The 144179-nt window shown below is 44.2% G+C and overlaps 1 protein-coding gene across 2 annotated transcripts; it reads left to right on the plus strand.

Annotated features, from left to right (window-relative positions):
• The first annotated feature begins 17382 nt into the window (after positions 1-17382).
• PPP1R12B (protein phosphatase 1 regulatory subunit 12B) lies at positions 17383-119713 on the plus strand. 2 transcript variants are annotated; one of them, XM_040424064.1, is made up of 7 exons: positions 17383-17540; positions 75353-75369; positions 79792-79924; positions 88355-88459; positions 102317-102367; positions 102454-102504; positions 118318-119713. In XM_040424064.1, the coding sequence occupies exons 1-7, from the start codon at positions 17436-17438 to the stop codon at positions 118402-118404; spliced, it is 549 nt and encodes a 182-aa protein (XP_040279998.1). In that variant the 5' UTR covers positions 17383-17435; the 3' UTR covers positions 118405-119713. The 2 variants fall into 2 exon arrangements, with proteins under 2 accessions (XP_040279998.1, XP_040279999.1); XM_040424065.1 differs by lacking the exon at positions 17383-17540 and adding an exon at positions 39945-40322.
• Positions 119714-144179: the final 24466 nt, after the last annotated feature.

Below are 144179 nucleotides of genomic sequence, written 5' to 3' on the forward strand. Positions count from 1 at the left end.
CGCACTTCTTTTACACCGTTGTCAGCTGAAGGGCCGGCCTCAGCACCCGGCATACCTGGGCAAGTGCTGGGGCCCCTTGCTCTTGGGGGAGCCCACTGAGCTGCTAAGAGCACTTCCATCAATGACACTGCTGTCATTTCACTTACGCAGTATCCCTCTGGTGGGCCCTCGGATAGTCACATGAGGTTGGCTGCTGCAGAGCTTCAGACAAGCCCCCATGTGGACACACTCTGAGTTTGCACTGTGACCGTCTCTTCTCTGTGGGACAGGAGGGGGGTGGTGGTCAGGGAACTCTCCCAGCTGCTGTTGGATGCTGTACACCAGCAGCTTCATGCTATTTAGTTGTTTCACTGCCTCATTAAGCAGTTTGACTCCATGACACCTGCCCCCCCCCCCATTATCCTTATCTCACCCTCATGGATCCCCTTTTGTCTCCTTTCCTCCCTCATGTATCCAGAGCTCCTGTTCCACCCTATCTCCTGTTGCTGCCCTGCACATACCTCCTGCCCCTACTTCTTGTATGAATCTCCCTCAGAGCCCCTTCCACCTACTTGCTGTGTTCACCCCTCCTGTCCATCAAGGGCCCCGGCCCCTGTCTCACTACTCTGCCTCTCATTATGGTGGCGTCTGATCCGCATTCACCATAAGGACCTTCTAACGTCACAGGGTCATGTGACTGTGCCCCCTTATACCCTGCATTGTGCCCTCTTACCACACCCTGGACAGTGCCCCTAGTTATTCCCTGTACTGTGCCCCCTTATACCCTTTTATCCGGTCAATGTATGGCAGTGTTATCTAATAACTGTATGGCAATAACTGTATCCCCTTCCCTGCCCACGCCACCTTTTTTAGACCTGGCATGAGTGGGCAAAAGTTGCAGATTGCGATGCTAAGGACCTTTGCGCCACAATCTGTGTCAGAAATACGCCTAATATAGACATTTCTATTTAATAAATGACCCCCTAATTGTATTATAATTCCGAGGTAGGGATAATATCTTTATAGTATATAGATTCTAGTGTATTATACTGTGCCCTGTATTTCCCAATAGATAATGATACTTGGGAAACAGTCCGCACCCCTGACCATCAGGACCAGGTAGCGCTCTGTCAGTACATGGCGGCCTGCTCTCTCTGCCACGCTGCTCCGATGTGTACTGGTGCTTATTCTGACACTAATGCTGGGTTCACATCACATTTTTGCCATCCATTTAATGCATACCAAAATGTATACGTTAACAGATGCCTCAGACTGATGCCGTACAGTGGCGTCCGTTCACCATAGAGTTCCATTGTAAAAAAAAAAAAACATATATGTTATGGTATGCATTTTTTACTGGACTCTTCAGGATACAAAAACGTGGAGTGCTGCACATTTGTATACATCAAACCGATAGGAAAAACGTGATGTGAACCCACGGGGAGGGGGCGGGGGACGTACTAAAATTTGCTGTGGGACCCAGTCAGTTCTAGCTACACCACTGCACAGCTCCTTCTCTCCTCCAGGCCCGGCCCAGCAGTGATGTCATGACATTTGTCTCACTGCTGCAGCGGGCCTGAGGATAGAAGGAGCGCAGGGAGCTGTGGTTAGTGAATGACAGGACCGCTGGCTCCCCTGCGCTCCAACAATGATAGGTATGTGAGGGGGCCACTGGGGGTGTCATTACACTGTGAGGGCCGCTTACACAGTATAATGACCCCCCATTTAGTATAATGATCCCCAATGACCCTCCATTCAGTATAATGACCCCCATTCAATATAATGACCCCCAGTAACCCCTCCATACAGTATAATGACCCCCAGTGACCCCTCCATACAGTATAACCCCCAGTGTGGGGGACACTGGGGGTCATTATTTTGAAAAGAGGGCCACTGTGGGGTCATTATACTGCGTGTGGGGCCACTGGGGGTCATTATACTGTGTAAAGGGCTATTAGTTGTCATTATACTGTATAGGGGCCAGTGGGGGTCATTATACCATGTGGGAGCCACAAAGGGGCATGTAAATTTAAAAAAATGCCTCAAGGGGGCTCACTGGGATTCATCGCCCAAGGTCCCACATGAACCTGGAGCCGGCCCTGGTCAGCTGATTCCACATAGATGTCTACAGACCCTGTTCTATTAAACGCTTAAACAAGTAGAGTGGAGAGGGTGTCAGCAGTAAGTTTGTGTTGACGTCACAGATTATTTTGCCCTTCCTCTGATCCATCAGAACAATAACTCCCAAAAAACAGATCCTGTCTGTTGAGCATCCGCCTTCACTTGGTCAGTAATCCATCAGTATTGCTAATGCCCAAAAAAATGTTCTTACTTCACCACACAACGGCAAATACTTTTTTTGTGCCACTAATACATGCAAAAAAGGGCTTCAGAACATATAACTGCACCACTGAACAGCAAATATATCTTTCTTTTGCCACTAATACACGACAAAAAGGGCTTTAGAACATATAATTGCACCGCTGAACAGCAAATAGGCCCTTATTTTTTTCCACTTATACACATCACAAAAGGTTTTAGAATATATAACTGCACCGCTGAACAGCAAATATATTTTTCTTTTTCCACTAATGCATGACAAAAAGGGCTTTAGAACATATAACTGCACCGCCGAACGGCAAATAAGCCCTTATTTTTTTCCACTTATACACGTTGTGACGATCCCTACTCTCGGGTCACGTCACGGGGGCAAATTATGCTAGTGAGCTCATCAATTTACCACAAATTCCCACCCACCTATTCTAGATGATGGAATTATGCTAACTTCGCAATCGCTGCTACCGCCTATAATATAAGGCAATAGGGGCCTATACTCCGATATTCTATCAACTCAAAATTACCACCGTAAGACAAGTTATCTATTTGGAAACACTACCGATAACGTTATTCCCTTCGAAAGAGCAAGTTCTAGAAGACCACAAGGAAGGGACTTATTGATGTTTAAGTTTAATACACGATAGTGCAGTGCAATACAAAAGAAAGTGTCAGGTAAAAGATAAAAACTAAATATACATACAATAACAATGCAGTGAACAGATAAAATAAAAGGGTTAAAATACGGAATATTGGCTTACTGAGATGTAGCAGTTATATTCCGACTGTGGGGACAGCTGAGGATACTCCAAACGATGTGGATCCCCAAAATGGCTGACACCTAACTGTTCCCTACCACCCATTTTTATCCCCCATCTGCCGAGGGGTGGGCTGTGATGGAACCTCCCTCCTTTCGGTCTGGCCTTTTGGGACATCTGAAATTATTCAGGTTTTTGCCCCCGCCTTCCCAAACGGCTGACCGATGTGGCAATATGAATCACAGCAATTCCTCGCCGTATGACAGGGACTGCGGATACAGGTAAGATCCCATACAGACACCAAATATGATTGGGTTATGATTTCCAGAAGGCCAGATCCTGAATACCGAGAAATGCCTCATGTCCAGTATGGAGTGCCTGGATTCTCCCCAAAGCCCATGTCAGGCTGAACACAATTACCAGGGTTCCGAGGATGTGGGTGTTAGGAGGTCAGAGTTATGGCTTCTGATATTATTTCATCCACCTACTGAATGGCTTATACCACCTGCTGGGTTAGCAGTCACCATGTCTGGAGTTTGTTCTGCCTTTTAAGTGGCCCCTTCTAGGTCTTTATTAGTATGCTCATATGGCTTGTAAGTCACAGGCCAGTGCTAAATAAAGTTTCCTCTGAGAATGTGGAGTGTCTCACCTTTTGCAGACAGGTTGGCACCGACAGGCACAATCTGCATAAGTCCTTAATAGAGCAAAGACATTGACATACAATAAGCTATTGATAATGCAAGTTTAGGAAAATCTAAAATCTATCTACCTACCTCATATTTTTTACTTTTGCCCCTAATACATCACAAAAAGTGCTGTAATTTTATCACTTCACTACACAACGGCTAATAATAAGCCCTTTTTTCCCACTAATACAAGCCAAAAAATGCTTTAGAACATATAACTGCACCGCACAAGGGCAAAGAAGACATATAAATATTTCCTTGTAAAAAACCCTGTTAATGGCTGTAACACCCCAATAACAAGAACGGTTTGCTGGAATTACAGAGCTGTATGATGGCAATTTGGGTGCCCAGTCAGTGCAGCAAGGTGTAATAGGATTGTTCCTGTTACCCAGGCTGTAACCTCCCCTACTGAACCCTGTTCAACATAAATGCTGTGGAATGATCCCTCCCTATCCTTTCCCTAAACCTTGAATAATCTTTCCCTGCACTTGTAAATCGTTTTTTTAGCACAATGAAGTCTTTCCTAGCACTGTCCCTAGTGCCTGCTGACGTCTCTCCCTGCACTAATTACACTGGAAAATGGCTGAATCCAAGATGGCTGAGGCTATTTATTGGGTGTGACATCACAGGGCTGGCTGGCTGCTGATTGGCTGCATGCATGGCATTATGGGTGATCCCGCCTTCCCAGAGTTCCTTGCTCCATGTTCTCACATGTGCAGCAGCCATTTTTTTTTTTTAAACTCGTTTTATTAAAAGATTTTTATCACAAGCATGTTGCACATAGTACATTGCATCAACCCACGCAGGGGTCAAACGTTTGAATAGCAAGTTAGACAGAATTACATTGGACAGAGTTGTAAATATGCCATGAGCCCCAGGCGGGGGGTAATGAATTGGATGATGAACAGTCAGCACATAGTACAGCATCAGGCACAATAGCGCATAATTACAATGAGAACCGCATTTGACATTATACGCTCCTTGGGGCTGAGGAGGAGGATCACTGAGGGCCATCACCTGTCACATACATGTGCGAAGAGTGCAAAGTGATCGGAGAGGCACACCAGTCACCCCACACTCTATCGAATTTCTGAGGGCACCCTCTGTGCCTGTAGACAACCTTCTCCATAGAAACTGAATGGTTCACCAGGGAGATCCACTGTCCCTTAGAAGGAGGAAAATCACCCATCCACCTCAAGGCAATTGCCTTTCTGGCAAGGAATAAAGTTTCAATTATAAAGATTCTATGGTAATGGGACCATGACTCCTCATCGTGCAGCAGCCATTTTAGGAGAAAATGCCATTCGTTACCACAAAGCGAATATAATTTTTCCTGTAATTCGGATCGACTACAACTTCGTCAACTTTGATTCGCTCATCTCTAGCAAGGGATCAAAAAACATTGTATTATAAAATAATATACATGCTACGAAGTATCACAATTTACAGCTACTGTTCATGTGTAATTATAGGCTTATAATTCATCCACAGATGTCTTGCCTGACTCACATTTTTTTCCTTTGATTCAGCGAGTCAGCTGTAACTTGTTACACAATTATTTTCTCACATTACCCCATATTAACATCATATCAAAATAACATTAACAGGAACCAGATATAAAGTATATGCTATATTTATATTTATTATACTCACTTATATAGCGCTGACATATTCTGCAGCACTTTACAGACATTATCGTCACTCTGTCCCCAATGGGGCTCACAATCTAAGTTCCCTATCAGTATGTCTTTGGAGTCTGGGAGGAAAACCATGCAAACCTCCAGATGTTGTCCTTGGTCAGATTCGAACCTAGGACCCAGCTGTGTGTATGTATGTATATGTATTGTGGTAATGTGAACAGTGCTGGAAGGTGTGTTGTCCCACTTCAGGTACCTCAGATGGGTGAGACAAATAAAATCCAGAGAGTGGCAGTAGTCTCAGCAAAGCATAGTTTGCTGAGACATTTTTATATACATTTTCTGGGCTGGATTTTACTTGGACTGGTGGCTAGGCTTGGTAGAGGGAGTTGCCAGTCCACACCCTTCCAGTACGGGTTTTCCTTTCTACCTGAGGTGATCGCAGGTGAGGCCTGCTGTAATCAGGCTGGCATAAAGCGCCTCAGAGTAGGTCAGTCTGAGGAGGGAGAGCGAGATTTCCCATTGATCCAATATGGCAGCTTTCAAGATGGTGGCCATGTTCCGTACAAAGCCTAAAAGATGGGTCCCTCAATCATTACTTGCTGTGTCCTATAGTTTAATGTGAATAATTCAAGTTTACATGCAGGTCTGCTCACCTGCTTCCTGACTTTGTGCTATGAAAATGGCCTCCACTCATTTACACTGGGGACGGACTGTGCATGCGCTAGTTCCCATGTTCATCCCTAGTGTAAAGGAATGGAAACCACTGATAGACGTGTTCCTCCATTTCCAGAGTGCAGTGCCGGCAGGCAGGTGAGCGGACCTACATGTAAACAAACCATCGGACATCAGTGCAGATAGTTTAATAATACTTATTACTAGCTGCATGCACGTCCTGTTACCAGCACATATGCAGTTACTAATATATAATGGTCAACCCTTTAAATGTTCTACATTGTTTTCTAATATTAAATCCTGGGAAAGAAAGTGTGGGAACTCACCCAAGATCCACTGCAAACCCCCCCAAAAAAAAAAAAATTATAATATTTTGCTGAAAATTCAGTGCAACATTTATTGTAAAGTACCAGTTTACACAAGCAACTGCAAAATTAACATAAAATAAACATGGAGATCCCAGTGCCAGCTGCCTTGCTGGTGGACGATTGGCATATACTTCTGCTGTGGCCCACAGCAGAAGTATATGCCAATCGTCCACCAGCAAGGCAGCTGGCACTGGGATCTCCATGTTATTGGTCAGTTAATACATCAGGGACCCCCTGGCATGGGGCCTGGGCATAGCTAAGTGCAAACTGGGTGTTCCATAGGCAGGACCGGATGGCTGCCCTCATCCACCAGCCCGTCCCTAATGCCAGTCAATACCCCCTTAGGAAATCTCTCATCAGATGTGAGAGCAGCAGCGATCGATCAGCCAGGATTAATGTGCACAGTGGGAGGCCTCCCTTAGGCAAGTGACAAACTGCCCCCCTCATTCTTAGGCAAGTGACAAACTCAGCTCTGCTACATCTACAATAAGCAACTACAACAAATGTAATGCCAAACTGCAGTTTCTCTATGTGGGTCCAGTGGAAGCTATCCAAGGCATCACAATCACATAGAGGAACTGCAGTTTGGCATTACATTTGTTGTAGTTGCTCATTGTAGATGTAGCAGAGCTGGGTTTGTCACTTGCCTAAGATTGAGGAGGGGGGGCAGTTTGTCACTTGCCTAAGGCCAGGGTAAGGGGGGCCTCCCACCCAGGCTGTGCACATTAATCGTGGCTGATCAATCGCTTCTGGCCTGCTGCTGTGCTGCCTGCAGTCACATCTGATGAGATTACTGACTGAGATTTGTTTCCTAAAGGAGGGGGTATTGACTGGTCTGGTCTGGGGCTGCTGGGCTTAAGTTATCACTATGTCACCGCCACCGGCGCTCCCACCAGGCGGGCCCCCGGACTCACTCAGGGACAGTCACAGACACTTAGACTGGTCTGGACCGGACCACCAGGACCCCGGTCCGGTCGGATGGTCCAGCCACGCTCACCTCAGCAGACAGTCAGGCAGTGGCACTCGTCGCAGGATCAGGATAGGAGGAGGGGAGCTCTCAGCCAGGAGGGGGGGGGGGTAGTCAGTCAGTGAGTCACTCGCAGCCAGCACCGCTGCACACAGCTTCCTCTTCCGTCCTCAACTGAAACCGCTCCCCCTCCCTCCTCACTTAGCCTGCCCTGCACAGTGCGAGTCACGCAGGGCCTCGCCTCCGCTCCGCCCCCTGTGAATCTGATTTCACCGCTTCCCCTCCTGGTCCTTTTGCCCTGAAAGGGAACAGCGTTCCTGCCATGAAAAAAGTGCAGGAACGCCGTTCCCACGCGTTCCCCCTCGACTCGACCCCTGCTGGTTCTACTTTTTGCCCTTCTGGAAAGAATGTACAATTTTGCAACCATTTTTTAAATAGTTGAAGCTATCTAAAATAAAATAGGAATTTAATGACACTGTGGTGAAACCTTTGCAGATGATGTCCAGTTGGGGATAAAACATCCTAGAATCTCCCTGTACAAACTGTTGTACACTATAAGCAAGGTTGGGAAATTGCCGGGATTTAAAATTAATGTAGAAAAAATCTGAAAGCTCCTTCCTATGGAAAAAAGACTACCTCTTTCTTTCATAGGTAGGGCTAATTTTCAGAAAATGAGAGATTTTAAAAAGTTTTTTATCTTTTCTAGTCCCTAAGAAAGAATGTAAACTTGAAGGGGTTCCTCTGGATAGATCATCATCAGCCGATCAGCTGTTTGAGAAGGCATCGGCGCTCCCGGTGCGCTGCGGCCTTCTCACTGTTTACCGCTAGCCCAGTGATGTCACGACTAATATCAACTGGCCTGGGCACGGCTAAGCTTAGTTTCCTTGAATAGAGCTTAGCCCCGCCCAGGCCAGTTGATACTAGTCGTGACATCACTGGGCCAGCGGTAAACAGTGAGAAGGCCGTGGCGCTTCTGGAGCGCCGCTGCCTTCTCAAACAGCTGATCGGCGGTGGTCCCGGGTGTCGGCTAAGCTCCGTTCACTTGAATTGAGCTTAGCCCAGGCCAGTTGATACTAGTCGTGACATCACTGGGCCAGCGGTAAACAGTGAGAAGGCCGTGGCTCTTCTGGAGCGCCGCTGTCTTCTCAAACAGCTGATCGGCGGGGGTCCCGGGTGTCGGACCCCCGCCGGTCAGATGCTGATGATCTATCCAGAGGATAGATCAGTTTAAACAAACTGCAGAACCCCTTTAATTTTTCAAATGAACCCGGTTCACGCAGAGAAATAAACTTCCCAAACATCAAGGCAATAACTCTTGTGGCTGTGACCCGGATTCTTTCGGATTAGTTGAGGTCTCACTACACATACTATGAGATAGAAGCAGGGCCGATCCCAGAAGTGGGACCCACACATATTAGACATTTATGGCATATCCTATCAATATGCTACAAATTGTCCAGATGGTTGTACCCTTTTAGACATGGTCAAGTGGAAGTTGACCTATAGCCTGGTTAAAACCTTTACCCTAAATCATCTTACTGTTTTTGTGTTATTGAACCCTCAATGGGGAATTTTTGATTGTATGGATCCATCAGAATACAGTTGTACTAGGTGGAGTAGAACATTCTTGCTATGACTAGTAGCAGTGGCTTTAAAAGCCATTTTTGGATAAGTCATGACCCCCTCCTAAGAAATTATTTTTTGGAGAATCTAGCTAATTGGGTCGAACTGAAGCATGTATCTGCAAGGAAGACAGAGTACAAAGTTTTATCGAGTTACAGGAAAGCTTTATCCCGATAAGATAAGACAACATTTCCGCCAGTCCACATGGTATTCTGGAAGAAAATCAACAGGTGTATGAGTATGTGAGTTTCATTACCTCCTGGAATTGGTGGAGAGGCCTGCCAGCACATCATCTTGGACAGCAGGTATGGCTACTGTCACATTAGCGTTTTTTGCAGATCCGTCATGGATCTGCAAAAATGCTTCCGTTACAATAATACAACCGCATCCATCATGAACGGATCCGGTTGTATTATGTCTTCTATAGCCATGACTGATCCGTCATGAACACCATTGAAAGTCAATTAGGAACGGATCTGTTTTCCATTGTGTCAGAAAACGGATCCGTCCTCATTAACTTACATTGTGTGTCAGAACGTTTTGCTCCTCACCACATAACGGACAGAAAACCGCTGCTTGAAGCGCTATTCTGTCGGAGATGGGAGCGCAACCAAACGGAACGGAATGCATTTTGGTGCATTCCGTTTCGTTCAGTTTTGTCCCCATTGACAATGAATGGGGGCAAAACTGAAGCGTTTTCTTCCGCTATTGAGATCCTATGACGGATCTCAATAGCGGAATTGAAAACGCTAATGGGAAAGTAGCCTAACACTGCATTTCTATGGCTATAACTTCTATTATATTTTTTAATTAGTTTCTAATATAATATTGGGGTTCTTTTTGTTTTATTCCGATCATTTTTATTGTCCATGTGCTCTTCAACCTTAAGGCCGGGTCACACGTGAATCTGATTAGCTGTGGATTTGCCATTGCGGATTTTCATGAGGCAAATCCGCAGCGCTGTACAATACCAGCAAAGTGAATGAGAATTTCTGAATTCTCATCCACACACTGTAAAAAAAAATATATATATATATATATATATATTTAGAAAAGCTGCGGTATTGCGGATTTAAAATCCGCAGCAAGTCTATTTTTACAGCAGATTTTTCTTGCCGATTTCTTTTTAACCGCTTTACGTCCGCCCATAGGATATAAACGTCCTATGGGTGGACGTCTATTTCTGAAAGCACGTTTTAAAACGTCCTTTCAGAAATAGCAGCTGCACGCTAATCGTGCAGCTGCTGATCGGGTTGCCCGCTGTCAGTGACAGCAGGGCAACCCTAAGACAAGGCAGGGACAGTGCCCAGGTGTCCCTGCCTTCCGGATCGCTGCAGACACAGCGCTCACCGAGCGCTGTGCATGCAGAGAAGGAAGCGCTATGCGCTTCCTGTTCCGGCCCGGCGGTCATGTGACCGCCGGGACTGGAGAGTGCAGGGGCTGTGTGAGGTCTCTCAGAGACCTCGATCAGCCCTGCTCTGAGGCTGTACAGAGCTGGATGGCTGCTGTACAGCCTCTCTAGGGGTGTATTTGTCCTGTAACTGGGGCTACTATGTCAGCCCCAGTTACAGGAGAAATCAACAGTGAAAAAAAAAAAAGTGAAGTAAATGTCCCCCAGAGGTCTTGTATGACCTTATGGGGGACGAAAAGTGTAAAATAAAAAAAAATAAAAATAAAAGGTTGAAAATAAAAAAATTAAAAAAATTTCACATGTAAAAGAAAAAAGTCCCCAAGTAAGGAATGAAAAAAAAAAATGAAAATAGAAAAAATAAAAAAAAGTATACATATTAGGCATTGCCGCGTCCGTAAAAACCAGCTCTATAAAAATATCCCATGACCTAACCCCTCGGGTGAACACCGTAAAAAAAAAAACTGTCAAAACAAGCAATTTTTGTCACCTTGCATCACAAAAGGTGCAACACCAAGTGATCAAAAACGCGTATGTCCCACAAAATAGTACCAATAAAACCGTCACCTCATCCCACAAAAAATGAGCCCCTACATAAGAAAATCTCTCAAAAAATAAAAAAACTATAGCTCTCAGAACATGGACACATTAAAACAATTTTTTTGTTTCAAAAATGCTATTATTGTGTAAAACTTTAATAAATGAGAAAAAGTATACATATTAGGTATCGCCACGTCCGTAACAATCTGCTCTATAAAAATGTCACTTGACTGAACCCCTCAGGTGAACGCTGTAAAAATAAATAAATAGAAACTGTGCTAAAACAACCAATTTTTTGGTCATCTTGCCCCATAAAGTGTTATAATGAATGATCAAAAAATCAAATGTACCCAAAAAAAGTACTAATAAAACTGGCATCTTATCCCCTAGTTTCCAAAATGGGGTCACTTCTTGGGAGTTTCTACTGTAAGGGTGCATCAGGGGGCTTCAAATGGGACATGGCATCTAAAAACCATGTGGAGTTCCTTTTCTTCTGCGCCCTGCCGTGTGCCCATACAGCAGTTTATGACCACATGTGGGGTGTTTCTGTAAACCGCAGAATCTGGGTAATAAATATTGAGTTTTGTTTGGCTGTTAACCATCGATGTGTTAAAGAAAAAAATCTATTAAAATGGAAAATCTGCCAAAAAAGTGAAATTTAAAAATTTGATCTCCATTTTCCTTTAATTCTTGTGGAACGCCTAAAGGGTTAACAAAGTTTGTAAAATCGGTTTTGAATACCTTGAGGGGTGTAGTTTCTACAATGGGGTCATTTATGGGGGTATCCACTATGTAGGCCCCACAAAGTGACTTCAGACCTGAACTGGTCCTTAAAAAGTGGGTTTTGGCAATTTTCTTAAAAATTTGAAGAATTGCTTCTAAACTTCTAAGCCTTCTAACGTCCTAAAAAAATAAAATGACATTTCCAAAATGATGCCAACATAAAGTAGACATATGGGGAATGTTAAATAATAAATATTTTATGAGGTATCACTTTCTGTTTTAAAAGCAGAGAAATTGAAATTTAGAAAATTGCGAATTTTTTTAAATTTTTTCATAAATAAAGGTGAAATATTTTGACTCAAATTTAGGACTATCATGAAGTACAATGTGTCACGAGAAAACAATCTCTGAATGACTTGGATAAATAAAGGCGTTCCAAAGTTATTACCACATAAAGTGAGATATGTCAGTTTTGCAAAATTTGGCCTGGTCAGGAAGGGGGCAAATGGCCCAGATGGCAGGTGGTTAATGGAGAATGCGAAGCCTGCTATTTTTTCTTTTGCAAAAACCTCATGTAGTACATATGGTTCTGTTGCCATTTTTTGTGTGTTTTTTGCCGTGGAGACGCTTCAAAAACCGCAGCTGGATTTTCAGTCACTTGTGAACCCAGCCTTAGGCCTCTTTCACACGAACGTATTTTATTAACGTTCCGTTCCTTCTGTTTGCGGTCCGTATGTGGAACCATTCATTTCAATTGGGTCCGCAAAAAATACGGAATGCATACGGAATACATCCGTGTGTCATCCGTATTTTGCAGATCCATGCCCATGTGTTTACTGTTTACAAACATTACAGTACACTACAGTAATGATTACAAATTTTCTATTTCCATTTGCGATCCGCAAAAAACGGATCGCATACAGAAACTATACGGAGATGTTTTTGCGGAAATACAGAACGGAAATGAACAACGGATCCGTGAAAAACGGACCGCAAAATACATATGGTTTTGTGAAAGGGGCCTTACAGTGATAAACAATATTTGGTATAATTAGCTCTATTTGATTGCACGCAGAGGTGAAAACTCCCTGTCCTTACTGCAAGTGACATTGATTTGATATGTTGATTCTTATGTTTTGTTTGAAAATTTATGGGAAAAAATCCTAATAAACACAAATGTAAAAGAAAAGAAAAATTAAGCAGCTTTGTAAATATCTTAATAGTTGACCCTGTCCTCATCTTGCTAGCTTATAGCTTGCTGTGCTAGTCTATTTACAGGGTCTGTTTGTATTCTAGAACTATCAAGACTATAAGTCTTGCACTTAAAGGGGTTCTGCACTTTGTTTAAATTGATGATCTATCCTCTGGATAGATCATCAGCATCTGATCGGCGGGGGTCCGAATTTGCTCTGCTTTGCGGGTGCCTTAAAGGGTTTCTACCATCAGATTTTGCCAAATGTAGCTGACTGACACTAGCGATGTGCTAGTGTTAGCAGTACATGACAGTCTTCTTTGTTCACTTCTGTCTGCGGCCGTTCACCTAAAAAACGTACTTTTATCCATATGCTAATGAGCCTCTAGGTGTTTTTATCCATATGCTAATGAGCTTCTAGGGCGTCGATTCAGCACCTAGAGGCTCCGTCTACTGACCATTTTCGCCCCCCATGTATTTCTTCTAGCCCGCCCCGCTCCTCTTGATTGACGTACGATTTGCCTGCATCTGTCTAAATCCTGCACATGCGCAGCGCGCTTCTGTATTCGGGGCAGGCGCAGTGAGTGAATGCCGTGCTCCTGGTGCCTGCTTCCTCACTGTAACAAAGTCGTCGCAGTGAGGAAGCCGGCTTCCACACTGCACCTGCGCCGACTATGTTACAGTCAGGAAGCCGGCACTTGGAGCACGGCATTCACTCACTGCACCTGCCCCAAATACAGAAGTGCACCCGTCTAACGGCTGTTAAAAACGGTAATATGCTAGTTCAATATGGCCTGTTTGATTTTTTTTTTTTAACCTCTCACCTCATTCACTTGCCTCCGCAGAGGCAGTCCGCTCCTCTCTTGATTGAAAAATACCTGCCAAAGGATCTGCACTGAGTGTGATGATGTCATAGCACTCTCCCAGCATGATCACATGATGATGCTGGGAGCGCGCGGTGACATCATCACACTCAGTGCAGGTCCTTGGGCAGGTCTTTTTCAATCAAGAGAGGAGCGGTCTGCCACTGCATGGCAAGTGGATGAAGTGAGTGATTTTCTATATTTTTTTTTGCATTCTTTCAAAGTCTTCTCCAGCCACCAATTTAGGAAAAATGACTCGTTACCATAAAGCACAAAAATTCCCTAAAATTCTAACCGAATTCCACTTCGGATGCTTCATTTCGCTCAACACTACGGCCAACTTATAAAGAACAGGAAATCTGCAAATGTTCACACCATTTATGGGGAATGTCGATTGTACTAGTTAGAGGCATAACTAGAAATGACCCACAGCAAATTTTTGAACTGGACCCCCTCCCCCAATGCAACTCCCATTCCTGCTGTTAGTCAAGATTGTGCTCTGACAAGGCCCGGCAACCTCCCTGTCCATTTCCTACACGTACAGTGAGGAACAGGAGTATTTAAACACCCTGCGATTTTGCAAGTGCTCCCACTTATAAATCATGGAGGGGTCTGAAATTCACATTGTAGGTTCATTCCCACTCAGACAGAATTTTTTTTTTTTTTTTCAGGAAATCACATTGTATGATTTTTAAAGAATTTATTTGTCTTGCGCTGCTGAACATAAGTATTTGAAAACCTGAGAAAATCTGTATTAATATTTGGTACAGAAGCCTTTGTTTGCAATTACAGGAGGTCAAACGTTCCCTGTAGTTCTTGACCAGGTTTGCAAACACACTGCAACAGAGATTTTGTCCCACTCCTCCACACAGATCTCCTCTAGATCTGTCAGGTTTCAGGGCTGTCGCTGAGCAACACGGAGTTTCAGCTCCCTCAAAAGATGTTCTATTGGACTCAGGTCTAGAGACTGGCTAGGCCACTCCAGAACCTTGATATGCTTCTTACGGAGCTACTACTTGGTTATCCTGGCTGCGTGCTTCGGGTCGTTGTCATGTTGGAAGACCCAGCCACGACCCATCTTCAATGCTCTGACTGAGGGAAGGAGGTTGTTGCTCAAAATCTCACAATAAATGGCCCCATTTATCCTCTCCTTAATACAGTGCAGTCATCATGTCCCCTTCGCAGAAAAGCACCCCCAAAGCATGATCATGTGATGACTTGAGCAGGGGAACCTTCCGTGCAATGCATGATTTGAAACCATGACGGCGTAGAGTTCTACCAACAGTGACCTTTGAAACTGTGGTCCCAGCTCTCTTCATGTCATTGACCAGCTCCTCCCTTGTAGTTCTGGGCTGATTCCTCACCTTTCTTATCAGTGATACCCCACGAGGTAAGATCTTGCATGGAGCCCCAGTCCGAGGGAGACTGACAGTCGTCTTTAGCCTCTTCCATTTTCTAACAATTGCTCCAACAGTTAATCTATTTTCACCAAGCTGCTTGGCAATTGCCCTGTAGCCCTTTCCAGCCTTGTGGAGGTCCGCAATTTTGTCTCTGGTGTGACAAATTTCAGACCCTCCATGATTTCTAAGTGGGAGAACTTGCAAAACCTCACTGTATATACTAAATGTCATGTCACTGTTTATACTGTCACTGTATATAATGTCATTGTACAATACTGTTGAGGGGGTCCTGACAAAATCTTTTAGTCATTCTGAATCTGGGCCCCAAACCAAAGCAGCTGCTTCCTCTGCTTCCCTTATAGCTACACCCCTGGAAATATTTCTAGTTGGCGTTCTTCTTTTCAGCCCACGGGGGATGCCTCTGTTGTAAGTATACACTGGTTTATTTCCCTACTTTTCTACGATTTCTACCACTGTTTTCAGAAAATACTACCATGTAAGACATTTGTGGCAATCCTTCTAAATCTACAATAAAAAAAATAAAGAACACTAACTTTACAATAAACTGCTTATTTCAAGTTTAAAGACCATCCCGAAAATTCCACAGCACTAAAAGAATAGTGTTCTAAGGACAGATGAGGCAAAAGTTTAAACTTCCCTGAACTGGGAGTATAATAGTGTAGGAGTATTACACTGTCTGAAGGCTGGGATAATAAATTCCAAATTCTGTTAGGAAATTACCATGCTCAGTGTCAGATCATTGTTTCTGTGGTCTAAACCTCAAAATCTTCTGGATCATGATAATTAACCAAAACACAAGAGGCCCTGTATTATGAAGCCTGCTCCCTTCTGACCTCATGCTTGTATATTCAGCTGACATTTATGACAATGAATACATGATCATTGTTACAGGAACCCACAACAGTTACATAATGGCCTGTAATTTACTCACATTAAAGGGCTAGTCCCTGATCGGTGAAACAAGGAGATTGTTCCCTGTATACAAGGCTTCATGTCCACAAAAGGACCATTCAAGTTAATGTGGCCAAATTGCAATACCCACCAGAGCCACTACTCAAATCTCAGTATTGTGCTGCAAGTGTAAACAGTGAAGAGGCCGTAGCCCTTTCAAACAGATGTACCAAAAGTCAGACATACACTGACCTAAAATTAGACGAATAGACCGAACAATAGACAATCTGTTTTAAAAACCCAGATAACTTTTTTAATGGGAGTCTGTCAGCAGTTTTGACCATGAAAAACTGCTGAAAGCACGATGCAAGGCCTGGAAAGAGCAGTGAAAATATAACTTTTGTTGAACTTTTATTATTAGGAGTAGTGTGAATATGAACTTTTATTCTGTCGGCACTGCTTCTGAAAATACCAAGGAGGTGATGCGTCACTTTAAAGAGCTCTCTGCATTTTGATGGTTCACAGCCCCTCTCCACTGACTGACAGCTGTAGCATCCAACCAAGAGACCACCACCTCAGCTGTCACTTAGTGGAGATGGGAGGGGCTGTGAAGCAGCAAAAAGTAGAAAGCACTTTACAGTAGGGCTCCACCTCCTGGGCACTTGTAGGCGTAGTGCCTGACAGTAAAAGTTCATATTCACACTACTCCTGATAATAATGGCTCCACAAATTATATGGTTGTTTTGCTGTACCCAGCCTCTACCTAGCACTGTCTGCAGTTTTACAAGGTCAGTACCACTGACAGACTCCCTTTAAAATTATTCTCTGTTTACATGCTGCCATTCTCAGTGATGTTGCATTTATAGATCGTATAGTCAGTGTATTACACGTCAGTCAGTATTGTTTGTGATTTTTTTTCCTCCAGACATTATTGCACTCGGAAGTGCCGCTGCTTTATTTTTATTATTCTATCTGTTATAATGTAGCATCACATGGAGCATTGTCCAATCACTGCCACCGAACGTTGTACCATGAACCAAATCTGAATCACCTTTACTTACTTTTTCATGCAGTCTTGAAACCACTGCCAGCACCTACATGTGAGGTAATGGTGACTGCAAACACTTGAAATACATTCTGAAGCCCTGTATTAGATGTCTCAGTCTTACAGTAGATTATTGTTTCCATGGTAAATTATAAGCCACTGACACATGCTACTTAACCTGTTGCATTTTATGGGCGGAGGAAGCCGACACACCTGCCACCAGAAGTACCGGTATTCATTTGGAGTACTCCTCACTAATTGAATCCACCCTGAATTATCTGTGCAGATGTGAGCTTGGACACACTAAGTAAAGAGTTTCTCCATTATGACAGAACATCGCTGGTTGAAGAACTCTCCATATTCTGAAAGGTTTGGTTCCCATGTCAGAGAGAGGACCCCACACTACAATGAAAGTCTGAAGAGCAGTTGGGCAAGTACCATATACACAAAAAAAAGAATATTTTAGTGCTTGTTATGGGAATTTATATAGTCTCTGAGTATTCCCTTCTTGGGCTTGCTGGGGTGATACTATGGGGTGTATTAACACTGGGTTCCTCAACTCCTGTCCTTGGGGCCCACCTGCCGGTCATGTTTTCATGATTTCCTTAGTATTGAGCAGGTGATATAACTAGTGTAAATGTATCAGGACTTAACCATGGGTATTCATTCAGTGGGATATTCTCAAATCATGACTGGCAGGTGGGCCCTGAGGACTGGAGTTGAGGAACACTGTATTCACATATAAAATACATCCCTGATCGCAGGCAGTGACCTGCCTATTCGGTCGCTATTGTCATTCTTCAGGGGGAGAACAATCTGAGTATGGTTTTATCAGTTCTGCACATGACTCTGAGTGGCATCAGACTTCCTCTAGCATGAGTGAGCCAGATAGGGTTCTCCACTCAGCATAGTTTTTGCATTCAGAGTTGTCAGATTAAGGGCTCATGCACAAGAATTTTCTTTCCTTTTTTTTGCGGACCATTCACTTCAATGGGTCCGCAAAAACAATGGAAGGTACTCCGTGTGCATTCCGTTTTTCCGTTCCGCAAAAAAGTAGCGCTGTTCCGCAAATCACAGTCCGAGGCCCCATTCAAGTCAATGGGTCCGCAAAAAATACGGAACGTACACGGAACACATCCGTATGTCATTCGCATTTCATCCGTTTTTTGGTGAATCCATACTGTAGAAATGCTATGCCCAGCCTATATTGCTCATGTGTTTTGTGATTAATAAGTTACTGTTTCCGATCCGCAAAAAACGGATCACATACGGAAACCATATGGATATGTTTTGTGGAATAATGGAACGGAAGAGGACTTAAGGGCTCATGCACATGACCGTATGTATTTTGCAGTCCGCAAAAAACGGATTCGTTCCGTATCTGAGGTTTTTTGTTCTCTGATTTAAGTCCTCTACCGTTCCGTTATTCCACAAAACATATCCGTATGGGATCAGTTTTTTGCGGATCGGAAATGGAAACAGTAACTTATTACTCACCAAACACATGAGCAATATGGGCTGGGCATAGCATTTCTACAGTATGAAATACGGATGACATTCGCATGTGTTCCGTATTTTTTGCCGACCCATTGAGTTGAATAGGGCTTCGGACCGTGATTTGCAGACAATAATAGGACATGCACTACTTTTTTGCGGAAAGAAAATACGGAAACGGAATGCACACTGAGTACCTTACGTTGTTTTTGCGGACCCATTGAAGTGAATGGTTCCGCATACGGTCCGCAAAAAAACGGAATGGAAGCGGCAGGAAAATACGTTCGTGTGCATGAGCCCTAAGTCTGACAGTGGTGATTTCATGGAGGACCTGCTCTTAGAAGAGTAAGAAAAGCTATGTGACCTATGAAGTGACAATACCTACAAGCAAAACACTGCAGTGCTCGCCCGAATGCTGCAGGAGCTTCAAACAGCTGAATGGAGGGGATGCTGGAAGTTGGATCCCCACCAACCTAATATTACAGACCTATCTTTAATCCATTCACTTATCTCTTCATCACCCTCTACAACTCCTCCCTCGTCACTTTTTAAAAGACCAACACTTTCATGTTTAACCTTTTTACCATTTATATAATTGAAGAAGCTTTTAGGCCCCTTTCACACGAGCGAGTTTTCCGCGCGGGTGCAATGCGTGACATGAACGCATTGCACCTGCACTGAATCCTGACCCATTCATTTCTATGGGGCTGTGACACGAGCAGTGATTTTCACGCATCACTTGTGCGTTGCGTGAAAATCGCAGCATGTTCTATATTCTGCGTTTTTCACGCAACGCAGGACCCATAGAAGTGAATGGGGCTGCGTGAAAATCGCAAGCATCCGCAAGCAAGTGCGGATGCGGTGCGATTTTCACGCACGGTTGCTAGGAGACGATCGGGATGGGGACCCGATCATTATATATGGTTAGAAGGGAAAATAATAGTATTCTTAATATAGAATGCATAGTACAATAGGGCTGGAGGGGTTAAAAAAAAAATAATAATAATATCTCACCTTCTCTTTGCTGTGCACAGAAAAAGGACCTTTGATGACGTCACTGCGCTCATCACATGGTCCGTCACATGATCCATCACCATGGTAAAAAAAGATCATGTGACGGACCATGTGATGAGCACAGGGACGTCATCAAAGGTCCTATTCCTCAAAGAAGAAGACAGAAGAGAAGCCGGGCTGCGCAATCAAGTGGATTAAGGTGAGTTAAATTTTTTATATTTTTTTTAATCCCTCCAGCGCTATTGTACTATGCATTCTGTATTAAGAATGCTATTATTTTCCCTTATAACAATGTTATAAGGGAAAATAATAAAATCTACACAACACCTAACCCAAACCCGAACTTCTGTGAAGTCCGGGTTCGGGTCTGGGTACCAAACATGCCGATCTTTCTCACGCGCGTGCAAAACGCATTACAATGTTTTGCACCCGCGCGGAAAAGACGCAAACATGGAACGCAATCGCCGTGAAAACTGACTTGTTTTAGTGTCAAAATCGCACCATTTTCCCTGAACGCATCCGGCCCCAATCCGCAACGCCCGTGTGAAAGGGGCCTTAGGGTTAGTTTTACTCTTTTTGGCAATAAATTGCTCTACCTCCAGCTTTGCGGTCTTTATTTGTTCTTCACATGAATCATATTTTTTCCATTTTTATTGCTTCTTCACTGCCTTCCTATTTTAGTATTTTAACACTTTAGGGGCTCATGCACATGACCGTATGTCCTCCGTATGTCGGTCCGTGAGCAGGCCATATGTCCTTGAGCGGCATACATCGTGCAAACCTGTGATGAGTGGCGGGGCAATATTCGAATTTGCAATATTTCGTGAATATTCATCATATATTCGCGAATTCGTGATTTTCAGTCATTTTTTTCTTGATTGAGAAAATCGGCGATTGGAAAATCTGCAATAAAATTCGCGATTAGAATATTCGTGAATACGAATATATAGCACTATATTCTAAATATTCGCGAATTCTCGAAGTTGCGACATTGGCAATTAAGAATTTGTGATTCGAATAGTCGCGCTCAACACTGGTGCAAACAGGAGCGCACAGCATCATAGGTTACTATGCGCATCGGGCCGCCCGCGGGACTATTTTCCTGCACTCATGAGTACAGCACAGAATTCCCGCAGGCGACCCGATGCGCACAGTATCATAGTAACCTATGATCCTGTGCGCTCCTGTGCGCACAATGTATGCTGCTCCTTTCATTTTCATAAGGTATACAACAACCCCGATGAAAATGTATTATTTAAAAATATGTATATGTAAAAATAAAGGGCCTCAGTGTCAATAGGTCATATACACACCTGTATATTATGCAATACTTGATATAATTGCAGGGTGGAGGAGGAATAGTAGTTTGCATTGGCAGATCATAAATACCAGTATGACTATCTTCATTGCTTATACATTCTGTACTATTTATTTCACAATGTTCAAAGTTCTTGGTGCTATGCTTTACAACAGAAGCTGGATATTTATGCTGTTTTGACCCCTTATTTTTTTCAGGTTGAGTTGTAGTTTTAAGTGCCATTTTGGGGTACATCTAATGTATTTTATAGCTTTCAGTAATTTTTGGGGGCATGGCACGAAAAAAAACACCACGATTCAGCCATTGTTTTTTGGGTTTTGTTTTTAAGGACATCACCAAATTACATGATAACTTTATTCTGCGGCTAAGGCCTCATGCACATGACCGTTCCGTTTTTTGCGGTCTGCAAACCACGGATCCACAAAAAACGGAAGCCGCCCGTGTGCCTTCCGCAATTTGCAGAACGGGCGGCCCATTGTAGAAATGCCTATTCTTGTCCGCAAAACTAATAAGAATAGGACATGCATCTTTTGTGGCCCCATTGAAGTGAATGAGCCTGCATCCGAGCCGCAAAAACTGCGGCTCTGATGCGGACCAAAACAACGGTCGTGTGCATGAGGCCTAAGTATGATTATAGATAACACTTTTATATAGTTTTCATTTTTTTTGTGTTTTTTGGCAGGTCATTTGAATTGCTATTTTGAAACTTTTTTCCCCCTAAGGGGTGAGGGGGGAGCATTGATGTTCACTGACAAAGTGTTCTTTTGTATAGGTTGTTGCAGATGTGGCAATAAAAGTTATATATTTTTTTTTTTTTGTACAGAATTAGTAACATAGTAACATAGTTTATAAGGCAGAAAAAAGACACCGGTCTATCCAGTTCGGCCTGTTATCCTGCAAGTTGATCCAGAGGAAGGCAAAAAATAACACTGAGGTAGAAGCCAATTTTCCCCACTTTAGGGGAAAAAAATTCCTTCCCGACTCCAATCAGGCAATCAGAATAACTCCCTGGATCAACGACCCCTCTCTAGTAGCTATAGCCTGTAATATTATTACACTCCAGAAATACATCCAGGCCCCTCTTGAATTCCTTTATTGTACTCACCATCACCACCTCCTCAGGCAGAGAGTTCCATAGTCTCACTGCTCTTACCGTAAAGAATCCTTTTCTATGTTTGTGTACAAACCTTCTTTCCTCCAGACGCAGAGGATGTCCCCTCGTCACAGTCACAGTCCTGGGGATAAATAGATGATGGGATAGATCTCTGTACTGCCCCCTGATATATTTATACATAGTAATTAGGCTACTTTCACACTTGCGGCAGGACGGATCCGACAGGCTGTTCACCCTGTCGGGTTTCTGTCCTTCCGCTATTTCGCCGGGCCGCCGCTCTGTCCCCATTGACTATAATGGGGACGGGGGCGGAGCTCCGGATCAGCACGGCAGTGCACGGCGAAAGGCCGCCAGACTAAAAGTCCTGCATGTCCGACTTTTTAGTCGGGCGGCCTCACACCGCGAACTGCCGTACTGCGCCGGAGCTCCGCCCGGTCCCCATTATAGTCAATGGGGACGGAGTGGCGGTCTGGCGGCACGGCAAAATAGCGGAAGGATGGCTCCGACAGGGTGAACAGCCTGTCGAATCCGTCCTGCCTCAAGTGTGAAAGTAACCTTAGATCTCCCCTCAGTTGTCTTTTTTCGAAAGTGAATAACCCTAATTTTGTTAATCAAATAAAGGAAATGACCTATTTTTGTTTTGTTTTTTTAAACACCTTTTTTATTTGTAAGTCCCAGTAGGGGGCTTGTAGATCAGAAGGGGTTGGGAAACTGTAGATGGCATGGTACATGTAGAACAGCAAATCTAATAATGTAATAGAAGTGCTACCATCACTTAATGGTGCTTGCTAATCACTGTTTTTCAAAGTATATTACCATAGCAGAATGTGTTTCGATCCCCAGCCTTTCCCAACTGTTAGGCCTATTGCACACGACCGTATGGCTTTTTCAGTGTTTTGCGGTCTGTTTTTCACAGATCCGTTGTTCCGTTTTTTTGTTTCCGTTGTGTTTCCATTTCTGTTCCGTTTTTCCGTATGGCATATACAGTATACAGTAATTACATAGATAAAATTGGGCTGGGCATAACATTTTCAATAGATGGTTCAGCAAAAAACGGAACGGAAACGGAAGACATACGGATGCATTTCCGTATGTGTTCCCTTTTTTTTTTTTGCGGACCCATTGACTTGAATGGAGCCACTGAACGTGATTTGCGGGCAATAATAGGACATGTTCTATGTTAAAACGGAACGGAAAAACGGAAATACGGAAACGGAATGCATACGGAGTACATTCAGTTTTTTTTGCGGAACCATTGAAATTAATGGTTCCGTATATGGACCGTATACGGAACGCAAAAAACGGCCAGTAAACGGGAAAAAAAAACGGCCGTGTGCAGCAGGCCTTATGTGTATAACATAGAACAAGAGGCTTTTAACCATGTAACGTGATGATGTAGGACACCATTACCTGAACAACATAGACAAATATACAAAGAAATAATACAGCAAAAGGATATGTCATCTGAAAACAATAGCAATACATTTCATCATTGTAGCTCTTAACGATGCTGTGATGCCTGATAGGGCCTATTCACACGATTTATGCCGCAGCTGTTCGCCTTGAATGCTGTGGGCCCCTCATGGCTTAGTTCCATTGAATGGAGCTAAACTGCAAGTGGAAACCCACTGTAGCTTCAAGCAGCATCCGTTTTTTCTCGACATGTCCCTTCTTGGCTTTAAGGGCTGTTTCACACGAGCGAGTCCATTGCGGGAATCACGCTCCGTGTGTGAGTGTGATCCTCCGCTCTGGACTTGCAGGAGCGCACGGCATTATCATGATTTATAATTCTATGTATCTCTGCATGGCCTTTTTTCCACAGAATCATAGTGACATAAAGCTGTCAGTATGATTCTGTAGAAATAAGGTCAAGCAGAGACACATAGCATTATAAATCATGATAATGCCGTGCGCTCCTGCAAGTCCAGAGCGGAGGATCACACTCGCACACGGAGCGTGATTCCCGCAATGGACTCGCTCGTGTGAAACAGCCCTAACCCTTTCAAGAGCAGGTCATTTTCCCATTTTCTTTTTTTATTCCCAGCCTTCCCAATGCCATAACTTTTTTATTTTTTCATTCACATAGTCATATGAGAGCCTGTTTTTATGGCACAAATTGTACTTTCAATGTAGTGGGAAGCACGAAAAAAAAATTCAAATGGTGTGGATTAATAAAAAAAAAAGATTCAGCCACAGTTTTATGAGTTTTGTTTTTACAACATTTCCTATGCGGTAAAACTAACCTGTTACTTTCATTCTCTGGGTTAGTACAATTACAACAAAACCATACATGTATAGGTTTTTTTTTTGCATTTTAATACTGAAAAAAAATAAAAACTTTAGAAAAAACTAATTTTTTCTTTGCATCGCCATATTCCAACCCCCATAACCTTTTATTTACATGTGTACAGAGCTGTGTGAGGGCTCATTTTTTGCGAGGCAGGAAGGGGTTAAACCACCAGCCCGCGAACTGCAGCGCTGCTTCCCATTAAAAATAAAAGGAGGCAGACACCATGCAGCCACCACCAGAATTTTGGCGTCGTGTCTGTAGCAAAGTTCCAATGGCAAATTTCATTTTTTCGAAGTGTGATTTTTATTTTACCCCTCACATTTAGCCACTAGATATTTCACTTGTGTAATAAATGTCTTTTTGTCTGAAAATGGTAAAATATGGGTTCCTCACAGCAGGCAAACACAAATTCTTTACCAGGAACTCTTCTAGAAAGGATTTTATGTTTTCTCACTACCACCCGGAAGGTTAAAGGTGTTCAGCACTTTGTTTAAACTGATCTATCCTCTGGATAGATGATCAGCATCTGATCGGCGGGGGTCCGACACCCGGTACCCCCGCTGATCAGCTGTTTGACAAGGCAGCGGCGCTCCAGCAGCGCCGCGGCCTTCTCACTGTTTACTGCTGGCCCAGTGACGTCACGACTAGTATCACTGGCTTGGGCGCGGCTAAGCTCAGTTCCCTTGAACAGAGCTTAGCCCCGCCCAGGCCAGTTGATACAAGTCGTGACGTCACTGTGCCTGCAGTAAGCAGTGAGAAGGCCGCGGCGCTGCTGGAGCGCCGCTGCCTTCTCAAACAGCTGATCAGCAGGGGGAACCGGGTGTCGGACCCCCGCCGATCAGATGCTGATGATCTATCCAGAGGATAGATCATCAGTTTAAACAAAGTGCAGAACCCCTTTAAGTCAGTGATAATTACAATTTGGCCTAAATTGTCTGGTTGTGTTCAGATCTTCAGAAAGCTACTCCTGATCACTTGTGCTAATGAGGTCCATAAGCCTTAGTTAGCTGTTCCCCTCACTAGTCTCCTTGCATCTCGGTGTTAGACTCACTGTCTGGTGCTGGTCTTCTGTAGATATCTTCTCTAGGCTTGATCAAGGCCCAGAGGGAAGTACAGCAGTTACATGGTGACTTTAGGCTAAGTTCACACGAACGTGTGTGATCTGTGGCCGTATAGCGGCCCGCAAATCGCGGGCCGCAATACACGGCCACAGTTCCGTGTGAATTCCGCATCACGGATGCGGACCCATTCACTTCAATGGGTCCGCAAATCCGGAATCGCGGAACGGCCGCACGGGACGGGACCCCTCGGAAGCACTACGGAGTGCCTCCTGGGGTTACGTCCCGTACTTCCGTTCCGCTAAAACATAGAACAAGTCCTATCTTTTTGCGGAACGGCCAGATCGTGGACCCATTAAAGTGAATGGGTCCGCGATCCGATGCGGCTGACCTACGGCCGGTGATCGTGCATTGCGGCCCGCAGCATAGGCACGGGTCACACACGTTCGTGTGAACTCAGCCTTAGTCTGTGTCTCTCCTCCATCGACTTGCTCCTTTTCTCCGACTACATACTGCTTTACTCTACTCTAGGCTAGACACACCCCACTATATATACTACGTGGTGCAAGCACCACTTAGGGGCAAATGGATGTAATGACATTGCCAGCCAGAAAATAGGAAATACCATACAATGCAATTACAGATGTTTGAAGCGTCCCTCTTACACACATATGCGGGACGCTGCAAGTGCACAACCCCACACATTATGTTACGAGTCCATCGCAAGCGTTACATAGTTAGGCCCCTTTCACACGGGCGAGTATTCCGTGCGGATGCGATGCGTAAGTTGAACGCATTGCACCCGCACTGAATACCGACCCATTCATTTCTATGGGGCTGTTCACATGAGCGGTGATTTTCGCGCATCACTTGTGCATTGCATGAAAATCGCAGCATGCCCCATAGAAGTGAATGGGGTTGCATGAAAATCGCAAGCATCCGCAAGCAAGTGCGGATGCGGTGCGATTTTTATGCACGGTTTCTAGGAGACGATCGGGATGGAGATCTGATCATTATTATTTTCCCTTATAACATGGTTATAAGGGAAAATAATAGCATTCTGAATACAGAATGTATAGTAAAATAGCACTGGAGGGGTTAAAAAAAAATAAAAAATAATTTAACTCACCTTAATCCACTTGCTCGCGCAGCCCGGCTTCTCGTCTGTCTCCTTCTTTGCTGAACAGGACCTGTGGTGAGTATTCATTCCAGGACCTGTGGTGACGTCACTCCGGTCATCACATGATCTTTTACCATGGTGATGGGTTATGTGATGGATCATGTGATGACCGGAGTGACGTCACCACAGGTCCTGGAATGAATGCTCACCACAGGTCCTGTTCAGCAAAGAAGGAGACAGACGAGATGCCGGCAGCGCGAGCAAGTGGATTAAGGTGAGTTAAATTATTTTTTATTTTTTTTAACCCCTCCAGCGCTATTTTACTATGCATTCTGTATTCATAACCATGTTATAAGGAAAAATAATACAATCTACAGAACACCGATCCCAAGCCCGAACTTCTGTGAAGAAGTTCAGGTTTGGGTACCAAACATGCGTGATTTTCTTTCACGCGAGTGCAAAACGCATTACAATGTTTTGCACTCGCGCGGAAAAATCAAGGGTGTTCCCGTAACGCATCCGCACATTTTCCCGCAACACCCGTGTGAAAGAGGCCTTAACCTTTTGAAAGTTGTGAAGCAATTAATGCTACACCCACCACATTAACCATTCGATTGCCAGAGACTTTGGATCAATTTAAATCTAATTTCTATACAGACAAACCATTATTATATCTGCATCTTTCTGTCAGCCCAAGTTGAAATATTATTTGGAACATCATCTAGTAGATGCGACCTGGACTATGAATATGAACTAATGCGCATGCTATATTTAATAGTATGATTACTGCTGAATATTGAGTACTATTGAATTGATATATCAATTTTACTGATTAACAATCATGCATGATATTTATATGTACTTCAGTCTATCTAGTTTTTTTTTAGGATAATTTATCAAATTTTTTATCACTACACTTTTTTATTCCTATTGTATATATATTTTTATCCCTTTGTGGATTTGTTTTATATGTTTGATGTTGTTCTAATAAACTGAATAGTGTTACATGCAAAACCAGTAAGAGGAGTGCCTACCATATTTCCTTTGATATAGTGGACTTATGCTTACTTATGTGTTCTTTTATGTATTGCATAGTTTTACTCACACAAAGCAGGCCACAAGGACATTTTATTAAATTAAATGCGTTGTCCTTCCATTTATATTGATGACCAGGAAACCACGCCGATCAGATGCGAGTGCAGCTTCCTCTTTGCTACAGTATGCGTTGTCTGTGGAGCGGCGGCATAGTGTAATTACAAGTACTCACTTCATTAAAGTGAATGGAGCGAGTACTTGTAATTACACTAGCTTCTGAGACGACGGGCAGTGTAATGTACAGGAAGCAGCAATCGCATGGAGCGCCGCCTCCTCTTCAAGCAGCTGAGCGCCTGGAGTGTCGGGTGTCGGATCCCCACTGATCTGATATTGATGACCTTTCTTGACGATAGATCATCAATATAAATTGCAGGACAACCCATTTAATATCTCTCATCATTTCACTAGTATAATAACTTTTAATTGTAAAACCTTGCCCTGTATGTGGGTGCCAGAAGTGGTCACATTTAAGAACATGTGAGCAATCTGTATAGGGAAACGGTAAATTCCAATTTTCCTATTTTAACCCATTAGTGACCATACTCCTTTTTACTGCTGCCTAGTTTAAGCGCTTCACGGGCCTCTTGTGCAGCTGAGAGCGGGAACTCCGCTCTCACATAAGAGCCGGGCTCCTGCTCTAAGGCCTCTTTAAGACAGGCAAGATTTCCGCGCGGGTGCAATGCGTGAGGTGAACGCATTGCACCCGCACTGAATCCGGACCCATTCATTTCTATGGGGCTGTGCACATAAGCGGTGATTTTCACGTATCACTTGTGCGTTGCGTGAAAATCGCAGCATGCGCCTCTTTGTGCATTTTCCATGCAACGCAGGCCCCATAAAAGTGAATGGGGCTGCGTGAAAATCGCAAGCATCCGCAAGCAAGTGTGGATGCGGTGCGATTTTCACGCACGGTTGCTAGGAGACGATCGGGATGGAGATCCGATCATTATTATTTTCCCTTATAACATGGTTATAAGGGAAAATAATAGCATTCTTAATACAGAATGCATAGTACAATAGGGCTGGAGGGGTTAAACAAAATAAAAAATTATTTAACTCACCTCATCCACTTGTTCGCGCAGCCCGGCTTCTCTTCTGTCTTCATCTTTGCTGTGCAGTAGGAAAAGGACCTGTGGCGACGTCACTGCGCTCATCACATGGTCCGTCACATGATCCATCACCATGGTAAAAGATCATGTGATGGACCATGTGATGAACGCAGTGACTTCATCAAAGGTCCTATTCCTCGAAGAAAAAAGAAGAGAACAAGTGGATTAAGGGGAGTTAAATAATATTTTAGTTTTTTTAACCCCTCCAGCCCTATTGTACTATGCATTCTGTATTAAGAATGCTATTATTTTCCCTTATAACCATGTTATAAGGGAAAATAATACAATCTACACAACACCTAACCCGAACTTCTGTGAAGAAGTTCGGGTTTGGGTATCAAACATACCGATTTTTCTCACACGCGTGCAAAACGCATTAGAATGTTTTGCACTCGCACAGAAAAATTGCGCATTTTCACGCAACGTACCCGCATCTTATCCGGCCAAAAAACATGACGCCCGTGTGAAAGAGGCCTAACAAGCTGGACAAGGAGAGGCGCAGATACAAGTCATTTAACCCTTTAATTAATAGCAACCGCTGCATCTAAGTGGTTTAGAGGGAGTTCTCTCTGTCTCCCACCAGCACCCCGTGAATGAAATTATGGGGTGCCAATGTATTGCCATGGCAGCCTGGGGCCTAATGAAGGCCCAGGCCTGCCTGCAGTATATCCCCTTCAGGCAGCACCTCTATGGCAGAGCCGGCTGGTGACTGTCAGTATAGCACTGACAGTATAATACTCTGTACTGCATAAGTAGTACAGATTATTATAGCAGATCAAGAGATGTCTGTTAAAGTCCCCTTTTGCGACAAAAAAGTAAAAAGAAAAATTCCAAGTTAAATAAAATACACCTTTCTTATTATAAAAAAAGATATAATTTTTTTTTTTATATTGCTGTGTTCACACTACACAAATATCATGCTGTAAGAATACATAGAGAAACTGACTTCCTGTCCACACATAAGATGCTGTGTCAGTTGGAGAGTCTGATTGTTGGTCACATGACAAAGGTGAGAAGCAGAAGGGAGGGGATAACACACAAATACAAACACTAGTAAGAAGATTACCTTCACTACAGATTACATCATGTACCAGCTGGTCAGAGAAGAAAACTTTTTGCGGGAGTTCTTTAAAGGGAACCTGTCACCAGTTTTATGGTGTCCTAACTAAGGGCAACATAAATAAGTGATTGATTCTCTTAGCACAATGCTGGGTCACTTTCTGGAATTGACCCAGTCAATCTGCCAACATCTTGTATTGAACAACTCCAGTGCATAATGATGAGTGCTGAATATTCATGAGCTCCTGACTCTCCCCGCCCACCTGCTGCTGGGAAAAAAAACTGGCAATCAGAGGCAGGTGGACAGGGAGAGCCATGAGCTCATAAATATGAGGATTCATTGGCATACTCTGGAGCTGCTAGGCCTCTTTCACACGGGTGAGTTTTCCGCGCGGGTGCAATGTGTGAGTTGAGCGCATTGCACCCGCACTGAATCCGGACCCATTCATTTCTATGGGGCTGTTCACATGAGCGGTGATTTTCACGCATAACTTGAGCGCTGCGTGAAAATCACAGCAAGCTCTATATTCTGCGTTTTTCACGCAATGCATAGAAGTGAATGGGGCTGCGTGAAAATAGCAAGCATCCGCAAGCAAGTGCGGATGCGGTGCGATTTTCACGCACGGTTGCTAGGAGATGATTGGAATTGGGACCCAATCATTATTATTTTCCCTTATAACATGGTTATAAGGGAAAATAATAGCATTCTTAATACAGAATGCATAGTACAATAGGGATGGAGGGGTTAAATTTTTTTTTAAATTAAACTCACCTCATCCACTTTTTCGCGCAACCCGGCTTCTCTTCTGTCTTCATCTTTGCTGTGCAGTAGGAAAAGGACCTGTGGTGACGTCACTGCGCTCGTGGTGTGGATCATGTGACAGACCATGTGCTGAGCGCAGTGACGTCACCAAAGGTCCTTTTTCTCCCAGGTCATCAAAGAAGAAGACAGAAGAGAAGCCGGGCTGCCTGAACAAGTGGATGAGATGAGTTTATTTATTTATTTTTTTTAACCCCTCCATCCCTAATTTACTTTACATTCTGAATTAAGAATGCTATTATTTTCCCTTATAACCATGTTGTAAGGGAAAATAATAAAATCTAAACAACACCGATTCCAAACCCAAACCCGAACTTCTGTGAAATCGGGTCTGGGTACCAAACATGCCGATTTTTCTCATGCACGTGCAAAATGCATTAAAACGCTTTGCACTCGCGATGCCCACGCGATGCCCACGCTATGCCCGTGTGAAATAGGCCTTAGGGTTAAAGTGAGGGCAGCAGAAAACTGGTGACAGATTCCCTTAAATGACTTGAGTAAGGGTACTTTCACACTAGCGTTCTGAATAGGGTCTCAATACCAGAGATAAACGCTTCAGTTTTGCCCCCATTCATTGTCAATGGGGACAAAATGTAACTGAACAGAACAGAATGCTCCAAAAAGCATTCAGTTCCGTTTGATTGCGGTTCTCATGCCGGAGAGAAAACCGCAGCAAGCTGCAGTTTTCTTTCCATCATGGGATGAGGAGTAAGACGGATCCGTCATGACCGACAATGCAAGTCAATGGGGACAGATCCGTTTTCTCTGACACAATAGAAAACGGGTCCGTCCCCCATTGAAAGTCAAATGTGACAGTTATCCTTTAAAGATAATACAACTGGATCCGTTCATAATGGATGCAGATGGTTGTATTATCAGTAAAGGAAGCATTTTTGCTGATCCCTGCTGGATACAGCAAAGACGCTAGTGTAAAAGTAGCTTAAGGACTTGCATGCCACTTGATTGAATTAATAATCTACTTGTAAAGGTGCCTTTAGTCGCGTGCAACTGCAACTGATTTGTGAGATGTCAGTGATTTTTTTTTTTCCATGCGTAAACTCGGTGTTACAAATCCGCTGAAATAGCTATACAATTTCAGTGCAAGAGCAAGTTGAAGACAACCAGCATGTTTTTTTGTCAAGTGACTTGTATGCAACTGGATGCCACATGATGCCAAGTCGTCATATAGCCCTGGCCTAACTGTCATATTTATGGAACCTGTGTGTGCTTCTGAGGTTAGTAGATGAGCTCAAATGTTTACAAACTTCTGGATTGCTGAAATTTTTTAGTCTCTTCGCGGCATAAGTTGCATGTATGAATTATGCACGGCTACATGGGGATACCCATGGGGCATCGCAGTGTAGAGGTTATCCCATGAAAATGAATGGTGTTACACGAATGATACGTATTGGCTCAGGGTGCGTTCAGTGAAACTCGCACCATTTTGCAAGCAAGTTCAGTCAGGTTGGTCTGCGATCGTGTTCAGTTGTTCAATTTTTTCCGCGCGGGTGCAACATCTGCGAAATTGTAGATGTTGCCCATCTGTGCTTGAAATACGTCTAATAAAGGGTATTTATGGATAGACCATGGATAGACAATTATAGATGGACCATTATGGGATAGATCCCCATAATGTACTGTTGCCAAACAATAGAGGGAATATATTGGCTCCTCAGGGTAGGACTTCCCAGGAGAAGGCGTTGCCATTGGCAGATATTAGGGACACTGCAGATTCTGCCCTACATGTTTATGTTTGTTATTTCTGTCTTCCCCGCCTTCTTCAGTAAAATGTTGTCCCCTATCTGAGGCTTGTCCTGTGCTTGCATTGTTCTTGCAGGCGGGATAGCCCTAAAAACTGCAGACTGCTTTGTTATGTGTACAGCAGATGTGGTGAGGAGACCACTGCACCTTGGCCACTGAACTTGCTACCAGGTCAACGTGAAACAATCAAAGTGGCCACATTCCAGAAAGTGAGATGTCATCCTAGTTCAGCCAAAGGACCTCACAGTTAGGCTACATTCACACGTCAGTATTTTTCTATAATCCGATTTTCTGTCCGTTTTTTGCGGATCCGTTGTTCCTGAAAATGTTTCTGTATGTCATCCGTATGTCATCCGTTTTTTGCGGATCCGCAAAAAACGGAAACATGTATAAATTTCAATAAGCAAATAAAGTTGTTTGGATTTCTTTAAAAAAATTAAATTAAAAAAAAATTAAAATGTAATTTCCAGGAACGGATTCCGTATAAAACGGATGACATACATAATGACATCCAAATGTCTTCCGTTTTTTGCGGATCCATTGACTTTGTATTGTACCAGGATCCGATTTTTCAGGAAAAGAATAGGACATGTTTTATATTTAAACGGACATGCGGAACGGAACAACGGAAACGGACAGCACACATTGTGCTGTCCGTTTTTTTCCAGGACCCATTGAAAATGAATGGGTCCAGATCTGGTCCAGATCTGTTCCAGAAAAAACGAAACAGATCAGGAAAGAAAAAACGGACGTGTGAATGGACCCTTAGACTCTCCACCTTTCCCTCCATCACCAATGGCAAAGATGTTACGTGTACAAAATGTTACGTCTTTGTCTGATGTGTGTGTATATTCCAACTGTATATTGGAACCGCTTACCTCACAAGGTGCACCTCTCACAGTTAGGGCACTTTCAACCACTGCTGCTCCTATCTCTGAGCTATTATATCAAGTGCTGGTGTCATACTCACTGCAAGTTCACTCTTCCCTGAGGTATGCTACAAGCACGTCCATTAATTTCAACCAAGGGATGGGTGAGGATGTGAATTAGGCCTTTTTGTGGTCCGCATCCGAGCCGCTTTTTTTGCGGCTCGGGTGCGGACCCATTCACTTCAATTCGCATGCATTGCACCGTTCCGTGGCCCCGCAAAAAAAAAAATATAGCATGTCCTATTCTTGTCCATTTTGCGGACAAAAATAGGCCTTTCTACAATGGGCCGCCAGTTCCGTTCCTCAAATTGTGGAAGGCATATGGGTGGCTTCCGTTATTTGCGGAATCTGCGGTTTGCGGACCGCAAAAAATGGCACGGTCGTGTGCATGAGGCCTTTAAGAAAGGGGGAGTGAGAAGCCATAATTCTACACCTTTTCCCCGAAAAATACTGGTTTAGTTTACCGGTAAATCCAGGTAAATTCCAGGAGTCCGACATGACAGTACCCATGGAGGTTGTCCTATTGGTCTCTGTAGGGACAGGAAGCGAGAGAGATTAAAAGGCCCCCTCCCCTCCCACTCTCCAGTGTTTTTCCAAATTACTACACCGGTTAGGATCCAACACCTTTTATTAATAACAATGTTACATTCACACTGCCATCAAGGTTGGAACCAATATACCAGGGAGGGTAATATGGGGTGCTGTCATGTCGGACTCCTGGAAAAGGATTTACCGGTAAACTAAACCAGTATTTCCAGGACGTCCCTCCATGACAGCACCCATGGAGAACTAACAACTGAATCTCCTAGGGGGGGGGACTACTGCCTGAAGGACTTTCCGCCCGAAAGCCAAGTCCTGGCAGGCCAATACATCTAGTATGTAATGTTTAGCAAAAGTCAGGAAGTTAGACCAGGTTGCCGCCCTGCAAATCTGGTCAATTGTAGCATCTGCCTTCTCTGCCCAGGAAGTTGCCATGGCTCTCGTAGAGTGCGCCTTCAAGTTTAAAGGACAGGTCATCTCCTGCAGTCTGTATGTTTCTTTAATGGTGTCTTTAATCCACCTTGCCAACGTCTGCTTTGAAGCCTTTAGACCTCTATTCTTCCCACCAAATTGGATGAATAAGTTACTTGATCTTCTCCAAGTACTTGTCCTGTCAAGATAGGCTAGAATTGTTCTTCTAACATCCAGACACTGGAATCTCTTCTCCTGTATATTTTTGGGAGAGGAACAAAATGAAGGGAGTGTTAGCTCTTGCTCTCTATGGAAGGTTGAAACCACCTTAGGTAAAAAAGCTGGATCTAGCTTCAAGATTATGCGATCATCCAGAATCCTTAAGTATGGTTCTTTAATGGATAATGCCTGAATTTCCCCTATCCTGCGGGCTTTGGTTATGGCCAGAAGAAATACCGCCTTGAGAGAGAGATATTTTTCAGATATAAGATCGATAGGCTCGAAAGGGGGGTCACATAAACCTTCTAAAACTACATTTAGACTCCATGGGGGAATAGACTGTCTCAAGGTGGGTCTCAACCTAGAAGCTGCTCTTAGAAAACTTCTAATCCATCTATGATCTGCAAGGGGTGTATCTAAACAACAGCTGAGTGCCGAGATCTGTACTTTAAGTGTGCTGGGTTTTAGTCCTGCATCAAACCCCTCCTGAAGAAATTCTAATATGCAACCCACCGAAGGGGATCTGGTATCCGCGTGATTTTGCGACAACCAGGATGAGAATTTCTTCCATATTTTGTTATATATCGTTCTCGTGACGGGTTTGCGGCAGCCCTGTAGAGTTGAGATTACCTTATCTGAGAGCCCCTTGTTTCTTAAGGTTTGCCTCTCAGGATCCAAGCTGTAAGATTCAGTTTGTCCATGTTGGGATGAAAAAGTGGTCCTTGTGACAGGAGATCCTGTCTTTTTGGAAGGGTTATCGGTTCTCTGATGGACATGATCTTTAGAATCGAAAACCAGGCTCTCTTGGGCCAAGCTGGAGCCACCAAAATCAGCGTGGTTGAACTTACTCTCAATTTCTTCAAGATTAAAAGGTATGAGGGGAAGTGGAGGAAAAGCGTAAGCTAGGCTCATGTCCCACTTCTGGGAAAGAGCATCTACTGCTAGTGGTCTCCCTCTTGGGTCTAGCGAGAAGAAATAGTCCAGCTGAGTATTCCTGCTGGACACGAATAAATCCACTTGAGGTTTCCCCCATTTCTGACAAATCATCTGGAATACTTCTTGGTTCAATTTCCATTCCCCTGGTTTGACAATCTGTTGACTCAGAAAATCCGCTGTGTAGTTGAGAGACCCTTTCAGGTGTGTGGCTGTAATGGACAAAACCATCTTTTCTGACCACTTGAAGATGAGATTCGCTAACTCCTGGAGTTGAGGATTTTTTGTCCCTCCTTGTCTCTTTATGTAACAGACTGTTGTTATATTGTCCGATAATACTCTGACATGATGGCCTGTGAGGAGATGTTCCGCGGCTTTCAGGGACTCCCAAACCGCTTTTAGTTCCCTGTAGTTTGAGGAATTTAGGGCGTCTGTACTGGACCAACTGACCTGAAAGAACTGATCCTCTAAGTGAGCACCCCAACCCCGGCTGCTTGCGTCCGTGGTTATTGTCTTGAGTGGTATCATGTTCCAGGAAACCCCTCTGGACAGGTTCTCTGTTACTAACCACCAGGAGAGGGAGTCTACTGCTCTGTCTAAGAGAGCTATCCTGGCGTTTAACGATCTGTGGTCTTTGTCCCAAGATGAGAGGAGCTCCGCCTGGAGAGTTCTTGAATGGAACTGGGCCCAAGGAACTGTCGTGATGCACGAGGTCATTAGGCCTAGGATCTGCATGGCCTCTCGTAGTGTCCGCTTTTTCTTTAGCCTGAAGGATTTAATTCTTTCCCTTATGCTGACTTGTTTGTCCTGAGGAAGAAAGAAATGGTGAGTTACCGAATCTAAGAGGGTTCCCAGGAACTTCTTTTGTGTTGCCGGCTGCAAATCCGACTTCTCCAGGTTTATCTTCCATCCTAGACTTGTGAGCAAAGATAGAGTCCTTCCTTTGTGAATCTCTAATTCCTCTTCTGAGTCTGCTACAAGAAGAAAGTCGTCTAGGTAAGGAATTATTGTTACCTGTCTCTGTCTTAGGTAGGCTACTATCTCTGCCACTACCTTTGTGAAGATACGTGGGGCTGATAATATTCCAAACGGGAGGCACTGGAACTGGTAATTCAATATCTTCTCGTCTTTCTTGATTGCAAACCTCAAGTATTGCTGAAACTGATGGTGAATGGGGATGTGGTAATAGGCGTCCTTTAGATCCAGGGTGCACAGAAACGCCCCTGGACTTATCAGCGGAATTGTAGATTTTACTGACTCCATCTTGAAATGGTAATGGGTTATCCATCTGTTTAAGAATTTCAGGTTGATGATGGTCCTTTTGGATCCGTCTGGTTTTGTTATGAGGAACAGTTTTGAATAGTGACCCTTGAATTCCTCTGAAGGAGGGACCTGCACTATTGCGCCTAATTTCAATAGTTTTTGGATATCTGTCAGAAGCTGATCCTGAAGTGAAGCCGACTGGAAAACTGTAGTCTGAAATAGTTGTGGAGGAGGAAGGCGGAACTCTATTTTGAACCCCTTCTGGATGGATTCCAGAATATACAGATTTTTGGTTATTTGGGTCCATTCTTCCCAGAAGAACTGGAGTCTGCCCCCTACTGGCCTGGCGTCATTGTCTCTCTGTCTTGGTATTGGGATTAAAGAGAAACCCTCAGCCTCTTCCACCTTTTGGGTAGCTCCACCTCCCCGTCTTCCCTTTACTCTTGGGAGCGTTTTGGAAACTGCTGGCCGGCTTACAAAAGGGCAAAGGTTTCTTGCTTTTCTCCTCCGGGAACCCTTTCTTTATGTCCGCTGTCTTTTCCAGAATCTCATCTAGTACTGGGCCAAAGAGGTGGGAACCTTTTAAGGGGTTTAGCGCACAGCTTATTTTTAGAGGCTATATCCCATGACCAGGATTTTAGCCACAATGCTCTCCTAGCCGTATTAGTTAGGGAATCTGTTTTTGCTGCAAACCTTATGGACTCTGCCGAGGCGTCTGCCATAAAGGATGCGACCATCTTAAATAGAGGTAATGATGCCAGGATTTCTTCCCTAGGGGTGTCCTGCTTAATATGTTCCTCCAGCTGGTTCACCCATAAATACATAGATCTGGCTACAGAGGTAGCAGCAATATTAGTATTGATATTATTGGCTGAAACCTCCCATGCTCTTTTGAGTAATCCGTCAATTTCCCGATCCATTGGCTCTTTTAACTGGGCCAAATCTTCAAAAGGTAGTGTGGTTCTCCTAACCACCTTTGCTACCTGAATATCCATCTTAGGGACCACATCCCACAGTTTTGTATCTTCAGGGTTGAACAGCAATCTGTTTTTAAATTCACGCGGTATATATAACTTCTTATCAGCATCCGCCCACTCGTCGATCACTAAAACTTTAAGTTCTCGTTTACTGGAAACAACTTATTTTTCTTTGCTTTTAACCCGCCAAACATTTCATCCTGCAGGACCTGCACTGAGCGAGTCTGTTCCTCTTCCTCAATATCCATTGTCTGCCTTACGGCTGACAGAAGGGGATCTAAATCTTCTTGTGAAAAAAGATATCTTCTCTGATCGTCAGCCATATAAGACGAACCCTGATCATCATCCACCTTTGAGGTTTCCCCCTCTGAAAGATATAATCCCTCTTCTTCGGATTCTGACTCCCTTAGTACTCGGGGTCTTTTGGGGGAGGGGAACCAGCACATGGTTTCTGAACCATACTGGAGCTGGCCGCCTGGATCTCCTCTTTCACAATCACTCTCAAGTCTGCTAGGAGAGAAGATTGTTCATCTTTGAGAATCTTCGCCAGACAGTCACTAGATAGGGCTTTCTTATATGACTCCGGCAATTTCTTTGAACATAAAGCACATCTTTTGGCTTTCTTTTTTGGTTCTCCCATAGCTTTAACTGTAGCGTCTCTCTCTCCCTACATAGGAAGAGAGAGAGACCGTTAGCTGAATTGCATAAAAAAAGAGGAATCTGCGGAATATGAGCCCCCTGTAGGCACTTACATGACCCAGGCTAGGGATGTCTGCGCTAGTGTCCTGCATAGCTGACATCTGGACCTCCATACCTCACTCAGACAAGAAATTGACTCTCAATTTATGTCCTACCTGGTCCATCCTGCTGCCGCGCGGCTCCGCCTCCTTATTTCCTGGGGGGGGGGGACTCATTCAACGAAAAGTCAACCCCCCCTGCATGTTTTCATTTAGCGTTCCCTGGGCGCTGCCATCTTCTTCCGACCATGTGACCTCGACTTCCGGTCACATGGTCTGCACGCCGAGCAGGAGGAGCGCAGGAGCCGCAGCCGATCCCAGAGCCCCCACCCGGAAGAAGCGGCCTCGGCTTCCCACGATACCGCGGCCAAAGGTACATCAAAAAAAGAGGTATCGGGGATAGCTAGGGGACTTCTACCCTGAGAGGTGCTAGCATTTTAGGCCCTCAGAGTCTGAAGAGGAGAGGCAGAACCCCCCGACCAGACTCGGCCCCAAATCCTTTACATTCCCAGAGCAGGGAACGACTTCTCTCTGCTCCTATCCCTGTAGGGACAGGAAGAACACTGGAGAGTGGGAGGGGAGGGGGCCTTTTAATCTCTCTCACTTCCTGTCCCTACAGAGACCAATAGGACAACCTCCATGGGTGCTGTCATGGAGGGACGTCCTGGAAACACAAAGTTATAAAGCTGGGTTGCCAAGTACTGAGGCGTATAGTGCACAAAAGTCACCAATACTCTGCTGATTCAATAAATGCAAAGTGTGCCAGGAGCTTTGTGGCATGAGTTTCCATTGCCAAACAGCTGCATGCAAGCCTTACATCACCAAGCACAATGCCAAGTGTCAGACTGACTGGTGTAAAGCACACCACCACTGAACTATGGAGCAGTGGAAACGTGTTCTATAGAGTGATGAATCATGCTTCTTTATCTGGCAGTCAGATAGATATGTCTGTAAGTACCAGGAGAACATTACCTGACTGCACTCTGCTATCTGTAAAGTTTGAAGAGGAGGGATAATGCTATGGGGTTGTTTTTTGCAGGGGTTGGCCTAGGAACGTTAGTTCCACTGGAAGAATATCTTAATGCTTCAGCAGAGTAAGACATTTTGGACAACTGTATGTATCCAGCTGTGGGAACAATCTGGGAAAGGCCCTTTTCTGTTCCAGCATGACTGTGCCATCATAGACAAAGCAAGCTTTATAAAGGCATGGTTGGGTAGGTTTGGTGTGGAAGGTCTTGACTGCCCAATACAGAGCCCTGACCTCAACCCTATCGAACACCTTTGTGATGACCAAGAACAGAGACTGCAAGCCAGGTCCTCTCATCCAGCTGTTTTAACCCTAAGAGGGGACCAAATCCATATTAATGCCTATGGATTTAGAATGAGATGACATAAAGTTTCTGTAGGTGTAATGTGTAGGTGTCCATATAGTGTAAGTGAAGAACATATTGAACGGAAGGAACAAGTATAGTGTGCTGTGTAATGTTCACTGTAGAACACTGTCAGTAGGTGGGAGGGGGGAGAGCGAGTTCATTGAACTCCAGAAGCAGCAAGAAGCGAGAGCTCAATTACCTCTAGAAGGACATGTGGATCTCAAGTGGGAGGAACAAGGACTGTGTGTTCAAGGGAAAAGAAACAAGACAAAGGGTGTAAAGATTTAGCAAAGATATGTGAGTGTCAGACCAAGAAAGCATCTTGTCCTGTGATTCTCTCATCCTCACTGCTACAACTGGAGACTGCAGCCCCCAGTGCACATTGGATGTAGTAAGGAGACTGCTGCACTGTGGCCAGTGAACTTGGGACCAAGTCATCGGGAAACAATCGATTCAGCCAGAGTCCAGGAAGCAGGATGTCATCCTTATACAGCCGATCAAAGGATTACACGAGACCGAGGATCTCTCAGTCGGACTCTCCACCTTCCTCCCCTTCACCGACAGCAAAGACGTTACGTGTACGAAACTTTCAGTTTTTTTGTCTGTGTGTGTGTCCCCCAGCTGTATATGACAACCACTAACCCCAGAAGCTGCACCTGCACCCCTCACGGTTATGGCCTTTGTGACCACTGCTGCGCCCGTCTCTAAGCTTCTGTACCAAGTGCACGGGTCACACTCACTGCAAGTTCACTCTCCTGAGCTAGGCTGCCAGCTGTGCCAAAACCAGGGCTATTCCCGTGGTAACGATGTATTGACTGGATATGCAATAAATGCCTAATTGTGGGGTCTTGAGCACTATCAGTGAGCTATTATATTACAAGTGCACAGGAGCTGTTGTATCACATGTGTACATGGTAAGCACTATTAGTGAGCCATCACATGTACACAGGACTAGCACTACCAGTGAGCTACTGTATTACACATTTACATGTTAGCACTATCACTGAGCTGCTGTATCACGTGTACATGGTAACCACTATTAGTGAGCCATCACACGTACACAGGACTAGCACTATTAGTGAGCTACTGTATTACACATTTACATGTTAGCACTATCACTGAGGTGTTGGTATCACATGTGTACATGGTAAGCACTATTAGTGAGCCATCACACGTACACAGGACTAGCATGACCAGTGAGCTACTGTATTACACATTTACATGTTAGCACTATCACTAAGTTGTTGGTATCACATGTGTACATGGTAACCACTATTAGTGAGCCATCACATGTACACAGGACTAGCATGACCAGTGAGCTACTGTATTACACATTTACATGTTAGCACTATCACTGAGCTGCTGTATCACGTGTACAAGGTAACCACTATTAGTGAGCCATCACATGTACACAGGACTAGCACTATTAGTGAGCCATCACACGTACACAGGACTAGCACGACCAGTGAGCTACTGTATTACACATTTACATGTTAGCACTATCACTGAGGTGTTGGTATCACATGTGTACATGGTAAGCACTATTAGTGAGCCATCACACGTACACAGGACTAGCACGACCAGTGAGCTATCACATGTACACAGGACTAGCACTATCAGTGAGCTACTGTATTACACATGTACATGCTAGCACTATCACTGAGGTGTTGGTATCACATGTGTACATGGTAAGCACTATTAGTGAGCCATCACACGTACACAGGACTAGCATGACCAGTGAGCTACTGTATTACACATTTACATGTTAGCACTATCACTGAGGTGTTGGTATCACATGTGTACATGGTAACCACTATTAGTGAGCCATCACATGTACACAGGACTAGCATGACCAGTGAGCTACTGTATTACACATTTACATGTTAGCACTATCACTGAGCTGCTGTATCACGTGTACAAGGTAACCACTATTAGTGAGCCATCACATGTACACAGGACTAGCACTATTAGTGAGCCATCACACGTACACAGGACTAGCACCACCAGTGAGCTACTGTATTACACATTTACATGTTAGCACTATCACTGAGGTGTTGGTATCACTTGTGTACATGGTAAGCACTATTAGTGAGCCATCACACGTACACAGGACTAGCACGACCAGTGAGCTATCACATGTACACAGGACTAGCACTATCAGTGAGCTACTGTATTACACATGTACATGTTAGCACTATCACTGAGGTGTTGGTATCACATGTGTACATGGTAAGCACTATTAGTGAGCCATCACACGTACACAGGACTAGCACGACCAGTGAGCTATCACATGCACACAGGACTAGCACTATCAGTGAGCTACTGTATTACACATGTACATGCTAGCACTATCACTGAGGTGTTGGTATCACATGTGTACATGGTAACCACTATTAGTGAGCCATCACATGTACACAGGACTAGCACTATTAGTGAGCTACTGTATTACACATTTACATGTTAGCACTATCACTGAGCTGCTGTATCACGTGTACAGGGTAACCACTATTAGTGAGCCATCACATGTACACAGGACTAGCACTATTAGTGAGCCATCACACGTACACAGGACTAGCACGACCAGTGAGCTACTGTATTACACATTTACATGTTAGCACTATCACTGAGGTGTTGGTATCACATGTGTACATGGTAAGCACTATTAGTGAGCCATCACACGTACACAGGACTAGCACGACCAGTGAGCTATCACATGTACACAGGACTAGCACTATCAGTGAGCTACTGTATTACACATGTACATGCTAGCACTATCACTGAGGTGTTGGTATCACATGTGTACATGGTAAGCACTATCAGTGAGCTATCACACGTACACAGGACTAGCACTATCAGTGAGCTACTGTATTACACATGTACATGCTAGCACTATCACTGAGGTGTTGGTATCACATGTGTACATGGTAAGCACTATTAGTGAGCTATCACATGTACACAGGACTAGCACTATCAGTGAGCTAGTGTGTCACATCTGCACATGGCGAGCACTATCACTATTTTCAATTACACTTCATTGAACCATGCACAGTTAAAACCTTATATGAGCCATTGTTGCCAAGGTACACAGACAGAATTCACATTTTATGGTAGGTGTAGGTTATGTACTCTGTGCTGTGCCTTCCATACTATTTTTATTCCCTGGCTCATACAGCTCATCTCTGTTTTATCCAAATATGGAATTACAAGCAGAGTCTTGCACAAAATGCATTCTGGAGGCTGCTCTGCTGCTAATGGCTCTGCTTTTCTTCTAACAGGACACAGCTGTTCAGGGTCTGGGGAACAGTAGATCTTCTTAAAGTCAGAGGGGCACATTTATCAAGTTCACCTATTTTTGGCCATAAAATTAGACTGGTGTATTTAATTCGGCTGCCTTTGTTTTACTAAGGGCTCTTTCACACTTGCGTTGTTGGGATCCAGCGTGCACTTCCGTTGCCGGAGGTGCCCGCCGGATCCGTAACACCGCAACTGAACTGAAAGCATTTGAAGACTGATCAGTCTTCAAAATGCGTTCAGTGTTACTATGGCAGCCAGGATGCTATTAAAGTCCTGGTTGCCATGGTAGTGGTGGGGAGTGGGGGAGCAGTGTGCTTGCCGCCCGTGCGGCTCCCGGAGCGCTCCGGGGTGGCGTCGGGGCGCCCCATGCGCATGGATCGCATGATCCATGCGATCGCGTGGTCCATGCGCGTGGGGCGCCCTGGCGTCGCTCTGGGGCGCCCCAGGGGCCGCGTGGACGGTGGGTGTGCTGCTCCCCCGCTACACTTTACCATGGCAGACAGGACTTTAGCGTCCTGGCAGCCATGGTAACCATTCAGAAAAAGCTGAACGTCGGATCCGGTAATGTGCCGAAACGACGTTTAGCTTAAGGCCGGATCCGGATTAATGCCTTTCAATGGGCATTAATTCCGGATCCGGCCTTGCGGCAAGTGTTCAGGATTTTTGGCCGGAGCAAAAAGCGCAGCATGCTGCAGTATTTTCTCCGGCCAAAAAACGTTCCGGTCCTGAACTGAAGACATCCTGATGCATCCTGAACGGATTTCTCTCCATTCAGAATGCATTGGGATAATCCTGATTTTTCCGGCATAGAGCCCCGACGATGGAACTCTATGCCAGAAGAAAAGAACGCAGGTGTGAAAGAGCCCTAAGTATTTATTAAAAGTCATACAGCAGTTGATGAATTAGACTAGGCGTGTTTTTATTAGTCTGCCCTCTGGTGGGTTTTTTTTTCAGTTAGAGAGGTTCATATTCACTTAGACTGGTCTAATTTATTTGCTCACAAAAAAAGTCACATCTTTGCAAAAAAGTTGCACTTCACCACTGAAAACAGAAGGAGAAATGTACACTGGCACTGGGGTGGAGTAGAAATTGTGACAAATTCAGAAGCAAAAATTGTACACCTACAAAACTTCTGAATTAGGCCGAATGCACACGGCCGAGAGTGGTCCGTGGTATGCCGTGGTGCATTCGGCCTTAGTCTAAAAAATCTAAATAGTCGAACAAGGCTCAAAAGCCTCAAAAACAGATGCAATTTCAGTAGTAAATGCAACAAAAAGTAAGACTGTCTAAAACAGCATTTTTTAGAGTAAAAACAGGCGCAAACACTTTAGTATATGTGCCCCAAAGTGTAATTGTAATCACAAGACATGCACTTTAAATACCTACATCATTGCTTATAAAGAGTTAAACCAACTACCAGGCACCCAAACCATAGTTCTGCATCCACGATTCTAAGGGTACTTTCACACTTGCGGCAGGACGGATCCGACATGCTGTTCACCATGTCGGATCCGTCCTTCCGCTATTTTGCCGTGCCGCCGGACCGCTGCTCCGTCCCCATTGACTATAATGGGGACGGGGGCGGAGCTCCGGCGCAGCACGGCGGTGCACGGCGAAAGCCGCCGGACCAAAAAGTCCTGCATGTCCGACTTTTTAGTCCGGCGGCTTTCGCCGTGCACCGCCGTGCAGCGCCGGAGCTCCGCCCCCGTCCCCATTATAGTCAATGGGGACGGAGCGGCGGCACGGCGAAATAGCTGAACGACGGATCCGACATGGTGAACAGCATGTCGGATCCGTCCTGCCGCAAGTGTGAAAGTACCCTTACGGCTCATGCACACAAACGTGTTTTCTTTCAGTGTCCGTTCCGTTTTTGTTTTGCAGACCGTATACGGAACCATTAATTTCAATGGGTCCGCAAAAAAAAATGGTTACTCCGTGTGCATTCCGTTTCCGTATTTCCTTTCCGCAAAAAAAAAAAAAATTTAACATGTCCTATTATTGTCTGCATTACAGATAGGGGTAGGACTGTTCTATTAGGGGCCAGCTGTTCCAGCCAGCTGACTGCAAAATACATACGGTCGTGTGCATGAGCCCTAAGGCTGCTGGCACAGTAAATTTCTGACATGCATTCAGGATGCAGTTTTCAATTTAGCCAGTTTAACAGCCTCGTTAACCCCTGGTGTTCTGCATTGTGGGAAAGAGTTAATTAATTTCAGCTAGCTACAATAAAAACTACATTCAGAACTGCACTGTGTGCCAGCGCCCTAAAAGAATCAAATAGGCAGTTCACATTGCTCTCAGCATCAGGCCTCTTGCACACGACCGTATGTATTTTGCGGTCCGCAATAAATACGGATGACGTCAGTGTGCATTCTGTATTTTGCGGAACGAAACAGCTGGCCCCTAATAGAACGCAAACATTTGACATTTGTAAGGACCCTTTCAGACGAGCGAGTGCCACACTCCGGACTCGCAATGTGAGTATCAAACAGCACTCGTTCTGACCTCACAGTGCTGATGGGGTCATAGCATTATATTGATTTATGATGCTATGTAACCCTTAGACCCCTTTCACACGAGCGAGTTTTCCGCGCGGATGCGTTGCGGGAGGTGAAATCACAGCATCCACACGGAATCCTGACCCATTCATTTCTATGGGGCTGTTCACATGAGCAGTGATTTTCACACATCACTTGTGCGTTGCGTGAAAATCGCAGCATGCTCCTCTTTGTGCTTTTTTCACGTAACGCAAGCCCCATAGAAATGAATGGGGTTGCGTGAAAATCGCAAGCATCCGCAAGCAAGTGCGGATGCGGTGTGATTTTCACGCATGGTTGCTAGGAGACGATCGGGATGGAGACCCGATCATTATTATTTTCCCTTATAACATGGTTATAAGGGAAAATAATAGCATTCTGAATACAGAATGCATAGTAAAACAGCGCTGGAGGGGTTAAAATAAATAAATAAATCATTTAACTCACCTTAGTCCACTTGTTCGCGATGCCGACATCTCCTTCTGTCCCCTTTACTGAATAGGACCTGTGGTGAGCATTAATTATAGGTCAAGGACCTTTGATGATGTCTCTCCGGTCATCACATGGTACATCACATGATCTTTTACCATGGTGAATTACCATGGTAAAAGATCATGTGACGTACCATGTGATGACCAAAATGACGTCACCACAGGTCCTGTTGCTGCACAGCTAAGATGAAGCCAGAAGGAGATGCCGGGCCGCGAACAAGTGGACTAAAGTGAGTTAAAAAAATATTTATTTATTTTTTTAACCCCTCCAGCGATGTTTTACTATGCATTCTGTATTCAGAATGCTATTATTTTCCCTTATAACCATGTTATAAGGGAAAATAATACTATTTACAGAACACCGATCCCAAGTTTGGGTACCAAACACGCGCGATTTTTCTCACGCGAGTGCAAAACGCATTACAATGTTTTGCACTCGTACGGAAAACTCGCGGGTGTTCCCGTAACGCACCCGCACGTTTTCCCGCAACGCCTGTGTGAAAGGGGCCTTACAGTTCTGGAATGTATTGGATAACGCTGACATAATGTTGTCAGTGTTATCTAATACTGTACATTCCAGAACTGTAAGGGTTACATAGCATCATAAATCTAATATATAATGCTATGTGACCCCGGCAGTGCTCCATTGTTCAGGACGGGTGCTCTCCCTGACACACATACGTGTGCGGATTATGCACCGTTTTTCCGCGCAGATTTATACAGTACCAGCAAAGTGTATGACATTAGACTAATCTCATGTACACTTTTCTTTTTCTCTACTTGTGGAAACTGACCTGCCGCGCAAATTTAGAAATCTGCAGCAAATGAATTGGTTGTGATTTTTTTTGTGTGGATTTCTCCGTTTGCAATGCAAGGGTGAGATCTGTGGAAAATTCTCATCAAATCCGCACGATACACTGCAAGTGACAAATGTGGATGCAGAGAAATCCAAACGTTAGGGCTCATGCACATAAGCATAATGGCTCAGTGCCCGTCTGCAATGCACAGGCACCGGCCGTGTGCACTACGTGGTGTGGATGCGGACCCATTGACTTGAATGGGTTCGCAATCCGCAAGATACAGCCAAAGATAAAACATGTATCTTTTTGTGGTGCAGAGGCGTGGACCAGAAAGCGAATCCGTGCCTCCGCTCTGCAAAAGATAGGTGAAGTTCTGTCTTGTGGATTGCGGACCCATTCAAGTCAATGGGTACGCATCTGCACCACTGAGTGCATAAGGCCAGTGCCCGTTCGCTGCGGACAGGCCGTTTACGGTCCACAATAAGGGCACTGAGCCATTGTGCTCGTGTGCATGTGCTCGTGTGCAGATTTTCTGTTTGTTAGGCCTCTTGTACACAACCGTATGGTTTTGCGGTCCATTTTTAGGCTACTTTCTCACTCGCGTTTTAGCTTTCCGTTTGTGAGATCCGTTCAGGGCTGTCACAAGCGGTCCGAAACTGATCAGTTTTGCCCTAATGCATTCGGAATGGAAAAGGATCCGCTCAGAATGCATCAGTTTGCCTCCGTTTTGTCTCCAGCTCTGGAGGCGGACACCAAAACACTGCCTGCAACGTTTTGCTGTCCGCTTGACGAAACTGAGCCTGGCACACAATGTAAGTCAATGGGGACGGATCCGTTTTTTCTGACACAATCTGGCACAATAGAAAACGGATCTATCTCCCATTGACTTTCAATGGAGTTCAGGACGGATCCGTCTTGGCTATGTTACAGATAATACAAACGGATCCGTTCATGACGGATGCATGCGGTTGTATTATTGTAACTGATCCGTTTTTGCAGATCCATGATGGATCTGCCCAAAATGAGAGTGTAAAAGTAGCCTTAAGCGGATCCGTTTTTTTGTTTCAGTAGTGTTTCCATTCCGTTTTTCCGTTTGGTTTCCGTTTGTGATCCGTTTTTTGCGGATCGGAAACGGAAGCATACAATAATGTTTAAACAGTAAGTACATAAATAAATTGGGCTGGGCATAACATTTTCAATAGATGGTTCCACAAAAACAGAATGGATATGGAAGACATACGGATGCATTCAGTTTTTTTTGCGGAACCATTGACTTGAATGGAGCTGCGGATCGTAATTTGCGGGCAATAATAGGAAAAGTTCTATCTTTCAGCGGAACGGAAATACATACGCATATGGACCGCAAATGGAATCTGCAAAAACGGAACGTAAACGGGAAAAAAAATGTTCGTGTGCAAGAGGCCTTAATCTGCACCCACATGCAGATTACCCTAAGGCTGTTACGGGCTGTTTTTTGCATTCCGTATATGGTACCATTAATTTCAATGGTCCCCCCCCCCAAAAAAAAAAAACGGAATGTACTCCGTATGCATTCCGTTTCCGTATTTCTGTTTTTTCCGATGAAAGATAGAACATGTCCTATTATTGCCCGCAAATTACGTTCCGTGGCTCCATTCAATTCAATGGGTCCGCAAAAAAAACGGAACACATACCGAAATGCATCCGTATGTCTTCTGTATCCGTTCCGTTTTTGCGGAACCATCTATTGAAAATGTTATGCCCAGCCCAATTTTTTCTATGTAATTACCGTGTACTGTATATGCCATACGAAAAACCGGAACAGAAACGGAAACGCCAAAAAAAAAAAAAGAACGGATCCGTGAAAAACGGGCCACAAAACACTGAAAAAGTCATACGGTCGTGTGAAAGAGGCCCAAGTCTAGTTTTACATTATCGTTGTAAGATCAGGAACAGCCTGCCAGGTCTCTCTGGATCTGGCATTGCCAGAAGCCGCAGCGTTCACGTCCAGCACCATTAAACTATAATAGGGATCGGCGGAGATCCGGCCGCAACCTGGCAAATATGATGAGAAAACTGCTGCCAGAATAGCCTGACCGATCTCACAACGTCTAAGGCCGCCTGCACATGTTGTGGAAAAACTGCAGCGTAGTACAGCACCAGCAAAGTGTATGAGATTACCCAAATTTTATGTACACTTTGCAGATTTTTTTCTGTTCGGAAATTGACCTGCTGTGCGGATTTCCAAATCCGCAGCATGTCAATTATGTTTGCAGTAATAGTTTTAGTTACATTTTCGGCAAAACTTTATTTAATCGCTGTTAGAAATAGCAGATTCTGGTGCAGATATGCTGCAGAAACGCACATAAATCCACACGGAAATTCATGTTAATCTTATGTGCATTCACCCGCATTTGTGTGCAGGTACCCTTAGGCCCCTCACGCATGTAACAGCTCCTGTTCTGACCTCCCAGCACTCACTGGGTTGCATGGTGTTATATTGATTTATGATGGGTTCACATGGGTGTCACGTTTTGGCTCCGGATGCGTCCCGGGTGCATTGCGGCAAACCCGCGCGACTAGGTACCCAATTGCAGTCAGTTTTGACTGCAATTGCGTTCCGTTCAGTTTCTATAAAAAACTGAATGTGGTACCCAGACCCGAACTTCTTCACTGAAGTTCAGGCTTGGGTTCAAGGTTGTGTAGATGTAATTATTTTCTCTTATAACATGGTTATAAGGGAAAATAATAGCATTCTTTAATACAGAATGCTTAGTACAATTTCAATTAAGGGTTAAAAAAAAAAAATTAACTCACCTCCTCCAATTGATCGCGTAGCTGCCGGTCTCCTGTTCTTTCTTCAGGACCTGTCAAAGGACCTGTGGTGAAGTCACTGAGCTCATCACATGGTCCAATCACATGGTCCATCGCCGCGGTGATGGACCATGTGATTGGACCATGTAATGTGACGTCACCACAGGTCATTTAGCCGGCAGCTCATGATTAAAGAAGTAAGAAGAGATCGGCAACTACGTGATCACGAGGAGGAGGTGAGTTAATTTTTTAAAAATTTTTAACCCTCAATTGACCTTCTACTAAGCATTCTGTATTAAAGAATGCTATGATTATCCCTTATAACCATGTTATAAGGGAAAATAAAACAGTGAATAGACTGTCATCTTAACAACCATGCGTGAAAATCGCACCGCATCCGCACTTGCTTTCGGATGCTTGCGATTTTCACGCAGCCCCATTTACTTCTATGGTGCCTGCGTTGCGTGATAAACGCACAATATAGAGCTTGCTGCGATTTTCACGCAACGCACAACTGATGTGTGAAAATCACAGCTCATGTGCACAGCCCCACCAGTTCACCTCACGCATTGCACCCGTGCGGAAATCTCGCCTGTGTGAACCCAGCCTTAGGCCCCTTTCACACAAGCGAGTTTTCCGCGCGGGTGCAATGCGTGACGTGAACGCATTGCACCCACACTGAATCCGGACCCATTCATTTCTATGGGGCTGTGCAAACGAGCGGTGATTTTCACGCATCACTTGTGCGTTGCGTGAAAATCGCAGCATGTTCTATATTCTGCGTTTTTCATGCAACGCAGGCCCCATAGAAGTGAATGGGGCTGCGTGAAAATCACAAGCATCCGCAAGCAAGTGCGGATGCTGTGCGATTTTCACGCACGTTTGCTAGGAGACGATCGGGATGGGGACCCGATCATTATTATTTTCCCTTATAACATGGTTATAAGGGAAAATAAAAGCATTCTTAATACAGAATGCATAGTACAATAGTGCTGGAGGGGTTAAAAAATAATATAACTCACCTTAATCCTTTTGATCGCGGAGCCGACTTCTCTTCTGTCTTCTTCTTTGCTGTGCACAGGAAAAGGACCTTTGATGACGTCACTGCGCTCATCACATGGTCCGTCACATGATCCATCACTATGGTAAAAGATCATGTGATGGAACATGTGATGAGCGCAGTGACATCGTCAAAGGTCCTATTCCTCAAAAGAAGAAGACAGAAGAGATGCCGGCTGCGCGAACAAGTGGATTAAGGTGAGTTTTTCTTTTTTTTAACCCCTCCAGCCCTATTGTACTATGCATTCTGAATTCAGAATGCAATTATTTTCCCTTAGAACCATGTTATAAGGGGAAATAATACAATCTACAGAACACCGATCCCAAACTGAACTTCTGTGAAGAAGTTCGGGTCTGGGTACCACATTCAGTTTTTTATCACGCACGTGCAAAATGCATTGCACCCGCGCGATAAAAACTGAACAACGGAATGCAATCGCAGTCAAAACTGACTGCAATTGGCTACCTACTCGCGCGGGTTTGCCGCAATGCATCCGGACCTTATCCGGACACGCTCGTCTGCAAGGGGCCTTACAGTTCTGGAATGCATTGGATAACACTGACATAATGCTGCCTATTTTCTGACCTATTTACGTAGGTGCGCCTGATTTAGTCATAAAAATTGTCTAATTTCTACTCCACTCCAGGGTTGGTGTACTTTTCTGCCTCTGTTTTGAGTGATGAGTTGCGCCACATTTTGCCTACTTCTATGGAGACGTGCCTTATTTCAGCTAATTTGTGCTACATTTTCATGCACATACTAATTAGACCTGTCTTAGTGAATTTGAGCCTGTCTTACAAGAAAACTAGATGTCAGACTTAAACCAAAAATAAAAACCTGATTTATTAAGGGATAATAAATGAGGAGCAAACTGAAGACTGGTGTTGCCAATAAGCCGCCTCATGCCTGCTGGCTGAGTACATACCAATCTGGTGCTCTCAGCATTAATTGATGCAAGGAGCACCAGGTACTTATGCATCTGGCTAATGGTTGTGGGTGCCATCCTGAACTCAACTGTATCGCCATCCTCAGGATGCGGATAGAGTTAAATACTGCAACGGGGGAGGCAGTATTTTGTGCTGAACTATGGTGTTACTGGTCCTGCCTACTTCTGTTGTCCCTGCCTACTTGTTTTGCATTTGCCCTCTGTCAATTTGGACAACATGGGGACACATTTAGGTTTATTTCCAGGGCCACTAAAAGTTCCCAGTCCACCCATGAGCCCATCTTCCATTTACTTCAATTTAAAGCTGGATTCAGAAATAGAGTTCTCCAATAGTGTTTTTGATTTTTGCAAAAAAAAAAAAAAAACTGTGGCCAGATATTATAAACTAACTTTAAATTCACGTGTATAAATATAAGAAACAGAACTGAATCGCACATCCTCAATACTATGCTTTTATCTAATAACAGCTTCTCAGCATAATTAACATCGCTTCCCAGTGTAATTTATCTTATACCTACCCCTATGCTGCATGCTTACATGAGGCATTAGTATACAATTTTATCAAAAAGCATAGGCCACTCACCGTACCCTAATGCCTCACGTACAGCATGCAGCATAGAGGTAGTTATACGATAAATTGCGCTGAGAAGCAGTTAGATAAAAGCATAGTATTGAGGATGTGCGATCCAGTTCTTTTTCCTATATTTTATATGTTTTGTAGAATCTTTGCTCTTTCCCCTCCTGGTATCAGCACTCCTCCCCATTCAGCTCAGGTGCTTTTAATTGGCAGGCTTCTGTATAAAGGTATATATTCCTACCTCTCAGTTGGAGTTCCTGAGAGCATGTGATAGGGTGAGTGCAACACCTGTTCACATGGTGAGAGTATATGATGGGGTGAGTTCAACACCTGTTCACATGGTGCAGTACTGCACGGTGGCCATTGTTGCTTTGGTGCTGTCCTGCTGGGTTGGTGGGGCCCAGTGCCAGGGGGGTTTGTCATACAGCGGAGGCGCTGTTTGACTGCTGGGTCCCGCTGCCTGCTGGGATGGTGCATCGGCGGTCACCGTGCAGTGCTGCGCCAAATCTAGAATAGGGTCCCATTCAAAAAGGCAACCTTGTCGCGGTGAGTGGCCTATGCTTTTTGATAAAATTGTATACTAATGCCTCATGTAAGCATGCAGCATAGGGGTAGGTATAAGATAAATTACACTGGGAAGCGATGTTAATTATGCTGAGAAGCTGTTAGATAAAAGCATGGTATTGAGGATGTGCGATCCAGTTCTGTTTCTTGTATTTTTACATAACTTTAAATTTACACCTTACATTTTAGAGGTTTGTGGTGCATATTTTTTGTAGTGTTTTTTTCCCATAGGTTTCTCTATAGGACTTCCAAAATTTTTGTAAACTAACTATGAAATACACTGGAAATTCATTGTTAGGCCTCTCTCACACTACAGTATGTCCATTTCAGTGTTTTGCGTTCCGTTTTTCACGGATCCGTTTTTCTGTTTTTTTTGTTTCCGTTGTGTTTCCGTTTCGGTTCCGTTTTTCCGTTCCATTTTTCCGTATGGCATATACAGTATACAGTAATTACATAGAGAAAATTGGGCTGGGCATAACATTTTCAATGGATGGTTCAGCAAAAAACGGAACGGAAAAGGAAGACATACGGATGCATTTCCGTATGTGTTCAGTTTTTTTTGCGGACCCATTGACTTTAATGGAGCCACGGAACGTGATTTGCGGCCAAATATAGGACATGTTCTATCTTTCAACGGAAATACGGAAACGGAATGCATACGGAACACATTCCGTTTTTTTTGCGAAACCATTGAAATGAATGGTTCCGTATACGGAACGCAAAAAACGGACCGCAAAACGGAAAAAAAAACGGTAGTGTGAAAGAGGCCTTAATGTGATTGTGCCTTAAAATTTGTCGCATCAAATTTTAGAAAAATCTACTGCACCTAGCATGCCAAGGGACCATGGCTTACCAGGGAAGAGCCATCATTCTTTGGGGGAATTTATCATTCCCGCCACACCACTTTTCTGGCGCAAAAGTGTTTGCAACTTTTATGTCTACAACTTTTTAAATGCCACTGTGACAAAATGTTGTCACAAGTGCTGTTTCTACCGCCACTCTCACCACCACCACTTTCCGAAAAGGGGAATTTGGATGGGAGGGAAAGGGCCAGCACACATGTTAATTTATGTCAGTTTTCTGGGGTAAATTAAGACAGAAATCTATGGCAGCTCCATGCTGCCATGCATTTCTGTTTAGGCGTACAAACTACCAGAGGATGTGCCTAATATATGATGAGGCCTCTAAATCATCATAAATTAGGCGCATCCTCCATCAGCGCAGGGGGATATCATAGACTGGTGTAAAATGTCAGTCCATGGTAATTTCCCCCTCCCTTGTGCCAAATTGTTGGCACACAATTCTCTCATAAAGTAAGCCAACCAATAGGTGGTATAAAGTTTGTCAAAAACTTCTTTTTAGCCAGATTTATAATTTCAACTTTTCAATATTGCAAAAAAAAGCCACAAGTGTACCCCAGTCCCCTGGTGGCATGGAAACTGACAGAACCTTTGTAATAAATATGACTAGAATTTGGACTTAAAAATCCATAGTCATTTCATGCAACAAATATAACCAACTAGCAGAAGGACCCGGCTTCGCACGGGTAGATTTAATCTATTTCATTTAATGTTTGTCTGTGTTATTAAAAGATATTGACAATATCGACAACTTCCACTATCGGGAAGGAATTTTTATTCCCCTAAAGTGGGGAAAATTGGCTTCTACCTCACAGGTTTTTTTTTTGCCTTCCTCTGGATCAACTTGCAGGATAACAGGACAAACTGGATGGACAAATGTCTTTTTTCGGCCTTATGTACTATGTTATAACAGTGACATCTACAGTACCCCGCCCCTTTAACAGTGACCTCCACAGCGGCCAGCCCCCTTAACAGTAACATCCACATCGCCCTCCCTTTTAACAGTGACCTCCGTAGCGTCCGCCCCTTTATTAGTGGCCTCCACAGCACCCCGTCTCGTTAACAGTGATTTCCACAATAACCCGCTCCTTTAACAGTGACCTCCACAGAGGTCCGTTCTCTTAAAATGGGACCTCCACAACACCTCGCCCCCTTAACAGTGATATAATAACTAACTAGCAGAAGGACCTGGCTTCGCACGGGTATATTTAATCTATTTAATTTAATACCCCCTTAACAGTGACCTCTACAGTACCCGGCCCTTAACACTGACCTCCATAGTGGACCATCCCCTTAACTGTGACCTCCACAGCATCCCGCCGGCTTAACAGTGACCTCCACAGCAGCCTGCCCCTTTAACAGTGACATCCACAGTACCCCATCTCCTTAACAGTGATTTCCACAACACCCCATCCCCTTAACAGTGCCCTCTACAGAAATCTGCCCCTTAACACTGACTTGCATAGCAGACTGTCCCCTTAACTGTGACCTCCACAGCAGTCTGTCCCTAGGGGGGCCAGAGGTCCGGTTTTAGGCCACACAGTGCGGCTTTCAGACTCTCTGTCCTCCGTCTGGCGCAGGGCCTGGATGGACACAGGGATGTCCTTTTTAACCACCTCAGCCCCCAGTGCTTAAACACCCTGAAAGACCAGGCCACTTTTTACACTTCTGACCTACACTACTTTCACCGTTTATTGCTCGGTCATGCAACTTACCACCCAAATGAATTTTACCTCTTTTTCTTCTCACTAATAGAGCTTTCATTTGGTGGTATTTCATTGCTGCTGACATTTTTACTTTTTTTGTTATTAATCGAAATTTAACGATTTTTTTGCAAAAAAATGACATTTTTCACTTTCAGTTGTAAAATTTTGCAAAAAAAACGAGATCCATATATAAATTTTGCTCTAAATTTATTGTTCTACATGTCTTTGATAAAAAAAAAAATGTTTGGGTAAAAAAAAATGGTTTGGGTAAAAGTTATAGCGTTTACAAACTATGGTACAAAAATGTGAATTTCCGCTTTTTGAAGCAGCTCTGACTTTCTGAGCACCTGTCATGTTTCCTGAGGTTCTACAATGGCCTGACAGTACAAACACCCCACAAATGACCCCATTTCGGAAAGTACACACCCTAAGGTATTCGCTGATGGGCATAGTGAGTTCATAGAACTTTTTATTTTTTGTCACAAGTTAATGGAAAATGATTTTTTTTTTTTTTTTTTTTCTTTTCTTACAAAGTCTCATATTCCACTAACTTGTGACAAAAAATAAAAACTTCTATGAACTCACTATGCCCATCACGAAATACCTTGGGGTCTCTTCTTTCCAAAATGGGGTCACTTGTGGGGTGGTTATACTGCCCTGGCATTCTAGGGGCCCAAATGTGTGGTAAAAGAGTTTGAAATCAAATTCTGTAAAAAATGACCTGTGAAATCCGAAAGGTGCTCTTTGGAATATGGGCCCCTTTGCCCACCTAGGCTGCAAAAAAGTGTCACACATCTGGTATCTCCGTACTCAGGAGAAGGTGGGGAATGTGTTTTGGGGTGTCATTTTATATATACCCATGCTGGGTGAGGGAAATATCTTGGTCAAATGCCAACTTTGTATAAAAAAATGGGAAAAGTTGTCTTTTGCCAAGATATTTCTCTCACCCAGCATGGGTATATGTAAAATGACACCCCAAAACACATTCCCCAACTTCTCCTGAGTACGGAGATACCAGATGTGTGACACTTTTTTGCAGCCTAGGTGGGCAAAGGGGCCCATATTCCAAAGAGCACCTTTCGGATTTCACAGGTCATTTTTTACAGAATTTGATTTCAAACTCCTTACCACACATTTGGGCCCCTAGAATGCCAGGGCAGTATAACTACCCCACAAGTGACCCCATTTTGGAAAGAAGAGACCCCAAGGTATTCGCTGATGGGCATAGTGAGTTTATGGAAGTTTTTATTTTTTGTCACAAGTTAGTGAAATATGAGACTTTGTATGAAAAAAAAAAAAAAAAAAGCAGCATTTTCCACTAACTTGTGACAAAAAATAAAAAATTCTAGGAACTTGCCATGCCCCTCACAGAATACCTTGGGGTGTCTTCTTTCCAAAATGGGGTCACTTGTGGGGTAGTTATACTGCTCTGGCATTTTCCAGGGGCCCTAATGTGTGGTAAGTAGGTAAATGACCTGTGAAATCCTAAAGGTGCTCTTTGGAATATGGGCCCCTTTGCCCACCTAGGCTGCAAAAAAGTGTCACACATGTGGTATCGCCGTATTCAGGAGAAGTTGGGGAATGTGTTTTGGGGTGTCATTTTACATATACCCTTGCTGGGTGAGAGAAATATCTTGACAAGACAACTTTTCCCATTTTTTTATACAAAGTTGGCATTTGACCAAGATATTTCTCTCACCCAGCATGGGTATATGTAAAATGACACCCCAAAACACATTCCCCAACTTCTCCTGAGTACGGCGATACCAGATGTGTGACACTTTTTTGCAGCCTAGATGCGCAAAGGTGCCCAAATTCCTTTTAGGAGGGCATTTTTAGACATTTGGATACCAGACTTCTTCTCACGCTTTGGGGCCCCTAGAATGCCAGGGCAGTATAAATACCCCACATGTGACCCCATTTTGGAAAGAAGACACCCCAAGGTATTCAATGAGGGGCATGGCGAGTTCATCGAAATTTTTTTTTTTGGCACAAGTTAGCGGAAATTGATATTTTTAATTTTTTTCTCACAAAGTCTCCCGTTCCGCTAACTTGGGACAAAAATTTCAATCTTTCATGGACTCAATATGCCCCTCACGGAATACCTGGGGGTGTCTTCTTTCCGAAATGGGGTCACATGTGGGGTATTTATACTGCCCTGGCATTCTAGGGGCCCTAAAGCGTGAGAAGAAGTCTGGAATATAAATGTCTAAAAAATTTTACGCATTTGGATTCCGTGAGGGGTATGGTGAGTTCATGTGAGATTTTATTTTTTGACACAAGTTAGTGGAATATGAGACTTTGTAAGAAAAAAAAAAAATAATTCCGCTAACTTGGGCCAAAAAAATGTCTGAATGGAGCCTTACAGAGGGGTGATCAATGACAGGGGGGGGTGATCAATGACAGGGGGGGGTGATCAATGACAGGGGGGTGATCAGGGAGTCTATATGGGGTGATAACCACAGTCATTGATCATGCCCGTGTAAGGCTTCATTCAGACGTCCGGATGCGTTTTGCGGATCCGATCCATCTATCAGTGGATCCGTAAAAATCATGCGGACGTCTGAATGGAGCTTTACAGGGGGGTAATCAATGACAGGGGGGTGATCAGGGAGTCTATATGGGGTGATCACCACAGTCATTGATCACGCCCCTGTAAGGCTTCATTCAGACGTCCGGATGCGTTTTGCGGATCCGATCCATCTATCAGTGGATCCGTAAAAATCATGCAGACGTCTGAATGGAGCTTTACAGGGGGGTAATCAATGACAGGGGGGTGATCAGGGAGTCTATATGGGGTGATCAGGGGCTAATAAGGGGTTAATAAGTGACGGGGGGGGGGGGTGTAGTGTAGTGGTGCTTGGTGCTACTTTACTGAGCTACCTGTGTCCTCTGGTGGTCGATCCAAACAAAGGGGACCACCAGAGGACCAGGTAGCAGGTATATTAGACGCTGTTATCAAAACAGCGTCTAATATACCTGTTAGGGGTTAAAAAAAACACATCTCCAGCCTGCCAGCGAACGATCGCCGCTGGCAGGCTGGAGATCAACTCTCTTACCTTCCGTTCCTGTGAGCGCGCGCGCGTTCACAGGAAATCTCGCGTCTCGCGAGAGGACGCGCCGGCGCGTCCAGGAGGAATGAATCAACCACCTCCAGGACGCGTCTGTGCGCACAGCGGTCCGGAGGTGGTTAAAGGCTCACTCTCAGACAGAAGCACTGCGCTGTCTGAGCATAGGCTGCAGGGAGAAAGTCACCCTCCCACCCACCCCTGCAGCTGACAGAAGTTGATTTTTACCTTAATTTTTTTCAGTCCCCGTCGGCTGCATAGTAGTGTTGGGGCGTGGCCTAACTGGGTCAGCGGTGGGGCTTAGCCAGACCCGTGGGCAGGGTTTTTGTCTGTGTTTTGAGGGTGGACTGAATGGCCACCCTACCTGCCCCCTGAATTGTGAGCTCCACAGCACTCTGCTCCCTTAACAGTGTCATCCACAGCACCCTGCCCCTTTTATGGCTGACCTACAACAGTGAAGAAAAATGGATGGGTTGTTATGGAAACCTGGTGTAAAACTGTGTGTAGGTGGAGACTAAAGGCCTGCGAGCTTCTATTGGCTGATACGGGTCATTTGACCAGGCTTCTATAGGCTAATGCATTTTTTGGGAATATCTCAGGAACGGTACATGCTAGAGAGACCTGGTCTAAAACCTTCCGGGACACCTGAACTACCTGTGTGCCAAATTTTGTGATTGTAAATGCGACGGTGCGGATTCCTTTAGCGGACATACACACATACACGCACTCAGCTTTATATTTTAGATGGTGTGCAACATTTTGTACATTTGTGGGAAAAATTACTTCATATCAAACAGACACTCCAAAGAAAGGTCAAAAAGTTGCATGTTCATATATGACATCCTTCTTTTATGCTGTTTGCAGGATTATTAAATCTTCCCCACCGCATTTTTGTTTTATAAAAAGTGTTTAAAAAAGCAGGAAGCTCCAAAATGCTAAAAAAAATTGTCACAAAAGTAAGACAACCAATTCGTGGTATAAAGTTAGACAAATTAAAAAAACATCAAATGTATCATTCCAGTATTAGCCTCTGATAAATTTGGTTCATCTTTAGATTGTTTAAATTTACACCGTCTATATGATTAGTAAATCTGCCCTAAAGATTTACTAAAGAGGATATTAGAGAACTGCTTTTAAAGGGATTTTCCCACATTTGACATTCATTATAAAATGTCTGAATGCTGGGACCCCCACCATTTACTGGACAGCGGTCAATAGGTGGAAAAGTCTTTAAAAGGGGTTGAACCCGGACATACCCTTATTTTCACCCCAGCAGTATCCCTGAGCCTAGCATCAGAGCATTTCATGCTCTGATGCGCTCCCTTGCCCTGCGCTAGATCGCGCAGGGCAAGGGCTCTTTTGTTTATCATAACACACTGCCGGGGGAAACTTCCTTCCCGGCAGTGTGTTCGGTGATGTCACCAGCTCTGATGGGCAGGCTTTAGTGCTGCCCTAGCAGATTTACTGGCTAGGGCAGCGCTAAAGCCCGCCCATCAGTGCCGGTGACATCACCGGGCTTCCTGGCAGCCCCATGGAGAGCCCCAGTACAACCCCTTTAAGTTTATTATTGCATAGGAGAATAGTAAAGCTGAAAAAGACATACGCCCATCGACTTTAGCCTTATCTTCTGCGATGCTAGGACACTGACAAGGCATGTCAGATATTACATACTAGGAATGACTATTTATGCAATTTCATAACTGAACCTTTCACATGGCTCCAAATCAAAGTCAGGGACTGCTTTTTTTTTTTATGAAACAATAGTGTTTCACTGGGAAAATCTTCTTAGGCCAGTTTCACAAGAGCGCAGCAGTCTGGTAAATATAGTCTGATCCGAACTCGCTGCACCATAGTGATCTATGAGTTCTACTATCCCATACTGACAATAAGAAATTGGCGGTAGGGTTTACTCACATAAGTGCTGGAGGCTCCGTTAGGGGCAGCGTGTACTAAAAAAAAAATATTAGCAACCTAAAAGTGAATATTCTATGTATTTTTATTTTTTTTTTATAAAAACCAGGTGGATGGTTTTCTGGATATCCATTTTTGAAGTCACTCCATGTATTGTATTGTCCTGACTCTAACTTTGTTTGGACTTTTAGTCCGGAAAACAGTTATGCTTAACTTTTCTCAGTCAGACCATCTCTGCAACCAGAGGGTAGTGACTCAATTAGAACATCACGCATTAAAGAGGACCTTTCATCTGGCAAAAAATTGTGAACTAAGTATCATGATCTGTACAGCGGTGCCCGGGGATCTCACTGCACTTACTATTATCCCTGGGCGCCGGTTCGTTCTACTGCTATGCGCTCCGGTATGTTCGGTCACTGGGTTATAGTAGGCGGAGACTTAGGGGACTTGGTTATAGTAGGAGGAGACTGCCCCTGTTCTCCTGGGCGTCTCCTTCTCCCAGGCTGTAGCCCTGGCCAATCGCAGAGCAGAGCTCACAGCCTGGGAGGTTTTTTTCTCCCAGGCTGTGAGCTCTGCGCTGCGATTGGCCAGTGCTACAGCCTGGGAGAAGGAGACGCCCAGGAGAACAAGGGCAGTCTCCTCCTACTATAACCAAGTGACCGAACATACCGTAGGACATAGCGACAGAATGGAGCGGTGCCCAGGGATAATAGTAAGTGCAGTGAGATACCTGGGCACCTCTGTATATATCATGATACTTGGTTCACAATTTTTTGCCAGATGAAAGGTCCTCTAAGGCAGCAGGTTCAGCTGACATACTGATGTACAGATGTAGCAACGCTACTGCTCCTATCACAATCGCGAAGAACGATAATGCAAGTAAAAATAGAAACTAAAAAATCAGAATGCAATTTACCTCTGAAACCAGCAGATGGCGCATAGAACTACTACATTCTAAGATTAACATACCTACAGACATTTTACAATGACCACACTAGCACTTCAACAATTTGTAAATCTATCATTCATTTATTTTATAAACTATTAATCAAATTTTATAGTTTTTATTTATCCTACCATTTATAATTATTTTATTAAAGTTATTTTTATTTAATTACCTATTTATAACACAACACAAATAAACACACAGGCTATATGCCAAAAGCTGGGTATAATGCAAGCCAGCACCTATTCATAAAACAGGTAACCGGGATACCTTACAATGGCAGCCTGGTGCACTATGAGACATTTAAAACCATCTCTCATCTAACTGAGAGTCAGTAAGTCTCAATGTTGCCTGAGAGCTCTTGGATAGCTTGGGGAACCCATGCACCTAAATCTTTATCATTAGGGTGACAAAATTATTATTATTTTTTTTTCATTGCTAGCTAATTCTTCTCTAACTGCTTAGGAAGGCTGCATAAAAATTTACGGCTTTCTAATTGTTCTAATATATATTTAATAACCCTTCTATACTGTTTTGTTATGTAAACTAATTTGCATAAATATGAAAGACATAGCACATGTGAAAGACAGTCTTATTGCCATCTATTGGATACATAGTCTTATGTCCTCAGTCCTACAGTCTGCAGACTATTATCATTTTCCTCATGAACAGCACCATCTATTGGATTCATAGTCTTATGCCTTACATCATGCAGATTAGCATAAAGTTCTTCTCATGCACAGCACTGTCTATTGGATTCACAGTATTATGCCTTACATTCTGCAGACTAGCATCATTTTCCTCTTACACAGCGCCATTTATTGGATTATGGTTTCTTTCACACTTGCAGCACTGTGATCTGGGTGAACTGCCTGCCGGATCCGCCGATCTGGGTGACAACTGAAGGCATTTGTGGACTGATCCGGATGTGTTTCACAAATGCATTGCAAGAACGGTCCGTTTCTCCACTTGTCATGAACAGCGCCATCTATTCGATTCACAGTCTTAGAACCTACATTTGGCAGACTAGTATATAATAATAAAAGTATATAATATAAAAGTATATAATAATAAAAAAAATATATAACTATTTAAAAATTAAGCTTAAAAAATCCATTAAGATATAACTTAATGTGTTAAAAAGAGGTAGATATAATTTAGTTAAAACAGTTACTGTGGTTTTAATTAGGATTGGTTAATGCTGCCATCTACTGGCTTTGTTATGAATTGCAGGTTAGTATCGCGATTTGTTACTTTCGTTATGCGAAAAAAGGGATCGCTAACGTTGCTACATCTGTAAGTGGAAAGCTCCCGACTGATGTTGACTGGAAAGACAAAGGTCGGGTGAAGTGAATATTTTTGCTCAATCCTTTTTGTTCTCCAGGGAGAGAAACCACTGCCAGAGGTGTCTGGCAGCACCTTTCTCCTCTCTCCTCATTGAATACACATACACATTCAGACGATGTGTATGTGGGAGTTGGAAGAGATAACTGTTGGCCAAACGCTTGGCCGAAAGCTATTAGATGTGTATATGTATTTACACTAATTGGTGAAATGCTCTTCTGTGTACATCTTTATCTAGGCTTATCAAGAGAACAATAGAGCTGTCATACTGGTATCCTGATTCTACACATACTCATTATAATGGTATTACCTTACAGATAACATGTTTCTCTCACAACAACAGTAAACTGACAATGGACTAAATGTTTCTATGTGAGTTTTTATTTGTGTTGACTACTACAGACAGATAATAGTTAGCAAAAAAATCTAAAATGGCAAAAAAAAATTATATGAATATTGAGTTAAAAATATCCATTTCTGATGGGTGTACCTTTAAACTGGTTAAAAGGGATTTTCCACCCTTTGGACACTGAGTGATGACCTATCCTTCAGATTGGCCATCAATATCAGATGGGGATCTGACACCCACACGATTCAGTTGCTGGTGCAGGGGAAAAAACAGTGTAGTTGTCATGCCGGTGTACTGCAGCTCAGCTCCCATTCATTTGAATGACATATGTTTTAATAGTGCTTTTTTATGATTTTGTTTCATCACATGTACATTGTTTTTTGTAGGATCTGAACTATTATTTCTAATACCTGAATTTTTTTGTGGGAATTTTCATAAAAATAAAACCCAATCACATGTGGGATAACATATATACAGTTATACCATACTGTGGAGTGCATAATAAATTAGCTAGAATTCACATATGAACATCAAAGAGTTATTTTAGTTTTTGTGAATGACTATGCCTAGTATAAACACTTTTGGTGCTCTAATAGTAAAAGGGGTTCTCCGGGATTTACATATTAATGATCTATCCCCAAGATACTGCATCAATGTGAAGTATCTTGGGGATTGTCAGGTCTAACTCCTAGGACCCCCACCAATCAGTTGTTTGAGAAGGCAGCAGCGCTTCCGTGAGCGCAGCGGCCTCCTCGCAGCTTACCAAACACAATACTGTACATTGTATATAGTGTATGTGCCATGTGACCCATGAACATAGCCTAGGAAGAGGCATAAGTGCTCATAGAGAGCCGTGGCCTCTTTGTACTACTGATTGTCAAATGCCCCAAGAGTCGGACCCTGCAGATCTTATATCGATTACCTATATTTATAGGTTATCAATATGTAAATCTCAGAGAACCCTTTACCAGCAATATAGATTGCACTGATTTTACAATGCTATAATATGCTTCATGGATGTAGTGCTGTATTAATGTAATAGTAGCAAGAAGAGATAAGTCTTGACGATCTACCTTTACATTGAGCAGCACAACCGCCAACTTTTTTTTACACTGATTGAAAAACGTCTTCCTTCTGTCTACATTCATATTCTAGTCATATCTGTGGTTAATCACATCTACTGTTCACTCTCTGACTCACATCATATCCATAACCTCCATGTACATAGAAAATCCATAGAAGCCTCTTGCCACCTACTGGTTTTAATGTTGACAGGCAAGTTCGAATACAAGTTTTTCTTACAGTGTAACTAATATACTTTACTAACAAATTTTGTTCACTTTTATAAAAAAAACAAACAGACTCTGAAGTTGTCTCTTATTAATGCTCTAATTGAACATTGCTAAGAAATAAACGTCTTCAGATTGCCTCTAATCTCCCTGCTGCTGAATGAATATATATATATATATATATAATAAAAACGGGCAGCACTCCAATAGTGAAAAGTAAAGAAACTTTTATTCACCCATGTGGAAAGAAAGCGACGTTTCGCCTCAACAATAGAGCCTTTCTCATTGTTGAGCCGAAACATCGCTTTCTTTCCACATGGGTGAATAAAAGTTTTTTTTTACTTTTTCACTATTGGAGTGCTGCCCGTTTTAATCTTTTGTATTGTGGGGCTGTGCTGGTCCCCTGTTTGGGCATAGCACCCGCATTTTGGTGGGACGGTGCTGCCGCTTTTTTATATATATTTTATTATATATATATTTGCAAATACCGCAACAGCACAGTCGGATAATGTGTACTGGGTGCAATTCCTCCAGGGGGCCGGCTTCTCCTCCAAAATATATAATTTCCAAAGAACGTGGCAGCACTTCCAGATTATCGTGAAAGGGTGAAGACCCCAAACTTTAATTCCCCAGCAACGTTTCGGCCTACTCAATATATATATATATCACATAGTTATGTGCAAAGTAATAGTGTGTTTAAAACAACTGACAAATGCTCGTTCCTCATAGCATTTATTTCCATATACACAAAGCTACTGGGAGCACTGCACATTCAATTCCAAATGAAAACATGAAGAAAATAGCAATTTTGAAACTAAAAATGAAGAAAAAGTAATAATAGACTGTTCAAAAAACAGCAGTGTTTGCATTTTCAGTTACAAACTAGAATATTTCCACTATAAACAAAAATTAGTTTACAGGTTTAGCTTTTCTGTTAATATTTTTCTTTTATTTTTTAGCTTTTTTCTTCACCGAAATAATATTTAGTTGTATAACCTTTATTTCTGATAACTGCTTTACATCTGTGTGGCATGGAGCAAGGGCTAAAAACCCGCAGGTACAACATTTGCCGCCCTCCTTATTTAAATTAGGGCCATAATTGACACCTGTTTCTTCACAGAATGAAGACCTCATTAATTGAACTCCACACTGCTAATAATTTGAACACCCCCTTTTCATCGAATGAGTCAATTACACCCAAGTAGCAGCGTTCATGTTATATATGATATATTAGCAGAAGGACCCGGCTTCACACGGGTTTATTTCATCTATTTCATTTAATGATGTTTGTGTGTGTCGTTAAAAGATATCGACAGTATCCCCCATAACAGTGACATCTACAGTACCCCGCCCCCTTAACAGTGACCTTCACAGCCCCCCACCCCTAACACTGACCCCCCCCCACAGTGCCCCGCCTCCTTAAAATGGGACCTCCACAGCAGCCCACCCCCTTAAGGCCTCTTGCAGACGAGCGTGTCCGGATGCATTGCGGCAAACCCGCGCGAGTAGGTACGCAATTGCAGTCAGTTTTGACTGCCATTGCGTTCCGTTGTTCAGTTTTTATCGCGCAGATGCAATGCGTTTTGCACGCGCGTGATAAAAAACTGAATGTGGTACCCAGACCCGAACTTCTTCACTGAAGTTCAGGTTTGGGATCGGTGTTGTGTAAATTTTATTATTTTCCCTTATAACATGGTTATAAGGGAAAATAATAGCATTCTTTAATACAGAATGCTAAGTACAAGGTCAATTGAGGGTTAAAAATAAAATAAAAAATTAACTCACCTCCTCCAATTGATCGCGTAGCTGCCGGTCTCCTGTTCTTTCTTCAGGACCTATCAAAGGACCTGTGGTGACGTCACTGAGCTCATCACATGGTCTAATCACATGGTCCATCACTGCGGTGATGGACCATGTGATGTGACGTCACCACAGGTCCTTTAGCCGGCAGCTCATGAATAAAGAAGTAAGACGAGATCGGCAACTAAGCGATCAAGAGGAGGAGGTGAGTTAATTTTTTTTATTTTTTAACCCTCAATTGACCTTCTACTAAGCATTCTGTATTAAAGAATGCTATTATTTTCCCTTATAACCATGTTATAAGGGAAAATAATACAGTGAATAGACTGTCATCTTAGCAACCATGGTTGAAAATCGCACCGCATCCGCACTTGCTTGCGGATGCTTGCGATTTTTCACGCAGCCCCATACACTTCTATGGGGCCTGCGTTGCGTGGAAAACGCACAATATAGAGCATGCTGCGATTTTCACGCAACGCACAAGTGATGCGTGAAAATCACAGCTCATGTGCACAGCCCCATAGAAATGAATGGGTCCGGATTCAGTGCGGGTGCAATGCGTTCACCTCACGCATTGCACCCACGCGGAAAACTCGCCCGTGTGAAAGGGGCCTAACATTGACCTTCACAACAGTGAGTTCCACAGCACCCCACCCCCTTGACAGCGACCTCCACCGGTGCCTGCCCCTTAACACTGACCATTGGTTACAGTCCCGTTAACTGTGACCTCCACCATTCCTGGCCCCCTTAATAGAGACCTCCACAGCGACTGCCCCCTTAACAGTGACCGCCACAGTACCCCATGGCCTTAACAGTGACCTCACTGTACCCCACTGCCCCTTTAAGAGTGGCTTCCACAGTCCCCTCCCATAACGGTGACCTCCACAGTGCCCGCCCCTTTAACAGTGACCTCCACAGTGGCCTGCCCCCTTAACAGTAACATCCACAGCGCCCTCCCCTTTTAGGCCTCTTTCACACGGACGTGTGCACCCCGTTGCCGTATTGCGGACCGCATTTGCAATACACGGGTGCCGTTTCGTGGGCATTCCGCATCACGGATGCGGACCCATTCACTTCAATGGGTCCGCAAATCCGGAGATGCGAAATGGTGTGGAACGGAAGCACTACGGAGTGCTTCCGTGGGGTCTCATCCCGTACTTCCATTCCGCAAAAAGATAGGACATGTTCTATCGTTTTGCGTAATGGCCGGATCGCGGACCCATTCAAGTGCAGCTGACCCACGGACTGTGCCCGTGTGAAAGAGGCCTCACAGTGACCACCCCTTTATTTGTGACCTCCACAGTACCCTGTTTCGTTTACAGTGATTTCCACAATAACCCACCCCCTTAACAGTGACCCCCACAACACCCCGCCCCTTAACAGTGACTTCTACAGCACCCCATACCTCCATAGTGGACTGTCACCTTAACTGTGACCTCCACCATTCCCTGCCCCCTTAACAGAGATCTCCACAGCACCCACTCCTTTACAGTGACCTCCACAGCGGCCCTGCCCTTTAAAAGTGACCTCTACAGCGGCCGCCCATTTATTAGTGACCTCCACAGTACCCCATCTCCTTAGCAGTGATTTCCACAGCACCCCGCCAGCTTAACAGTGACCTCTACAGCAATCTGCCCCTTAACACAAACCTCAATAGCGGACCGTCCCCTTAACTGTGACCTCCACAGCAGCCTGCCCCAGCTCTCTGGTCCTTTAGCAGTGTCATCCACAGCGCCCTGCCCCTTTAAAGCTGACCTACAGCAGTGAAGAAAAATGGCTGGGTTGTTATGGAAACCTGGTGTAAAACTGTGTGTATGTGGAGACTAAAGGCCTGCGAGCTTCTATTGGCTGATAAGGGTCATGTGACCATGTGTATGACAGTTGGGATAGGAGGAGAAAGACCTGCAGGCTTCTATTGGCTAATGTAGGTCATGTGATGTACCATATTTGCATTTTTGGGGAATATCTCAGGAACAGTACATCCTAGAGAGCTGAGACCCAGTCTAAAACCTTCCCGGACACCTGAAGTACCTGTGTGCCAAATTTCGTGATTGTAAATGCGATGCTGTGGATTCCTTTAGCGGACATATGCAGCACGCCAGACCTGCAGGGTATTGCGATTGTGAGGTCACGGTTAATGGCAAGCGAGGGTTACTCACAGTTCTGTAGGATGACCCTGGGCAGGTGCACAGCAGTGAAGGAGAGGCTGGCACAGTAGTCCTCTGGGGCACACTCTGTATTTAGGGACCAGGCCTGGTGGTGGATGAGGTGCCCTGGATGTTGCAGGTGTTTTATGTGCCTGGGGCAAGGTCCCTTTAAGGATTTGTGACGCCAGTGCCTGTAACGGTGGCACACCGATTTTATAGTTATAATAAGTGAGGTACACAGGTGGTATAGTGAACCAAACTTTGCTTTACTGGAACAACAGTTTAACTTTGTACAGTTCAGTTTCTTATAGCAAGTTCTCCTCACAAGCAGGCTTTACATCAATAATGGCAGGTATATTTCTTGCAAGATACTCGGAGGGCAATAATAACACACACTCAGACCAGGTTGTACCTTCTCCTCAGAAATAGTGTACACTGTTCCTTAGAACTCCTGTCTGGCTTTCATCCCAAGGCCCGGACGCCCTAATGCTGGCTTTTATCCTTGGCAAAATATCTTCCTCCCGTATTTATCCTTGCTTTATATTTATGATTCCTCTGCCCTTCAGCTTACTTGTGTTTAGCTGGTAACACTGGCTCTGCTTGGCTTGTGGGAACTGCAGGTTTTCTCCCAGGAGGTAACTCTTCTCATGGGGTAAATCACCGACTCCTGACTACAGACTAACTCCTCCCTGTCTGGGCCTGAACATTTATACTAGGGGCTCCCTATCTCCCTCTAGTGTCTAGGATGCTACACTACACCCCAATAGGCCTGCTGTACATGTCACAGGGGAACAATACATATAAAAACATATAGAAAATACATTAAAATGGGCGGTTAAATATACTGCCACTGTCCCTCAGGAGTAGGAGTACCACGTGGCCTAATTGACCCTTGTGTAGTGCCCACATTCACCTAGTGGGACACTACACATACATACAGCGTTATATATTAGATACACAGTATATATAACTGTCTCTATGTACAGTAAATCTCTTTCTCCTGTCTTTTCAGTGACTGTCATAGCTGATGACTGACAGTCCAGTTCTCTATCTTGAAGCACATCCCTGCATCTAGTTAGTTAAAGAGGACCTTTCACTAGAACAGAAAATCTAAACTAAGTATGCTGACATGGAGAGCGGCGCCCAGGGATCTCCCTGCACTTACTATTATCCCTGGGCGCCGCTCCGTTCTCCCGGTATAGCCTCCGGTATCTTCATATGTCTGGCTCCACCCAGTTGAACCTGCCGGCGTCTTCTTCTCCCATGGCCAATCGCAGCGCTCACCTCATAGCCTGAGAGTTTTTTTTTCTCAGTCTATGAGCCTGGGAGAAGGAGATCCGCAAAAAAAAAGCTGGATGTCATCCGTTTTTTTTTGCAGATCCATTGTAACAATGCCTAAAACTAACAAGAATAGGACATGTTCTATTTTTTTTTTGCGGGGCTACGAACGGACATACTGATGCGGACAGCATTAAAATGAATGGGTTTGCATCCTATCCGCAAAAAAAATGGAACTGACACGGAAACAAACGTTTGTGTGCATGTAGCCTTAGATTGGTAGGGGTACAACTCTTGACAACCCAATGGAATAGCTATTTGCAAGAAATGCAGCACTCGGATTAGTGCTGCAGCCTTCTCACACGCTCAGCGGTGGCCATTCCTGCTATTGCAGCACAGGCCCATTTACTTGAATAGGACTGAGCTGCACATAGGCCATGTGACCCACGAACGTGACATCACTGGCCTAGAAAGAGGCTTCAGCACTCACCGGAGCACCATAGCGTCTTCAAACAGATGATTGGTGGGGGTGCATGGTTCAAACAACCACCAATCTTTTATCAGTCACATGGCCTATGCACACCTCAGTTAAAGGGGTTATCCAGTGATTTAAAATTGATGGTCTATCATTAGGATAGGCCATTAATATCAGATTGGTGGGGCTGGGGGGTCCAAGTTCCAGCTCTTTGAAGGGTCAGTGCTTTATTTTGCAGCTCAGTTCTATTCACCTGATTGGCACAAGCTGTAATACCAGGCACAACTGCTACTAGAAGTACATAGCTGTGACTAATGTACAATGAAGGTGATGCTGGAGTGATGCAGCTCCTTCCAACAGATGACCATAGGGGCTGAAGAGAGTCAGACCTCCACAGATCTTGGATTCAGTATAGGCCCTTGATTCATTATGTCAATTATATTGTCTAGCGGAGAAAGGCAGTAGGTAGAAGAGTGCTGTGTTGCAGTACCACTATATTAGATAGTATTCTTAAGGCACTCATTAAAGCAGCATTATAATCTTCATGAGGTTAATGAAAAAAAATAGTCAGGAGGTAGTAATTGCAGCATCCTTAAAGGGGAGGTGTAGGAGTGTAGCGGATAGGAGTGGTGACTTTGGCAAGGATAAAAGTGGTAGTGCTCAGGGTGGTAATCCTGCTCCAGGGCTCCTGGGGCCGAGCACACCTGGGTTTAAGGGTTTTCTGCCTGATAGCGGTTAGGGTGCCCTTGGTGTTGGTGAATGGTATGGGAGTGGAAGGTAGGGATCCAGATGTGGAAATACAGAATGATAAGGCAGTTTTTTTTAATTAAACCAATAACTATGTTTTTTTACTGAAACTTTTGGTAAAGTGCAAATTCACATACTCTTGGGACGGTTCTCGAATAACGGTTCTCAAAAAACTTCTGGCAAAACAAAGAAGGTTAACTCCACCAGCCACATCCAGATGCAATCTTTCAATATTACTGTGCTTCAAGCTAGTTCAGTCTTGTCGTGCATTATAGTCTCAAAGGCAGAATTTTCTCAAAATGTGGTTCTGCAGGATGCCCACTGAGGGATGTAGCGTCTGTCTCTTTTCACTATGACTAGGGTCCTGAGGTTTTTACCTCTAGTCAAGATGCTGTGAATTCCAAAGCCAGTATTTCTGCATTAGCTTCACATGCAGACATCTTTCACCAACCAATATGGATGCCAACCTCTCAAATAAATGGCTTTCTGCACTCGGGTGGATAGATGGCTGAAGTGGAGTTAGGCCCCAGTTACTCGGCTCTATGTCACCTCAGGACTTAGGTTCCTGCAGAGCTGCTTACTGCTTGCTCAACAACTCCAGACTCTCTCAGGGGGGTACTGAACCCAAGGAGTTGGACCCACCACTGCCTAACAACCTAAAAGCAGTAGGAGTTATCCCTCAATGTTCCTGCCAGAAGTTAACATAACATATTCATATTGGGCATATTTTGTCCAGTATTTTTTTTAGAGTGGATCATTATGAAAAAAGGAATAATTTGGCACCTCTTGTGTTTTGGCTTATAAATGGTGATGCAAAATCAGAAAGTATGAATGATTCCTAAAGAGTATATTAGAGACGGGCAGATTTTCTACCCGATGATCGCTAACGATCTTTCATAGTAACACTAGTTAGTGATCATCTGGCAGTCTAATACTGTCGCCGATTGCACGATAAATGAGCAAAAGCTTCTTCATTGGGCAAACCAGATCTTTCTGCATGCTGAAAGATCAGGATTTGCTGGTGGCATATTGTGCTGCGTAATTACGATATGCCGCCAGCAAACCACTGTAGAGCATGGGGACAAGGGATGGCATAGTGATCACTCCTCCCCATGTTGCTGAGGAGATTGCTGCATGTAATAGCATGCAAAGAGCAGGCGATTGACGGGAGGGAACGCTTCCTGCCGACAGTCGTCGGTGTGATCGGGGTGTCTTATACACCCTTTAATGTGACTTGGGAATAAAATGCAATAAAGATAACAGTATAATGAAGATGGTACTGGAAGATAGAATGAATGTTAAGTTTGTAGCAAGGGTTACCAAGGAGCACCAGTAGTTATTGAAGGCTATCTTGTGTTCATCCCTTCCTGCCCTGTGCAGTAATAGTATGTTAAAACAAGCAGCTAGTTAGTGCGAGCTGCTGTACTATTATGGCACAGTGAGGGCACGGGCTGAGAAGATGTGTCTGCACCATCACTTACAAGTGCTGATTCTATTGTACAGCTAGCACCTTGCTTTCAATGTCAGGAATCAGAGATAACCCAGATCCCTGCAATTGTACCCCTTAGATGCCGTGGTCAATGCTGACTGTTGTATTTAAGCAGTTAGACAGAAGGAGGAAGATCCCTTACTTTTATCCCCTCACCTCACACTAGTAACACTACTGCAGAATTCCTATGGATTGCTATGATGGGTCCTAACAATGGCCTTCAGGACTGCCAGGTACATTTACCTATTAGGCAGGAACTAAAAGGCCATCTGTCATTTTACAAGACCTAAAACAATACAAATAGGCCTCATGCACACGACCGTTGTGTGTTTTGCGGTCTGCAAACCGCGGATCCGCAAAACACGGATGGCGACCGTGTGCGTTCCGCAATTTGTGGAACGACACGGACAGCCATTAATATAACTGCCTATTCTTGTTCGCAAAACGCGGACAAGAATAGGACAGGTTATATTTTTTTTGCGGACCACGGAACGGAGCAACGGATGCGGATAGCACACGGAGTGCTGTCCACATCTTTTGAATAGGTCCGCACCCGAGCCACCAAAATTGCGGCTCAAATGCGGACCAAAACAACGGCCATGTGCATGAGGCCTTACAGTGTATTATATGAGTGGTCAGAGTATTGCATGTTCAAGTGTTTAGAAAATAAAATAAAAAATCTAAACTTCAAAATTTCTCTTCACATCAAAAATATTTTTGAAAAAAATAACAAACTAAAATATATATGACTGGTGTCACCACATCTCTAATGATCAATGCAATACAATGAGGAACACCGTAAAATAAATCTGTGTGAATGGTCTATAAAAAACTATGCAGTATTGCTGCATGTTTCTAACCTGTCCCCCAAAAAAATAGCAAAAGCTATATAATATGTTACAGTGGATCCTCAAGTTACCATGACCTCAGGTCACAATATTTCGTAAGGCTACTTTCACACTGGCGTTTTGGCTTTCCGTTTCTGAGATTCGTTCAGGGCTGTCACAAGCGGTCCAAAACGGATCAGTTTTGCTCTAATGCATTCTGAATGGAAAAGGATCGGCTCAGAATGCATCAGTTTGCCTCCGTTCCGTCTCCATTCCGCTTTAAAGGGGTTCTCCGGGCTTTTAATATTGATGACCTATCCTCAGGATAGCTCATCAATATCAGATTTGTGGGGGTCCGACACCCAGCACCCCTGTCGATCATATATATGAAGAGAAGGCTGTGCGCACGTGCCATCTTCTGTCTCTCTTGCTGCTCACTGCTGCTATGTCTATGGCGAGCAGGAAGAGAGAAGGGAGATGGCACACTGCGTGCGCCTCCCCTTCATACAGCTGATTGTCGTTGGGTGCCGGGTGTAGTTCCCCCACCAATCTGATATTGATGACCTATCCTTAGGATAGGTCATCAATATTAAAAGCCCGGAGAACCCCTAAAACTGTCTGATCGGTTGGTGGTCCAACTGTTGAGGCACCAGCGGTCAGATCCCTGCTAATCTGACACTTATCCACTATCCCATGGATAAGGGATATGTCATTTTGGCCTCATGCACACGACCGTTGTTGTGGGGTTCCGTTGTTCCGTGATCCGTTTCCGTGTGTCTTCCTTTATTTTTGGAGGACCACCAGACAAAGGAAAGTAAAAAAAAATCTAAGACAGGTTTGCCATGCAAATGATAGGAAAAAAACGGACGTGCGGACGCGGATGACAATCTTGTGTGCCTCCATGTTTTTTAGCGGTCCCATTGACTTGAATGGGTCCGCGAACCGTTTTCCGTGAAAATAATAGGACAGGTTATACCGTGGGTTTTGTGTCCGTGCCTCTGCACCGTAAAAAAAGTAGTGCATGCACTACTTTTTTGCAGTGCAGAGCGTCGGATGCGGATCGTGGATCCCATTCAAGTGAATGAGTCAGCTCGGTGCCCGTGCATTGTGGACCACAGTTTGCCATCCGCAACACGGCCAAGCCCGGCACACGGTGGTGTGCATGAGGCCTTAGGTTTATCTTTTACTGGCAGCTCTGTAAGGGTATATTTAGATGAGATGTTTTTGACCAGATGTTTTTGCATTAAAAAGGCAAATAAACCTGCACTTAGTTTTACCAGATTTGCTGCGGTTTTGTGATGTGGTCAATTTTTTCCAGGTTAAACATAAACATAACATAAATGTATTTCACTTGTATAAACTGCATTGCCAATAACCACATCAATCACAGTTTAACCAGGTGCGTTTTCAACAGCGTTTACTGCGTTGTCAAAATCATTTTACGTCACTACTGTATACCCTCAAGTAAATAGGCAGCTTTAGCTGGACCAATAGGGCCGTAAACATCAAACGTGACTAGGAAAACATAAACTCTAAATGCAGCCTCGATCTCACCGAAGGTCCTATTCTTTTTTTTTTTTCTATTCTGTTTATGCTGATGAGAATAGTTCTTTCTACTGGGAGTGTAAAATAAAACAGGATGTACATGGAAGCTATCCGTTTTTCAAGGATCCGTTTTTTGCTAACAGAAAATCGGACAGTGATACAGTTGAATTCAGAAGGGCACCTGTGGCTGCTGGCCAGGTACATAAGAACCTGATGCTCCTAGCATTAATTAATGCTGAGAGCATCAGATCATTATGTACCCAGCTGGCAGCCATGAGGAGGCTTTGGCGCCCCCTGGGCATCGGCTCTCCGGGAAATTTCCCTCTAGAGTCTATGGCCAGCCTGGCCCTGGTGCCGTTTGCATGAGGCTTAAGTTTTGGCTTTAATTGACCTTAAATACAACAGTCAGCTGGTTTCTATATCTATCTTTTATTTCACTTACTGTTTCTTGCAGCCTACATGCCCGACTTCCAAAGCATTCTATATCTGTAAAGAATAAATCAAGGCAACTGGACTTACTGTAGATTTCTTGAAAACGTTTCACTCGTTTTCAAGAAATCTTGAAAACGTTTTCAAGAAATCTACAGTAAGTCCAGTTGCCTTGATTTATTCTTTACAGATGTACCATGACCTGGATAAATGAGAACCTTCGCAGACAAAGCATTTAATAGTTTAGACCTGATATAACAGTCCAAATGACTAGACTATAGGCACTTTTCTGTTGAATCCTAAAAATAGTAATCAATTTTATGTTTCTTTTTACAGCATGAAAGGTCTTCAAGGTAAGATTATTTTCTAATCATTTTTATGAATCAGTGGTGGAGGTATATATTTTGTAAAAAAAAATCTTGAACTTAGTCACATAGAACCTTCATGTCACATATGAAGGTCGCCTGACATTTCCAGTTTCTAGGTAGTCTCTTAACCCCTTAAGGACCCACGCCGTACATGTACAGCGCTGGTGGACGTGACTTAAGGACCAGCGCTGTACATGTACGGCGGGCTGATCGGGCGGGTGCAGGAGCTGCGCCTGCCCAATCAACGGCACGGACCCAGCAGTCACTGACAGCCGTGTCCCTGCTGCATACGCTGGCATCGGTGAAAATAATGATGCTGGCATGTTAACCCCTTGTATGCCGCGGTCAAAGCTGACCGCGGCATGCAGAGGGTTCGCTGAGGGTACGGGTGCCCTCCGCTTCCATATCGGGTCCCCGCGCTGCAGTGGCGGGGACCCAATGGCAGAGAAGGCAAGCCCGATGCCTTCCATAGGCATCGGAGCTTGCCTTCTACGAAAGCCTGTGAGATCCAGCCCTTAGGCTGGGTCTCACAGGCAGGCTGACAGTCAATGCATTACAATACAGGTTGCATTGTAATGCATTGCAGAGGAGACCAGACCCCAGAAGTTGAAGTCCCAGAGTGGGACAAAATAAAAAGTTTCAAAAAGTAAAAAAATGTGTTTTTCATAATAAAAAAAATAAAGTTTCAAGTAATAAAAAAAAAAATTCCCCAAATAAATAAATAAAATAAAAAAAGAAAACCAGACATATTGGGTATTGCCGCGTCCGTAACAAGTGGTTCTACAAAAATATCACACCCCCTAACCTGAATTTTTTTTTGTCACCTTACATCACAAAAAGTGCAACACTAAGCGATCAAAAAGGCGTATGCCCCAAAAATTTCAAATTGCCCATTAAACCGTCATCTCATCCCGCAAAAAATGAGACCCTACATAAAACAATCGGGTAAAGCATGATTTTTTGTGTTTGAAAAATGATTTTTAAAATTATTTTATTGTGTAAGACTTAAATAATAAAAAAAAAGTATACATATTAGGTATCGCCGCGTCCGTAACAACCTGCTGCATAAAAATATCACATGAACTAATCCCTCAGGTGAACACCGTAAAAAAAATATAAAAATAAACTGTGTCAAAAAAGCCATTTTGTTGTCACCTTACATCACAAAAAGTGGAAATACCAAGCAATCAAAAAGTCATATGCACCCTAAAATAGTACCAATCAAACCGTCATTTCATACTGAAAAAATTAGTCCCCAAAAAATAAAAAATAAATGGTTTTCAGAATATGGAGACACAAAAAAAATAATGTTTTTCAAAAATGCTTTATTATGTAAAACTGAAACAAACTACTAAAAAAGTTGTCATATTTGGTATTGTCGTGTCCGCAACAACTTGCTCTATAAAAATAGCACATGATCTAAAATAAAAACAGTGCCAAAACAGCTATTTTTTGTTACTTTGCCTCACAAAAGGTGTAATATAGAGCAACCAAAAATCATATGTACCGTAAAATAGTACCAACAAAACTGCCACCTTATCCCGTAGTTTCCAAAATGGGGTCACTTTTTTGGGGAGTTTCTACTCTAGGGGTGCATCAGGGGGTCTTCAAATGTGACATGGCAACTTAAAATTATCCCAGTGAAATCTGCCTTCCAAAAACCATATGGCGTTCCCTGCCGTCTCCCTATACAGCAGTTTATGACCACATACGGGGTGTTTCTGTAAACTACAGAGTCAGAGCAATAAATATTGAGTTTTGTTTGGCTGTTAACCCTTGCTTTGTTACAAAAAAAAAGGAATAAAATGAAAAATCTGCCAAAAAAGTGAAATTCAGAAATTTCATCTACATTTTCCTTTAATTCTTGTGGAACACCTAAAGGATTAAGAAAGTTTGTAAAATCAGTTTTGAATACCTTGAGGGGTGTAGTTTCTAAAATGGGGTTATTTATGGGTGGTTTCTATTATGTAAGCCCCACAAATTGACTTCAGACCAGAACTGGTCCTTAAAAATTGGGTTTTGGAAATTTTCTTAAAAAGTTTAAGATTTGCTTCTAAACTCCTAAGCCTTGTAACGTCCCAAAAAAAGAAAATGTCATTTACAAAATGATCCAAACATGAATTAGACATATGGGAAATGTAAAATAATAACTATTTTAGGATGTGTCACTATCTGTTTTAAAAGAAGAGAAATGTAAATTTGGAAAATTGCAAATTTTTCTAAATGTTTGGTAAATTTGGTATTTTCTTTTATAAATAAAAATTAAATATTTTGTCATGAATTGCAATATGTGACGATAAAATAATCTCAGATTGACACCCAGGACCCCCGCCAATCAGCTGTTTGAGAAGGCAGCTGCGCTCCAGCAGCGCCGCGGCCTTCTCGCTGTTTACCGCTGGCCCAGTGACGTCACGACTAGTATCAACTTGCCTGGGCGGGGCTAAGCTCAATTCAAGTGAACAGCTGATGAGCAGGGGTCCTGGGTGTCGGACCCCCGTCGATCAGATGCTAATGATCTATCCAGAGCAGGGCTTTTTTTCTGGCGGAACGCACCGGAACGGCGTTCCGCCACCTTTTGACATCGCAGCCTGCCATGCTCCAGCATGACAGGCTGCGATGTATCAGCGGGGAGGGACTGGAAGGAGGAGCTGGGGGCCGGTGCGTTCACTGTGCTCCAGCCCCGTCGCTCCAGTACAGTTATAAAATGTGTAATTCAATTAATAAAGATTTATGCTGCCCCCTCTGTAGTATAACATTCAATATATCCTACTCACAGGGCTACTGTTATATCGTAATGCAGGCCGGCCGGGCAGACGAGCGGTAGAGTGACTGACTGACGTCACGTGCCTGCGCCGCCTGCTTCATTCATAAAGTAGGCCGGGCAGGCACGTGACGTCAGTCAGTCACGCTGCCACTCGTCTGCCCGGCCGGCCTGCATTACGATATAACAGTAGCCCTGTGAGTAGGATATATTTAATGTTATACTACAGAGGGGGCAGCATGAATCATTATTAATTGAATTACACATTTTATAACTGTACTGGAGCGGCAATGGGGGGTCTGTGGATGACACTGTTAAGGGGTGGGGGTCTGTGGATGGCACTGTTATGGGGTGGGGGGGTCTGTGGATGGCACTGTTAAGGGGGGGGTCTGTGGATGGCACTGTTATGGGAGGGGGGTCTGTGGATGGCACTGTTATGGGAGGGGGGTCTGTGGATGGCACTGTTATGGGGTGGGGGGGTCTGTGGATGGCACTGTTATGGGGTGGGGGGGTCTGTGGATGGCACTGTTATAGGATGGGGGATCTGTGGATGCCATCCACAGATCCCCCATAACAGTGCCATCCACAGATCCTCCACCCCATAACAGTGCAATCCCCAGATCCCCCATTAACAGTGCCATCCCCAGATCCCCCATTAACAGTGCCATCCCCAGATCCCCCATTGACAGTGACATCCCCATCTGGGGGGTTTCTTTGCTGGGCTGGACTTTTATAGCCCCCCAAATTTTACTTGCATCCCTGTTCTCTAAAGGGGCGGTTTTAGGGGGCGGTCCTAGGGGTGGGTAGGGCGTGGCCAGGGGAGGGGGGGTGAGTTCCACTACCTTTTCTCTGAGAAAAAAAGCCCTGATCCAGAGGATAGATCATCAGTTAAAACAAACTGCAGGACCCCTTTAAGGTGAAAAATGGCAGGGTCCTGAAGTGGTTAATTTACAGCAGATCTTTTAAGAGCGGAAATTGCCGAGTAATGCAAATAAGATCTCGATGTAATTGCTAGCTGAAGGCTCTATTTGCTTGTTTTACAAGGATTATTGTGAATATCAATGTGAATGGAGAAGGCCAACAATGAAACTTTATCGCTGCTCTTCACTCATCGTGCCATCATAAAAAATTACTTGTCAGTTCCATGATAGCCAAACACCAAGCTTACAAGAGCCACCTGCAAGGATTTTACTGATAGAAGCAGATCTGTCCTTGCCCATGATTTTTTCACTGATCTTTCATTAGTGGCTTGAAAAACGTTTATGTATAAATGTGGCTTAGAGGGCACCTCCAATAAGTCTGGCACAGCTGCAATTACATGCTACTGGAAGCATCTATTGATACGGAGCTTTGCGGACCAGCAGCATCATTGGAGCTAACTTTTAATAAATCACAGCCAATTAGTAGAGACCTGAACCCTGCTTGACATACTGTATCATCAGTTATATCTAGGCGGAAAATGATCCAGGATGCTGTTATAGAGATAGCTGCAAGCCCTAGAGTTGGAACCTACATTTATCTGACATTTCAGGTATATTGTATATTACAATATTCCATAAATGTCTGAGATGAGAATACTCTTTTAACCTGTGTTTTCACATAGAAATTCAATAAAGGTTTAATGCAATTGTCTTGTTTCCTTCTAGATTAGATTCTGGGGGCTCCAGTCTCACATCAACAGACAGTGAACGTACATCTTCCCGACCATATTCACGGGACAAACGATTGGCATCAACTGAGAATAAGACAGATGAGGAGCCAAACAAAGATTTCAAAAAGGTTACTTATCTCTAGCTTAGGTATTCAGGTTTAGAAAAAGATCTTGGTCTGTGTTTAAACTGTTCCCACATAGTTGCATACATACAATTGTCCAAGATTTGTTTTGGTATGCTGAAGCATTAAAGGGGTTGGCCACTTCCTGGTTACTGTTGACCAATGTGTATGTAAGATGTTCATACGACAATTACTAATATAGTCTTTGTTGAAATTGTGTGCTATTTTCTATATTTCATAAGGCATACTCCCTTGTTTGCCAAGTATTTTGTGCTCTCCACGCAGACATTCTGTCCATAAAATGGCTGCTGAGGAAGGTCATGTGACTAGGCAAATCACCTTCATATGAAAACAGTGTATACAAAATATCTTCAAATGGTGGGAGTTTAGTGTCGGTACAGTGTGCCTGAATAGAGAAAATACCACATGGAGATGATTTGCCTGGTCACATGACCTTCCATCAGCGGCCATCTTATGGACAGGACCTCTGTCTTGATAGCACAGAATATTTTACCTAACCAGGAGACATGGTTTATAAAATATAACAAATGGCACATAATATCAACAATAGTTATATTAACAATTGTAATATAGTCATATTACATACACATTGGTCACAACAAGTAGCAAGAATGTGGCCAACCCCTTTAAGATTTCCCTTCACTGGAACTGTAAGGGGTCTAGGCCAACCCCTGAAAAACAACTCTATAGCATTATCCCTCCTTCACCAAACTTTACAGTTGGCACAGTGCAGTCAGGCAGGTGACATTCTCCTGGCATTCGCCAAAGTCAAACTCGTCCATCAGACTGCCAGATAGAGAAGCCATGTTTTGTCAATGCACAGAACACGTTTCCGCGGATCCAGTGGCAGTGTCCTTTACACCACTCCACCTGACGCTTGCCATTTTGCTTGATGATGTAAGGCTTGCATGAAGCTACACAGCCATGGAAACACAGTTTTAGGGCTCATGCACACGACTGTTGTTGTTTTGCGGTCCGTTTTTAACGTTGTTCCGTATCAGAAGTTTTTTTTTCCTGTTTGAAGTCCTAATCCGTTCCATGATTCCACAAAACATACCCGCATTGTTTCCTTATGCGATCCGATTTTCGCTGATCGGAAACAGAAACAGTAACTTATTAATCACCAAACACATGAGCAATATGGGCTGGGCATAGCATTTCTACAGTATGAATCCACAAAATTCGGATGACATATGGATGTGTTCTGTGCGCGTTCCGTATTTTTTGCAGACCCATTGACTTGAATGGGGCCACGGACCGTGATTTGCAGACAATAATAGGACATGCACTACTTTTTTGCAGAACGGCTATGCGGACATACGGAAACGGAATGCACACAGAGTAACTTCCGTTGTTTTTGCGGACCCATTGAACGGAATGGAAATAGAAATTAAATACGTTCGTGTGCATGAGCCCTTACACAGTTTTTGTGCTGATGTTAATGCCAGAGTCAGTAGAGCATTGGCGAGTATTATGCACTATGCTCCTCAGAACTTAGTGCGCCTGCTCTTTAACTTTACATGGTCTGTTACTTCATAGCTAAGTTACTGTGGTTCCTAAACACTTCAATTTTGCAATAATACCACTCATAGTTGATTGTGGAATATCAAGGTAGAAAGAAATTTCACAAACTCACTTGTTGCAACATTGGCATCCTATTAAAATACCACGCCTAAATTCACTGAGCTCTTCAGAATAACCTACAGTATTTTATCACAAGTGTTTGTAAAGGCTGCATGGATAGCTGCTGAATTTTATACACCTCTAGCAATGGGACTGAATGAAAGACCTGAAGGCAATGATTAGGACGTATGTCCCACTACTTTTCCCCATGTAGTGCATGTCACACAATAGATTAGATTAGACTATACCAGTGATCAGCAAATTGCGGCCCTCCAGCTGTTGTGAAACTACAGCTCCCATCATTCCCGGAGAGCCTAAAGCTATCAGCCTACAGAAGGGCATGGTGGGAGTTGTAGTTTTACAACAGCTGGAGGGCCGCAGGTTGAGCATGCCTGGATTAGACTATACCAGTGATCAGCAACCTGTGGCACTCCAGCTGTTGTGAAACTACAATTCCCAGCATGCTCCATTCATTTCTATGTGAGCTCTTAGAAGAACAGAGCAAGTATTCATGCTGGGAGTTGTAGTTTCTCAACAGATGGAGTGCCGCAGGTTGCCTACCCCTGGACTATACGTTGAAGTAAAATGCATCAAATACACACAAACACATACAGTTGCAAGAAAAAGTATGTTAACCCTTTGGAATGATATGGATTTCTGCACAAATTGGTCATAAAATGTGATCTGATCTTCATCTAAGTCACAACAATAGACAATCACAGTCTGCTTAAACGAATAACACACAAAGAATTAAATGTTACCATGTTTTTATTGAACACACCATGTAAACATTCACAGTGCAGGTGGGAAAAGTATGTGAACCCCTAGACTAAATACATCTCCAAGAGCTAATTGGAGTGAGGTGTCAGCCAACTGGAGTCCAATCAATGAGATGAGATTGGAGGTGTTGGTTACAGCTACCCTGTCCTATAAAAAACACACACCAGTTCTGGGTTTGCTTTTCACAAGAATCATTGCCTGATGTGAATGATGCCTCGCACAAAAGAGCTCTCAGAAGACCTACAATTAAGAATTGTTGACTTGCATAAAGCTGGAAAGGGTTATAAAAGTATCTCCAAAAGCCTTGCTGTTCATCAGTCCACGGTAAGACAAATTGTCTATAAAAGGAGAAAGTTCAGCACTGCTGCTACTCTCCTTAGGAGTGGCTGTCCTGTAAAGATGACTGCAAGAGCACAGCGCAGACTGCTCAATGAGGTGAAGAAGAATCCTAGAGTGTCAGCTAAAGACTTACAAAAGTCTCTGACATATGCTAACATCCCTGTTAGCGAATATACGATACATAAAACACTAAACAAGAATGGATTTCATGGGAGAATATTTATCCCGGCCGGGCCACGCAATGTCCTGAATGCGCACGCCGCCGCGCATGAGCCATGGTGACTTATTCCTGGCCTGTATAGTACAGAGCCGTCATGCGCGTTCGCGGCTCTGTACTATACTGGCCAGGAAGAAGTCATCATGGCGCATGAGCGACGGGGTGCACGTTAAGGACATTGCGCGGCCCGACCGGGAGAAAATCTTCAGTCTTTCGTGCAAGCGCGGCCCGGACAAATTCAACAGGCGAAGATGGCCATAACCAGGGGAGACGAAAGACAACAATCAGGTAAGAGGGGACTTATTTTCTCAAAAAGGGTGGGAATTGGGTAATAAAATGTATTTACAAAAATGATCACTGTCAAATCATTAACAGATTTAACAGTGATCATTGTGATGGTATTACCCCTTTAACCACCTCAGCCCCCAGTGCTTAAACACCCTGAAAGACCAGGCCACTTTTTACACTTCAGCACTACACTACTTTCACCGTTTATTGCTCGGTCATGCAACTTACCACCCAAATGAATTTTACCTCCTTTTCTTCTCACTAATAGAGCTTTCATTTGGTGGTATTTCATTGCTGCTGACATTTTTACTTTTTTTGTTATTAATCGAAATTTAACGATTTTTTTGCAAAAGAATGACATTTTTCACTTTCAGTTGTAAAATTTTGCAAAAAAAACGACATCCATATATAAATTTTGCTCTAAATTTATTGTTCTACATGTCTTTGATAAAAAAAAAATGTTTGGGTAAAAAAAAAATGGTTTGGGTAAAAGTTATAGCGTTTACAAACTATGGTACAAAAATGTGAATTTCCGCTTTTTGAAGCAGCTCTGACTTTCTGAGCACCTGTCATGTTTCCTGAGGTTCTACAATGCCCAGACAGTACAAACACCCCACAAATGACCCCATTTCGGAAAGTACACACCCTAAGGTATTCGCTGATGGGCATAGTGAGTTCATAGAACTTTTTATTTTTTGTCACAAGTTAGCGGAAAATGATGATTTTTTTTTATTATTTTTTTTTTCTTACAAAGTCTCATATTCCACTAACTTGTGACAAAAAATAAAAACTTCCATGAACTCACTATGCCCATCACGAAATACCTTGGGGTCTCTTCTTTCCAAAATGGGGTCACTTGTGGGGTAGTTATACTGCCCTGGCATTCTAGGGGCCCAAATGTGTGGTAAGGAGTTTGAAATCAAATTCTGTAAAAAATGACGAGTGAAATCCGAAAGGTGCTCTTTGGAATGTGGGCCCCTTTGCCCACCTAGGCTGCAAAAAAGTGTCACACATCTGGTATCTCCGTATTCAGTAGAAGTTGGGGAATGTGTTTTGGGGTGTCATTTTACATATACCCATGCTGGGTGAGATAAATATCTTGGTCAAATGCCAACTTTGTATAAAAAAATGGGTAAAGTTGTCTTTTGCCAAGATATTTCTCTCACCCAGCATGGGTATATATAAAATGACACCCCAAAACACATTCCCCAACTTCTCCTGAATACGGAGATACCAGATGTGTGACACTTTTTTGCAGCCTAGGTGGGCAAAGGGGCCCATATTCCAAAGAGCACCTTTCGGATTTCACTCGTCATTTTTTACAGAATTTGATTTCAAACTCCTTACCACACATTTGGGCCCCTAGAATGCCAGGGCAGTATAACTACCCCACAAGTGACCCCATTTTGGAAAGAAGAGACCCCAAGGTATTCGCTGATGGGCATAGTGAGTTCATGGAAGTTTTTATTTTTTGTCACAAGTTAGTGGAATATGAGACTTTGTATGAAAAAAAAAAAAAAAAAAAAATCATCATTTTCCACTAACTTGTGACAAAAAATAAAAAATTCTAGGAACTCGCCATGCCCCTCACGGAATACCTTGGGGTGTCTTCTTTCCAAAATGGGGTCACTTGTGGGGTAGTTATACTGCCCTGGCATTTTCCAGGGGCCCTAATGTGTGGTAAGTAGGTAAATGACCAGTGAAATCCAAAAGGTGCTCTTTGGAATATGGGCCCCTTTGCCCACCTAGGCTGCAAAAAAGTGCCACACATGTGGTATCTCCGTACTCAGGAGAAGTTGGGGAATGTGTTTTGGGGTGTCTTTTTACATATACCCATGCTGGGTGAGAGAAATATCTTGGCAAAAGACAACTTTTCCCATTTTTTTATACAAAGTTGGCATTTGACCAAGATATTTATCTCACCCAGCATGGGTATATGTAAAATGACACCCCAAAACACATTCCCCACCTTCTCCTGAGTACGGAGATACCAGATGTGTGACACTTTTTTGCAGCCTAGGTGGGCAAAGGGGCCCATATTCCAAAGAGCACCTTTCGGATTTCACTCGTCATTTTTTACAGAATTTGATTTCAAACTCCTTACCACACATTTGGGCCCCTAAAATACCAGGGCATTATACCTACCCCACAAGTGACCCCATTTTGGAAAGAAGAGACCCCAAGGTATTCGCTGATGGGCATAGTGAGTTCATGGAAGTTTTTATTTTTTGTCACAAGTTAGTGGAATATGAGACTTTGTATGAAAAAAAAAAAAAAAAAAAAAAATCATCATTTTCCACTAACTTGTGACAAAAAATAAAAAATTCTAGGAACTCGCCATGCCCCTCACGGAATACCTTGGGGTGTCTTCTTTCCAAAATGGGGTCACTTGTGGGGTAGTTATACTGCCCTGGCATTTTCCAGGGGCCCTAATGTGTGGTAAGTAGGTAAATGACCAGTGAAATCCGAAAGGTGCTCTTTGGAATATGGGCCCCTTTGCCCACCTAGGCTGCAAAAAAGTGTCACACATGTGGTATCTCCGTACTCAGGAGACGTTGGGGAATGTGTTTTGGGGTGTCTTTTTACATATACCCATGCTGGGTGAGAGAAATATCTTGGCAAAAGACAACTTTTCCCATTTTTTTATACAAAGTTGGCATTTGACCAAGATATTTATCTCACCCAGCATGGGTATATGTAAAATGACACCCCAAAACACATTCCCCAACTTCTCCTGAGTACGGCGATACCAGATGTGTGACACTTTTTTGCAGCCTAGATGCGCAAAGGGGCCCAAATTCCTTTTAGGAGGGCATTTTTAGACATTTGGATACCAGACTTCTTCTCACGCTTTGGGGCCCTTAGAATGCCAGGGCAGTATAAATACCCCACATGTGACCCCATTTTGGAAAGAAGACACCCCAAGGTATTCAATGAGGGGCATGGCGAGTTCATAGAAATTTTTTTTTTTTGGCACAAGTTAGCGGAAATTGATATTTTTTATTTTTTTCTCACAAAGTCTCCCGTTCCGCTAACTTGGGACAAAAATTTCAATCTTTCATGGACTCAATATGCCCCTCACGGAATACCTGGGGGTGTCTTCTTTCCGAAATGGGGTCACATGTGGGGTATTTATACTGCCCTGGCATTCTAGGGGCCCTAAAGCGTGAGAAGAAGTCTGGAATATAAATGTCTAAAAAATTTTACGCATTTGGATTCCGTGAGGGGTATGGGGAGTTCATGTGAGATTTTATTTTTTGTCAAAAGTTAGTGGAATATGTGACTTTGTAAGAAAAAAAAAAAATAATACAGAGGGGTGATCAATGACAGGGGGGTGATCAATGACAGGGGGGTTGATCAATGACAGGGGGGTTGATCAATGACAGGGGTGGTGATCAATGACAGGGGGGTGATCAATGACAGGGGGGTGATCAGGGAGTCTATATGGGGTGATCAGGGGCTAATAAGGGGTTAATAAGTGACGGGGGGTGTAGTGTAGTGTAGTGGTGCTTGGTGCTACTTTACTGAGCTACCTGTGTCCTCTGGTGGTCGATCCAAACAAAGGGGACCACCAGAGGACCAGGTAGCAGGTATATTAGACGCTGTTATCAAAACAGCGTCTAATATACCTGTTAGGGGTTAAAAAAACGATCGCCGCTGGCAGGCTGGAGATCAACTCTCTTACCTTCCGTTCCTGTGAGCGCGCGCGCCTGTGTGCGCGCGTTCACAGGAAATCTCGCGTCTCGCGAGATGACGCGTATATGCGTCCAGGAGGAATGAATCAACCACCTCCAGGACGCGTCTGTGCGTACAGCGGTCCGGAGGTGGTTAAGGCCATCTTTACACCAGCTGAAGCTCAACAGATGATGGGTGTTGCAACAGGACAACGACTCAAAGCATAGAAGTAAATCAACAACAGAATGGCTTAAACAGAAGAAAATACGCCTTCTGGAGTGTCAGAGTCCTGACCTCAACCCGATTGAGATGCTGTGGCATGACCTCAAGAAAGCGATTCACACCAGACATCCCGAGAATATTGCTGAACTGAAACAGTTCTGTAAAGAGGAATGGTCAAGAATTACTCCTGACCGTTGTGCACGTCTGATCTGCAACTACAGAAAACGTTTGGTTGAAGTAATTGCTGCTAAAGGAGGTTCAACCAGTTATTAAATCCAAGGGTTCACATACTTTTTCCACCTGCACTGTGAATGTTTACATGGTGTGTTCAATAAGAACATGGTAACATTTAATTCTTTGTGTGCTATTAGTTTAGGCAGACTGTGATTGTCTATTGTTGTGACTTAGATGAAGATCAGATCACATTTGATGACCAATTTGTGCAGAAATCCATATCATTCCAAAGGGTTAACATACTTTTTCTTGCAACTGTACATTGATAAATGTGGGCCCCTGCCTTTTTTTTCTATATTTAAAAAGTAGACATATAGTTATTAATTTATGGACAAGGAATTAATGTAGAAGAAAGGGTCCATTCACACATCCGTGTCTGTTTTGCGGATCCATGGATCTGCAAAACAGACAGCGGCAATGTGCGTTCCGCATTTTGCGGACCGCACATTGCCGGCACTAAGAGAATATGCCTATTCTTGTCCGCTATTGCGGACAAGAATAAGACATGTTCTATTTTTTTCAGGATCGGAATTGCGGACCCGGAAGCGCGGGTCCGCAATTCTGGATTGGGGCCGCACATCGTGCGGCCCCATAGAAATGGATGGGTCCGCAATTCCGTTCCGCAAAATGCGGAATGGAATTGCGGATGTGTGAATGGAGCCAAAGTATTATAATTCTTATTTCAAAAATGTTTAGAACATGTATCTTTTAGTCACGTATACATCAAATTTGCCAGGCACATTTTTTATCTATCCAGTACCCACTTAGGCTCAATTCACACCATGTTTGTGGTGTAGTATATTCATATACACTAGGAAAAGCTCATAATGAATACACCCATAAGCGTTAATGGGCAAATATATGGAAAAGGACCAGGACATAGACCCACCTCTGTACTGAAAAGCACAATTGACTAAAAGTACACAAAAGACTACAGTTTGTATGTACATTCAGTAAACTAGAACTGAGATGATACCATTGGTGACAAATGACACATTAATAATAATTTAACTTTTGTATCTGTATTTTCTTGCAAGCTGTATGAAAGTGCCTATAATGAAAATGAAAAGCTCAAAAGCAACTTGCGAGAGGCCCAGATGGAGCTTGCGGCTATTAAAGCTAAGCTGGAAAGAGTTGTGAAGGTAAGTATTTACGAATTTGAGTAAAATGTCTATTTGTTTGTTATTCCCATAAAAAAAGAATGCTCTATAAATAAAGTGATAAGAATTTAAACTTAAAACTGTAAATGCACACATTAGAAAGTTGTAATGAAAAATTCTTGCTGTCCTTGCTGATTTAGACCTGTTTCACACTTGAGATCCGGCAGAGGATCTCTACACCAGACAAAAACAATTCCATTTGATGTTAACACATCTGGATGCATCCATTCCGTTAGGATGCGGTTGTGTTACATCGAAATGGAACAAACCGGATCCGGCACTAAAATCGTTGTACATTGATGCATCATATATTTTATCCATTTAAAGTTAGATCTAGGGGTCTTTTTAAGAAAAAATTAGATGCCTCCAAGGGTCAAATCTGGTACTGTAAGTACACTCAGGACTGGCATATACCATGTTGTCTCCAAAACAGTTGATTCAAAATGTTCTCTAAGAATATAACACATAAAAACAATTCAGCTATTATTCAAAATATTAAATATAAATGGTCACCACATGCATTGTACCTGTTATTTCAACACCAACATTTGTACAATGTTTACAATATGTGTATGTTTGCACTTTTTTTCAATAAAAATTGAAACATGAAAAAAATATATATAAAAAAATAAATAAATAACTTGTGCTAATAGTAAAAAGCTTCTGTAAGGCCTCTTTCACACTTGCGTTGTTGGGATCCGGCATGCACTTCCGTTGCCGGAGGTGCCTGCCGGATCCGTAACAACGCAAGTGTACTGAAAGCATTTGAAGACGGAACCGTCTTCCAAATGCTTTCAGTGTTACTATGGCACCCAGGACGCTATTAAAGTCCTGGTTGCCATAGTAGGAGCGGGGAGCGGGGGAGCAGTATACTTACAGTCCGTGCGGCTCCCCGGGCACTCCAGAATGACGTCAGAGCGCCCCATGCGCATGGATGACGTGATCCATGTGATCATGTGATCCATGTGATCACGTGATCCATGCGCTTGGGGCGCCCTGACGTCACTCTGGAGCGCCCGGGGAGCCGCACGGACGGTAAGTATGCTGCTCCCCTGCTCCCCGCTACACTTACCATGGCTGTCAGGACTTTAGCGTCCCGGTAGCCATGGTAACTATTCAGAAAAAGCTAAACGTCGGGTCCGGCAATGCGCCGAAACGACGTTTAGCTTAAGGCCGGATCCGGATCAATGCCTTTCAATGGGCATTGATCCCGGATCCGGCCTTGCGGCAAGTCTTCAGGATTTTTGGCCGGAGCAAAAAGCGCAGCATGCTGCGGTATTTTCTCCGGCCAAAAAACGTTCCGTACCGGAACTGAAGACATCCTGATGCATCCTGAACGGATTACTCTCCATTCAGAATGCATTAGGATAATCCTGATCAGTATTCTTCCGGCATAGAGTCCCGACGACGGAACTCTATGCCGGAAGACAATAACGCAAGTGTGAAAGAGCCCTAAGATAATATGTGCTAAAAAGGGGATAAAAAACAAAGACTTGGCAGTTCCTAGGTTAATAACATTAGGTTTAGTATATTCTTTCAAAAAAAAGCTGAAGTTACTCCTTGTGCATTCTGTTTCCGTATGTCCGTATTTCCGTTCCGCAAAAAAATAGAACATGTCCTATTATTGTCTGCGTTACGGATAAGGATAGCACTGTTCTATCCGGGGCCAGCTGTTCCGATCTGTAAGGCTACTTTCACACTTGCGTTCAGAGCGGATCCGTCTGGGGTCTGCCCAGACGGATCCGCTCATATAATGCAGACGTTTGTATCCGTTCAGAACGGATCCGTCTGCATTATAGCTTAGAAAAAATTCTAAGTGTGAAAGTAGCTTCAGACGGATCCGTTCAGACTTTACATTGAAAGTCAACGGGGGACGGATCCGCTTGAAGATTGAGCCATATTGTGTCATCTTCAAACGGATCCGTCCCCATTGACTTCCATTGTAAGTCTGGACGGATCCGCTTGCCTCCGCACGGCCAGGCGGACACCCGAACGCTGCAAGCTGCGTTCGGGTGTCCGCCTGCTGAGCGGAGCGGAGGCTGAACGCTGCCAGACTGATGCATTCTGAGCGGATCCGCGTCCACTCAGAATGCATTAGGGCTGGACGGCTGCATTCGGGGCCGCTTGTGAGCCCCTTCAAACGGCGCTCACGAGCGGACACCCGAACGCAGGTGTGAAAGTAGCCTAAAATACAGAATGCACACGGACGTCATCTGTATTTTTTGCAGATCCATTTTTTTTGCAGACCGCAAAATACATACGGTCGTGTACATGAAGCCTTAGGGCTATGATACCACATCCTCCAGCTCTAAAGTGCTGATCTTGCGCTGTTGGTTGTTGTAGTACCGCCTAGGAACAACCCCTGGATGTGCCACTGAAGGAGAGTCCCTTCAGATGGGTCAGTAGTGGAGAATGTGCAGAGGTGAGATCTGCCAGATTCTCTCTAAACACTAGTCGATACTTCTGAATGATTCTGATCAGAAAGAGGTTGTTCCAAGAAAGCGACAATTCACTTTCAGAAGGGGACATGCAATTAAAAGTACTGTAGCTCCCAGTAAACTGTGCCCTATTAAACTAGATCTTCCCCATGATCTGTTCTACCTTAGTGGAAAGTTACAAGTGCAATGGAGTGTCATGTAAATGCTTTGAGAGTGTCATTTTTTACAGTTTCTTTTAAGAGTACAGTCACAGAGGAAGCTTTTCCCATCTCCAATCAGAGATTTATTATACTGCATATTTCAGTAAAAAAGGGGGTCACCAGTACTTTGGACATACCACAATGACACTCAGGACCAGGATCAATAAGTATGTGGGTCCAATGTGGGTTGAGACATCAAACACAGTCTCCTACGTCACTCAGCCCTTCTGCACAACTGTAACTTTCAGGACTTCATAAGCACACCTATTGTACAGTGTTTTTTTTGACAAGTTTGAGACCCTGAGGCAGAGGGAGATGCTTTGGATATTTAAATTGAGCGCTCTCTCTCTTCTGGGTCTCAATGAGTTTGTGGAAAATGAGTTTCATGTTACAGCAGTGGGTGTGGAACCACCAAGAACAGGCAGAGGTCAGGGCAGGCAGACTACGTGCTATAAAGTAAATGATCCAAGGTGAGGGCAGGCAGTGATGTGTCAACACGGAGATCAGGCACAGGTCAGGTCAGGCAGCAGAAGTTCTAGGGCTGTGATGGCTAACCTCCGGTACTCCAGCTGTGGTAAAACTATGACTCCCATGATGCCCCCTTGCTTGGCTGTTCTCAAAACTCCATAGAAATGAATGGAGCATTCTGAGAGTCAGTTTCACCACAGCTGGAGTGCCGGAGGTTAGTCATCACTGGTCTATGGGATTTAACATTCATTATGCTGTCTAATTGTTGTTAGTCTAGGTTAGCTGGTTCTAGTTGGGAAGATTTCTCAGCTTCGGAAGACGAAATATAGATTGAAAAATATGTAACATTCATATCCTACAGGTCAATGCTAGGATTATTTTTCTAATCCGTTTCTTATGAATTTATGACAAGAAATATCCATGTGTCTCTGTATATAATCAGAAGCACAAAGAGATACAGTATAGGAGGCTATGAACACAATACTATGGATCCACTCAAAACATCTATAGTACGGCATTGGGCAAGAGGGCTAACTCTTTGTTTTCTGCTTGATAGTATCTAAGTATACTGGGTGCCAATCAGCATTCAGTATAGCCACCAGGGAAATCCCACCCTCCTTTCCACCAGGATAAGCTAGACCACAAAATCTCTCAGGTAGTCTTGGGCGAGCTTGCTCGGCCGAACACCTTTTTCACTCGAGCATCGCAATGCTCGGCACATGTTGGTTACTGGCATTACAGTGATTGGCTGTCCGAAACGCGTCATCGGGTGCTATATAGCACCGGTTGACACGTGGTTCTGCTCAGACTTAGTCAGGGCGAGCTGCAGCAGAAGGGACAGATAGTGTAGGGAGAGGAATTGTGGTTTTTTTTTAGGGAGTGTTGAGTGTTGAAAGGTGTTAGAGACCCAACAGTCCTTTTAAGAACGATTGTTTTATCTGGCTACGAAATATATTAGCGCAACATGCTCTAAATTGCGTGCAATTGTTTGGCTGCTAGTGACAGCAGCGACATTACCTGCACTACATCTCCTGTATAATGCTAGCCGCTGGTGACAGCAGTGACATTACCTGCACTACATCTCCTGTATAATGCTAGCCGCTGGTGACAGCAGTGACATTACCTATGCTACATCTCCTGTATAACGTTATCCTCTGGTGACAGCAGTGACATTACCTGTGCTACATCTCCTGCAGGGGCGTAGCTAGAAATGACTGGGCCCCATAGCAAAAAAAAATTATGCCCCCCCCCCTCCCGGATCTCCCACCCACACATACCTCTCAGACCTCCCACCCCAACATCCCCACACCACACTATTAAAGGCATTCTGTCATCAGATTTAACCCCTCTAACCTAAACATATGCTCATGTCCAGACTAAGAAGAATCTCAAGCTGGCCTTATTAAACCTCACTGTGGCTCTATTTGCCCAAAAAACTGTTTTTTATAACCTGTCAATCACTTACTTAAGGTGCCCAAGAGGAGGTCCGTTAATACAGGGTGCCCGGCCGCACCCCTTGCTGTCCGTTGCCCAGCGCCGCCTTCCCTGTCTTCGGTGCCGCCTTCTACAGCTCAGCGCCGCCTCCGCAATCCTCCCCGTCCCTCTGCTAGATCCCAAGCCTGCCGCTGCCAGGAGTCCGCACGGGCGCATCAGGCTGAGCCTAGTGCGCAGGCGCGGGATCTGGCAGAGGGACGGGGAGGATTGCGGAGGCGGCGGTGAGCTGTAGAAGGCGGCGCTGAAGACAGGGAAAGCGGCGCTGGGCACCAGACGGCAAGGGGTGTGGTCGGGCACCCTGTATTAACGGACCTCCCCTTGGGCACCTTAAGTAAGTGATTGACAGGTTATAAAAACCAGTTTTTTGGGCAAATAGAGCCACAGTGAGGTTTAATAAGGATCTCAGCATCTTCCCTATTCACACATATACCTGCTCAAGCCTGGCAGGCGCAGCTGCATTATTTAATAGTGTGGTGTGGTAATGGTTAATGGCATTTTGCGAAGACACAGCCACCTAATCACAGACCCCTCAGATAGGATTAGGTGGCTGTGTCTTCGCCAATGCCATTAACCATTACCACACCACACTATTAAATAATGCGGGCGCAGTTGCGCCTGCCAGGCTTGAGCAGGTATATGTGTGAATAGGGAAGATGCTGAGATCCGGCGGTAGCTCACACACACAGATGAAATAACTCCAGTCTCCTCCACTTGTCCACTACACTAGTCTCCAGAGTGACTCCAGTTACAGTACTCCAGTCTCCACATCTCTCCACTGACTGACCCTGCCGCTGCGGTCGGAGATTTAGTCAGACTCAGTCCCACTCCCCAGCCAGCCCTCACCTCAGCCACTTGAAGTTGAACCAACCGAACTGTACCCCGTACTGCGCATTGCGCCGCCCGCCAAGCCAGCCAGCCACCGACACTCCAGCAGCTCAACTCGCAGCTTCCCAGTATGTGCCGCTCCTAGTCTGCGACCCCGCCTCCTCCACTTCCGGCGACTGCCTCTCTACCTCCGCCGACTCCGAGTCCGACCGCCCCCTATCCAGTGCTCCAGACAAAAAAAAATACCTAGTAGCCATTGGCTCCTGAACTGAAAAATTTAGGAGCCAAATTAAATTTTTAGTCGCCAAATCAAAACCGAATCAAAATTTTGGTATCGTGACAACGCTACGCCGATCAGATCGGCGTAGGGTTGTTTCGATACCAAAGTTTTGATTCGCTTTCGTCACCATAAAAAAGTATTGCGATACTCAATACTGTGCAAAAAAAAAAAAACACCAAAAAAAGCAGCGTGCATTTCGCATTTTATGAAACGTTCGGCCCATAATAGAACAGTCCTATCCTATTTTTTGGGGTGACAAGGTGACTAAAAATGGCGAATGCTCACCGCATAGGAGATATTTTTAAAAAATTTAATAGTTTGGACTTTTCGGACGCAGCGCTATGTAATATGTTTATTTATTGTTTATATATTTTATATGTAAAATTGGGAAAGGGGGGATTTAAACTTAATATTTTAGGGTACTTTCACACTAGCGTTTTTCATTTCCGGCATAGAGTTCCGTCACAGGGGCTCTATACCGGAAAATATATCTTCAGGTCAGTCTTTTTGACTGATCAGGCAAAAGATAAAACCGCAGCATTCTACGGTTTTATCTCTGGCAAAAAAATCTGAAGATTTGCCTGAATGCCGGATTCGGCATTTTTCCCCATAGGAATGTATTAGTGCAGTATCCGGCATTCAAAATACCGGATCCATCCTTCCGGTTGAACCGTGCGATTTTCACGCATGGTTGCTAGGATGAAAGTCTATTCACTCTATTACTTTCCCTTATAACAACATGGTTATAAGGGAAAATAATAGCATTCTTTAATACAGAATGCGTAGTAGAAGGTCAATATAATAAACATTATATACACCCCAATATAATAAACATTGGTGGCGCAGTGCGCCCCCCCTCCCTAGTATAATAAACATATAAACATTGGTGGCGCAGTGTGCCCCCCCCCCCAACACTCCAGTATAATAAACATTGGTGGCGCAGTGTGCCCCCCCCCAACACTCCAGTATAATAAACATTGGTGGTGCAGTGCACCCCCCCAACATAATAAACATTGTTGGCGCAGTGCGCCCCCCCTCCCTAGTATAATAAATATATAAACATTGGTGGCGCAGTGCGCCCCCCCAACATAATAAACATTGGTGGCGCAGTGCGCCCCCCCTCCCTAGTATAGTAAACATATAAACATTGGTGGCGCAGTGCGCCCCCCCTCCCTAGTATAATAAACATATAAACATTGGTGGCGCAGTGTGCCCCCCCCCCCCAACACTCCAGTATAATAAACATTGGTGGCGCAGTGTGCCCCCCCCAACACTCCAGTATAATAAACATTGGTGGTGCAGTGCACCCCCCAACATAATAAACATTGTTGGCGCAGTGCGCCCCCCCTCCCTAGTATAATAAATATATAAACATTGGTGGCGCAGTGCGCCCCCCCAACATAATAAACATTGGTGGCGCAGTGCGCCCCCCCTCCCTAGTATAGTAAACATATAAACATTGGTGGCGCAGTGCGCCCCCCCTCCCTAGTATAATAAACATATAAACATTGGTGGCGCAGTGCGCCCCCCCAACATAGTAAACATTGGTGGCGCAGTGCGCCCCCCCTCCCTAGTATAGTAAACATATAAACATTGGTGGCGCAGTGCGCCCCCCCTCCCTAGTATAATAAACATATAAACATTGGTGGCGCAGTGCGCCCCCCCCAACATAATAAACATTGGTGGCGCAGTGCGCCCCCCCTCCCTAGTATAGTAAACATATAAACATTGGTGGCGCAGTGTGCCCCCCCCAACACCCTAGTATAATAAACATTGGTGGCGCAGTGCGCCCCCCCTCCCTAGTATAATAAACATATAAACATTGGTGGGCAGTGCGCCCCCCCCTCCCTAGTATAATAAACATATAAACATTGGTGGCGCAGTGCGCCCCCCCTCCCTAGTATAATAAACATATAAACATTGGTGGCGCAGTGCGCCCCCCCTCCCTAGTATAATAAACATATAAACATTGGTGGCGCAGTGCGCCCCCCCAACATAATAAACATTGGTGGCGCAGTGCGCCCCCCCTCCCTAGTATAGTAAACATATAAACATTGGTGGCGCAGTGTGCCCCCCCCCAACACCCCAGTATAATAAACATTGGTGGCGCAGTGCGCCCCCCCTCCCTAGTATAATAAACATATAAACATTGGTGGGCAGTGCCAATGAGGGTTAAAAAAATTAATAAAAATTAACTCACCTCCTCCAATTGATCGCGTAGCAGCCGGTCTCCTGTACTTTCTGCAGGACGCAGGACCTGTCAAAGGACCTGTGGTGATGTCACTGAGCTCATCACATGATACATCACATGATCCATCACCATGGTAATGGACCATGTGATGGAGGCTGGAGCTCAGTGACGTCACCACAGGTCCTGAAGAAAGAACAGGAGACAGACAACTACGCGATCAATTGGAGGAGGTGAGTTAATTATTATTTTTTTTTTTAACCCTCATTGGCACTTCCCACTGCCCACCATGTTTATATGTTTATTATACTGGGGGGGGGCCCGCACTCAATGTTTATTATACTGGGGGGGGGCCCGCACTCAATGTTTATTATACTGGGGGGGGGGGGGGCGCACTGCGCCACCAATGAATGATAACTGACCTGTAATACAAATACAGGAGGCGGGTGCCGGAATCAAATAGCCGGCACCCGACCTCTGTGACAGGGAGCTGCGATCAGCGGCAGTTAACCCCTCAGGTGCCGCTCCCTGTCATAGAGGTCAGGTGCCGCTATTTGATTCCGGCACCCGCCTCCTGTATTTGTATTAACAGGTCAGTTATCTTCATTGGTGGCGCAGTGGCCACAGCCCCTCCCCCTGTCCCTCTCCTTATTGGCCGTGGCGGCAGCAGCACAGGGGGGAGGGAGAGACCATCTGGAGCCCTGCCCCTATCACAGCGCCACGCCTGGCCCACTCGCCACATTTTTATTTTTTTAATCCTCCGTCGGCGGCGGGCCCCCAGTGGCGTAGGGCCCCATAGCCATTGCTATGGCTGCTATGGCGATCCCTACGCCACTGATCTCCTGTATAACATTATCCTCTGGTGACCGCAGCGACATTACCTGCACTACATCTCCTGTATAACGTTAGCCGCTGGTGACAGCAGCAACATTACCTGCACTACATCTCCTGTATAACATTAGCCGCTGGTCACAGAAGCGACATTACATGCGCTACATCTCCTGTATAACGTTAGCCGCTGGTCACAGCAGCGACATTACATGCACTACATCTCCTGTATAACGTTAGCCGCTGGTGACAGCAGCGACATTACCTGCGCTACATCTCCTGTATAACGTTTGCGCATCATAAAAGTGACTCAGTTTAATTTATTTGCGCATACACTTACAAAACCTGCGCTACTGTACGTATGACATATTGCAAGCATATATAACATTTAATATGCTCAAGGCGAGCAGTAAGGGACGGGGAAGTGGCCGTGCTGCTGATGGTGCACGCAGAGGCCATGGCCCTGGGTGCGGTGAAACTGTGCCTGCTGCCAGAGCACAAGAAACACACTTATCCATGATACCTAGCTTTATGTCCCAGTTTGCAGGGCGGCGCAGGACACCACTCTCAACCAGGTGGTCGGTTGGATTGCAGCAGATAATGCTTCCAGTCGGTTAAGCACCACCCTGTCTTCCACAAAGTCCAGTCTCCGTAGCCAAGAGTCTGGTCAACAGAATCCTCACCCTGATCCTCCTTCCTCCCACCATGGAGAGTCTTGGCAAACAAGTGATCCCACGCTCGGATATTCCGAGGAGCTCTTTTCATCGCCATTCCTTGATTTGGTCTCTCGCCAAGCCCACTTGAACAGGGACATGAGGAGATCTTGTGCACTGATTCCCAAACTCTTGAGCATCCACAGTAAGAAAAAGATGATGGTGGGGAACAGCAATTAGTGTTTCACGAGGTGGATGATGATGATGAGACACAGTTGCCAATAAGTCAAACGCAATTAGTGTCTCAAGAGGTTCATGATGAGGATGAGACACAGTTGTCAATAAGTGAGGTTGTTGTTAGGTCAACAAGTTAGGAGGATGACCAGAGTGAGGAAGTGGAAGAGGAGGTGGTGGACGATTAAATCACTGACCTAACCCGGGCAGGTGGCAAGCCGAGAGAGGACAACAGTACAGATGGGGGAGGGATCCGCAGCACCGCAACAGGCTGGAAGAGGCAATGGGGTGGCAAAAGGGAGAAGGTGGGCCACACCAAACAGGCCCGCAACTGTTCTCCGGAGCACCCCCTTGCGGCAATCTTCCTTGCCAAGGGGTAGCGATTCCGCAGTCTGGCACTTTTTTGAGGAAATTTGTCATTTGCAACCTGTGCCGTACCAAAATGAGCAGGGGCGTGAAGACTAGCAACCTCACCACCACCACCACATGGCATCAAAGCACCCTAATAGGTGGGCTGAACGCATGGGTCCACAATCTGTGTCTGCGGGTCACACCACTGCCTCCTCTTTCCCTGTGTTATGTGCTGGCCAATCCCCTGTCCAAGACACAGGCCTGGATGCCTCCCGCCCTGCACCTGGACCTTCGCAAGCACCATCAGCTAGCACATCCACTTCTGTGTCCCAGCGCAGCGTACAGGTGTCCATACCCCAGGCCTTCGAACAAAAGTGCAAATACCCAGCCACCCACCCACAGGCCATAGCACTAAATGCGCACCTTTCCAAATTGCTGGCCCTGGAAATGTTGCCATTTAGGCTTGTGGGCACTGAGGCTTTCCGCAGCCTGATGGCGGCGGCGGTCCCTCGTTACTCAGTCCCCAGCCGCCACTATTTTTCCCCGCCTTACACCAGCATGTGTCCCGTAACATCACCCGTGCCCTGACCAACGCAGTTATTGGGAAGGTCCATTTAACAACTGACACATGGACAAGTGCTTTTGGCCAGGGACGCTACATTTCCCTGACAGCACACTGGGTGAACGTTGTGGAGGCCGGGAGCGGCTCGTACCCTGGGATGGCACAGGTGCTACCGACACCAAGGATTGCGGGCCCTACTTCCATCAGGATTTCTGCCACCACCTAAATTAGTGGCTTCAACCCCCCCTTCTCCTCCTCCACCTCCTCCTCCACTTCTACCTCTGATTTCTCATCTTGCAGCACCAGTCAGCTATCAGTAGCTGGAAGCAGTGTAGCACTGCAGTGGGGAAGCGGCAACAGGCCGTGCTGAAACTAATTTGCTTAGGTGACAAACAGCACACCACCGCAGAGCTGTAGCAGGGTATAAGGGACCAGACTGAGCTGTGGCTCTCGCCACTCAACCTATAACCAGGCATGGTTGTGTCTGATAATGACCGTAACTTGGTGGCGGCTTTGGAGCTCGGCAAGCTAACACACATACCATGCTTAGCCCACGTGTTCAACTTAGTGATTCAGCGGTTTCTCAAAACCTACCCCAATTTGCCTGAGCTACTGGTGAAGGTGCGCCACGTGTGTGCCCATTTCCGACAGTTATCTACAGCTGCCGCCAGTCTGGCAACGCTGTAGCAGCGCTTGCAATTGCCATCTCACCGACTGTTGTGCGACGTGAGCACGCACTGGAACTCCACGTTCCACATGTTAGCCAGGCTTTGTGAGCAGTAGAGGGCAGTAGTGGAATACCAGCTGCAACATGGTTGTCGCCTTTCCAGTCAGCTTCCGCCCTTCACAAGTGACGAGTGGGCATGGCTGTCTGACCTCTGTGAGGTTTTACACAACTTTGAGGAATCGACACAGATGGTGAACGGCGATGCCGCTATTATCAGCGTAACCATTGCACTTCTGTGTCTACTGAAGCGCTCGTTGCTCACAATGAAGATGGACGCTTTGCATGTGGAAGAGGTGGAAATGGGGGAAGACAGTACACAGGGTGATAGCCAGACCACCCTTAGTTCGTCTTCTCCGCGCAAATTGGATGATGATGATGATGATGATGAGGAGGAGCTGGAGACGGTTGCCTTAGCTACAGAGGGTAGTACCCATAACAGGTTTATTCAATCTGTTTAGCGTGGATGGGCCGAAGAGGAGGAAGAGGATGAGGAGATTGAGAGTCATCCTCCTGACGAGGACAGCGAAATCTTGTCTGTTGGGACTCTGGCACACATGGCTGACTTTATGTTATGCTGCCTTTCCCGTGACCCTTGCGTTATACGCATTTTGGAAAACACAGATTACTGGTTGTTCACCCTTCTCAACCCCCGCTACAAAGAGAACTTCTTATCTCTCATTCCTGTGGTGGAGAGGACTAGCAAAATGGTGCAATACCAGAAGGTTCTTGTGAAAAAATTGCTCCAAAAATTTACAGCCGACAACGCTGGCAGCAGAGTACGTAGTTCCTTAGGCAACCGAGGAGGGGAGGGGAACACACAGCAGTTCCAACAGAGACAGGGCAACACTCTCCAAGGCATGGGTGTCATGGTCCCTCAGGTGACTGAGCGTGGAGGAATCTAACAGCCTCCTTTGATTTATTTTGATTCAGTGTTGATAGGGTTAATGACCACTTCCCTTTTCTCAACTGTTGCTCAGTGGTCATCACTTTTACCCTTTATAGTCTGACCCCACCCTTCTGACTATGCAGTAGATAGCTTCATTTGGGTTTGGCTGAGCTGGTGTGAGTTTGTCGGTCTCTTGCATTTGTTTGTGTTTTTATATTCCCTGTTGTTTGTATCTGGGCCTGAGACAGACTTCAATTGGTCCATCTGGGGAGAAATGGGTTGTCTCTGGTCTTAACCTTTTCCAGTGCCTTTATAGGGATAGAAAAAGGCCTAGGTATACTGCATATGAATATTCCTACCTTCAAGGTCTATTCATATTGATAGATACAATAGTTAGGGCCCGGATTAGGGTTGTTTAGGAGGTGACCTGTTTCTTCCCTAGTTTCCAGGCCCAGTTACTGTTCCCCTTCCCTCCTGTGTTCAGTGTCACACTGATCGTGACATTATCTACTGCCATATAAACCGCCATTTCGTTCAGGTCAGTGCAGCTATGGATCCTATATACTGGTCGAACAGCTGCAGGCTTTGGAGGCTTTCAAAATTCATAACGTATTTCATAGGTCGTTGTTGAAAAAATGTGTCGAACCTGTTGAGCCGTCCTCCTTGCCTCCTGCTCCTGTCATGGTGGATGGTAATTTAGAATTTAAAATCAGCAGGATTGTGGACTCCCAAGTTCTCCGTAGATCCCTCCAGTATCTCGTACACTGGAAGGGTTACGGACCAGAGGAGAGGATGTGGGTTCCAGCGGCCTATGTTAAAGCGAATCGTCTGGTGAAGGCCTTTCACAGAGCCCATCCTGATGAGGTCGGTCCTGGGTGCCCGGAGGTTACCCGTAGAAAGTGGGGTACTGTCATGGTCCCTCAGGTGACTGATGTCAGGAAATCAAGGAGATTGGCTGAGCGTGGACTAATCTAACAGCCTCCTTGATTTCTCTTGATTCAGTAAAATCTAATTGGTAGTTAAAGAGGTTCTGCAGTTTGTTTTAAACTGATGATCTCTCCCCTGTATAGATCATCAGCATCTAATCGGCGGGGGTCCGACAACCGGGACCCCCGCCGATCAGCTATTTGAGAAGGCTGCGGCGCTCCAGGAATGGAGCTTAGCCCCGCCCAGGCAAGTTGATACTAGTCGTGACGTCACTGGGCCAGCGGTAAACAGTGAGAAGGCCGCAGCGCTGCTGGAGCGCCACTGCCTTCTCAAACAGCTGATCAGCAGGGGTCCCGGGTGTCGGACCCCCGCCGATTAGATGGTGATGATCTATCCAGAGGATAGATCATCAGTTTAAACAAACTGCAGAATCCCTTTAAGGGCAATTAAGCGAGTTTTCCTTTACACCAGTTTTGATAAATCTCCCTTAGCATGTCTTTGGGTTTGGGTTAGAGGGTTTAATTATCCTGTCACATTCATTATGTTACCTGTCTGTTGTTAAGTGGTACTAGGTGGGAGACATAGATAAGGATGTAACCTTTCTGTGCTTGCAAATACTAAGTAGGAAATATAAATTGAAAAACATGCAACATTGCACTAGTGGAATACCCAAAACTGTGTGGATTAGTGAACTACTTCGAGAAAAATCGACAAAAGATTGAAAATCGTGTTAATAAATGTCAGTTACTAAATACTTTATACACTTTTTTTCCCCTAGAAACAAGATATCTCATCAAGTCAGGTTGGGCTATTGGAGGCTGAAAAAAGAGTAAGTAGTTGTTACTTTTCTTGGAACACACCATTTATAGGTTCAGTGTAAACCATGTAAAAATCGAACACCATTTGTTACTGCAGGAAAAGAGAGTTTTGGAGCGTAGAATGTCTGAAATGGAAGATGACCTGAAGGTAAACTTGTATTCATGTAAAGATATATACACTATTTAACGGCAATTAATGTCACTGTAAAACACTAATACGGGTCATTTATACAACATATCCTGTGTTTCTCATGTATGATGCTATCCGTTGTTTAATAGCTATGTACACCCTTGAGGGCATTTTTTTATTACTGCATTTTAAGGTAAAAGTCATTTTCAATTGGTCTTTATTAAAAATGTTGAACCCCTGTCTCTATGCAGCCTTGAGTTTCTCTAGCAGCAAGCTCTAAATATTCACTCTCTTCTGTCAGGCAGCTTAGCTGATGGCTCTTTATCTCTGATCCCTGACCTCAAACACTCATTACCGCTCAAGTCTTATCTTGCTGATAAGAATGTGGCTTAAAGAGGACCTTTCACTTGTAAATACTATGTGAACTAAGTATGCTGCCATGTAGAGCGGCGCCCGGGGATCTCACTGCACTTACTTTTAGCCCCGGGCGCCGCTCCGTTCTCCCGTTATGCCCTCCGGTATCTTTACTCACTAAGTTATAGTAGGCGGGTCTTCCATTGTCCTGTGGGCGTCTCCTTCTCCTAGGCTGCAGCGCTGGCCAATCGTAGCGCACAGCTCACAGCCTAGGAGAAAAAAAACCTCCCAGGTTTGTGGTAATATTACATCCCTGCCCCGCGAGTCCATGCCTCGTTTAATGCATGACAATATCCAGGTGGTCTTAGAAGCAGCTGATTGACATTGCATGCTGTTATTTGATCTACCATCTACAAGGACACCCAAATCCTTCACTATAAGTGACTCTCCCAGTGTTACATCACCTAGCACATATGAAGCACGGAGATTATTACTACCAAAATGCATAACTTTAAAGCGGCGGGATCGTTCTCACAGCCCAGAAGGACAGCTACAAAGTAACATCATTCCCTGGAATTACAATTTGAGGGCAACGCATGTCCCAGTACAGCGACCCTGACAGCAGCAGGATGGAACCAGCAGTGGCATACGATGAGGAAGACCTGGATGGATATCACAAAGTGGCAAGGTGACATAGTTTGGAAGTGGCGGCAGCATCAGGAGGCCACAGTGGCAAGGTGACATAGTGTGGAGTTGGCAGCAGCATGAGGAGATCACAGAGTGGCATAGTGACATAATGTGAAGATGGCAGCAGCAGAATACCCGTTAGTCCAACGGATCTTTAATGTTGGGTGGCAGGGTGCTATCCAAGTATGCCCTCACCTGCTGGTTCAGGTCCTGCTCCAGGTCTACCTGCTGCTGCTGGCGAGTAGTTTCTTCACTATGCGGGTGAAGAAAGCTACTCATCAGCGACTGTAGACTCAGGCTGCTGTTGATGGAGGTGGTACTGGTCCTGCTACCCACCCCTCCCCAGCAGCCATGGCGGTGTAACATGAGCATTAAGGGCCCCCCGGTCAGACCTGCGAGAGGATGGACGATGGCGCAGATAGGAAGCGGCCAACTGACTACATAGGATGTCTCTCTAGTAGTTCAGTTTGTCTGCACTGGTAGCGAGGGTCCAACAAGGTGGAGAGCCAGAAGTCATCCCTCTGCCGAATGGTGACAATTCGGCTGTCACTACGAGAGCAAGCGAGCATTCATCGTGCCATTTGTGCAAGTGACTCGGAGCGACTCCCTGTCTCCATCTCCACTGCATACTGCCACAGTGTGTCCGGGTCCTCTGCGTCTTCCTCATCACCCTGTAGCTCCTCTGGCTGCTCTTGCTCCTCCTTTCCTGTCAGCTGAGTAGAAAAACCACCCATTTGGCTACACATTGCCTGTGCTCCAATGTCATCCTCCCCCTTCTTCTCACAGAGCTCATGTGGCCGTGAGATTGAGGCGCCAAGTCTCCTGTCCCCTGACCAGCCATAATTACCAGCATCTGTTCCAGGACATGAAGGAGTGGAATGACGTTGTTCAATCTGTAGTCCTGGCGACTGACAAATAACGTGGCCTCCTCAAAGGGCCTAAGCAAACGGCAGGTGTCACGCATGAGCTGCCACTGGCTGACATCGAAGTTACCCAGTGGAGTACTCCTATCCGCTTGCATCATCAAGAAATCGTTGATGGCCTTTCTCTGTTCGTATAGTCGGTCCAACATATGGAGGGTGGAATTCCAACAGGTGGAAACGTCGCAATCAGCCAATGTTGGGGGATGCCGTTCTGCCGCAGCAGCTCAAGGAGGTTGTGATTTGCAGTGTATGAGTGGCTGAAGTGAATGCAAAGTTTCCTGCCCATTTTTAGGATGTCTTGCAGATGGGTGGAAGACTTCAGGAACCGCTTGAACACGTGTGCCATGCAGGGTGCATGGCTCAGCCTTCCTTGACGCAGCGCTGACACCATATTCTTCCCGTTGTTAGTCAGCATGGTTCCGATTTTCAGTTGACGTGGATAAAGCCAGGATTCGATTCCTCCCCTGTGTGACCCCGTTCGCCAAGGCAAACCAGGTGAAGAACAGCGTGACACCGCCGAGCCCTGAACATGTGGTATGCTGGAGGGGCACTGTGACTTGTCCCTGCAGTGGAGGCTGAGGACACTGTGCAGGATGAGGAGGCGGACATTGTTGTAGGAACAAGGACGTGACAACGTGGAGGCGGAAGCAGCGTGACCTGGCCAAGTTGCTGGTGTGGCTGTGCAGGAACCACATTTACCCAGTGGGCCGTAAAGGACATGTACTGTCCCTGACCGTAGTTACAGCTCCACACGTCGGCGCTGCCGTACACTTTGGCAGACACCGACAGGCTCAAGGACTGGCCCACCTTCTGTTCGACATATTTGTGCAGGGCTGGTACTGCCTTTTTCGCAAAGAAATGATGGCTTGGGACTCTCCACCTCTGCTCGGCACAAGCCATCAGTTCTCTGAAAAGTGCAGAGTCCACCACTTGGAAAGGGAGGGACTGCAGCACCAGCAATTTGGACAGGAGTACGTTCAGCTTCTGTGCCGTTGGATGAGTGCACACATACTGCTGTCTCTTGGCAATCGCTTCGGTGATTGATTGCTGACGGAATGACTGACTATGAGTAGGAGCAGGAGCATCTGGACCAGCAGAAGGGGAAGACAGACAGCTTCCTTTGGCTGAGGTGGTGGATCCTTGAGTAGTTGAAACCCAGTGCTTGCCACTGGGCGATGCAGCGATAGCTGCAGTAGGTTGGACCACCACATCGAAGCCACAGTTCTCCTAGGCCACTACATGGAGACTCTGCATATCTTGATGCAGGACCGTAGTGCCAACATTGGCACCCTGGCCACACTTCACCCTCATGCTCACATATTCTACATATGGCCACATTAACCTCATCTGGCAGCTTAATAAAAAACTGCCACACCGCCGAGTAGGTGATTTCCCCCCCCCCCCCCCCCAGCAGTCCGCACTGACTGACTGCTACCGCCGATGCCTCCGTGAACGCTGCCACCCTCTTCTCCTGATTATAATGAAGCCCCTTCTGCACCCGGCTCCCAAGTGCGATTGGCTTCATCATCATCAAGTAGTGTCTGCACGTCACTGATGTCCTCCTCAACGGTCTCTGGGTCAGCTCGCAACACAAGCTCCTGCGCCACTCTTATCATCACTACAGGCCCGCCTAGCGGAGGAGGCGGCGGCAGATGTCTCCTCCAGATCTTGGCTGGGCAGTAGCTGCTGACTGTCCTCTAGCAGCTCGTCCTCGCTGTATAGTGGAGCTGAGCCCACAGCATACAATACTTTTGTGGCTGAGGGAACAGCAAAGGACAGAGGCAGGTTGAGGACAGGTGAGGGCACAGGGCCTGCTCCCGGGCCATGCCAACTAAGGGTTATGTTTGACTAACCCACCGACTGTTGGCTGGGGGTGTCTGATGTCACTTGGGATGATGTGGATGACCGAGTTAACCAATCAAGAACCGCTGGGTTGCTGGTCAAGACGCGACCGCTCGATGACATCGGGAGCTCAGGCCTCTCGCTACAACTACTGTTGCCACGCCCCCTTACTCTGCTGCGACCTCTGCTTGAGCCCAAAACATTCAGGCTTCTGCCAATCCTCTGTGCATGGCCCGGCACTTCTCTGCCTGACCTACTTGTAGCTGAACTACACAAATTAAATGGAAATTAAAACACCCTTTAAAGCGACAAATATATTTTTCTTAGTCCACTAAACGCTTTCACCACAATTAACTGCAGAAATGCACTGAGTATATATTTTTCTAGTAGTACTGAAATACGCCCCTATACGCTTTCACCATAAATAACTGCAACAGTGCAGTGCGTATATATTTATCTTTTTTGACTGTAATATGCCCCTGTACGCTTTAAACAGAAATAACTGCAACAGGGCAGTGCGTATATATTTTTCTTATTTTACTGAAATACACCCCTATACGCTTTCACCAGAAATAACTGTCACAGTGCAGTGCGTATATACCGTATTTTTCGCCCTATAAGACGCACTTTCCCCCCCCCCAAAAGTGGGGGGGAAATAGCAGTGCGTCTTATGGGGCGAATGCTGCCGATTTTGCCGTATTTTCAATGATACACCTGCCACGATGCCGTGCGGCGGGTGTATCAGCTGTGAGGGAGGAGGCGCTGGGGGCCGGCATCTGCTTTTATAATGACAGCGGGGCCCGTACAGTGACTGTATTCTACTACACGGGCCCCGCTCACTGTATAATCGTATCTCTAATAGTTAATTATGTATATACCGGTAATCGCATAATCAGCGATACTTACAACTACAAGCGCTCGGTATGTAGCAGAGAGGAGGCAGGCCGGGAAGATGGGCGGGCGGCACGTCACACGCCTGCGCCGCCCACTTTATGAATGAAGCAGGCGGCGTGGGCGCATGACGTAGTGACTCACACTGCCAGCGCCCGTCCTCCCGGCCTGCATCCTCCCTCCTCTCTGCTACCTACCGAGCGCTTGTAGTTGTAAGTAGCGCTGATTATGCGATTACCGGTATATACATAATTAACTATTACAGATACGATTATACAGTGAGCGGGGCCCGTGTAGTAGCATACAGTCACTGCACGGGCCCCGCTGTCATTATAAAAGCAGATGCGACCCCCACCCCCTGTATTGAGGGTGATTCACTACAGGGACACTGTTATGGAGGGGATCTGTGGATGACACATAGCATAAGATGCTATACACTCACCTAAAGAATTATTAGGAACACCTGATCTATTTCTCAATAATGCAATTATCTAGTCAACCAATCACATGGCAGTTGCTTCAATGCATTTAGGGGTGTGGTCCTGGTCAAGACAATCTCCTGAACTCCAAACTAATTGTCAGAATGGGAAAGAAAGGTGATTTAAACAATTTTGAGCGTGGCATGGTCAAGACAATCTCCTGAACACCAAACTGAATGTCAGAATGGGAAAGAAAGGTGATTTAAGCTATTTTGAGCGTGGCATGGTTGTTGGTGCCAGACGGGCCGGTCTGAGTATTTCACAATCTGCTCAGTTACTGGGATTTTCACGCACAACCATTTCTAGGGTTTACAAAGAATGGTGTGAAAAGGGAAAAACATCCAGTATGCGGCAGTCCTGTGGGCAAAAATGCCTTGTAGATGCTGGAGGTCAGAGGAGAATGGGCCGACTGATTCAAGCTGATAGAAGAGCAACGTTGACTGAAATAACCACTCGTTACAACCGAGGTATGCAGCAAAGCATTTGTGAAGCCACAACACGCACAACCTTGAGGCAGATGGGCTACAACAGCAGAAGACCCCACCGGGTACCACTCATCTCCACTACAAATAGGAAAAAGAGGCTACAATTTGCACGAGCTCACCAAAATTGGACTGTTGAAGACTGGAAAAATGTTGCCTGGTCTGATGAGTCTCGATTTCTGTTGAGACATTCAAATGGTAGAGTCCGAATTTGGCGTAAACAGAATGAGAACATGTATCCATCCTCTGATGGCTACTTCCAGCAGGATAATGCACCATGTCACAAAGCTCGAATCCTTTCAAATTGGTTTCTTGAACATGACAATGAGTTCACTGTACTAAAATGGCCTCCACAGTCACCAGATCTCAACCCAATAGAGCATCTTTGGGATGTGGTGGAACGGGAGCTTCGTGCCCTGGATGTGCATCCCTCAAATCTCCATCAACTGCAAGATGCTATCCTATCAATATGGACCAACATTTCTAAAGAATGCTATCAGCACCTTGTTGAATCAATGCCACGTAGAATTAAGGCAGTTCTGAAGGCAAAAGGGGGTCCAACACTGTATTAGTATGGTGTTCCTAATAATTCTTTAGGTGAGTGTATATGTGTCACCCACAGATCCCCCATAAGTGTCACCCACAGATCCCCCATAAGTGTCACCCACAGATCCCCCATAAGTGTCACCCACAGATCCCCCATGTGCGTCACCCACAGATCCCCATAAGTGTCACCCACAGATCCCCCATGTGCGTCACCCACAGATCCCCCATAACAGTGCGTCACCCACAGATCCCCCATAACAGTGCGTCACCCACAGATCCCCCATAACAGTGCGTCACCCACAGATCCCCCATAACAGTGCGTCACCCACAGATCCCCCATAACAGTGCGTCACCCACAGATCCCCCATAACAGTGCGTCACCCACAGATCCCCCATAACAGTGCGTCACCCACAGATCCCCCATAACAGTGCGCTATCCACAGACCACAATTTGTTCAAAACCCACCAAAAGCACACCTATTGGTTCAAAATATTTTTTTTCTTATTTTCCTCCTCAAAAACCTAGGTGCGTCTTATAGGGCGAAAAATACGGTATTTTTCTTTTTTTTACTGAAATATGCCCCTTTAGGCTTTACACAGAAATAACTGCAACAGTGCAGTGTGTATATATTTTTATTTTTTTACTGAAATACACCCATATACGCTTCCACCAGAAATAACTGCAACAGTGCAGTGCGTATATATTTTTCTTGTTGTACTGAAATACGCCCCCTGTGACACATTGAGAGCTTCGGTCTGGGAAAACAGGTATTTTCCTCCCAGCATGTGCTGCTGGGCTGATTTACAGCAAGGTGATGTCAAATACCGGACCGGATTTTAAGTGCCGGTCCGGGTTTTGGCAGCACCTGGCTGTCCTTAAATAGGCAGCTGGGCTCAGAAGCGAGTTCTCTGTGTTAGGATCTGGGAGTCTTGTGTCTGGATGAAGGCTTGCTACCTGTTTGGTATGAAAACAGTTTGGTGCTGCTATGCTCAAGGACTCTTTGAGGCAAAATTGCTGCATGGTGTGAATTACCACCAACACCGCAAGGTGACTTTTCGCTTGTTTATGACTGCTTGTTTTGTCACTTGCCTAAAGTGTGAATAAAACACTGAACTGTTTGATCCAAAGAACTTGTTGTTACCCCTATACTGCGTCCGCTAATCCTGTCTACCAGAGCGAAACCCTACAGCTCCTATACACTTTCAACAAAAATAACTGCAGAAGTGAACTGAGAATATATTTTTCTTGTTGTACTAAACTACACCCCTATACGCTTTCACCAGAAATAACTGCAACAGTGCAGTGCGTATATATTTTTCTTGTTGTACTGAAATACGCCCCTATACGCTTTCAACAGAAACAACTGCAGAAGTGAACTGAGAATATATTTTTCTTGTTGTACTAAACTACGCCGCTATACGCTTTCCCCAGAAATAACTGCAACAGTGCAGTGCGTATATATTTATATTGTTGTACTGAAATACGCTCCTATATGCTTTCAACAGAAATAACAGCAGAAGTGAAATGAGCATATATTTTTCTTGTCGTAATTCATAAGATACTAAGATATAAGCCACTAAAGGCTTTTCAACATAACACTTGCAGCCCAATAACAAAAAGCTGCAATGACAGAGCTGTCTAATGACTATTTGGATCCCCAAATAATCATTCCCTGCACTTGTAAATCACTCTTCTATCAATGTGCCTAGCGCCTTCTGCTGTCTCTCCCTGCACTAAGATGCTGTGAAATGATTCCTCCCTATCCTTTCCCTGCACTTATAAATCATTTTTTAAGGTTTTTTTTTTAAACCTAGAGGTTTTTCCAATTGCTGTCCTAGCGCCTTCACATGTCTGTCCCTGCACTCTGAACGCTGGAAAATGGCAGAAACTAAAATGGCTGCCGTGTTTATAGGACTGTGACATCACAGGGCTGGCTGGCTGCTGATTGGCTGCATGCAGGCATGTCAATCTGGGTGATCCCGCCTACCCAGAGTTCCTTGCCCCATGTCCTCAGTCCTCACACTTGTAGCCGCCATTTTAGGAAAATTGCTATTCGTTACCACGAAGCGCAGGGAAATTCACATTCATTGCAAATCAAATTTTTCCTGAAATTCTAATCAAATTCCACTTCGTCGGCTTCGATTCGTTCATCTCTATGACCACTGTACGAACCTGTGCAGCCCGCTCTATTTGGTTATACAGTTGCATTTCTATCTCCTCTGTGATGTTAGGGAGTCTATTGATTACACTAAGTATTATTTTTTCAGTGTTTAATCCCTTTGAACTTCCACCCATAAGGTTTCCACATCCTCACCATCCTTACCCACAATTGCTTCTTTCACACTTGTCTTCATATCACTCCTCAGACACACACCATCACCTTTTCTATTGACCCTATCTTTCCTAAATAGTGTAAAACCCTCAATATTTACAGCCCAGTCATGTGAAGAATCCAACCATGTCTCAGCCACACCAACTACATCTGTGTTCTTCTAGTACCATAGCCTCCAGTTCCCCCATTTTGCTAGCTAGATTTCTGGCATTTGTGAAAATACATTTAAGGGTCCATTCAAACATCCGTAGAATGGGTCCGCATCTGTTCCGCAATTCTGCGGAATGGGTGCGGACCCATTCATTCTCAATGGGGACGGGAAGGATACGCACAGCACATATTGTGCTGTCCGCAACCGCATTTCCTGTCAGCGTCTCCGAAAAAAATAGAACATGTCCTATTCTTGTCCACAATAGTGGACAAGAATAGGCATTTCTATAGGGGTGCCGGCCCGGTGTATCCGCAATACGCTACGGACGTGTGAATGGACCCTTAGATTATTATTACATGTAAAGTCAATATCTTGGATTGTTGAGTTACCTTGTTTAATGTTTGTATGTAACAGGTTCTTGTTACCAGCAGTTCTATTTTTCTTTGGTGTATAGTTCTGCGCAGTCTTCTCCCTACTTTCCTCACTAACCCCAGCCCCTACTAAATCCCCACTGTCCCCTCCTATATCCCACTCTCTATCTACACTATCTACTCCCTTATTAGTATGAACCCCCACCCTCCCCCAGATCCTAGTTTAAAAGCTCCTCCAGCAATCTAACTATTTTTTTTCCCCAGGGCAGTTGCACCCCCCACCCCCATTAAGGTGCAGCCCGTCCCTACTGTAGAGCCTGTAACTGACCGAGAAGTCAGCCCAGTTCTCCATGAACCCAAACCCTTCCTTCCTGCACCAGCTTCTGAGCCACTTATTTAACTCCCTAAGCTCCCATTGTCTCTCTGGTGACGCTCGTCCTGGACTTGAGCTTCTCTCCTAGTTCCCTAAAATCATTTTTAAAGGACCTTCCATCTCCCCCTGACTTTGTCATTGGTGCCAATGTGTACCATGACCGCCAGGTCTTCCCCAGCCCCACCCAGCAATCTGTCAATCTGATGCGCAATATGCCGAACCCGAGCACCCGGAAGACAACACACTGTTCGGCATTCACGGTCTCGGCGACAGATCACCCTGTCTGTCCTCCTTAATATTAGGAGGACAGACAGGGTGATCGGTCTCGGCGACAGATCACCCTGTCTGTCCTCCTAATATTAAATTCCCGGAAAACACCTTTAAGAAGCATTATCTTTTATTATTTTCATTGTGACATCTGAAAAGACATGACTTTTTCCATCGACATAGCTAATAACTAGTGTTGAGTGAAGTGAAGAATTCTAAGCGGAATTCAGTCCGAAGTTTAGGAAAACTTTAATTCTAAATGAATCCGAATTTCCTCTTGCTACATGGTAACAAATCAGTCTACCTAAAATGACAGCTGCATGTGTTAGAAAGTGAGAGTAAGTGTACAGGAGACAAGCCCGGGAACGTGATATAACCCATAATGCTGTGCAGCCAGCCGGTAGCTATCCCCCTGTGATGTTACAGCTAGGCAGAGCCTAAAACCATCATCCCGTGGGGTCTCCGCCAATTTCCTGTGAGCTGAGCATAGGGAGAGATATGACAAGAGACTCATGCACTAGGGACAGTGTTGCTGCAAACTGTTAACAGAGAGTGTAGGACTATATTTGAGAGGGAGAGTGCAGAGAGACTGCATGAAGAGTGCAGGGAAAGTGGAGGGAGAACGTAGGAGACTGCTGAACTGCAGACTCTGCTACAATTTATTGCTGTGTACTTAACTGTGCAGTGCACTAATATTTATAGTTAATCCGTTTTGTTCGTTGTAGAGTTACTGCATGTCAGTATTAGGCTACTTACACACTAGCGGCAGGACGGATCCGTCCTGCCGCTATGTTGCCGGACCGCCGCTCTGTCCCCATTGACTATAATGGGGACGGGGAGCTCCAGCGCAGCACGGCAGTGCACGGCGAGAGTACGTCGGACTAAAAAGTCGGACATGTCGTTTTAGTCCGGCGGCCTTTCGCCGTGCACTGCCATGCTGTGCAAGAGCACCGCCCATGTCCCCATTATAGTCAATGGGGAAAGGTGCGGCGGTCCGGCGGCATGGCGAAATATCGTCAGGACGGATCCGACAGGGTGAACAGCCTGTCGGATCCGTCCTGCCACTAGTGTGAAAGTACCTTTACAGTCCACTGTTACTTTTAGGCAGATTGGCCTGGGTATACCTAATTTCTAGCGATTTATGACAAATTAACTTGTGACGAATCAATAACTACGATCTTTATTCTGAGGGTCATTATAATTCTGGGTATACAAAATATGTATTTTTTATGTTTGCACAACACACACTTTTGGGGAGATTTATTAAATCTGGTATAAAGGAAACTGGCTTAGTTGCCCATACCAACAAATTAGATTCGACCTTTTAATGTTTCAGAGCTCCTTTGGAAAACAAAAGGTGGAATCTTAATGGTCCCTATGGGCAACTAAGCAAATTTTCCTTTACATCACTTTTGATAAATGTCTCCTTTCCTTTTTACTATAGCTGTACTCGGCAGTCTCCAGCAGCCTCCTTGATAATGAACGTGGCAGCAGTGTGCTTGTTTAACTTTTACCTCCCACTTCATTCAGACGGGGGAACGGGACCCCCATTCAAGGTTGGACTTCCACTGATTAGTTGGTTATACTCTGTCCTCTGTATATGTGCAGCACGCCAGACCTGCGGGGTATTGCGATAGTGAGGTCACAGTTATGGGCAATCGAGGGTTACTCACTGTATTTGAGAACCCTGGGCAGGCATGCGGCAGTGAAGTAGAGGTAGACACAAGTTCCTCTGGGGCACATTCTGTATGTAGGGACCAGGCCTGATGGTGGATGAGGTGCCCTGAATGTTACAGGTATTTTGAGTGCCTGGGGCGAGGTCCCTTTAAGATTCGTGACGCCAGTGCCTGTAACGGTGGCACACCGGTTTCCAGTAGCAATAACTGAGGTACACAGATGGTATGATGAACCAAACGTTGCTTTACTTAAAACAGTCCAAACTTTGTACATACAGTTGATAATGATGCAGTCCCTTTTAGTATATGTTCCACAAGCAGGCTTACATTCAATAATGGCAGGTATAATCTTGCAAGATACTTGGAGGGTATACAATTAATGCTTCACAGACCAGGCTGCACTATCTCCACAGCTATTCTGGCTGGCTGTATCCCAAGGCCCGGATGCCTAAATGCTGGCTTTAATCCTTGGTAAAATAATCTTCCTCCCGTATTGACCCGTGCTTCTATTTTTATAGTACCTCTGCCCATCAGATTACTTATCTGAGCTGGTTGTATCGTTCTTGCTTGGTATGCAGGTGGCTGCAGGTTTCTCCCAGAAGGTAGTGGTACATCTCTTCTCTTGGGGTAATCTTCTGAGCTAAACTTAGTCTCAGGAACTTCAGGCTGACTAGGCTACACTTCTAGCCACCTGGATTGAACTACTTCTCCCCTGTCTGGGCCTACCTATATATACTTAGGGCTCTCTAACTCCCTCTAATGTCTAGGAGGCTAAACTACACCCTAACAGGCCTGACACCCAGATAACTCAGGGAAATGCATAATTAAACATCACAGTAATGCAAAAGACATGTTAACCCTTGTGTAGTGCCCACCTTTACCTAGTGGGACACTACATATGGGAAAACTTTTAACCCCTTCTCACCCTGCTCTGTACTGTTACGCTTTGGCAAGTACCTACTTATCGCAAAGCGAAGTAATAGTATGGCCCTACTTTAACAGGCAGTAATTTCCTGTGTACTTGAGATGGAGCTGTGATAATTTATTTCAAAGACAGCAGCCTATCACATCTTATCTCACTGGGACCAATTGCCGATGTTCTGCATCCAATTTACCAAAATCACAGCTCTGGCTGATGTCAGATGGTGGTGTTCAATTTAGTTAGATTACATGTAGTGAGTAGTGTAGTTAAGTTTACTGTTTAGGGCTAGTGTCAGGAATGTTACTGTGTGTCTGGCATAGCATCAGACAAGTTGGCATTAAGTAAGGGATCAAGTTAGCATTAAATTAGAGAGGTTACCGTTGGGGAAATATATTTTTATATACCGTATTTTTCGGACAACAAGAAGCACTAGACTATTAAGACACACCTAGGATTTGGAGGCGGAAGATAAGAAAAACAATATTTTCCAGCCCCCCATTAGACTCAGAGCAGACTCCCAATCAGCCTCAGATCAAACCCAATCAGCCTCCGATCGTACCCCCCAGCCCCAATCAGCCTCAGATCACATCCCCTAAGCCCCCATCAGCCTCAGATCAGCCCCTCATCAGCCCGAGCCCCCATCAGACTCAGATCGAACCCCTAGCTCCAATCAGCCTCAGATTGGACCCCTCAGCCTCCATCAGCCTATCGAACCCCCATCAGACATTACAAAAAAATATATAAATGAACGTACCTCAGCTTGCTCTAGATGGCACTGCAGATCCAAGAATTACCACTCCATCGCTTCTTCCAGGTCCCGTTGTGTACTGTGACCTGACAGTGCACAGCATCAGGTCATAATGAACGCCTACATGTACTATGTCCTGACACTGTGCGTGGTAAGGACACAGTACACAGAGGGACCAAGAAGAAGACCAGGGAAGGGAGTACGGCCAGCGCAACACCACCCTCACCTCCCTGTCTCTCCCGCATGCTAATGACTGCTTCCATAATGCAAGCAGTCATTAGCATTTGGACTATAAGGGTCCATTCACACGTCCGTTTTTTCTTTCCTGATCTGTTCCGTTTTTTGCGGACCAGATCTGGACCCATTCATTTTCAATGGGTCCTGGAAAAAATTGGACAGCACAATGTGTGCTGTCCGTTTCCGTTGTTCTGTTCCGCATGTCCGTTTAAATATAAAACATGTCCTATTCTTTTCCGCAAAATTCGGATCCTGGTACAATACAAAGTCAATGGATCTGCAAAAAACGGAAGACATTCGGATGTCATTACGTATGTCATCCGTTTTATGCGGATTTTTTTTATTTATTTTTATTTTTTTCAAAGAAATCCAAACAACTTTATTTGCTTATTGAAATTTATACATGTTTCCGTTTTTTGCGGATCCGCAAAAAACGGATGACATACGGATAACATACGGAAACATTTTCAGGAACAACGGTTCCGCAAAAAACGGACCGAAAATCGGGATATAGAAAAATACTGACGTGTGAATGTAGCCTAAGATGCACTGCAATTTTCCCCCATTTTTGGCTATGGGTAAATAATGTGTGCATTTTCCCTGCAGTACTGCAAAGGTTAATTCGCTTTCTGATCAATTCTTCTATATAGCTGTGCTGCTGACCTCTCTTCCTCGCCTGAGCAATTGGTCTCTACAGATCCTGCTGGGTCTCTCTAGCTTGCTTTTTATGGCTAGTTTCACATCTGCAGTATGAATTCTGGCAGGCTGTTCCGGCAGAGATTTCTCTGGATCCAGTGCTGTTAGATGCTGACGGAATGCCCACCTGCCCATTAAGTATAATGGCATGCAGCAGATATCCGTATGAATTCCGGCCGGACACAAACCGCTGCATGTTGTGGTTTGTGTCCACACAATTCCCAACATTGTCTGCCAGGGCAGCCCAACGGAATTCACATCTGAGTTGTGAAACTAGCCTAATCTGTCTGCCAGTGTACTGACTTTGGACTGTTTCCTGGATCCTGACCCTCTGCCTTCTGACGTGTGCCTTGTACTGCGATTGTACTACCTGTCCTGGCCTTTGGACTGTTTCACGGATTCATAAAAACTCTGCCTGCCCTGACGTTATCTTGTTACTGACTATGAGTTTGCCTCCTCCCTCAGTGCCATGCACCAGTGTCTCTGATCCCTTTGAGTCTGCAGCCAACCACATCAGGACTATTGAAAGAGGTAGTGGCCTGGTGGCTTCCCTGCAGCAAAGGCCAGCCATTCTACAGTATATAGTGACAGTTATATACTAGAACTTTCCCTATATACTGTACAATAGCTTCTCTCTGCCTCCCTGCATTGACAATAGCGAGTGCTTACTGCTTGCTGTCGTGTATCTCTCAGCAGCTGGTTACCGTATTTTTCGCCCTATAAGACAAACTCGCCTTTCCCCCCCAAAGTGAGGGGAAATGGCAGTGTGTCTTATGGGGCGAATGCTGCCGTTTACACTGATACACCGCCGACCGCATGCTGCCTAGCGCGGTCGGAGATATATCAGCAAGGAGGGAGGAGGGGCTGGGGGCCGGCATCTTGTTTTGTAATGGCAGCGGGGCCCAGTGCAGTCACTGTATTCTATTGCACCGAGCCCCGCTCACTGTACTAATCGTATCTAACTGCAGGCAATGTTTAACTATAGAAAATCTTCAATCCAGCAGCCTGTACTTACGACCATAGCAGGCAGGAGGCTGGGCGGGCGGGCACTGGCAGCGTAACTCACTACGTCACACGCCTGCTCCGCCCACTTTATGAATGAAGCAGGCGGCGCGGTTGCAGTGTGGAGAATGGGGCGAGCAGTTGTAATTACACTGCACTGCCGCTACAAGGAAGACATTGTGCAGATAAATATTGGACAGGACGCAGCACTATCACAAGTACCGTGATCCCGATAGTAGGACCCCCACCAATCTGATATTGATGACCTATTCTGTGGATAGGTCATGCATATTATGCTACTGCAAAACCCCTTTAAGGGTTCGTTCACACGACCGTATGTCTTTTTCAGTGTTTTGTGGGATGTTTCTCCGGAATCCATTTTTCCTTTTTTTTTTTTCAGTAGTGTTTCCGGTTCCATTCCGTTTTTCCATTCCGTTTTTCCGTATGGCATATACAGTAATTACATAGAAAAAATTGGGCTGGGCATAACATTTTCAATAGGTGGTTCTGCAAAAACGGAATGGATACGGAAGACATAAGGAGTACATTCTGTATGTGTTCCTTTTTGCTGACCCATTGACTTAAATAGAGCCACGGAACGTGATGTGCGGGAAATAATAGGACATGTTCTATCTTTCAACAGAACGGGAAAACGGAAATAAACGGATTACATATGAAGTACATTCAGTTTTTTTGGTGGAACCATTGAAATGAATAGTTCCGTATACGGACCGTATGCAGAATGCAAAAAACGGCGCGTATACGGAATGCAAAAAACGTTTGTGTGAACGAGCCCTAAAGTTGTTACAGTAAAAAAATATAATTCATTAACTTCTATGCTTCTCTTCCAGGTACTCACAGACCTTAAATCTGACAATCAGCGTCTGAAGGATGAAAACGGAGCTTTAATCAGAGTAATAAGTAAACTTTCTAAGTAACTCCATGCACTGGAGTAAAGGAGTTGTAACCATTCCTTGATGACTTTTGCACAGCTTTAAACACTACAATGACCATGATGCCAGTCCACAGTTGTCAGACACAAAATATTTTTATGCATATGTTTTTGTGTATATTTTGAGCAAACATGTAATATGTGTGTATGGATTTATGAATAGACTGTTTATATTTTTATGGTCAGCTTTTTAAACTGAAGAAGGCTGCAGGAAAAATGTATTGATTACATTGTTGTCACAGAAAGAACATATAGGCACTGCAAGCAGGGTTTACGTATACAGTCAAGGTGCTCACTAAGGAAACTGCAGGACCAATTAATAGTCTTAAATTAAAAAAAATTGGAAACATTCTGTAGACACATTTGAGGGCAGTGATGCAACTCCTACCATGCTCTCTTGAAGGCTGATAGCTGTCGACTGTCCGAGCATGCTGGGAGTTGTAGTTTTGCAACAGCTGGAGAGCAGCAGATTGGGCATCCCTGTCCTAAGGTATTCCAGTTTCACATTATTGATGACCTATCCTCAAGATAGGTCATCAATATCTGATCAGTGGGGTCCTGTCTCCAAAAGCTGTAATTACTCTGTACCACTGCTACAATGTAGACAGCGTGCAGGAAAACACTTATGGGGACACAGAACTAATACATGCGTCGCGGGCCCTACAAATAGCTGACCAACTGGGGTGTTACGATTCAGACCCCCCCACCAATTTGATATCCATGACTTAATATCTGGAAAGGTTATCAATATGATGAAACTAAGATACCACTTTAATGCACTTTTTTTCACATCCTCGCGCTCATTCCCGATAATTGGCCTGTGCAAAAGAACCATCAATCACTTGATCACCATGTGAAAAGCAGTGGTGATGCGACAAACAAAATCATCATTTCTGGGAAGAGGATTGTCCTGTGTAAATCAGTTGCTCATCCCCGCACAGAGGAGATGATTGCTGCATGCAAATGCATCTCGCACTTCCTCTGGTGAGCAGGCAATTATCAGGAATAAACTTACTGGAGTTCTCGATAATTGCCTGCTCAGCCCATTTAAAGGGAGTCTGTTAAAATCAGTGTCTCTGCCCATGCGCGGGTTCGTGCACAAGCCAGAGGAGGAGGATGAACTAGGAGAGCACTCCAAGGGGAGCGGTTATGCCGGCACATCAGAGAAGGGCCTGGGTACTTGCGGCCATAACTCCTCCCCTGGGCACTTGCAGGTCCTAATCTGCAAGGGTGTAACTAAAATAGCGGCAGACCATGCTACTGCTGTGGAGCCCAGGGCAAGAGGGGGCCCAGTTGGGATCATCCCCTTTTCTATTGAGGGTGAAGACTTGGTCAGGACTCTAAAAGAGCAACTACCCTCTAAAGGAACAACTTTTAGCAGATGAAGCAGTGGAAAAAATGGCCCAAGGAAGATTGAAAGGGGTTTAGACAGAAACCCTTCTGTCCTGTGTGGGGGGACCTGGTTTGATCCTTGCTATGGGGCCCTTACTTCTCTATGTACGCCACTGCTAATCTGCGTATCTTTATAAAGTGTTTTTTTCAGTGTGTGGACATGGGACAGATACAAGAGAGGTACTATTTTTATGTTTGGCAAATGTGCTATAAAATGATATGAGCAGTGTAAAATGCTCAAAGTAGGGTACAGACTCCCTTTAAAGAGGCTTTTACCAATTCACTCTTTTCTATGCATGGACATATTAGGAATCTACAGTTATATAACTTTGCTTTTTATGTCAGAAGATAGTTGGTGATTTGTGCCAGAAAATCTAATCTACAAGTACAATTAAAACAGGCCTAGATTTGTGCCAGAAATGTGCATACTTTTCATGCATTTACTTTATGATATGTCTCCTTGGAAACCATGACCACATGCTGTTAAAAAAAAAAACCCGATCCAATAAAGAGTTATGATGTTTACTACATATTATGGCGCCACCTTGTGTTTAAAGAGTATAGCAATGTGCATGTTCACTAAATGGGCTGGGTGCTGCTTGTAATGCATGTTCAGTCACTATCTGCACAGCCGAATCACTACACAGCAATCCTCTTGTTCTTTGCAGGGTAGCTTAAAGTATTAGCTTTCTGCCTTGTTTGTCAGACAAGGATCAAAGCAAAGCTTCTGCAGTATATCTGCAGTATAGCTGAGCTTCAAACAAGGATGGGACACAAAAATATGAAAAGTATAATTTTTTTTTATGCTAGATACATGACAAATTTATTTTGGTATAAAAATGATTTATGGGATATTCCCTTTAACCACCTAAACGGTATATGATGTACCTGTATCGCATAAGATCCCAGGCCTACTGAGCTGCCTGCAAAGCCATGCCTTAAAATCTCATAGATTGCAACAGTATTCTATTGCAGTAAATGGTACAAACTATCATAAGATCGCAAGTACAAGTCCCTGCAAGTGAAAGTCCCCTAAGGAGACTAAAGTATAGTGAAAAAAGTTTTTAAAAAAAAACACAAAAAAATTAAAATAATTGTCCCCTTTTCCCAATTTTCCACATAAAAAATAAGCATCAATGGTATCATCACATCCGAAAATCTTCAAACTATTAAAATGTAACAATATGCTATAATGAAAAAAAAAAAATACTGATATTCTGTTTTTGGTTATGTTGCCTCTCCCCAGTGAAAATAAAAAGTGATTAAAAAGTTGTATGTATTCCACATGGTACCAAAAATAAACTACAGCTCATCTCACGAAAAATAACATTCACACAGCTCAGAAGAAGGAAAAATAAAAAAGTTATGGCCATCAGATTATGGCAATGCAACGGAAAAAAAAGTTGTTGTTTTTTAAAGCACAACAGAAGCTAAATAAATTTCATATTGCCATCCCAAAAAAATGGCAGAATTATAGATATATATATATTTTTTTCAATTTCCCCTCAGAAATAATTAAATTTTTTCCCGTTTTTTTAATATGTTATGGTAAACTAAATGGTGCCAGTAAACAGTACAACTTGCCCCACAAAAAAAAAGCCCTCATCTGGCTATGTGAACGGAAAATGAAAAAGTTATGGTTCTTGGAAGGTGGGAAGGAAAAAACCCTGATCCTTAAAGGAATTGTCTCATCTGGGCTGTTCATAGAATGTGTCGGCAGATAAGAACCATTTGGCCCATCTAGTCTGCCCAATATACTGAGTACTATGGATAGCCCCTGGCCCTATCTTATATGAAGGATGGCCTTATGCCTATCCCATGCATGCTTAAACTCCTTCACTGTATTTGCAGCTACCACTTCTGCAGGAAGGCTATTCCATGCATCCACTACTTCCTGATATTACTTTTAAACCTTTGCCCCTCTAATTTAAAACTATGTCCTCTTGTAGCAGTTTTTCTTCTTTTAAATATTCTCTCTTTTACCTTGTTGATTCCCTTTATGTATTTAAAAGTTTCTATCATATCCCCTCTGTCTCGTCTTTCTTCCAAGCTATACATGTTAAGGTCCTTTAATCTTGTTAAGGTCCTTTAATCTGCCCCTGTTCACAAGCCCTGAACCTTCTGTTATATATGGGGGCATTGACTGAAAGTTTGACTGATTAGGAACACGCTTGCACTGGCTAGGTGTGGGATGACATCATCCTAGCGCCACCTGCCTATGCGAGTATGAGCTGGCAGTAAAGTAGCTGTTTGGAACAGCTCCAGAGCTACTGTTAATGCTCTGGAGCGGTTCTATACAGAGTATCAGCACTGAGGTGAGGTGGCTGGGATGGCAGCCGCTGCACATGCTTGCATTTGCGCACTCCAATGATCGAGGCCAGAGTAATGGCCTGCAGTGAGCAAGTGCGGCCAGTGCTGCTGGACTGCAGCGAAGCTGTAACCCCTAGAAACAAGCTTTCTATAATGGCCAGGAGGAATCAAATTACAAATAAAAGGAGGCATTTTGGATAAAAGAGACTTTTATATTGACATTTCAGGCAAGATAGAAGTAATCTTATCAGTTGAGACAACTAGGGAGGAGCGAACACCTGGAAGTTCAGGTTCGCCGGTTTCTGCCAAACTTCAGGCTAAAGTTCAGGTTCGGGACCTGAACTTTGCCCAAACTTAACCCCAAACCCAAACACCATTGAAGTCAATGGTGACCCGAACTTCACTTTATTATTTTCCGTTATAACATGGTTATATTGGAAAATAAAAGCATTCGGGTTTCTGTAACCAGAAATACCTAAATGAAACTGGTTGACATTAGCAATGTGCTAATGTCAGCTGAACCTAACTAGCCTATTCCTAGTTTTATCCATGCCACTTTACTGCATAAATGTAATTTTTAGATTATGCAAATTAGCCTCTAGTAGCAGGGGGGCATTGCTCCTGAACCTAGAGGCTCCGTTGTCCTAATTCTGTCACCTCCCTCCAAGTCTTGATTGACAGGGCCAGGCAGCGTTGGCATACACATAGGTTTTTGTAGAATTTTTCTGCACTTAGGTTTGGTGCATTATTTGCCGTAAAATGGTAGCTCCAGATGTTAGCTGAAGCTAGTCTATGTGAACTATGAAATGAAGGACACACAATCGCTTTTTTTCTAGTGACATTTTAGCTCATTAGGTAGCATTTATTGCTTCTCTGTAGGGTAAAAATGCCAAGAAGAAAACATTAGTGGTAAGCCACAGTGTGTGCGAATAAAATTACATAAAAAAACGCTACAGAAAATGCAGGTGGCAAAAAAGCCTTTTTCTGGCATATTTATGCGTAAAAAAATAAGACAGAGACAAATTCATGTGTGTAAGGACCCTAAAAATTAACATTTCAGTTTTCCATTTTTTAAGCTGAAATGCATGTAAAGTTTACATATATTCATATATAAAAAGAAGTTGAGAGAAATCTAGCTCCACTTGGATAAAGGAATATGCGTTTATTCAGCTTGCGGTTAAAAACTCATCCATGAATTACAAAAATTAGCAGTCTTGTCTACGCGTTTCGGGCTACCAGAGACAATTCCAGCCCTTCTTCATGACACAGAAAGACATTAAAAGTGAGACCTTTTAAAGGGGAGGGTGCACCTGTGTTCACTGTTTCCACAGGCCTGTAACCGCCCCCAGGAAAAGGTGCCACACCTTCAGTTAACTCTTCTCATGAAAATTAAATAAAAGAAAAAACAAAAATATAACCATATGTATGCATAGAAAAAATATATATATATATATATATATATATATATATATATATATTACACACATACATACATGCAGTAGCGGTATACATATAAAAAGGATACATGGGGTATATGCTGGATATATAACAGTGATTTAACAGAATATGGTGGAATGTAATGGAAGTCAGATCACCAGAAAATTAGTTGCTATAGAATTCTCAAGAAAAGGAAAAAATCATACACCAAATTGTTAGTATGTGAATTATTGCTGCAAAATCAGATCTAAGCGTTTGTTGAGCCCCTCAGGTTGACGCGTGTTCAGCGAAAAAATCCAAAAAGATTCTCTGTTTAATAATTTTCTTCTATAGTCTCCTCCACGCTTAGGCAGAAAAACTTTTTCTATGCCTTGTACTACCATGTCTGATGTGTCCCCACCATGGCAGACAGCAAAATGCAGACTAGCTGCAGACACATTGCGACTGCCATGGTGGGGCACATCAGAGATGTGTTTGTGTATCCTAGATTTTATTGCATTAATAGTGCAGCCCACGTATTGCAATTTACATTTTGTGCAATGTAAATTGCAATACGTGGGCTGCACTATTAATGCAATAAAATCTAGAATACGCAAACACATCTCTGATGTGCCCCACCATGGCAGTCGCAATGTGTCTGCAGCTAGTCTGCATTTTGCTGTCTGCCATGGTGGGGACACATCAGACATGGTAGTACAAGGCATAGAAAAAGTTTTTCTGCCTAAGCGTGGAGGAGACTATAGAAGAAAATTATTAGACAGGGAATCTTTTTGGATTTTTTCGCTGAACACGCGTCAACCTGAGGGGCTCAACAAACGCTTAGATCTGATTTTGCAGCAATAATTCACATACTAACAATTTGGTGTATGATTTTTTCCTTTTCTTGAGAATTCTATAGCAACTAATTTTCTGGTGATCTGATTTCCATTACATTCCACCATATTCTGTTAAATCACTGTTATATATCCAGCATATACCCCATGTATCCTTTTTATATGTATACCCTTGTATGATATCATTTTTGCATAGCTACTGTATGTATGTATGTATGTATATATATATATATATATATATATATATATAATTTATTTTCTATGCATACATATGGTTATATTTTTGTTTTTTCTTTTATTTAATTTTCATGAGAAGCATTAACTGAAGGTGTGGCACCTTTTCCTGGGGTCGGTTACAGGCCTGTGGAAACAATCAGTGAACACAGGTGCACCCTCCCCCTTTAAAAGGTCTCACTTTTAATGTCTTTCTGTGTCATGAAGGGCTGGAATTGTCTCTGGTAGCCCGAAACGCGTAGACAAGACTGCTAATTTTTGTAATTCATGGATGAGTTTTTAACCGCAAGCTGAATAAACGCATATTCCTTTATCCAAGTGGAGCTGGATTTTTCTCAACTTCTTTTTACATTTGCTGCCCGTACCTGACAAGGGCTATCCGTGCTCACAATCAAAGGAAGGGCAGGTGAGAGCTGCTACACTTCTCTTTTCCTCATATATTCATATAGCACATTACATGAGATTGCAGTACATACCACCTAGTAATGCATTCCTGATTGTGAACCATTACCATAAAATTCAGATGCATTCTATTAATTTTTACAAAGATTACAATATACAGTACAGAACTTTTTTGTTTTGCTGCTTTGATATATTGAACCATGAAATAAATGTGGTTGGGTAATGTTTAGATTTTTTGCACTCCAAAAAATGATTATTTCTAAGAACACAAACACGCACTCCACAACAAATAGTAAAGTGCACCTCTAGGTTTGCGTGACATACAGTATTGGGAAATTGGCATAATGTCAATATTGTAACCCCTCCTGTTAGCTGCAGGTCGCCTAATAATACCAACACAGTCATAACATTAGGAACATATTCTGTGTCCTACTATGTTCTGCAAAACATGTAAAAATGTAAACAAACATTAGGCCCCTGTCACACGGGCAAGAATTCTGCGCGGGTGCAATGCGTGAGGTGAGCGCATTGCACCCGCATTGTATCCGGACCCATTCACTTAAATGGGGCTGTGCAGATGAGTGATGATTTTCACGCATCACTTGTGCATTGCGTGACAATCGCAGCATGTTCTATATTCTGCATTTTTCACACAACACAGGCCCTATAGAAATGAATGGAGCTGCATGAAAATCGCAAGCATCTGCAAGCAAGTGCGGATGCGGTGCAATTTTCCAGCATAGTTGCTTGGAGATGATAGGGATGAGCAACCCTGGACCCCATTAAAGTCTATTCACTGAAAAAATTAGCATTCTTAATACAGAATGCTTAGTAAAATGTCCCTTGAGGGATTAAAAAATAAAAACAAACATAAATCACCTCATCCACTTGATCGCGCAGCCGGCATGTCTTCTTTCTATTTCTTTCAGGACCTGCAAAAGGACCTGTGCTGACGTTCCACATGGTGAGCGCGATTACGTCATCAAAGGTCCTTTTGCAGGTCCTGAAAGAAGAAGAAAGAAGACTATGCCGGCTGCACGCTCAAGTGGATGAGGTGAGTTATGTTTTTTGGTTTTTTTTAACCCTCATTTGACATTATACTTAGCATTCTGTATTAAGAATGATATTATTTTCCATTATAACCATGCTATAATGGAAAATAATAAAATCTACGGAATACCAAACCCAAACCCGAACTTCAGTGAAGAAGTCCGGGTTCGGGTCTGGGTACCACATTCAGTTTTTTCTCACGTGCGAGCAAAACGCATTGCACTCAGGCGGAAAAAAACTGAACATCGGAACGCAATCGCAAACAAAACTGACCGCAATTGCGTGTCTACTCGCGTGGGTTTCCCGCAATGCACCCTGAATGCATCCAGCCCTCACCCGCGACACCCGTGTGAAGGCGGCCTTAGAGATGAGCGAGATTTGATCCACTGTGGATTTTTGGCGATTCCATTTAAATTAATTTTGGGAAGAGAGAAACGTTTTTTTTTGGTTTTTTTTTAAGTATTAGATGTCAGAGTACACAAATCTTTAGTCCAGTTTGAGCACTTTCAATTCGGGTAGAATTGATTGGATCCCAATAGAATCAGTCAACCTATTCGGCCAAATCAAACACAAATGAAATTTTGTGCGATTAACTCATCTCTAGCAGACATGCATTAGCGTTCCTGTACACAGTGTGGTCAAGTCACTGTAAATTCATGCGGATTGCTGCTACTTGCAGTGGTTTTACTGCAAGTGCAGGTAAAGTATACATGGGGGGGGATTTATCAATATAATTCTGGCTTAAAAATTTCACAAACTTTGCGACTTTTTGGGATTATTTGCGCAAACATTTGCAACTTTTTGTGATTTTACACCGCTTAGGGTGGGTTCTTCTGCCCATAGACATATATTATGACGGAATGCAAAACGGAAGCCTTTAAAAAAGGCATTCCGTTTGCTTTCCGTCCTAATAGAAGTCTATGGGAATCAAAATGGATCCATCTAGTTCCTGTTATGCAAGACGGAAAACAAAGTCCTGTCGACAGGACTTTGTTTTCCGTCTTGCATAACGGGACCCAGACAGATTCATTATGCTGTCCCATAGACTTCTATTAGGACGGAAATCCAGCGGAATGCCTTTTTTAAAGGCTTCCGTTTTGCATTCTGTCTGGGCATTCCGTTATTTTCCATTATAACCATGTTATAACGGAAAGCCATAACGGAATCCCTAACGCTAGTGTGAACCCACCCTTACTCTAGTTTTGAGAAGTGGTGTGGTTAGCTATGTTTATGAGATGCGGGCAAGATTTAAGAAATTACAAAGTCACACAAATGCCAGTACCATTAGTACTAGAGATCAGCGAATTTCATATTTTGAAATTCGTTCACCATTTGTTTGGTGGTAAAAGCTGAATTGCGTTATGGATTCCGTTATCACGGACCATAACGCAATTCTATGATAGAATGCATAACGGAAAGCCTTTAGAGGCATTCCGTCATAATAGAAGTCTATGGGCTGCAAAATGGATCCATCCCTTTTCCGTTATGCAGGGGAGTCCTCTCCTGCATAATGGAAACGGGACGGATCCTTTATGCAGCCCATAGACTTCTATTATGACTTAATGAGTAACGAAATGCATCTAAAGGCATTCCGTTATGCATTCCGCCATAGAATTGCGTTATGGTCCGTGGTAACGGAATCCATAACGCAATTCTGTTTTTACCACCAAATGAAGCGTGAACGAATTTCATAACGTGAAATTCGCTCATCTCTAATTAGTACCATAAAAACTGAAATAACATCTCTTGACATAAAAATGCACCAAACATATCAAACTATTTGCAATATTCAATGAATTTGGAGCAAATAATGCCTGTGCAGTTTCAAGCAAAACTGACTTCAAAAATTTCCCTCATAGCAAACTCCCCCATTGTTTTTATATTTCACCTGTGTTTACAGCAAAACCATGGTAATTATCTGTAATCCGCATGCAGATACAGCAGTTTAGTGGCTTAGTTACGGGTACCCTAAGGGGCAAATGCAATACTTTATTAGAAATCTGATCTGTTAATATATTTTTTCACTTTAAGATATGATTGTCATTTGAGAGATTAATTACGTATTCATCAATAAATTTTATTTTGGTTCTGGTTTCCTTCATGTCTTAATGTGGGCATTGATGTGGATGGTGACCTGAATGAGTCAGAGCAGGTGCTGTATCTGGATCTTTATTTTTCAAACCAAGATCGGTAAAGTTTAACCCTTTTAGGCCCCATTCACATATCCGTAACGTGTTTTGAGGATCCATGGATCTGGAAAACACGGACACGGCAATGTGCGTTCCGCATTTTGCGGACCGCACATCGCCGGCACTAATAGAATATGCCTATTCTTGTCCGCAATTACGGACAAGAATAGGACATGTTCTATTTTTTTCGGGAACGGAAATGCAGACCTGGAAATGAATGAATGGGTCCGCAATTCCGTTCTGCAAAATGCGGAAAGTAATTGCAGATGTGTGGATGGGGCCTTAAAGTGTTCACAAATCTCCCAATATAGATCATCTACAATCTGCTTAAGGCTGGTTTCACATGAGTGAGTCAGACAGCTCCAGTCCTGAACTTCCAGCACTGCCGGGGTCGCATAGCATTATATTGATTTATGATGCTATGTAACCCTTAGAGGTCTAGAATGTATTGGATAACACTGACATAATGTTGTCAGTGTTATCCAACACATTCCAGAACTGTAATGGTTACATAGCATCATAAATCAATATAATGCTATGCGACCCCGGCAGTGCTGGAAGTTCAGGACGGGTGCTATGCTGCAAGTCTGGAGCGTGATACTCGTTTGTGTGAAACCAGCCTAAAGGGGTTGTCCGTTTTTTTAAATATTGATGACCTATCGTGTGGATTTTCATGTGGACGGAGATCTGAGGAGAAAAAGTACCACATGTAGCCAAGGTATTTGCAATTTTCATAGAGGAATTTTTTAGAACAAAGTCTTTATGAACAAGAGCAATAAACATGCCAACAGAGTTTTTAAAAGAAGGAAAAATTAAGGTAAGCCTTAATAATTTTTCTGTGTGTTTTTTTTATTGCCCAGTTGTCTTTTAAAAAGAATCCTCTACTATATGTACAATGATTGCATATAGACAAAAGGTCCAACCTGTCACGGGGTTCCGAAGGTGCACTCTGTCCCCCATTGCCCGCAGAACTGTTGCTTAGCTTTTGGAATGAGGTTCTGTGTTTGACCTCATTCCCAGGGCGGCTTTACTAGCTGGGTGGCTCCTTGCTCCTAAGTCTGCCTTGAGCGCCGAGCTGATCACTCGGTGCTCGACTGGTTGGTCTGTCGGTCATGTGACGCTGGCCACGTCACATGACCCTCACTTCCCACTATAAATACAGGCAGCCTGCTGGCTACAGGTTGCCTGTTAATTTCTAGGTTTCTGGCTATTTGTTGGACTGCTGAATACTTACCTGATCCTGTTCCTTGACCATCCTTTTGCCTGATCCTCCTGTACTGAGCATCCGTCCTGGTATTGTGACCTCGGCTCCCACCTGACTACTCTCTTAGGACTCCTCTTGTACTTCTCTGCTCTCCTGGTATTTATGACCCCGGCTTCTCCTGACAATTCTCTGCTTGCTCCATTTGTACTTTGCAGCTTTCCTGGTATTGACTCGCTCCGTTCACGTCCTGTTGTTTGTCTGTCATCCCTGCACTTACTCCAAGTTAGGGATTGCCGTCCAGTTGTCCCCTGTCATTAGGACTCGCGAGGCAAGTAGGCAGGGCCAGGGGTAAGGGTGGAGCGCAGTGGTCACTTCCCTCCCCCCTGTGTGTGTGTATGCGACCGTTACACAACCTTTATACATAGAATAAATCCTTAGAAAAAGGACCTCGGCTGAGTACATATAAAACATAACTTTACTTATGATAGTTAAAATAGAAGACCCCCATGGTGCTCAAATCAACGGTGAAAATATTAGAAGTAGAAAGAAAAATATAAATAATGTTCATAGAACAGTAGCCGTTAATATATGGAATAGTCTTACCGATTCGTTGGAATGTTACTCAGGTAAGTATCTACCTTACAACCGTCCTAAATATTCATGTGGTGGGGTCCGTATAGATGCTGTGATTCTGTTGGGGACAAAACACTACTTAGCCCTCACATAAATGCCCTAAACAATTGGTTGGGAAAGGGGCTGTGCTGTCCCTGCCTAGCATAAATACGGAGCACCTGCCCCAATAGGGACGACCCCGTCTGGAACCTTTACCTTATAGGGGCCTAGTCCCTCAACATATCCCTCACTCATGTCCCACCCAACATGACATGTTTTGTCCCTTCCAGGGACTCATCGGGGATAAGTATACAGTTGGAGGGAGAACTAAAAAACAAACAAAATAAAAAAGGACAAAAAACATAATAAAAACACTACTATCTCAATCTTAACAAAAATACTGCACATAACAGTTCAAATATAGAAAGAAACTGACCGGTTTTGAAGACCAGAGACGTCCAATTTAATAGACCCTTCCTGATGTAGCAGGCATACAAAGATGACAGTGGTCGATGCTTGGAGGGGGCTTGGGGAAGTGTCACCCAAAGCCTGTGTCTCACCACCAAATATCAAGGAGGGGAGTACGGTGGTATGCTCCCTCCATCCTTATTTAAAACACCCCGGCTTATGCACCAAAACTTGGCTCCTCCCATCCTGTGCGCGTCGGTGTTCCGTGATATTTCCATACCCGTGAAATTTCCCTACCTTTGTCACTTCCTGTTGTGACGCGACCGCAGCGGACATGACCTTCCCAGCTTTGGAAGGAGGTGTGCCGCGCCGCATAACGACGGGGTAGGGAAATTTCACACCAGAGTTGGGGAGAAGGGGCCACCTAATGCCCTTGCGTCTTACCTCTCAGATGGCTCCAGACGATCAGACACCGTGTGTGCGCAGTGAGTGGTAGGGAGATTTAACAGAACAAATGGCAATCAGATCGCCCTACCTCCACACTGCGCAGGCGCTGTGATCGGATGGATGTTCGGTATAAGAGATCTTCCTGTCCGCTGGTGCGCACGCGCAGTGTATCCTGACGGGAGTAGTTAGCTGCGCATGAGCACTGGCCCGTAATTTTTCCCTACCTACTAACCGCTGGTGAGGCTCCCGGCGCATGCAAAGTGTCGGCTTAATGAGGTCAATGCCCATAAATTCCAGGTAATCAAGATTACCATTATGCTCATTTATAATATGCCGGGATACTGATGTGTCCCTGTTGTTAATGACATCTCCAACATGTTCACCAATTCTGCGCCTCAACTCTCTAACGGTCTTTCCAATGTATTCTTTCCTGCATTTACATGTTAGTTTATAAATGACCCCCTTAGATTTGCAGTTAATCATATTCTTGATTGTATAGGTTTTATTGGTGACATTACTTTTAAAGTTCTTTCCACAGCAAATTTACAGGAAACGCATCCACCACATCTATAAAAAAACGAGTAACAGGTTTGTTGAGCCAAGTCCTAGCAGAAGTGGGGGTTACAAAATGGCTCTTGACCACTATATCACGAATGCTCCTTCCTCTCCTATAGGTAATGCTGGGATAATTCCTCACCACAGTGCTTATATCTGGATCCATATGCAAGATGTGCCAATATTTGGAAATGATCTGTTTTGCACTAGGGGCTGCCTCAAAGGTACTAATGAGGGGTATCTCCCCTTTGTCCTGTGCTTCCCTCTTTTTTTGTACTCAGAAGGTATGGTCTTGTGAACATGCCGATTGAAAGGCTGGCTTTATAACATGCATGGGGTAACCCCTATCACGGAACCTATCTTTCAGATCTGCAGCTTGTTTAAAGAATTCAGAGCATTTTGAGCAATTTCTTCTCAAGCGCAGATATTGCCCACGTGGGATACCCTTCCTAAGTGGGTAGGGATGGCTATTCTCCCACCTAAGAAGGGAATTTGTGGAAGTGGGTTTTCTAAAGATAGTCGTTTCCAGTGAGCCAAATTATTTACTATAAAGATGTCTAAAAAAGGTAACCTGGTTAAATGGCAATCTGATGTAAAGCAAAGGCCCATCCTATTGTTGTTCAGACTATTGGCCCAAGAAGTAAAGGCCTCCTTGGTTCCCCTCCATATTACAAAGACGACGTCAATAAATCTCTCCCACATCTGTATGTTCTCACTCCCTGACAGGGTGTCATCTCCAAACACTATCGTTCTCTCCCACCAGCCCAGGAGAAAATTTGCATACGATGGGGCACAAGAACTCCCCATCGAGGTCTGAAGTCACTTTGTGGGGCTTACATAGTAGAAACCCCCCATAAATGACCCCATTGTAGAAACTACCACCCTCAAGTTACTCAAAACAGATTTTTCACACTTTGTTAACCCTTTAGGTGTTCCACAAGAATTAAAGGAAAATGGAGATGACATTTTCAAAATTTCACTTTAGCAGATTTTCCATTTTAATCCATTTTTTCTTTAACACATCAAGGATGAACAGCCAAACTAAATTCAATATTTATTACCCTGATTCTGCAGTTTACAGAAACACACCCCACATGTGGTCGTAAACTACACGGCAGAGCGCAGCAGAAAATGAACACCATATGGTTTTTGGAAGGCAGATTTTGCTGGACTGGTTTTTAGATGACATGTCCCATTTGAAGCCCCCCTGATGCACCCTTCCAGTAGAAACTCCCAAAAAGTAACCCCATTTTGGAAACTAGTGGATAAGGTGCCAGTTTTATTGGTACCATTTTTGGGTACATATGATTTTTTGATCATTCATTATTACACTTTATGGGGCAAGGTGACCAAAAATCAGTAAATTTTGGCACAATTTTTATTTATTTATTTTTACAGTGTTCACCTGAGGGGTTAGGTCATGTAATATTTTTATAGAGCCTATCATTACGGACGTGGCAATACCTAATATGTATACCTTTTCTTATTTATTTAAGTTTTACATAATAATAGCATTTTTTAAACCAAAAAATGATGTTTTAGTGTCTCCATAGTTTGACAGCCATAGCTTTTTTATTTATTGACCGATTGTCTTAGGAAGGATTCAATTTTTTGTGGGATGAGGGGACGGATTGATTGCTACTATTCTGGGGCGCATACGCCTTTTTGATCGCTCAAATAGCTTTTTTGGCACTGTTTTTATTTTTATTTTACGGTGTTCACCTGAGGGGTTAGGTCATGCGATATTTTTTATAGAGCAGGTTGTTACGGACGCGGCAATACCTAATAAGTCAACTTATTTCACTTTAGCACAATATTAGCAGTTTTGAAGTAAAAAAAAAAATCATATTTTAGTGTCTCCATTGTCTGAGAGTCATAGTTTTTAAATTTTTTTACTAATTGTCTCAGGTAAGATCTCATTTTTTGCGGGATAAGGTGGCGGTTTTATTGGTACCATTTTGTTCGCTTGGTGTTGCACTTTTTGTGATGTAAGGTGACAAAAATTGTTTTTTTTGACAGTTTTTTATGGTGTTTATCGGACGGGGTGGATCATGTGATGTATTTATAGAGCTGGTCGTTACGGATGTGGCAATACCTAATATGTGTGTTTTCCTTTTTTTTCTATTTTTTATTATGAAATCTGGGGAAAGGGGCGTTTTTTTCCTTTTTTTACTTGAAACTTTATTTTTTTTAATTAAAAACACTTTTTTTTTTTTACACTCTGTCCCACTATGGGACTTCAACTTTTGGGAGTTTGATCTCTCTGCAATACATCTGTATTGTAATGCATTGCCTGTTAGTGTATGACCCACTGCAAGCAAGATCTGCACCTCCATGGACCAATACCAGTTTGCTTACAGCGCACATAGGTCAACTGAGGATGCTGTCTTACTTACCCTTCACACTGCGCTGTCACACCTGGAGCAGAGAGACAGCTATGTGCGGATGCTGTTCATTGATTACAGCTCGGCCTTTAACACCATCCCTCCCAACAAGTTGGCAACGAAACTGAACAACTTGGGTCTCAGCTCACACCTGTGCAACTGGATACTGGATTTTCTTACAAAAAGACCACAAATTGTACACACGGGGAAGCACTTCTCTTCATCCTTAACACTAAACACTGGGGTACCGCAAGGCTGTGTGTTGAGCCCTCTCCTTTACTCGCTCTTCACAAATGACTGTAAACCTATTCACAATACCAATACCATTATAAAATTTGCAGATGACACGACCGTGATAGGCCTAATCTCCAACAATGATGAAACAGCCTATAGGAAATAGGTTGAGAACCTAGAGAGATTGAGTAAGAACAACAACCTCATACTCAATACCAAGAAAACAAAAGGAGCTAATTCTGGATTTTAGGAAGAAGAAACGAAATGGACACCATCCCATTAGCATTAATGGTGGAAACGTGGAGATAGTTCAAAGTTTCAGATTCTTGGGAGTTCATATTAGTCAGGACCTGTCATGGATAAAAAACACAACAGAAATGACCAAAAAAGGCCATCAGAGGCTTTATTTTCTGAGGAGTCTGAAGAAAGCACAACTCCCAAAACAGCTGCTCAATTTTTACAGGTGCACCATAGAATCTGTTATCACATACTGCATTACAGTGTGCTACTCCGGCTGCTCTTCTGAGGACAAGAAGACCCTTAAGCGCATCATCAGAATGGCTGGCAGAATCACTGGTACTCAGTTACCATCACTGGATGACATCTTCACTGCTCGCTGCAGCAACAGGACAAAAATTATCTGCGGGGATGCAACTCACCCCGGCCACAGCCTTTTCATTCCCCTACCCTCTGGTAGGCATCTTAGAGCCCTACATGCCTGCACCACTAGGCTGAAGAACAGCTTTTACCCCAAAGCAAATCAGTCTCTTAAATGCTCAGAGACTATTGCCCCTTCCTAGGATAGAAACTACCACAGACTGAAAGTGACTGCTGCATTCATGAACCCATGATGATCTCTTGTCTGCAGTGGTGTCTGAATCAGTGTGTATATACACTCACCTAAAGAATTATTAGGAACACCTGTTCTATTTCTCATTAATGCAATTATCTAGTCAACCAATCACATGGCAGTTGCTTCAATGTATTTAGGGGTGTGCTCCTGGTCAAGACAATCTCCTGAACTCCAAACTGAATGTCAGAATGGGAAAGAAAGGTGATTTAAGCAATTTTGAGCGTGGCATAGTTGTTGGTGCCAGACGGGCCGGTCTGAGTATTTTACAATCTGCTCAGTTACTGGGATTTTCACGCACAACCATTTCTAGGGTTTACAAAGAATGGTGTGAAAAGGGAAAAACATCCAGTATGCGGCAGTCCTGTGGGCAAAAATGCCTTGTGGATGCTAGAGGTCAGAGGAGAATGGGCCGACTGATTCAAGCTGATAGAAGAGCAACGTTGACTGAAATAACCACTCGTTACAACCGAGGTATGCAGCAAAGCATTTGTTAAGCCACAACACGCACAACCTTGAGGCGGATGGGCTACAACAGCAGAAGACCCCACCGGGTACCACTCATCTCCACTACAAATAGGAAAAAGAGGCTACAATTTGCACAAGCTCACCAAAATTGGACTGTTGAAGACTGGAAAAATGTTGCCTGGTCTGATGAGTCTCGATTTCTGTTGAGACATTCAAATGGTAGAGTCCGAATTTGGCGTAAACAGAATGGGAACATGTATCCATCCTCTGATGGCTACTTCCAACAGGATAATGCACCATGTCACAAAGCTCGAATCATTTCAAATTGGTTTCTTGAACATGACAATGAGTCCACTGTACTAAAATGGCCCCCACAGTCACCAGATCTCAATCCAATAGAGCATCTTTGGGATGTGGTGGAACGGGAGCTTTGTCCCCTGGATGTGCATCCCTCAAATCTCCATCAACTGCAAGATGCTATCCTATCAATATGGGCCAACATTTCTAAAGAATGCTATCAGCACCTTGTTGAATCAATGCCACGTAGAATTAAGGCAGTTCTGAAGGCAAAAGGGGGTCCAACACCGTATTAGTATGGTGTTCCTAATAATTCTTTAGGTGAGTGTATACTCATAAGCACTTCCTACTTTGCTCTTGCTATATACACTGCTCAAAAAAATAAAGGGAACACAAAAATAACACATCCTAGATCTGAGTTAATTAAATATTCTTCTGAAATACTTTGTTCTTTACATAGTTGAATGTGCTGACAACAAAATCATGGAGGTCTGGATTTGGAGTCACACTCAAAATTAAAGTGGAAAAACACACTACAGGCGGATCCAACTTTGATGTGATGTCCTTAAAACAAGTCAAAATGAGGCTCAGTAGTGTGTGTGGCCTCCACGTGCCTGTATGACCTCCGTACAATGCCTGTGCATGCTCCTGATGAGGTGGCGGACGGTCTCCTGCGGGATCTCCTCCCAGACCTGGACTAAAGCATCTGCCAACTCCTGGACAGTCTGTGGTGCGACGTTGGTGGATAGAGCGAGACATGATGTCCCAGATGTGCGCAATTGGATTCAGGTCTGGGGAACGGGCGGACCAGTCCATAGCATCAATGCCTTAGTCTTGCAGGAACTGCTGACACACTCCAGCCACATGAGGTCTAGCATTGTCTTGCATTAGGAGGAACCCAGGGCCAACCGCACCAGCATATGGTCTCACAAGGGATCTGAGGATCTCATCTCGGTACCTAATGGCAGTCAGGCTACCTCTGGCGAGCACATGGAGGGCTGTGCGGCCCTCCAAAGAAATGCCACCCCACACCATTACTGACCCAATGCCAAACCGGTCATGCTGGAGGATGTTGCAGGCAGCAGAACGTTCTCCACGGCGTCTCCAGACTCTGTCACGTCTGTCACATGTGCTCAGTGTGAACCTGCTTTCATCTGTGAAGAGCACAGGGCGCCAGTGGCGAATTTGCCAATCTTGGTGTTCTCTGGCAAATGCCAAACGTCCTGCACGGTGTTGGGCTGTAAGCACAACCCCCACCTGTGGACGTTGGGCCCTCATATCACCCTAATGGAGTCTGTTTCTGACCGTTTGAGCAGACACATGCACATTTGTGGCCTGCTGGAGGTCAATTTTGCAGGGTTCTGGCAGTGCTCCTCCTGTTCCTCTTTGCACAAAGGCGGAGGTAGCGGTCCTGCTGCTGGGTTGTTGCCCTCCTACAGCCTCCTCCACGTCTCCTAATGTACTGGCCTGTCTCCTGGTAGCGCCTCCATGCTCTGGACACTACGCTGACAGACACAGCAAACCTTCTTGCCACAGCTCGCATTGATGTGCCATCCTGAATAAGCTGCACTACCTGAGCCACTTGTGTGGGTTGTAGACTCCGTCTCATGCTACCACTAGAGTGAAAGCACCGCCAGCATTCAAAAGTGACCAAAACATCAGCCAGGAAGCATAGGAACTGAGAAGTGGTCTGTGGTTACCACCTGCAGAACCACTCCTTTATTGGGGGTGTCTTGCTAATTGCCTATAATTTCCACCTGTTGTCTATCCCATTTGCACAACAGCATGTGAAATTGATTGTCACTCAGTGTTGCTTACTAAGTGGACAGTTTTATTTCACAGAAGTGTGATTGACTTGGAGTTACATTGTGTTGTTTAAGTGTTCCCTTTATTTTTTTGAGCAGTGTATATATATGCTGTGAACTGGGAATAGTAATGCTTTCTAGTGCAATGTTTTTTGTTTTTTTTCTAGTGTAATGCTTTAGTTTAAATGTCAGTTCTTGTTCCTCTGTCCATGGCATCTAGGATTGCTCCAAACAACATTTCATTGTATTGTACATTGTATTACATTGTATTGTACAGTGACAATAAAGGCATCTTATCTCTATCTTATCTTACTATGTCGCGGTCAGCGCTGACCGCGGCACAGAAGGGGTTAATCCGCCAGCATCACTGTAAACAGCGATACCGGTGCATACAGCAGGGGCCCGGCTACCAGAGACTGCCGGACCCCTGCAGTGATCGGGCACACACTGCTCAGGTGCCACCCGATCACCATGACATACTATTACATCAAAATGCGGGAAGTCACTGACTTCCATGACGTAATAGTACGTCACATGTCGGGAAGGGGTTAAAGGGGTTGTCCGCTTTTTTTTTTGTATGAGCGCTGCCTTCTCTGCTCTGTTTACCTGCTCATAACTGCAAATGCTACGGCGAGCAGGTGAACAGAACAGAGAAAGCAGCTCTCATATGAGCGCTGCCCTCTCTTCAAACAGCTGGGGCTGGGGGCACAGAGGGCATTACTACTATGGAGGGGGCACAGAGGGCATTACTAATGTGAAGGGGGCACAATGGGCATTTCTACTATGGAGTGGGTACAGAGTCAGAGGACATTATTACTGTGAAGGGTGACAGTGGGCATTATTACTGTGAAGGGGGCACAGTGGGCATTACTGTGAAGGGGGCACAGTGGGCATTACTGTGAAGGGGGCACAGTGGGCATTATTACAATGAAGGGGGCACAATGGTCATTATTACTATGGTGGGGGCACAGAGGGCATTACTAGCACAGTGGGCATTACTACTATTAAGGGGGCACAATGGGCATTATTACTGTGAAGGGGGCACAATGGGCATTATTACTATGAAGGGGGCATTATTACTGTGAAGAGGGCACAGTGGGCATTATTACTATGAAGGGGGCACAATGGGGATTATTACTGTGAAAGGGACACAGAGGGCATTACAACTGTGAAAGAGGCACAGAGAGGGCGTAACTATGTGAGATGGCACAATGTGGGCATAACTACTGTGAGGGGGCACACATCTGTACAAAACTACTGTGAAGGTTGTACAATGAGGGCAATACTACTGTGAGGGGGTACCATTTTTTTAACCCCTTAAGGACACAGCCTTTTTACACCTTAGGACCAGGCCATTTTTTGAAAATCTGACCAGAGTCCCTTTAAGTGCTGATAACTTTAAAACGGTTTGACTTATCCAGGCCGTTCTGAGATTGTTTTTTCGTCACATATTGTACTTCATGACACTGGTAAAATGGAGTCAAAAAAAAAATATTTTTTGCACCAAAAAATACCTAATTTAACAAAAATTTGAAAAAAATTTGCAAATTTCAAAGTTTCAGTTTCTCTACTTCTGTAATACATAGTAATACCCCCAAAAATTGTGATGACTTTACATTCCCCATATGTCTACTTCATGTTTGAATTGTTTTGGGAATGATATTTTATTTTTTGGGGATGTTATAAGGCTTAGAAGTTTAGAAGCAAATCTTGAAATTTTTCCGAAATTTACAAAAACTCAATTTCTAGGGACCAGTTCAGGTCTCAAGTCACTTTGCGAGGCTTACATTATAGAAACCACCCAAAAATGACCCCATCTAAGAAACTACACCCCTCAAGGTATTCAAAACGGATTTGGCATACGTTGTTAACCCTTTAGGTGTTGCACAAGAGTTATTGGCAAATAGGGAGGAAATTGGGGAATTTCATTTTTTTGTCTAATTTTCCATTTTAACCCATTTTTTCCACTAACAAAGCAAGGGTTAACAGCCAAACAAGACTGTATCTTTATTGCCCTGACTCTGCTGTTTACAGAAACACCCCATATGTGGCCGTAAACTACTGTACGGGCACACAGCGGGGCGTAGAGTGAAAGGTGCGCCGTTTGGTTTTTGGAGGGCTGATTTTGCTGGACTGTTTTTTTGGCACCATGTCCCATTTGAAGCCCCCCTGATGCACCCCTAGATTATAAACTCCATAAAAGTGACCCCATCTAAGAAACTACACCCCTCAAGGTATTCAAAACTGATTTTACAAACTTTGTTAACCCTTTAGGTGTTGCACAAGATTTAATGGAAAATAGAGATACAATTTCAAAATTTCACTTTTTTGGCAGATTTTCCATTTTAATATTTTTTTTCCAGTTACAAAGCAAGGGTTAACAGCCAAACAAAACTCATTATTTATGGCCCTGATTCTGTAGTTTACAGAAACACCCCATATGTGGTCGTAAACTGCTGTACGGGCACACGGCAGGGCGCAGAAGGAAAGGAACACCATATGGTTTTTGGAAGGCATATTTTGCTGGACTGGTTTTTTTGACACCATGTCCCATTTGAAGCCCCCCTGATGCACCCCTAGAGTAGAAACTCCAAAAAAGTGACCCCATTTTAGAAACTACGGGATAGGGTGGCAGTTTTGTTGGTACTAGTTTAGGGTACATATGATTTTTGGTTGCTCTATATTACACTTTTTGTGCGGCAAGGTAACAAGAAATAGCTTTTTTGGCACCGTTTTTTTTTGTTATTTACAACATTCATCTGACAGGTTAGATCATGTGGTAATTTTATAGAGCAGGTTGTCACGGACGCGGAGATACCTAATATGTATACAATTTTTTTTATTTATGTAAGTTTTACACAATGATTTCATTTTTAAAACCAAAAAAATGTTTTAGTGTCTCCATAGTCTAAGAGCCATAGTTTTTTCAGTTTTTGGGCGATTATCTTAAGTAGGGTCTCATTTTTTGCGGGATGAGATGACTGTTTGATTGGCATCTATTTTGGGGTGCATATGACTTTTTGATTGCTTGCTATTACACTTTTTGTGACGTAAGATGACAAAAAATGGCTTTTTTTACACCGTTTTTATTTTTTTACGGTGGTCATCTGAGGGGTTAGATCATGTGATATTTTTATAGAGCCGGGCGATACGGATGCGGCGATACCTAATATGTATACTTTTTTTTTATTTATGTAAGTTTTACACAATGATTTCATTTTTGAAACAAAAAAAATCATGTTTTAGTGTTTCCATAGTCTAAGAGCCATAGTTTTTTCAGTTTTTGGGCGATTATCTTGGGTAGGGTATGATTTTTGCGGGATGAGATGACGGTTTGATTGTTACAATTTTGGCGTACATGCGACTTTTTTGATCACTTTTATTACCTTTTTTGGGAAGTAAGGTGGGCAAAATTTCAATTTCATCATAGTTTTTTATTTTTTATTTTTATGGTGTTCACCGTTCGGGTAAAGTAACATGACCGTTTTATAGATCAGGTCGTTACGGACGCGGCGATACCAAACATGTGTAGGGAATTTTATTTTTTTCATTTTTTATCAGTGATAAATGTGTTTTTTGATTTTTACTTTTTTTTCACTTTTATTCACTTTTTTTTGACCCAGACCCACTTGGTTCTTGAAGATCCAGTGGGTCTGATGTCTGTATAATACAGTACAGTACAATATATATTGTTCTGTACTGTATTTTACTTACACTGAACAGATCTATGCCTTTCAGCACAGATCTGTTCAGCACCATGGACAGCAGGACGCCTGAGAGGCGTCCTGTTGCCATGGGAACCTTCCCCGTCTGCTCAGAACTTCGCAGACGGGGAAGGGTAAGGAGGGGATCTCTCGGGGGGCTCTCTGGGGGCTCTCTCCCTCCCCATCGGGGGGCTGCAAAGGCACAGCAGCCCCCCGATGGGAGAGGGAGGGAGCTCCCTGCGCTGTTAACCTTTTCCATACAGCGGTCCGTACGGACCGCTGTATGGAAAGGGTTAAACGGCTGACATCGCATCGCAGATGTCAGCCGTTTATACCAGGGTGCCAGCAATGTGCTGGCACCCTGGTATCCCCACTAGACACCAACGATTATACAAGGGGAGGCGGGCGGGGGATCGCGATCCCGCCTGCCGCACCGCCCGCCTCCCGCACCGCCCACACCGCCCGCAACCCTCCCCCTGCACCTCCCGCCACCATAAAAATCATTCGGGGGTGCAGGGGGGGGTAAATAAAACTTTTTTTTTGGCATATAAAGTTTCTGATCCCCGCGGTCAGGGACTGCGGGGACCAGAAACTTCAGAAATCGCAGCAAACCGCAGGTCTGAATTGACCTGCGGTTTGCCGCGATCGCCGACATGGGGGGGTCACGGGACCCCCCCGCGCATTTAGCCTAGGTGCCTGCTCAATGATTTGAGCAGGCACCGGGTTCCGATCACTGCCAGCCGCACGGCAGTGATCGAAAATACACAGGGCGTACATGTACGCCCTGTGTCCTTAAGTACCAGGGCACAAGGGCGTACCTGTACGCCCTATGTCCTTAAGAGGTTAAAGTATTGGGGGGGGGGGTTGCCAGAGAAAAGATTCCAAACACCCTAGGCACGTCTCTGGATGACAGTGACTCCATCTTGAATTTCCTGTATAGGATATTTTTGTTTAGTAACATAGTACATAAGGCCGAAAAAAGACATTTGTCCATCCAGTTCGGCCTGTTATCATGCAAGTTGATCCAGAGGAAGGCAAAAAACCCTGTGAGGCAGAAGCCAATTTTCTCCACTTTAGGGGAATAAAAAATTCCTTCCCGACTCCAATCATGCAATCAGAATAACTCCCTGGATCAACGACCCCTCTCTAGTAGCTATAGCCTGTAATATTATTAAGCTCCAGAAATACGTCCAGGCCCCTCTTGAATTCCTTTATTGTACTCACCATCACCACCTCCTCAGGCAGAGAGTTCCATAGTCTCACTGCTCTTACCGTAAAGAATCCTCTTCTATGTTTGTGTACAAACCTTCTTTCCTCCAGACGCAGAGGATGTCCCCTCGTCACAGTCACAGTCCTGGGGATAAATAGCTGATGAGATAGATCTCTGTACTGACCCCTGATATATTTATACATATTAATTAGATCTCCCCTCAGTCGTCTTTTTTCTAAAGTGAATAACCCTAATTTTGATAATCTTTCAGGGTACTGTAGTTGCCCCATTCCAGTTATTACTTTAGTTGCCCTCCTCTGAACCCTCTCCAGCTCTGCTATGTCTGCCTTGTTTACAGGAGCCCAGAACTGTACACAGTACTCCATGTGTGGTCTGACTAGCGATTTGTAAAGTGGTAGGACTATGTTCATATCACGGGAATCTATGCCCCTTTTGATGCAACCCATTATCTTGTTGGCCTTGGCAGCAGCTGCCTGACACTGGTTTTTGCTGCTTAGTTTGCTGTTTATTAAAATTCCTAGATCCTTTTCCATGTCAGTGTTACCGAGTGTTTTACCATTTAGTATGTACGGGTGACTTGCATTTTTCCTTCCCATGTGCATAACCTTACATTTATCAGTGTTAAACCTCATCTGCCACTTATCTGCCCAAGCCTCCAATCTATCCAGATCCCTCTGTAGTAGTATACTGTCCTCATCAGTGTAAATTACTTTACACAGTTTAGTGTCATCTGCGAAAATTGATACTTTACTATGCAAGCCTTCGACAAGATCATTAATAAATATATTGAAGATAATAGGGCCCAATACTGACCACTGAGGTACTCCGCTAGTGACAGTGACCCAATCTGAGTGTGTACCGTTAATAACCACCCTCTGTTTTCTATCACTCAGCCAGTTACTTACCCACATACAGATGTTTTCTCCCAGTCCGAGCATTCTCATTTTATATACTAACCTTTTATGCGGTACAGTGTCAAATGCTTTGGAGAAGTCCAGATATACGATATCCATTGATTCGCCGCTGTCAAGTCTAGAACTTACCTCCTCATAGAAACTGATTAAATTAGTTTAGTTGTTTTAGATTTATTATCGTACGGAATGATCTGTCCTGTTTGGTCACTAAGAAAAAAGAGTCGAGTAGAACCCCTCCTTTTCTTGAGCTGGGGGAACCTGCGTAATTGCACCTAATTTTAGCATATCTAGAACGCCCTTCCAGAGCCTGTCTCAACCTTTTTGACGAGGGGGATGTGACAACATATTTGTTTGGGGGAAGAGAGGAGAACTCTATTTTGTATCCTTTCTCCATTATGTTTAGTACCCAGGGATTTGATGTCATTCCCTTCCACCGAGAGGAGAAACCTCTCAGTCTTCCTCCAATCCTGGCATCATTGTTTATCACTAGCTTTGTTTTGGGGATTAAGGAGGAACCCCCTACCTCGACCGCCCTTAGGGTAGATCCACCGCCCTGTTTTTCCTTTGCCTCTATAGGCCCTATCCCGTGCCCCATAGGGACAAAAGGAAAAACTCCTCTGGGGTTTTTCCTCTGCGAACCCTTTTTTCTTATCCGTAGCATGGATATGGAACATTATTTTATTTTTGAGGCTTTGTCACCCGACCATGACTTCATCCATAAAGCCCTCCTAGCTGTATTTGAGAGGGCTGCTTCCTTGGCAGAGAATCTATTTCCGCTGAAGCATCAGCTAGCAAAGTGGT

Source organism: Bufo bufo, chromosome 3 (assembly GCF_905171765.1).
Source record: "Bufo bufo chromosome 3, aBufBuf1.1, whole genome shotgun sequence".
NCBI classification, from domain to species: domain Eukaryota; kingdom Metazoa; phylum Chordata; class Amphibia; order Anura; family Bufonidae; genus Bufo; species Bufo bufo.

Excerpts from the sequence above, each read along its gene's own strand:
- PPP1R12B (XM_040424064.1), top strand. The coding sequence starts at position 17,436 with ATGACAGAACATCGCTGGTTGAAGAACTCTCCATATTCTGAAAGGTTT. Across the intron at positions 102,368-102,453 it reads TATTGGAGGCTGAAAAAAGA|GAAAAGAGAGTTTTGGAGCG; the intron begins GTAAGTAGTTGT and ends TTGTTACTGCAG. Across the intron at positions 102,505-118,317 it reads AAATGGAAGATGACCTGAAG|GTACTCACAGACCTTAAATC; the intron begins GTAAACTTGTAT and ends CTTCTCTTCCAG.